Source organism: Hibiscus syriacus, unplaced genomic scaffold (assembly GCF_006381635.1).
Source record: "Hibiscus syriacus cultivar Baekdansim isolate YM2019G1 unplaced genomic scaffold, ASM638163v2 tig00000329_pilon, whole genome shotgun sequence".
NCBI lineage: Eukaryota > Viridiplantae > Streptophyta > Magnoliopsida > Malvales > Malvaceae > Hibiscus > Hibiscus syriacus.
In genome coordinates, this window is record NW_024061782.1 from 515,234 (window position 1) to 659,412 (window position 144,179).

General features: G+C 34.7%; 5 protein-coding genes and 1 pseudogene across 7 annotated transcripts; all 6 read right to left on the reverse strand.

Moving 5' to 3' along the window:
* Nucleotides 1-37,376: 37,376 nt before the first annotated feature.
* On the reverse strand, nt 37,377-38,915 carry LOC120165342 (annotated as a pseudogene).
* Nucleotides 38,916-39,896: 981 nt separating this feature from the next.
* Nucleotides 39,897-44,538, reverse strand: LOC120169137 (protein trichome birefringence-like 43). The gene is made up of 5 exons (XM_039177383.1): nt 44,264-44,538; nt 41,259-41,430; nt 41,008-41,183; nt 40,769-40,927; nt 39,897-40,240 (listed from the first exon to the last, which is right to left on the reverse strand). Exons 1-5 carry the CDS (start codon nt 44,512-44,514, stop codon nt 39,940-39,942), a joined length of 1,059 nt encoding a protein of 352 aa, XP_039033314.1. The 5' UTR covers nt 44,515-44,538; the 3' UTR covers nt 39,897-39,939.
* Nucleotides 44,539-46,066: 1,528 nt separating this feature from the next.
* On the reverse strand, nt 46,067-79,936 carry LOC120169240 (aspartate aminotransferase, mitochondrial-like). The gene is made up of 12 exons (XM_039177464.1): nt 79,932-79,936; nt 75,972-75,974; nt 54,946-55,138; nt 54,135-54,220; nt 48,063-48,269; nt 47,834-47,939; nt 47,589-47,693; nt 47,270-47,442; nt 47,026-47,185; nt 46,630-46,725; nt 46,435-46,529; nt 46,067-46,340 (listed from the first exon to the last, which is right to left on the reverse strand). The coding sequence occupies exons 3-12, from the start codon at nt 55,117-55,119 to the stop codon at nt 46,268-46,270; spliced, it is 1,275 nt and encodes a 424-aa protein (XP_039033395.1). The 5' UTR covers nt 55,120-55,138; nt 75,972-75,974; nt 79,932-79,936; the 3' UTR covers nt 46,067-46,267.
* LOC120169337 (DNA repair RAD52-like protein 2, chloroplastic) lies at nt 62,052-69,949 on the reverse strand. Of its 2 annotated transcripts, XM_039177578.1 has the most exons (5): nt 69,567-69,949; nt 69,433-69,470; nt 69,259-69,350; nt 67,175-67,346; nt 62,052-62,064 (listed from the first exon to the last, which is right to left on the reverse strand). In XM_039177578.1, the coding sequence occupies exons 1-4, from the start codon at nt 69,932-69,934 to the stop codon at nt 67,203-67,205; spliced, it is 642 nt and encodes a 213-aa protein (XP_039033509.1). In that variant the 5' UTR covers nt 69,935-69,949; the 3' UTR covers nt 62,052-62,064; nt 67,175-67,202. The 2 variants fall into 2 exon arrangements, with proteins under 2 accessions (XP_039033509.1, XP_039033452.1); XM_039177521.1 differs by lacking the exon at nt 62,052-62,064 and having other exon boundaries at nt 67,103-67,346.
* Nucleotides 79,937-85,463: 5,527 nt separating the features above from the next.
* Nucleotides 85,464-86,006, reverse strand: LOC120175060. Its single transcript, XM_039181792.1, has one exon. It carries the CDS (start codon nt 86,004-86,006, stop codon nt 85,464-85,466), a length of 543 nt encoding a protein of 180 aa, XP_039037723.1.
* A 7,328-nt stretch (nt 86,007-93,334) lies between these two features.
* Nucleotides 93,335-94,062, reverse strand: LOC120169496. 2 transcript variants are annotated; one of them, XR_005520678.1, is made up of 2 exons: nt 93,630-93,871; nt 93,335-93,550 (listed from the first exon to the last, which is right to left on the reverse strand). XR_005520678.1 is itself a non-coding variant. In XM_039177651.1 (2 exons), the coding sequence occupies exons 1-2, from the start codon at nt 93,968-93,970 to the stop codon at nt 93,538-93,540; spliced, it is 348 nt and encodes a 115-aa protein (XP_039033582.1). In that variant the 5' UTR covers nt 93,971-94,062; the 3' UTR covers nt 93,335-93,537. The 2 variants fall into 2 exon arrangements, 1 of the variants encoding a protein (XP_039033582.1); XM_039177651.1 differs by having other exon boundaries at nt 93,636-94,062.
* Between the last annotated feature and the right edge of the window lie 50,117 nt (nt 94,063-144,179).

Consider the following 144,179-nt stretch of genomic DNA (forward strand, 5'->3'; position numbering starts at 1 on the left):
TGAAGAGTTCTGGTTATCAAGGATTGACACGGCTCCTACATAATGAGGAGATCAGGTCGGGTGATGACAAGGTTCCTGCGTGATGAGGATGGCAGGCCATCTATAGGTGATAACAAGGTTCCTACGTGATGAGGATGACTGGCTATCTGGGGTTGACATCGTTCATACGTGATGAAGAAATCAGGTCGGTGAATGACAAATTGTTGTAACACTAAGTCGGTCTATTGGGCACAATATTCTTCTTCGTTAAGTTAAAATTGTGAGTGACTCTTTTGTCGTGAAGTTGAGCATTGAGTTGGATAACTTTCATTTTGAAGTGTTGAATTGAACAAGCTCTTCTCATTATGAACTTCTTCTCTCTTGTTAGATGAGTTCTTCTCATTATGAACTCTCCACTGGAAATGTTAATGCAAGGTTGAACGAGTTCTTCTCATTATGAACTTCTTTTTCCTCGTTAGATGAGTTCTTCTCATTATGAACTCTTCACTGGAAATGTTGATTCACCTCCTTCTGTGATGAAATCGAACCAAGGTTGAACAAGTTCTTCTCATTATGAACTTCTTCTTCCTCATTGGATGAGTTCTTCTCATTATGAACTTTCCACTGAAAATATTGATCCACCTCTTTATGTGATGGAACTTGAAAGGAACAAGTTCTTCTCATTATGAACTTTCTCCTTTAGGACGAGTTCTTCTCATTATGAACTCTTCTGGAAATATTGGTTCACATCTTTCTGTGGTGAATTTGAAAGGAACAAGTTCTTCTCATTATGAACTTTCTCCTTTAGGACGAGTTCTTCCATTATGAACTCTTCATTGGAAATGTCGATCCCTCAAGCGAGGTGTCTCTGATTCGAAATGTCATGAATCGAGTGATAGGTCGAACAAGCTTTTATCATTATAAACTTCTTCTCCCTCTGTCGGATGAGTTCTTCTCATTATGAACTCTGTACTAAAAATGTTGATCTGTTTATCTTCTCTTTGAAAATTTTCAGACCTGCAAAAGATTATCATGTGTCAGTAATAATTGTGTTTGAAGTACCCGAAGGTATTGACCCAAAGGTTCTCGAATCTTTGTTGAGATCCATTTCTTTCAATGGTGAAAAATATGGATTGATTCTTTGCTGAAATCATGAAACGAAATCTTTGTTGACTCTTTGAATTCCTATCAGATATTTAACACTTATGAAAATTAATGAGAAACTTGTTTTAAGAGAAGCACTCTCAAGTGAGATAAATTTTGTTCCGAAGGAAAATTGTCTCAAGCAAGACGAAGTAGGTTTTAAGAAAAACCATCTCAAGTGAGATAAATTTTGTTTCAAAGGAAAACTGTCTCAAGCCAGACAAAGTAGGTTTTAAGAAAAACCATCTGAAGTGAGATTCATTTTATTTCAAGGGAAAGTTGTCTCAAGTGAGACGAACTTGGTTTTAAGAAAACCCATCTCAAGGGAGACAAAACTTTGTTTCAAGAGAAACTGTATCAAAAACTTGTTTCAAGAGAAACTATCTCAAGGGAGACAAAATTTGTTTCAAGGGAAACTATCTCAAGAGAGATAAAATTTGTTTCAAGGGAAACTATCTTAAGAGAGACAAAATTTGTTTCGAGGGAAACTGTCTCAAGAGAGACAAAATTTGTTTCAAGGGAAACTATCTCAAGCGAGATAAAATCTTCTGTTTCAAGAAAAAATAATCTTGAGCGAGATAAAATCTTCTGTTTCAAGGAAAAACAATATTGAGTGAGATAAAATCTTCTGTTTCAAGGAAAAACAATCTTGAGTGAGATAAAATCTTTTGTTTCAAGGAAAAACAATCTTGAATGAGATAAAATCTTCTGTTTCAAACAATCTTGAGTGAGATAAAATATTCTGTTTCAAGGAAAAACAATCTTGAATGAGATAAAATCTTCTGTTTCAAGGAAAAACAATCTTGAGTGAGATAAAATCTTCTGTATTAAATGAGATTCTCTCAAGCGATACAAAATTTGTTTAAAAATGTTGAATCTGAAAATGATTGCTCCCTCTTGCTGAGGATGTCTTGTTGTCTTTTACTCTCATTTTTTCTTGAAAGATCTGCAAAAATGTAGTTGAATGCAACTATTATGAATGAATGTTTAATGAAAAAATGCAAATTCATGTAGGTGTAATACATGACTTTTTCATATACAAATGATGTTCTTATGAATGCAAAAAATGTTGATGCAATCTTCATTTAACTTCAAAGTGGCTATCTCGGTCTTCTTCTACGTGATCACTTCTTCCCAAAGTCTACTCAAATATTCATGTAGCAACTCATAATTTTCAACTTGCATTTTTGAAGATCCATCTAATCTTCTTCTCTCTTCTTGTCGTCTTCATTTTTTGTCTTCATTTCGGAGAAAACATTTTCTTTCTCAACTTCTTGCTACGATCAGAAATATGACTGTGTTGCCCTATTTTCAGAGACTACGCGTATGACTATGCCAAACTCTGTAAAGATCAAAGGGAGATTTGCGACAATTCTGATTTGACTCTTTAAACTCGACATCAGGAGGACCTATCAAAATTTCATATCACCATATCTAGTCACACATCAAATGAGATTCGTTTTTAACAACAACCCATCTTTCAACCTTAGTTGATACCACTAGTCTCTTGCTGTTAAGATTTTATCACCTCTTTCATGGAAAGAAATCTTCATTATATCTCACTTCTAACCTTGGGGTTGAAGAAGACAAACTTCATAAATAGAAACACCATATGATCGAAACATTCATTAAGCACCATAATCACTGGTTCGTAAAGCATTTGACACACATTCATCATTTCCTGTAGCTTCTGCCCAGATTTCTCACTCAGTGATGCTCTTTGCATATTGTTTAAAGCTTTTGTAGGACATCACTTAAGAACAAAGCTTAGTGAGACCACAAGTAGGATGCTTTAACTGCCAGCATCAAATCACCATAATAATGCAACTGCTTAATGAACAAAGCAATTATGTATAGTAAGCTCCACTTTCACTGATTTATCATCATTCTTCATATCTTTTTATCTCATTGGAAATATTTTCTCAAATCAATGATATTGACACAAGATGATATGGGCCTTCAGCATGCCCCAACATTTGCTGATATAAACGTTCAAAACGTATTCAAAATTGTTTCTTGCTGATATGAGTCTTCAAAATGAACATTTAAAATGCCCCCACATGAATTCATTTTTTGTCTGAGATGGGCCTTCAAAATGCTCCAACATTCTATTTCTGGTTGAAATGGACCTTCAAAATATCCCAACCTTTTCATGCTAGTGTAAGCCTTCAATATGCTCCACATAGATCATTTTTGTCTAAAATGGGCCTTCAAAATGCCCCACATGGATCATTTCTTTCTTTTTCATGCTGATGTGAACCCTCATGGTGTCCCACATGGATAATATAGACCTCCAACCTTCAAGTTAACTTTGATAATACCCCATTTGTGGATCATTGTGGCTTTCTTCGTGCTCAAATGTGTTTATCTTGAATACTCTCATTTTGGTGTTACTAAACAACAGTGTTGTCAAGTAACTTCAAGGGATTATCTTCATATTATCACAAACTTAAGAAGTGATCAATCTTTCTAACAGAAATGATTGAGGGATGTGTTTCTTTTAAGTAAGGTGGTCATCTTCTGCTTGACTGGTTGCATTTTTGCCTTTTTTGCTATGCACTGGATATGTGATCTTTTTTCGAACTAGACAATCATCCTCTTCTTATCAGGTTGCTGATAATGTCATGAGAGAGTGTTACAAGTTCTCTCCTCTAGCCCTCCTGATCTTCCGGACCACTTGCTTTCAAGAATGTGAAGTGCTTCATCGCTCATTATTTTTCTCAAGTAGAGGCATAACATTCCTCAACTTAATTCAAGAACCTTTCTCATTTGAGACTGTCCTGTTTAAAAATATTTTCCTCATTTCTTTATCAAAGAATAAAAGAATTTTGTAAAGTATTATTTCTTATAGGTTCACAATAGAATCAAATCATAAGCATGAGTTTAAAGAATATCAAAAGAATCAATAACTCTTTAATGTTTTAAAGTTATAGTTCTTTGACAAGTATCAAGATTTATGGGTAAATTTTAGGTTGGCTTCCCTATTTTATATGGTTACATCTATTGAAGATGTCACTCCTCTCTCATTCTTTGTGAACATTGCCACGTGCCTCACTTTTATGACTTGGTATTTTAACCGAATGCGGACAAAATGACACAACTAGCATAGCCAATTACTAGACCATCTAGAATACCTCTATTTCACTTCTCCGAAATCTTCCCTTTAACCAAAGAAATGCGAAAATATCGATCTAAAAATGAAATTTCTGTGTGCTCGTATGAAATTGACTATAACAGGTGTTCCTTAACTCCCTTAGTCCATCTTTACCAAAACTCTTTATTTATAAAATTTGCCATGGTCTGGCTAGCTGAGATCAACTTTATTGTAATTTGCCTTTATCGGGCCAGCTGAAAGGTTCATATCATCACAAAGTCTTTGACTTGACAATCATAGTGGACCATACACCGAATTGCCAAGTACCCGATCAAGGTCATGGTTTGAATATAATCTATTCATAAATCCAGGGCTTTCGAGTTTCCTTTATAACCAATTGGTTTAGTGGAATAGTTCAGCTTTATTGTATACATATAATATAATCACCTTTATCAGGCTAGCTGAATTCTATCCATAAAGCCAGGGCTATTAACCAATTGCTTTAGAGGGACATCTCAAGCTTTATTATATATATAATAATATAATATGAATATATAACTCTTAAGAAGAACCTGTTACAGTCTAGGTGGTTTGGTGGAAATCAAAAAATCTCATCGTTAGAGTTCAATTCCCAAGCAACCGACTTTACCTAATTGTGAAAATTTCATCATCGAACGTTATCAATAGAAAGTAATCTAAACAATTTCGCAAAGTCACACAAAAGATGCCCCATGTTGTACGCTCCTATATGTAAATACCAAGCCTTTTATCTAATTCCTTGCACTGGAGAAGGCTATCTCATATTTGTAGAAGGGTACAATGTTTGGGTATATTTCATCTGAAGTCAAGTCAAGGTCCTTGTTTTATCAGTTTCCAATCTTGATAATTTGTCAAAGATGTGTTACTCTAATCATAAAGAGTTTTTAATCCTGTTGATATTCAAAGAACTACAAGATTGTAAAATTGATTCAATGCTCATAACCTTAAAAGCAAAAAAAAATTATTTATTACACAAAAGGCAGAGAAATGTACAAAAAACAAGTTCAAACAAGATGTTGAAAATAGAAAGTACTACAGTGGTAGATAACAACTTCCACTTATTTATCTATCATGTCCCATTGCTCCAATAATGTTGGGTGTATAATCGGCCCAGGGTCTTTGTCCTCATTTGCCCCCCATTTCTTGATCATTTCTCTTGTTAGGACTCCATTATCAACGAGCCTTTCTATCTCTTCCATGAATGGTATACACTTGTCAGTATGATGGCCCAATACCCCTAGATAAAAATCGCAAGCACTATTCAGGTCATAGCCATAAGCAGATGGACTAGTCTTCACTCTTAAAGGCCTTGGAGTGAGATATTGATTCTTGATTAAAGGGGATAGCAAGTTGGAAATGGGCACTTGAAAAACCTTAAGGGTTGTATTTTCCCAAGACATCTTTTGTGGCCAGTCTCGAATTACCTATCCTTTAACTTTTAGCTTGTCATTTCCCACACTTATCTCATTTTTCAGTGTCAGAGAGGTCTCAAAAGTTGGATCATTTATCTCTGCCTCACATATCTTGCTTTCCTTGATTTTGCTCATTCCTCTTTTTACGCCCTCTTCCATTTACACTTCATTTCTTACCTCATCAACACCATTCGGGGAGCTGAAACCCAATTGTTTGACCGAAACAAACTAATTATTAACATCCTTCTCTATAACTCCATGAGTTAAAAGATCTGGGACTTGTCGCTTGAAGTTGCTACAATTCTTGATAAAGTGTCCTCGGGCTCCGACATGATATTCAAAAAAAACTTTCTCCTTGCCATTATTATGACCATATTGAAGACCTTGTGACTGATCATTGAGATGTTCATTTTGAAGGTTCAACGTTTGACCAACGTCTTGGGAGAGACATTGGTTTGCAGATATCCCTTCATCGACAAGTTTTGAGCTTCCGGGGAGCTTAGGTTTTCCATTTTTAAAGAATAACAATCCTTCCGTGATGAGGTTTTGAACTTTTAATCTCAGTGTCGCACAATTTTCCGTGGAGTGGCTAAACTCTCCATAATGATAGCCGCATGAATTTTTGACATCTTGCCAATCTGGACGTAAATAAGTATTAGGCCTTGGAGGAATAGACATTAGGAGCCCAATTTCCAAAAGAAAGGGTAACAAGTCCGAATATGAGATCAGAATCGGAATCAGAGGTATCCTCTTCTTATTCTTTCTATTCTTTTTGGCTATCTTTACTGGCATTTAAACCACCTCTATGCCTCTCTTCTTTGAGTCCAACTCTACTTTCGTATTAGAATTTTCACCCTTAACTTCTGCTTTCCCCAGTATGATCTCTGTAGCATGTTCTGGAATCATACTTGATTTTTGGAGTTGACTTGAATTACCATATCCCTTAACAGGTTCTTGATCATTTTCTGCCATCGTATTGGCTGCACCACTATCATTCAGATTATCATTCGAAGTCTTCATCTTTTCTTGCATAATAGGGTCCTCTGATGATTTCTCCCCATATATTACAGTAACCATCATGCTCATCAACTTAGACATCTTTTCCCTGGATTCAACTTGGAACTTCCTTGCTTCATCAATCATTTCTTGTTGAATCTTGATAAGTTTCTCTTGGAGTTTCTCGATTCTACCAACCCTTGCTACAATCTCATTTATGGTTCTTATCATTCTCTAGGAAGACCAAGTTAACTCCAATTTGATTTCGAAAATTATATCATGGAATCCTCCACGAATTATTCCCATATTTTCATGATTTAATGCATGTAAAATAGTTTGAAACAAAATGCAAATATATGATGTAATATTTAAACTATAAATATAACTATACAAAGATAAAAAACAAAAAAATGAAAATGTAAATACAAACGTAAAAATGCAAAGATGCGAATGCAAATGCAAATTCAAAAGGTATCGATTTCCAAAAGTAATCATTCTTAGAAAGAGTTTCATTCTTCCAAAAGAAATTTCATCTTTACAAGAAAGATCAATCTATGAATGCGGTTTGGCCTTTTTATTTAGCTTCATGATCTTAGTCATGATCCCAATAACTTTCTTTTCTTTCTCTAGAAAGGACTCCAAATAGAGATGATGAGTAGTTGAACGCAGCCTTTGAATTACCTTCCCTCTAATCTATATCAATCATTTAAGGATTGGAAGATCTCTATCAAGACAACCAATGCAAGATTTATATATCTCTCCAATCTGTCGAAGAAATCTGCAACAGCAACCTCCACGTGTGGCAAAGTCTTTGAGAACTAGACCATGTATAGCCAGAGCAAAGGTGTCTAATGTCTTATCTTCACCTATGCGCTCGAATATCACCTTCTTGAGGCAATACCACAGAAAACACTCACTTTCTCCCATTTATTGGGTGTTCTCTACTATCCAATTTTCACCTGTACCAGTAATCTTTACCAGTTTACTCTTGAAGGATTGGATTTTTGGAGGTTTGGAATAAATTCTATCCATCTGGAGGTTTTCGAAATTAAATAGAACTGTATACTCCTCGATTGTTGGTGTCAAATCTTATCTATTGAAAGTGAAACAGTTGTACGCAGGGTTCCAGAATCGGACCAAAGCCTTGAGCAACAGTTCATCTATTTTTACATAAATGAGCTTAACTATGTAATCATATTTCTTGTAAAACTTCTCTTTGGTAAGTACTCTCCAACTTTCCCAAATCTCTATCAGCTCTTGTAGATCATTCTTGCTTAAGATTGACATTTGTGATAATTTGTGATATGAAATCCCCAGAAAAACTACATCTTTTTTTGCCCTTTGTGCTTCTTTAGATCAATCTAGAACTGCTGGATTGGGTTATTCCTTGTTATGAAAACTCTTTTCCATTTCAATGATCACTCTTCTAATATGATGATTACTTGGTTTAAATCAACACCTTTCTTTTATTCATGATGATTATGCAAATGTAGATGCCTAAGTGATGCAATGCAAAGAAGAACGAAAAAAATGACATACACAAAAGAAAAGAAATAAATTAGTATGGGCGAAATAATCAATAAAATTAAAAGATGTTATTTAAAGATAAATATAACACCTACCCAATCATGATATCTACCCGATCATGCTTTTATTAGATAGCGATCCAACCCAATAATGATTTCTACCCAAAATAATTATTTTCAATGAAATGATTCTTACTGCCTGGTATCTAGTTCACATGTTGTTATTCAACAGAAAATAAAAAAGGTTCAAAAACACTCCTCCTTTGTGTACAATTAATTTGGGTACCTACTGACGGTCAAACGTTCGGTATGTCTATACCTAGGGTGACCGTTCTACGGTTCACTATATGTATGGATTTGGCTCTAACGAGAAAAATGTACTCGAATTGTCCTTAATGTTGGTTCCCCCTTGGGCTACCAAACCCTCAATCTTGGCCCATTATAGGCTCGTGCGGATCGAGTTCAATTCGAGAGGATACATTCCCTTATGTCCATACAGGGAAACAATTTATCTCACGTAGACATAAGGTATATGAACCCCAAAGATTACTTACTAAAACCCATACGGAGAAACAAATTATCTCACGTAGGTTAAGCTTTCATCTCAACTTAAAAGGGACAAAGCTCGTAAGTGAGCTTATGGTATGCAAATACCCGTGATGTATGTGAAGAGGAACATTCAGCCCTTTGACTCAAAAGGAAAGCGAAACCACTTGACAAAAACTTGGACAGATCTGAAAGCAAAGATAAAAATGTTAGTAAGACAATAATGAAATGAAGCAATTAAAAACTTCAATAAAAGGATCATAAATTAACTAAAGACTTCAACTCATAATTTTCACCACAACAACAATGAGTAAGCAACTTACAACCTGACTCTCTAAAAAAATGTCCCCAGCAGAGTCGCCAAGCTGTCGTAACCGTTTTTCGACGGGAACAATCATTTAATTTTTTAAAAACAATTATGACTTTTTAATTTTGGAAAATTGGGGTGATTTTGAATTAATTTGTGTAAAATTGAAAAGAGTCGCCATCGACCCTTGGATTAGGTAGGTCAAATACCTAAAAACGTCTTTTAAAAACAATTTTAAGAAAAAATATTTTTTAAGACAAAAGCTGGTCTGCGTTTACCAAAGATTCAATTAAAATAGGTTCGGGAGTCGGTTACGCGTGGGGAAGGATTAGCACCCCCACAGCGCCCAAAACTGGTACTGTGTCGCTTATACATTGTCATAATAGTGGAAATATTGAATCGAATATAATGTTAAAATATGATCCATTTATTAAAATTTAATTAATTTACTTCAAATTAATTGTTAAAAGAGAATCCTTATACTCGATAAGATATCTAGCACAAACATGAATTTAAAGGAATAAAATAGTATAAACAAAAATGTAAGGGATTAATTAACAAAAACATACATTTAAATGATTAAAAAAAACATAGAATAAAAAAAATGGATGTCCCTTTTTCCCATATATATAGGGTAAAGGGGAGGTAAGATAGTAGGCTACCCCCAACACCAAGTTGAGAGCAGCTTCCGTAAGAGACCTCCGAATTATGAAATGCCCTCCGTGGGACTCGATCCCACGACCTCAAGGTTAAAAACCTTGTGCTCTACCAACTGAGCTGGATAGTCATTTCAAAAAAATCATAGAATAGAACCACAAATATAAATAAAAGAGTTTCTACCGTGTAATCTAACCCCAAGGTATAAAATTATGATGTCCAATTAAAAGTTTTATTTTTAGCCAAAACATTATTAAGAGTCAAAGCACCAATTAACACATCAAATCAAACACCCCACTAATTCTTAATAATTGCATCTTATTCTACTTTATAAGGAAAAATTATCCCAATATGAACATAGCTTCAACATTAATTTATGGGGTCTATATGATATTATTTAATAATGTTTAATTAATTAATTAATTATATTATATGACATTAATGTCAAAATTGGAAGACAATGGCATGTGAACTGTCGGCAAGCATAATTTTCAACTCTCAAATATCATCAAATCTAACATTATTTTATTCATATTTTTTCTCTTATTTTTATAATATTATAAACTAATAATAAAAAATAATTATTGAAGCTTAAGGACCGCATAAACTATTGAAATCAATTAATCTATTGCAAATTTCTTAGATCAAAATATTAAATAATACATATACTAAAAGTGAATAAATAACCCCTAAACAATATTAAGAACTAAAATAAATTCGAATAAAACATGGAGACAAAATCAGAAATACAAAAACAACGATTTAAGGACTAAAGTAAATAAACTCAAAATTCAAATGGCCTACGCAATGAATAACCCACATGCGAGATGGCAGCCCTAATTCCCCTAAATGATGCCATATTACTCCTATGATATAACTGATATTTAGGGTAAACTCTTACCCAAATTTCAAGCTTTCTCTCTCACTCTATCAATGGCATCATTCTTCACTTTACTACCCTCAGTCTCTTCTTCTAACGGGCATCGCTCTTATCACCACTCACCTCTGTACATCATCCATGGTCGCCTAAAGAACCTAAAAACCGACCCCAAAGGTAAACCACTCTTTTTTCATTTTTTAGTTTTGTTTTGAAATTTATTTTTACTAATCTAATCTCAACCTATCTTCTTAAACAACACAACCCTAACTGAGATGGAACAGAGTCACCGAGACTCCACCCACGTTTGTGCAACCCAAGTAAATCATCCCTAAACCCCTCTTGTTTGTTTCGAAATCACCCACACACAGACCACACACTAGATATTAAAATAAATTTCAATACCTCAAGAAATTACTATGGTTTTTGTGAATAGTTGGTATCTTTCTTCGAATGGAAGAGTGAAATAAAGAGAATCTTCCTTTTATTGCTTTGAAAATAATGATCCAGAGACCTTTAAAAACTATTTTCCTCTTCGAATGGTTACCCCCTGTTTTTCGTTGAAAACCCCCTTTTGTTACAATTATTTTCCGTTTTTTCCTGATCTCTTCTTCCCTCTTTTTGCTCTCGATTTCTCTTCGATTTTATTGTTGAAATCTTCACCAAATCTCCTTGGATGCATCTGCATTTTCTTTGCGTTTGGTAAGACCGTGACAGGTTTAGGTATGATTTATGTATTTGCTTTTGACTTTGATACAATTTTGATTTGTTTTGTTGTTCAGTTGGCCGACATAATTGATGATGACATTTCAACTTGCTCGGAGGTGACTCGCCTTGGTGACTCGTCGGTGGAGAGGCTTGGTACTGTTGCTGATCTGGGTCTGTTGGGTTGCTAGATTTTGGAACTGGGCCTTTGGATAACTCTTTGTAACTTAGGCCTGAAAAAATATAATTAATTAGTAATAAGATTAATAATAATAATAATAATATAGATAATAAAATACTAATATAATTAATAACATTTTTTCGAGACCCGGACAAAAATGAGTGTTTACAGAGCTCAAATCATCCCCTGTTACAGAAATTTTTTGAGGGTTTTTATAACCCATTTACAAGCCTACATTTGTAAATACAAAAAATGAAAGGCCTTCATTCTTCATTTTTTTGTCATTTGTGATTGATGTACTGATGAGGAGCATTTTAGGGGCCACGATTATTGTATTGGCTAGTAGTTGGTGGGCTTGAGATCACTGATGCATGGTTGGTGTGGAAGCTGACTGGAACTAGGGATCATGGTACTTGTTGTCGTGGCTTCGGGGACCAATGTTGAAGGGAGGGCCAGCTTGGTAGGTTGAAGGTGGCACAAGCTTCACTCTACTATCAGTGTTCTTTTTTTATAGTTGCTTAGGGCTTGAGTCCATTTGGGCCTATAGTTGGGTTTGGGTAAGTTAAATGTAATGAGTTACTATTGGGCTTAATTTGTCCGAGCCTTGTTTGAATAGTTAATTTGGAATATGTTTGAGTGCAATCGGGTTTTGTATTTTTTGTGTTGTAATTTGGTTATCGGGTCTATTAATGTAAAATTGGGCATTTGGGATACTTTTTGGTTTCATAAATTTATTTACTTTTGGGTAATTTGTGTTTATAAAGAAGGTTAATTATATTCAAGCCCTAAATTTCAACACAAACACACAGTCATCTAAATCGAATAAATCCATATAAGAAAAGGCATACCACCAATGCCACCTCGATTAATTCAACATCGTCACATGAGTCACTTGTTAGTATTCGATCGCCTTCTTCCTAATTCGAATTTTTTGAACAGGATTAGAGTATTACATGTCCCCATGAAATAAAGTGTTTCAGTTTGAGCATAAAATGAAGCTAACCCCATGTTTTATAGGACCTTATGAGGTACTTGATAGGGTTGGACCCATAGTCTACTAGTTAGCTTTACCGCTAGAGATGGAGTGCATTTGTAGTGTGTTTCACGTGCCCATCCTTAGGAGGTATCGTTCTGACCCTGAGCACATCATTCTGTTAGAGCAAATTGAAGTGGGTCAAGAAATGTCTTACGAAGAGGAATCAATAAGGATCTTGGCATGATAAATCAAAGATTTGAGGAATAAGAGGATCTCAATAGTAAAATTCTTTTCGAGGAACCATGGTGCCAAAGAGATGAATTGGGAGCTAAAGAAAGCTAAGCAACTTCAATGTTCACATTTGTTTTATCTAGGCAAATTTTGAGGACGAAATTTCTTTTTAGTAGTGGAGAGTTATATTGCCCTAATTTTTTGGGCTAGTAGTTTTGGGTTGACCCGTGTGGATTGTAAATAATCCCGAGTGTTCACCAAGAAGTTTGAGTCACTGTTGGGGTTGTTTAGGCTTGGATTAAGCCCAAATGAGTCTAAAATGGTATTTTTGAAGTGGGTGCAAAAGAAAAATGAATGGGGAAATAATTATCCCCTAAAGTCTTTTAAAGACTGAAAATTAATTAAGAATGGTGATATAAACAGGGTAGAAAAAGAGAAAGTCGGTCATCCTTCATTTTTTTCCTAACTTTCCTTGTCTTTTTTTTATCTTTTCTTCATCTTCTTCTCTCAATTATGAAAAGGGTAAAAGAGAGAACTTGATATGCCATCACCTTTAGAATGAATTTAAGAAGGTAAGAGGAGTAATCTTCACCCATAAAGCTATCTTTCAAGCTCTCCACTTCAAGTTTTGGCCATGGTGGGGGTTGAAAGGGGTTTTTAGTTTTTGAGCTTTTGGATGACTCTAAATCATTTCCTACCCTTATGAATCATGGTTTTACTCCTCCCAAGCGTTTAGATGAGTTGGTAACTCATTCCTTAATTGTTTGTCTAATGAAAAAATTGGGTGAAGGCTCCAAAAGTACAGAGAAAGAAAAACTGGTGCTTGGAGTGAGCTTATGGTTGTCTTTAGCAACTAGTAGTAAGGCAACACACTCATAACACTTCTGTGACACTTGTAGATTAGCATGTGCAATTTGGTTTCTTATATGAGTTCATGAAGCATGTTGGGTGTATTTGTGTTTATGGAAGGGATGAGGTATTTATTATTGTTTGTGCATATAGAAATAACCTTTTATAATCTCTTGAACCTATATAACATTTTAATAATGTTTAAGATCCATGAGAGTGCCTTGGGTCGGAGTAAAACTGTTTTACTCATGAAAAATAGGTATTATGGGTTCGAGGTATCGCTATTAGATGAATAGTACCAATATTGTTTGTTTGATAGGCTAGAATAAAAGGTTTTGGCTAGGTAGTATCGATACCCTGTTCTAGGGGTATCGATACTCGAGGTTTGGTATCGATACTAGAAGGAATTTGTAAATTCCAATACACAAATGTGGTAACGATACCACAAGAAATGGTAGTTATCATACTTTAGGTAAGGGTATCGATACTAGGTATTTTTACAAGCATTGAATGCAAACTAGGTACCACTCAGGGTGGTACTGATACTATTGAATATAAGTACCAATACTCTATGTGAAGGTATCGATAATGAGGACCTCCAAAATATAGAAAATTGACGAGGATAACAGTACCCCATGGAAGGGTATTGATACTACTAAAAGGAATTAAGGGTAGGGTATTAGATCGTAAAAGGGACACGAGAGAGAAAGAGATTGAGGTCGAGGATCCATTAATAAGCTTACAAGCGAGAACATTAAATAAATTATATGATTAAGCATAAGAACTTATAACAAAAGATTCCTATAATACCTTACTTTTACCCTGGTTAACAGCCCCATTATCCAAACCATATGTGGCTTTTTTCATAACACTGGCCAGCTCACCACAGCAGCACCAAATCCTCGACAGTAGCAGCCGTAGCACAAAAATAGAAAAATGGCAATTCCTTCCCCAGATTCGAGTAGAAAAAGAAAACAACAGAAAAATAATGCAAAATTATAGAAAAAAACAAAGATTGAATTTAAGAAATTGGCCTTTCTCTCGATTTGTAAAATTGGGTATAAAGAACTCGAATGAAAAACATTGTGGAGTAGAGGTCTCTCCTTCTCTCTTGGAATCGAACACAGAATAAGAAAGTAGTGTTTTTGGTATTCTCTTTTCCGTCTCCATTTTCATTAAGCATTGTGTGTGTGTGTGTTAAAAAAATGACGAGTAAAGAAAAAAAAAGGTCTCGTTACATTGATAGGTTGAGTCTGTCGCTAGAGTCCCTCACCGTATCGTTGGTTGTCTGAATAGAGAGTCCGGGGGATTTTTTTCTTCTTTCTTTTTTTTCAGCACTCAAAGAGACAAGGAAAAAAGGGATATATGCTCATTGTACCCAAGTCAAAATATCAAAGAAAGAAAACCAGAAGCAATAGAAATATAAGGGTTTTTTTTCAGTTGCTTTGGTTTCCCTTTTTCCCTTAGGATTTTAGAAACCATAACAAAGTAAAGAAATGAGCATTAGGGAGGGGAGAGAGTTTCGGTCTCTTACATTGGTTGAGCAAACCCTCGTCAGGTAGAGATGGTCGTCGGGGGCATGTTCGTTGGTGGCCATTTCAGCCCTTCGATAAAATTGATCTTTTACCCCTTTGCGGAGTCAATCAAACTTGCTTTTAGGAGAGTGGGGTCTTGGGTCTCAATCATGGTTAAGGATAGGGTTGTTGGCCACCCTAAGGTGGCCGGTGAGAGAGACGCTGCCAAACGCGGTGGTGAGGGTTAGGCCTTTTCGACCAATAGTAGGAGTTGAAGAGAGGAGAATGAGTGACCTCTTCGGTTAGTCAAGTATGGCCTGTCGTTCGAGAGGAAAAATGATTCCCGAAGTATGGTGGTTGGTGGCGTTGGCTTCGTGGTTTAGGGAGGCTCATGGTCGACCCTTAAGAGGCGAGAGTTGGGTCATTTGGGGTAGATACGGGCTCTATCGAGTATGATCGATAGGGGTTAAAATGTATTGTGGCCACCATCGTACGGTGACCAGCGAGGGGGCCTTGGGTCTTGAGAGCGATGGCCGCATGGTGAGGAGAAGTTGAGTTTGAGAGAAAATAAGTTTTTTTATATTAGGTTTTTTATTTGAAAAAAATAAATTGTGAGTTTTATATTAAAGTGTAAGGGTTAATTGCATTTAGATCCCTAATACTTTGGCGCGGGTTTACATTTAGGTCACTATATCGTGGGTTAATTACCCATAAGTCCCCGAACTTCAGGTTGTCTTTCGGATCCTAGTCATTAAAATAGAGTCTATTTCCACTTTAGTCCTCTTGTTTTTAGTGTTTTGCATTATAGTAATCTGTTCCTAGGGACAATCACTTTTAGATCCCCTAAACCTCACCTTGCTTTGACATTTAGGTCACCAATTTCATGTTTTATTTGTTTGTTTGGATTTAAGCTACATGTTTTGTTTTGTTTTATGGTCACTTGTCATGTTATTTATTCTTTTATTTTGAATTATTCTGTTGGTTTTTATTATTCTTATTTTGGTCATTATTTTAGTCATAATTTGCTACTTGTTTTTTATTTTATTCCATTTTGGTCCATAATATATGGGCTTATTACACTGTCAGTGCTTGTAATGTTTGATTCTTGTATTATGTGCTTTGTTTTTTATTTGATTTAAAATAGTTACATTGATCTCTTGTTGGTTTTATAGTTTAATCCCTAAAGTCACCATATTTATTATTTTGATCCATCATTAGTATTTATTAATTTCTTCTTAGTTGTACTATTTTCAAATATTATTTTTACATAAGGAATTTATAGAAACGCGCCTTAATTGACAAGGAATGTGTTTATGAGAATTGTTCAAACAAAATAATACCTTTTACATTCGAATGAATTTTTTTTAAAATAGACTTGATATATGTATTTTATCTAAAAACTAAGGCAATATTATTTTGTATGGGGAACCCAGGAAAATGTCCCCTTAACTAACAAGAAGGGTGTTTTCGAGAATTGTTCGTACAAAATAATATCCCTTATATTTTTTCTAAAATGGATCATAATTTAAATATATATTCAAATTTGCAAATTCCAATATTTAGATGACGTATAATTGCTTAGGTATTGATTTCGGGCGCTATGGGGGTGTTAATCCTACCCCACGCGTAATCGACTCACGAACCCTACTTCAAAATGAATTTCAGGTTAAACACATATCAATTTTTACATTTTAAAATTATTTTTCTTAAAATTATTTTAAAAGTTATTTTTAGGTATTCGACCTACCTAACACAAAGATCGATGATGACTCCAAATCTATTTACTTGTTCTTTATTTTAAAACCAACCTTTTCCAAGATTAAGTTGGATCGCTCCCCGAAATAGCCCTAAAAAAGCTTAAAGACCGTTCCGACAGCTTGGCAACTCTGCTAGTGACATTAAAGAGTCAGGTCATAATCGATTATACGTCGTACTTTGATCCTCGTGTTTTGTTTGTATTGCATCGTGCATCTTTTTATTTTTTGTTGTATTAACATGTGAATTAAAAGTTTTAGATTTTTTTACTTTTATTTTAGTTTGTTTATTTTTGGATCGATGCAAATGATTATGAGTTGCCCCATACACACTATAACCATTTGAATTGTTAGAGCCTTATAATTGTGCTATGTCTCGTGAGGTAGGGGGTGGACGCTACGCTTACGTGAGAAAAATTATTTTTCTTCACATGGGCTTTAGCAAGTAACCTCTTCGGTATATATGGCTTGTGTTTCAAGCGAAACATTAAGTTTCCTTACATGGAAATAGGGAAATGCATCCTCTCAAATTGAACTTGATACGTTTAAGCCTATAATAGGTGAGAATTGAGGGTCTGTCAGGCCCAAGGGGCATCAGCAAAGGAATATTCGAGTACCCTTTTAGTAGTACTGAATTTTTTCTTGTTTTGTATCGAAATTATTTATGTGGTTCTTTAAAAGTCACAAAGAGGAAACTCATTTTAACTTTTCATCAAATCTATTTATTTATTTATTTTGCAAAAAACATGAGAACTAAAAGAGTATATGGTTAGGTTTTATATTTCTGTATGAAGCCTATGAACTAGAAAAATGAGGTTAAGATTCATACGTTAAACAAAGCATGGGGTAGAAAACATGTCTGGGTAGAACTGTTATAAAAGCAAGTCAGGGTAGATACCATGTTGAGTAGGATATTTTCTTTTTGTAAATATTTTTTCTACTTTTCTGGTTTAGTGGTACTAACAATTTCTTTTGTTTTATTTTATTTTTCTTCATCTTTTTTTTTTTTTTTTGCATTTTCATATCATAATGAAAATAATGTGAAAATTAATAAGTGATTGATCAAATCAGAAGGCTTTCACATCGATATAAGAGTTCCATAACTAGATAGTTAACTCCGTAAGGGAGATGACTTACAAACAAAGTTGATAGACAAGAGAAGAGCCCAAAGATCGATCGAATATTCCCATTAAACAAAGATCAAGATGGTATCAAATATCCTGACGATAGTTGAGTCAAGAGTGAGAAGATCTTTCGTGAGATATTAAGGCCACTTTCCTCTTGGAGAATCCCACGAAAATGGAAGTCTAGAGATCCAACAATCACGGTAAGTGAAGCAAAATGAAGAAAGACAGATCAACATTTTGAGAAGTCCAACAACTATAAAAAACAAACACCAAATCATGAGAAAGGCCTAGATTGAGTAAAAGAAGAAAATGAAGCTCGTCTGTCTAGTGTAAGGAGCATTTATGCTCTGATGAAGGTTGTTCTATGGTGATCGCATTTAGAATTAACACTTTGTGCATTTGCATTTGCATTCTGGTTTTGCATTATCTTATTAATTTATTTTGATTGCTTTCACAGTAATTCTTATCATTTTATACTAACGTGTTTTTATGTTGTTTTTCCTTTTGCTTGCATCACATGATCATGACATAACCAAGCTATTGATTTGTGAGTGGTCATAAGAGTAAAAGGTTTTCATGATGAACAAAGGGTTTTATAACCAAGTAAACTATAACATCGCTAGGGAATAGTATCCTAAGAAAACTCTGAGAATAGTGGAGGGTTATACATCCAAATATTGTATGTTCGATGAGGAGAAAAAGGAAATAAGTTACATAAGAGAGAAAATGCCCAAGATGACGGATATAATAGTTGCTTTGGCCAAGGGGAAAGAGATTTCTGCAAGAAAATGGAAAGAGCTCGATGAAGACGATCCCGCAATGTCAAGTACGCAAAGGACTACTTTAAAACAAGCTAATCCTATCCAATCTGAGTAATCACACATAATCACTATTTGCATCAACAGGTTGTCTGGAGATTCCAAGGAAATGGTAACGACTGTAGAAGTTCAAAAAGATGAAAAGAAGCATGCAATCAGAACTTGTGGGTATTTGATAGTATACTCCTAGCGTAAGGGGAATCAAATCTGAAGAATACATTTCAATCCAAGATGTGGCTCTCAGTTTAATCATATCCCTTTATCATATAAGGAGTGGTATGATAAGCTTTTAGAAGCCCGAGAGGTAGCCTCGCATTATGTGAAACATTGACAGATTCTATATCCAAATTAGTATAATATCAATGTTTGTTGTGAATACCATGCCGGAGCTCAAGGACATCCTATTGAGAATTGCCCCGCCTTCAAGCATCGAGTCCAATACCTTGTGGATCATGGAGTCTTGGAGTTCGAAATGAAATGTGACATAGTTTGGTAACTAATTGTGATGTTAGGTTGAACCCAAAAGTTTTTAAAGGTAAAGATATCAATGCGGTCATCCAGAAGATAGAAGATTTGCTAAAGTAAGAAGCTCAAGTTTGTCATATAAGGAGTGAAAATGATAAACTGAATAGAGAGATGGAATCCATGCATAATGGTTTTTGAAAGATCAATCAAGCCTTTAAAAATACTGGTATAGGGAATACCCTAGAAAAGTGGACAACATGGGTCACTATACTGAAGAACGATGCTTAAAAATAAAGAAAGAATTGCAAGGTGCATGAAGGTCAAGCCAAGAAGTTCTCCCATGATTTAAAGATTGCAGAAAAAGACGCAATACAGCCATGGATGATTTGCGAAGATGCAAAGTCAAAAATCAGATGTTGAATATGTTCATAGCCAATATGGAAGCTTTATATCAGCGCCACTAACATGAGAATGATGCTGAGCTATAAGCCACTAAATACAAGAAAAAGACATTGAAGAGACTAATAGATGATTATGGAGATATCTCGTTCGAGAACTTCGGGAGCATACATACTTTCTTGCAAGGAAAATGAACAACAATGTCTATAGTTCCGAGAATTGACACATAAGATTGAGGAAAAACACGACATCATGATAGAAGCTATGATCCAAGTAAGCAATGATGCTTACAAGTTAATTAATTTAGTTAGCTTTGCAAGAGAATTGAAGCATATTGACAATTTAACACCTGAGCATGAGTGTAAGTTAACTTGGCTTTTGAGGGAGATAGAGAAGTTAAGAGTTAATTATTCCTTATATGTAAAGTTTGTTTGATGTATCAAAACCTTTTGTTTTAAATTAAAGTTGTTTTAAGATGGTCACTCTAGAATGGCACATTTTGCATACATGCATTTGCATCACATTTATTTATTTAAGTATTTTAACATGCATTATTTATGAAAATCTGTAAATAATTTACGGAGGGTTATGTGACAGTAATACCAAGATCATTCATTCATATTGCTTCCTCATCATCATGAACAAACAAATGGAAACACAAGATCAGTTGTAAGAGCAGTTAACCGGGTTACAACAAGATATGAGGAATCAAACATCAAATTCTCTATAAGAGGAATCAAATCGAATAATCCAAATGTTGGCAACCAAGGCCGCTGATAAAAGGGAAATAGCCGCTAAAGAATTTCAATGTTATCAGACTAATGCGTCGAGAAGTATAACCTACCCTGGGGGCATCCCACTCGAACTTAAATAATAGCCTCATTAATCATGAGCAATCTGAGAATGGATTCAAGAAGTTAAAAAAAGTAATTGGAGCTATGAAATGTGCTAATGCCTTCCAAAAAGAACTAAAAGTGAGAGAACTTAGCATGGTCCCTGATTTGGTTATCCCACATGAATTTAGGGTGTCTAATTTTGAGAAATATAAAGGAACCAGTTGTCACCTAATCCACCTGAGAATGTTTTGCAGAAAAATGGAATGGTACTTAAACGATGATAATCTGTTGATTCACTACTTCCATGATAGTCTTGATGGGCCAACTATAGTATGGTATGGTATAATTGTTTAAACAGAGAGCAGATCAAGAGATGGGTCGATCTAGCTGACACCTTTTTGGGGCAATATCGATATGTTAAAGGCTTAGCTCCAAAGCGTCAGGATCTTCAGGGAATAAGGATGAAATCTACCGTAAGTTTTAAAGAGTATGCCCTAAGATGGAGAGGGGTGGCAGCACAAGTTCAACCTATTATGTTAGAAGAAGAGATATCATTTATGTTTCATAATTCTCTTCCAGATCCCTTCTTCAAGTTAACGTTGGCAAACTTAACAGGGGACATCAGGGATCTTGTGATAGCTGGGGAATTAATTGAAAATGCAATCAGCGAAGGAAACCTAAAAGTCACTTACAAAATCCCAACTGATCAAAAAGTGAAAGCTGATGATGTAAATGAATGTCACGTCCAGAGCCCCCATAGCCACAAAAGAAAATGAGTAACTAGTCATTCGGATCGACCAAGGAAAATCTCACTATCGATAAATACTTTGGAAGAGTTTCAAACTTCTTTCTCAGATCTGTACCCCCATTTTATTAAAGGTCAATACCTCACACCAAGGCCAACGAAAGTGTCGCCAAACCCTTCGGCCGATAGCTATAATCAATATAGTGTTTATGATTTCCATTTGGGGTATCTAGGCATTCTACGGGGAATTGTAGGCCACTGTTAAAGGAGATAGAGATGCTTGTTGAAAATGGGAAGTTGACACAAGAATTGGTGGAACAATGGAGGACAAACTCGAGTTGGGCATCAAAGCACAATATGTAGCATCCGATTGAGTCGAGTGCTGCTGCATTACATAAGTAATGGGGCATCCTAAGGAAGAGATCATTTCATCCATCATGAAACTTTATTCCATTTGCAGCATCTTGTTTGAATTTTTTTTGTCATTTCTCAGCTTTTTGTAAGGATATTTTAAATGTACTTATGCTAATTTAAGGATCGTGAACATTGAATCAAATTTGCAATCTTGTAGTTCTTCGAATATCAACTGAATTAAAAACACTTTAAATGGTTAGAGTTATAAATCTTTGACAAAGTGACAAGACTGAAAATTAATAAAAATAATGACTCTAGACCTTACCCCAAAAGATACACTCGAACACCATACCCTTATCTTGCAGGACCAATATAGTCTTCTCATCTCATAAGGAAATGAACAAGAGGCTTGGTATTCATATATGCTTAGGAGAAGACAACATGGGGCATCTCTTGTGTATAACATTGCAAAACTGACTAGACTACACTTTTGTTGAGGACATTCAATGATGATCTTAATCTTCACAAATGGAATGGTGGAGTGGATGAATTTAGTATATGTCAATTGTTTGGGAACTGAACTCTAAATATGAGATTATCTTACCATCAAAGACACATAGACTATAACAGGTTCTTCTCGATAAGCTTAAGAAGTTGTAAATCTGAATACTTAAAAAGTTAATAAATTATTATTATAAATTATATAATAAAGTTGAGCTATTACACTAAAGCAATTGGTTATAGAGGACATACAAAAGCCCCGGCTTTATGAATAGATTGAATTCAAACCATGATATTGCTCGGGTACTCAGTAGTTCGGTGTTTGCTCTACTATAATTGTCAAGTCGAAGACTGTGTGATGAGATGAACCCTTCAACTAGCCCGATGAAGACAATTATAATATATATATATATATACACACACACAATAAAGCTGAATTCAGCTAGCCAAACAATGGTAAATTAAATCAAATTTAACTAATAATGAGTTTCAATAAAATCGACTAAGGGAGTTAAAGAACCCCTGTTATAGTCAACCTCATACAAGCACTCAGGAATTTTATATTTAGATTGATGTCCCTGCACTACCTCTGCTAAATAAGTTTGCGAAGCTTGAACAAATGGAAGATTTCAGAGAACCGAAATAGAAATGTGCTAGAAAGTCTAGTATTTGAATATTCTAGTTGCATCATTTTGCCTGCATCCAATTAAAATAACAAGCCAAGAAAAAAGGGCAATGTTATAATGTTCACAAGGACTGAGAAAGAAATGACGTCTTCAATGACTAAAACCTTGGAAAAGAGGAAGCCAACATGAAGGTAACCCGAAGCCAACCCATTAATTTTTTACACTTGTCAAAGAGCTATAACTTTGAAAATATTAAAAGAGTTGTTGATTCTTTTGATATCCTGTAAACTCATGTTTATTATATGCTTCAATTGTGAGCCTAAATTAAGGAGTAATACTTTACAAAATTCTTTCTTTTTTTGATCTCCAAAATAAAATAAAAGAGAAAAACATTTTCAAACATGATAGTCTCAAATGAGAAAGTTCCTTGAAGCTATTAAGACCCATTATGCTCCTATTGGAGAAAAAGAATAAATGATGCCAAGAATGATGAAGCATTCCACATTCTTGAAAGAAAATGGTCATAGACATTAGAAGGGATGGAGGATAGAACTTGTAGCACTTTCTTGTGACGTTGTCGGTAACCCGTCGAGAGACAAATGATTGCCTTATTTGAAAGGGGCACATATCCCAGCACATAGCAAAAATACAAGAGTGCGACCAGTCAATGATGAATTTTGGCATTCAAATAGGGTGGAGCCATAAAATACCGACCTTGGGGCATGACCAAAAATCCATATCATATGGATATAACAAGGTTTAGACCGAAACGACATTGAGAGTGAGTATCACAACTTGGAGTGTCAGGGGCAGGCCATGAATTTGAGAACACCTTACCTTTTGGAGCAAATAAGCCAAGCATCAATCAACTATGGAGTCCTGGAAAAACAACTTTGATAGCACAATTGAGTTGAGGGCAGAAAGGGGCATCAAGGTCATGTTCTTGAACGTAACAAGAATATTAAAAATGAAACACCTCTTATGAGACATTAATGCAGATAAAAGGCCAAGCAGACAGAAAGACATAAGATGATCAGATGGCTCTTCAGTGATGCAAGCTTGAACTTTTAAGTCACTACATTGATATCTGAGTAAATCTTGGAGAAGAGTGATCAAGTGGAAGAAGATCGAGTTCTCCACTTTGGAGTCAAAGAAAAATTTAATCAACATTTATGCATTCATGAGAACATAATTTGCATAAAACAAAATGCATTACATTGATACATTTAATTGAATTCTCGTTTCATACATTAACAAATAATTTTTACTTATCTCTCAGTGAAAAGAGAAAATTCATGATGTCAAAATATCAGCTAATGAAAGCTATAATTCAAACCTCAAATATAAAGGATCATGTTTAGAAAGACATAACCAGAAGAACAGGGGGCCCAATCCACTGACGAAGCATTATTTTGAAGTGGGGCATGTTGCCTGATCATAAGTCGTTTTATAAGTTAAAAAATGAGAAAATTTTCTCATTTAAATCTAAAAATTAAAATTTTTGAAAACTAAGAAAAGTTTCTTACCTAGTAAACTATATCTAAAATTGGTAAGTTATTCGGGCCATCAGTAAGTCTTTCGAGCATGATGCTTAAATCATTCAGATCATCTGTAAGTCTTTTGACCAAGATGATAAATCATTCAGGCAATCCATAAGACATTCGGGCAGGATGTTTTCACATGACTCTCGAAAAATGAGAAAAGTTTCTCATTTAAATCGGAAAATTGAATTTTTTTTAAAGTAAGGAAAGTTTCTTACCTAGTAAACTATTTCCAAAATTAATAGTCCCTTAGACCATCAGTAAGTCTTTCGAGCATGATGCTTAAATCATTCGGGTCATCTGTAAGTCTTTCGAGCAAGATGATAAGTCGTTAAGGCAATCCATAAGACATTCGAGCATGATGTTTTTACATGTTTATCAAAAAATGAGAAATGTTTCTCATTTAAATTTGAAAATTGAAATTTTTGAGAAGTAAGGAAAGTTTCTTACCTAGTAAACTATTTCCAAAATTAGTAAGTTCATCAGACCATCAATAAGTCTTTCGAGCTTGATGTTTAAATCCTTCGGTCATCTGTAAGTCTTTCGAGCAAGATGATAAGTCCTTCAGGCAATCCATATGAACTTTAGGCAGGATGTTTTCACATGTCTCTGAAAAATGAGAAACATTTCTTATTTAAATTTGAAAATTGAAATTTTTGAAAAATAGAGAAAAGTTTCTTACTTAGTAAACCATTTCCAAAATTGGTAAGTATTTCGGGCCATCGGTAAGTATTTCGGGCTATCGGTAAGTATTTCAAGCATGATGCTTAAATCATTCAGGTCATCTGTAAGTCTTACGAGCAAGATGATAAGTTCTTCGGGCCATCCATACGACCTTCGGGCAGGATGTTTTCACATATCTCTCGAAAAATGAGAAAAGTTTCCCATTTAAATCTGAAAACTGAAATTTTTGAAAAGTAAGAAAAGTTTCTTACCTAGTAAACTATTTCCAAAATTGGTAAGTCTTTCAGGCCATCAGTAAGTCTTTCAAGCATGATTATTAAATACTGTGGGTCATCTGTAAGTCTTTCGAGCAAGATGATAAGTCCTTCGAGTCATCTATAAGACCTTTGGGCAAGATGTTTTCATATGGTATATGTAAGAGAATGAGAAAGCAATTTTTAAAGTTTCTCATTTAATTTTTGATAAAAACATATAAGAAGAAAAGTGAAGAGAAAAATAGAAAAAAGAAGAAGAGAATAATTAAATAATTAAATAAACCCTCAAACGCGATAATTACTGACATATGTGTCTCTTGCAGGATTATCAAATGTAAGAGGAAAGGAAAGATTATTGAGTACGGAGAAGTGAACTAATTGATTAAAAGGACCTACACACGTGAGATTTGGGCATATCAAATAAAGAAAGTTTCATATTAAAAAAGTAACCATTCCTTTGAAAGATGGTGGAATGGATTGATAGAGGATAGAGGAAGAGTACTGAAGCCATATTAGGTTACAACTGAATCCGACAAAGAGGGGCAATTGTAATACCTTAATATTTCCCGGGTTAATAACCCCATTACCCAAAACATACGTGGTTCCCTTCATAGTACTGGCCAGCTCACCACAGTGCACGAAATCTACGGCAGCAACACCAAATTCACGGTAGCAGCAACAAATTCACGGCAGCAGCAGCCCTAACACGAAAATAACAAACTAGCAATTCCTTCCCTATATTCGAGTAGAAAAAGAAAATAGCAGAAAAATAATGCAAAGATATAGGAAAAAAATAAAGATTGTAATTAAGAAAGTGCCATTTCTCTCGATTTGTAAAATTAGGTATAAAGAACCCTAATCAAAAACATTGTGGAGGAGAGGTCTCTCCTTCTCCCCATGGAATTAAACACAGAAGAAATAAGAAAACAATGTTTTTAGTATTCTCTTTTCCGTCTCCATTTTCATTAAGCATTGTGTGTGTGTTAAAAAATGATAAGTAAAGAAAAAAAGGGTCTCGTTACATTGATAGGTTGAGTCTGTCGCTAGAGTCCCTCACCGCCTCGTTGATCGTCTGAATAGAGAGTCTGGGTGCTTTTTCTTCTTCCTTTTTTCCAGCACTCGAAGTAACAAGGCAAAAAACAGGAAATATGCCTAGTCAAAATATCAAAGAAAGAAAACTAGAAGCAATAAAAAGAAAAGATTGGTTTTTTCGGTTGCTTTGGTTTCCATTTTTTCCTTAGGATTTTAGAACCCAAAACAAAGTAAAGAAAGGAGCATTAGGGAGGGGAGAGAGTTTCGGTCTCTTACCCTGGTTGAGCTAGCCCTTGACGGGCAGAGATGGTCGTCGGAGGTGTGTTTGTTGGCGGCCATTTCAGCCCTTCGATAGGATAGATCTTTTTTCCCTTTTGGGAGTCAATCCAACTTGATTTTATGAGAGTGGGGTCTTAGGTCTCAATCGTGGTTAAGGATAGGGGTTGTTGACCACCATGAGGTGGCCAGTGAGAGAGATGCCGCCAAACGTGGTTGTGAGGGTTAGGCCTTTTTGGCCGATAGAAGGAGTTGAAGAGAGGAGAATGAGCAACCTCTTCGGTTACTCAAGTCTGGGCAGCTATTCAGTAGGAGAAACGATCCCTGAAGCTTAGTGGCCGGTGGCGTTGGCTTGGTGGTTTAGGAAAGCTCATGGTCGAGCCTTAGGAGGTGAGAGTTGGGTTATTTGGGGTAGACACGAGCTTTACCAGGTGTGGTCGAAAGGGGTTAGAATGCATCGTGGTCATCATCGTACGATAGCCGGCGAGGGGACCTTGAGTCTTGAGAACAATGGTCGCATGGTGAGGGGGAGTTGAGTTTGAGAGAAAATAAGTTATTTTAGATTAGGTTTTTTATTTGAAAAAATAAAGAAATGGTGATTCTTATATTAAAGTTTAAGGGTTAATTACATTTAGATCCTTAATACTTTGGCACAGATTTACGTTTAGGTCACTATGTCATGGGTTAATTATCCACAAGTCCTCAAACTTCAGGATATCTTTCGGATCCTAGTCATTAAAATAAGGTCTATTTTCGTTTTATTCCTCTTGTTTTTAGCGTTTTGCATTATAGGCATTTGTTCCTTGGGAAAATCACTTTTAGGTCCCCCAAACCTCACCGTGTTTTCACATTTAGATCACTAATTTCATCTTTTATTTGTTTGTTTTGATTTAAGCTACATGTTTTGTTTTGTTTTATTTTGGTCACTTGTCATATTATTTATTTATTTATTTATTTTGAATTATTTTGCTGGTTTTTATTATTCTTATTTAGGTCATTATTTTAGTCCCAAATATATGGGCTTATTACACTACCAGTGCTTATAATGTTTGATTCTTGTATTATGTGCTTTGTTATTTATTTGATTTGCAATGGTTGCCTTGATCTCTTGTTGGTTTTATAGTTTAATCCTTAAAGTCACCATATTTATTATTTTGATCCATCATTTAGATATTTGTTAATTTCTTACAAGTTGTAATATTTTCAAATATTATTTTTACATGAGGAATTTATAGAAACGTGCCTTAACTGACAAGGAATGTGTTTCCAATAATTGTTTGAACAAAATAATACATTTACATTCGAATGAATTTGTTTTCTAAATATACTTGATATATGTATTTTATCTAAAAACTAAGGCAATATTATTTTGTATGGGGAACCCATGGAAATGCCCCTTAATTAATAAGAAGGGTGTTTCTTGAATTGTTCGTACAAAATAATACCCCTTATATTTTTTCTAAAAAAGATTATAATTTAAATATATATTCAAATTTGCAAATTCCAATATTTAGATGAAGTATAATTGCTTAGGTATTGATTTTGGGCGCTATAGGGGTGCTAATCCTTCCCCACGTGTAATCGACTCCCGAACCCTACTTCAAAATGAATTTATGGTTAAACGCATATCACTTTTTATATTTTAAAATTATTTTTTTGAAAATTGTTTTAAAAGTTATTTTTAGATATTCGACCTACCTAACACAAAGATCGATGGCGACTCCAAATCTATTTATTTGTTCTTTATTTTAAAACCAACCTTTTCCAAGATTAAGTTGGATCTCTCCCCGAAATAGCCTAAAAAGCTTAAGGACCGTTCCGACAATTCCATAAGACTTACTTGTGTGTGACGATCATTTTAGTTATGCAAGGAATATCCGAATATCCGATCAAGTGCAAGGGCATTTAAGATGCTAATTGGACTTTACTTTGATGCTCCATGACCCGAACACATCCTGTGTACTCTATGGTAGTAGATTAGCCGGGAAAGATGTTGATGCTAAGTGACCCAAATCTCGCCCAAGGTACTTGGCAACAAGTGCCATTTTGCTATAAGATGTTGATGCTACATGACTCAGGTCTTACCTAAAATACCTTTGGTATGCAAAGAGGGATGTGAGTTTTGTGATATTGTGTTACCCTGAGCTATACCTTGATGCTTACTCGTATTGTTGTTTGATGCATTTTCTTCCATGATTATACATGTAGCATGCTCATATGGTGAATGCATGTAGTAAAATAGTGTTATTTGTGTGGAACTAAACTATAAGCTCAACGTTCGGGAATTATTCTCATGCACAATTTCTTAAGTGTCGGTTCGAGGAGCTAATTGTCAGGTCATAGATTCCAAACTCAATCGAATATCAGAGTGTGTCTCAAGTATTGTAGTAGACATATATCTTAATAGACCTTATGTGTTCAAGTCGTAAACTCTATTTTGATAACTCATGTTTTTTGAGATGTACTATTTGAGAACTCCCTATTTTGTAAATTACACTAAATTATGTTTTAAACTTATAGTTATGATACGATATCGACTTGATGAATGATTTACAATGTTATTGTTTTTTTTAAAAAAAATTAGTCACGTTGGTTGTTCGTGTAATATTTTAAGCATCTAAATTTCGAGTCGAATAGGATTAGGGTGTTACATTCCATCGTACTGATGACTTAGCTAAGAGGACTACTCCATCTCGGTAAAAGGACGACGAAGGAGAATCACTTCTCTCTAATTCTTCCCTTTGCTCTTGATTTTATATTTATGATTTGTTTTTGTAAACTTAAATAATTTTGCTCTAGTCATGAACTAATTTTATTTGACTTGGGTTATTTGGGGTTTATGATGTTGTGAACGGATTAAATTTTTATGGTATTTCAATTTATCTAGATGTTTATCCAATATTTATGCTTCATCGTAAGTCAAGTAGTTTAGAAATAAATGTTTGGTTCTCATTTATTTATTTAGATTTTAAAGAATTAAGTTTACAATATTACTTATTGGATACATGTTTCCATTATTCACAAGTTAATAAAGTCTAATCCTCTTTAGACGCAATGAAGAACTTCACGTGTCGGAGAAGAACAAGTTTAATCAATGATAAACATTTCAAGGTTCACATAGACATGTATTGATGTTGCATACAATTCATTAGGTCTTCTGTTAGACATAATTAGAAGGCATAGTAAAATCTCTGTCGAGCATCTGGATAAGTAAAATTATTGTGGTAATTCATTCGGTAACAACACCAAACTTCTCAGTAACCCATTCTGCTCAATTATTCTGTTAACAACTCTCAGCTGCCTAACTTATCACTTGTCGTGACATATTTATTACAATTTACCATTTTATTTTACTCTTTTTTATTTTATATTATATTTACCTCATTATTTATATATTATATTTACCTCATTATTTATATCCTCTTATTTCAGTGCAAATACTTGAAGTTAAATCCTACAATTTTTATGAAAACAATCTTACTTATTATTTTATTATTCGTTGATTTGTATGTTTTCACAATTACGCAACACTAAAATCATGCTACAACATCTCATAGGAAAATGCATATCGTTGATAGAAAAATAAAAGAGCTGATTGAGAGTGGAATGCTAACGCGAGAATTTGTTGTGTAGTGAGAGGCAAACCAAATAGCAGAAAAATATATGTTGTATGATTGTTGATGATGATGAACAAAATCTTGATCCATGAGGATTATGTCGTGTTCATGTCTTCTTTATGTTATGGAGTTAGTTTGCCAGGAATTCCTGTAGTTTTGGTGTTCTATAAAGTAAAGAAGCAACCTTATTGCTAAAGCTTGAAGGAGATAGGAATACTTTGTAAAAGGCATTAGTTTTCCTACTTCCAATTTTAATGAAAATATGTATTTCCTTTATTCTCATTTACCAAGCATTCTTTAAGTTTTACATACACAAAATTTCATTCATAATATCATAATGGGTTAGTTTCTCGTATGTATGTCTTTTCGGGTCCTTTGATATCAATTATGTGAGTGACATTGATTCTAAATCGAAGATTTATTTTAAGATTCTCTTATTGTTAGTAGAAATTTAGGATTTTGGTAATGAGTAAAAATGTGATTTGTTTTCCGAAATATTGAGAATGGTGAAAAAAAAGATAAGTAGATTATGCCCCATAAAGAGACAACTTAAACCTTAGGTATTGAGGAAGAAAATAAAGAAATAAAGATTGACACCACTCTTTATGTAAAAACACATTAAAGTTTGATTGATTTGTTCTGATAATATAAAGATGTGTTTACTTGATCGTATCGAGATATGTCAAGATTAAATACTTGCCTATTAAAAAGGTTTTAAAGTTAGAATGTGAGTGTATACATCAAAATCTCAGAAGAACGATGTTTGGAAGGCTTTTGAATATGAAATGAAAAGGCATTTTGATGTAGAATTCTTGTAGATATCCAAGTATCCAGATGGATGACCAATATTGTGCAGATCCCTGAGAAAGTTGAAAAGTGTGCATGTTCATAGACCATGGGGACCTTAATAAAGCCAATCTAAAATATGATACAAGGGTGGATTATACTGTTGGTTACTCTTGACATCCCTTCAAGGATGAATTCTTAGGATACAGTCAGACAAAGGTGCATCAAATCAATTTGTGGTAATGTTGGGACTGTTAGGAAATAACCGAGTACGAGTAATTTCCCTATAACCAGATTAATGAAAATGCGAAATAAAAGCGGAAAAATAATACCCGAAATTGATAACGGAGTTCAGCCAATTATTCCTACGTCTCCGGACTGCTGCGGATCTTTTACTAAGAGAGAAAATTTACAGGTGTTTACAAAACACTCACTACTCACAAGAAAGCTCTCTAGTATTGGGAGAAAGAAATGGTTTGGGATGATTTTGAAGTTAAATGAGCTAGGGTATTTATAGTTGAAGCTTAGGGACTAATCTTTGAAAATACCCTAAAGTGCAATGACTAAAATGTAATTAATCATTTCTTAAATTCAAAAAAATGGGCTGCCTAACTTTGAAAAATTAGCAGCCCCATTGAATTTCCTTTCCAGCCGCCCTACGTGTTTTTTTTTACTTTCAACAATCTCCCACTTGAAGACTAATTTTAATTTGTCTTCACACCTCGATCGATGTAGCAGCATTTCTGGTCTTATTATTCTAGCATGCCAACTGAAGCTGAACACAACTTCAGTTTGTCCATAGTCACCGTCTTTGTCAACATGTCTGCCGGATTTTGAGATCCACTAAACTTTTCAAGTTTCAAAATCCCATCTTCCAGAAGAGACCGGATAAAATGATATCGCAATTGTATGTGCTTCGTTCTGGAATGAAAAGATGGATTCTTTGCTAGATGGAAAGCACTTTGACTGTCGCAATATAAGACATTGTTTTCTTGTTTCTTGCCTAACTCTTCTAAGAAACTTTGGAGCCAGACCATCTCCTTGATGGCTTCCGTAACAGCGACATATTCTGCTTCAGTTGTGGAGAGAGAAACTATCGTCTGTAGTTGAGAAACCCAACTCACTGCAGTTCCTCCTAGAGTATAGACATACCCTGTAGTGCTTCTTCTGATGTCGATATTTCCGGCTAAGTTAGCATCTACATAGCCTGTCAATATCGTATCTCCACCTTTGAAACAAAGTGCTTTGTTTTTAGTACCCCACAGATATTTGAGGATCCATATAACTTCTTCCCAGTGTACCTTGCCTGAATTATTCATGTACCTGCTAACAGCTCCCACTGCATGAGCAATATCTGGTCTAGTACAAACCATGACATACATTAGACTTCCAATTGCTGAGGCATACGGCACCTTTACCATGTGTGCACGTTCTTCCTCCATCTTTGGTGATTGTTCTTTGGAAAGTCTGAAATGAACACCTAAAGGTGTACTTACTGGTTTAGCATCTTGCATGTTGAACCTGGAGAGTACTTTGTTGATGTACTCAGCCTGTGATAGCATCAAAGTCCCCGACTTTGTGTCTCTCTTAATCCTCATCCCAAGAATCTGCTTTGCAGCGCCCAGATCCTTCATAGCAAACTGCTTCGACAATTTTTGCTTCAAGTTTATAATCTCTTACATGTCTGAGCCTGGAACGAGCATGTCATCAACGTACAATAATAAAATAATGAAGTTGTTATCGAACCTCTTGATGTAGCAACAATGATCTTCTTGACATCTGGTAAAACCACTACTACCCATGAAGCTATCGAACTTCTTGTACCACTGTCTAGGAGCTTGTTTTAAACCATACAAGCTCTTCTTCAACCTGCATACCAGGTTTTTCTTGCCTGCCTCTATGAAGCCTTCTGGCTGCCTCATATAGATATCTTCCTCCAAATCAGCATGAAGGAAAGTTGTCTTTACATTTAACTGCTCAAGATGTAAATTCTCTGCAGCTACAATTTTCAACATCAGTCTGATTGTAGACAGTTTTACGACTGGAGAGAAAATTTCATTGTAGTCAATACCTTCTTTTTGCTGAAAACCTTTGACAAACAATCTTGCTTTGTAGTGTTTACTCCTATCATGCTCTTCTTTAATCCTGTAAATCTACTTGTTGTGGAGCACTTTCTTGCCTGGTGGTAATTCAGCTAATTCCCACGTCTGATTTGACATAAGTGAGTCCATCTCATCTTTCATGGAAGACTCCCACTTGACTGAATCCTCCACTTGCATTGCTTCATCATAGCACTCTGGTTCACCATTGTCAGTCAGCAACAAGTAGTGCAAAGAAGGCAAATAACGTTGGGTTGGTTTAGGAATTATGGAAGATCGTCTCAGTTCTGGTGTGTCTGGTTCTTCTTGAACTGCTTCAGGATTGATCTGAACATCATTTCCAGAAATCTCCTCAAACTCAGCAAATTCCTTTGTTTCAGCTTCGGTATTTGAGCTACTTGATTCTATGGTTGACCTATCTTTGTACATCACATTCTCATTGAAAATGACATCTCTGTTTCTGATGATCTTTCGATTTTCGTAGTCCCAAAACTGGTAACCGAACTCATCACCACCATAACCAACAAAAACGCATTTGTTGGACTTGGCATCAAGATTACTTCTTTCAGCAGAGTTTATGTGTACATAAGAAATACAACCAAACACTCTTAAGTGTGAAAGGTTTATTTCTTTCTTATTCAAAAATTCCTCTGGTATTCCACCATCCAAGGGAACTGAGGGCCCACGGTTGATCAGGTAAGCTGCAGTGTTAATAGCTTCAGCCCATAGCATTTTAGGCAAGCCGGCATGTATCCTCATACTTCTGGCATGTTAATTCAGAGTTCTGTTCATGCGCTCTGCTACGTCATTTTGCCAGTGTCATGGGAACTGTTGTCTCCATCTTGATCCCATTGTTTGCGCATAAATCTCTGAATCTTCTATTTTTGTACTCTCCTCCATTATCGGACCTCAACCGCTTGACTTTCAAACCAGTCTCATTTTCCATCATGGCCTTCCATTTTCTGAAAGTATCAAAGACTTATGATTTCTTCTTCAGAAAATAAACCCACACATTTCTTGTAGAATCATCGATGAAGGTGATATAATATAATAAGCCAACAAGAGATGGAACTGGAGATGGTCCCCATAAGTCAATATGAACCAACTCCAATTTTTCTGTCTTGGGTGTCTTGCCAATCTTTGCAAAACTGAGTTTCTTTTGTTTGCCAAAGATGCAATCCTCGCATAGTCCGACATCTACACTCTTTAGATCCGGCAGCTTCCCTTTTGACAATAGTGTCTTCATCCCTTTTGACAAAAGTGTCTTCATCCCTTTCTCGCTCATATGGCCAAGCCTTTGGTGCCATAGGTTTGATTTTCCATCAGCATCTGCTACTGCAATGATATTCTCTAAATTTAAGGTTACATAGAGAGTAACAGTCTTCTTACCACGAGCAATGACGAGTGCTCCTTTGGTAATCTTCCATTCACAGCCTGAAATGGTTGTGCTATATCCTTCTCCATCAAGCTATCCTACAGAAATCAAATTTCTTTTGAGGCCAGGAATATGTCTTACTCCTTTCAGCGTCTAGGTGGTCTGGTTTGGCAACTTTAATCGGATGTCTCCTTTTCTAACGATCTTCAAGGTTTCATCATCAGCTAGATGAACATTCCCAAAATCACCACTGACATAGTTCTCCATGATTTCTCGGCATGGGGTGGAGTGGAAAGATGTCCCTGAATCCAAGATCCATGATTCAATCGGACTGTTGACGCTTAGAATCATGGCATCTCCTGTCTCCTCTGTCACGTTGGCAGATTTCTGTGCGCCGGTATCTTTCTTCGGTGCTCGGCAATCTCTTTTAAAGTAACCCTTCTTGCCACAATTATAACAGGTATAATATTTATTTCCCGTTCTTGATTTTTCCCTTCTGGATTTGGATCTGCCACGATTTGAATCTCTCTCTGAAGTTCTCCCTCTAGACTCCGTGTGCAAGGCTGAGGAGGTTGATGCTTCACCCGATTCTCTTCGTCGAATTTCTTCACTCAATACCATATCCTGAACATCATCAAATTTTAATTTGTTGTTTCCCTACGAGCTGCTGACTGCTGTAACAGTAGCATTCCAACTGTCTGGTAGAGATGATAAGAGAATTAAAGCTCGAACTTCATCATCGAATTCAATTTCCACGGAACTCAATTGGGTTGTGATTGTGTTGAGTTCATTTAGGAATTGAGCCACCGATGCCCCTTTCGCCATCCGTAAATTGAATAATCGCCTCATCAAATGAACTTTGTTTAAGGCTGATGGCTTCTCATACATACTGGAGAGAGCCTTCATAAGACATGCCGTGGTCTTTTCCTTTTCTATGTTGAAAGCAATATTTCGGGACAACGTCAGTCGGATAACTCCGAGGGCTTTTCTGTCGAGAAGAGCCAAGTCTTCATTTTTCATGCCCTCTAGTTGCTTTCCTGAGAGAGGTTGATATAGATTTTTCTGGTACAAAAAATCTTCAATCTGCATCTTCCAAAAGCCAAAGTCCGCACCATCAAACTTTTCAATTTTCACATTCCCTTCGTCTGCAGCCATCGCTTCCACTCGAATCTGGCTTCGTTTGGATCGTTTCTGAGAATTCTTGCGAACCACCATGTATTAGAACACCTCCGTCGACAAATTCGTATCGCATACAAAATTTGTATTATTTACGAAATTTACTATTTACGAAATTTACTATTCATGTTAATAGTAATGAATAGTGACTTCGCAAAAAATTGACAAAATTCACAACCAAAAGCTCTGATTACCAATTGTTAGGAAATAACCGAGTACGAGTAATTTCCCTATAACCAGATTAGTGAAAATGCGAAATAAAAGCGGAAAAATAATACCCGAAATTGATAACGGAGTTCAGCCAATTGTGTCTACGTCTCCGGACTGCTGCAAATCTTTTACTAAGAGATAAAATTTACAGGTGTTTACAAAACACTCACTACTCACAAGAAAGCTCTCTAGTATTAGGAGAAAGAAATGATTTGGGATGATTTTGAAGCTAAATGAGCTAGGGTATTTATAGTTGAAGCTTAGGGACTAATATTTGAAAATACCCTAAAGTGCAATGACTAAAATGTAATTAATCATTTCTTAAATTCAAAAAAATGAGCTGCCTAACTTTGAAAAATTAGCAGTCCCATTGAATTTCCTTGCCAGCCGCCCCACGTGTTTTTTTTACTTTCAACAGGGACATGTTCTGTTATTAAGAGAACATCTAGAATCTAGCGTCCCAAGTATTCAGAATAAAGTTCGTGGATTGAATTGCATTACTTGGTTTATCAATAAAGTTTGTGAATTGAATTACATTACTTGGTTTATCTTACAGTTAATTGAGTAGTATGATCCTATTTTCCGACTTCAAGGAAAGAATAGTCCAAAAGTACAAGATATGAATGTCTAATGGATTTTGATATGGTCAAGCAATACTTTTCCAGTACTCGAATTTTAATGCCACCCACAAGCGGTTGATCCTTTAGTTGACAAAGCTGAGAATCCAATAGATGATTACTAGGGAAACAATACCAGCCTGAGAAATTGTAATTTATTACTTCAGCCAAAAAGTTCACTAAATGTTGAGCCAAGTAGTTGCTAATCGAAAAATGGTGTTGCACACTAGTCAGACTAATCCGAAAGCACAAGTAATACATGTTATATCATACTACATGGTTAGTCTCGAAGTTAAATTCTTTGAAGCTTAGTACGAAATCTCCCACGAAGACTAGCCCGATACCAGATTTTGCTTTCAAAATCTGATATTGAATAAGTAAACCAAAGAAAATTACAATAGCATGTTTCTGGGCTAGCCAAGCTTCAAGAAATTATGAACCCTTGAACTTCAATTTTCATGGTGAAGACTTAACGTGTATATCAGCTGAGGAAAGCACTATTTCAAAGATATGGCCTTAAAAATTAAATTTTGATGGTGCTTCGAACGCTTTCGGGGCAATCTTAGTTTCACTTTCACCCAATGGTAATTATTAATAAATTTTGTTTAAAAATCGAACTAAAGATGTAAAAATAAATAATATTCTGATCTATTTAAAAGTTTCATGATGTTACAAAATATGATAGATTTCTATGTAAATATGTGGAAATTAGAAATTATACCATTTTATTAAACCTATTACCCATTTATCCATAACCAATTGATATTTAGCCTTAAATCCTGAATTCAAAACTCGTTTCCTCTTGTCAACTGAACCGACAGAAGAACTTGGAAAGAACATGTGATATGTTTGATGGCCCAACAATGTAAGATGCCAGGCTCAATATTCTTCTCATATTACTTACCAAAATATGGCATTTTCAACAATCAATACTGCAATATAGCATATAGAAATTATATACGTTGTTATTATCAACTGTTTCACGTAAAGATATACAAGAATTAGATGCAACGTCTAGAAATGTTCAATTGTAATAAAAAACCAGAAGGCACAAACAAAAGAAACCACATAATTATACTTACCGAGTTCAATACATCCATGACAAATCTTGCCGAAATGATATCGATCTAGCAGTACCGTAGATCGCTCTTTCAGAAATTTGAGGACAATCCTCAATAGCCAAGAAATCCAATTTGTATGAACCAACAAGAGTTCTGAATCCATCATTTGTAATCCCCAAACATTTTCTCAGCCGCAAAACACGGAGACCGGGAAACCAACTTGATAGCTGCAACCCCTCATTGCTTATTTCTTGGCATCTCGCAAGCTCCATGGTTTCTAAATGCTGAGCTGAGCATAAAGCTTCCATCCCGATATCAGTCAACAAATAGACATGGTCAAGAGCAAGTTCCCGAACCGGGCAATTTTGGATCACACTAAGAATTCTGTTCAAAGTAAACGATGAAAATGAAGCAAACTCTTCATCAGAGAAAGATATCCTCAACATTTCAAGCATGAAACAGTTCTGAGCAATAACTTTTAGACTCTCGTCAGTTAATGTTAAGGGATTGTTCATCAATAAGGGCTGTGAGAAATCATAAGGAACACACAGCGATATCGACAGAAGATTACTAGACTTTTGTGCTAAGCTTACAATGTCCGAGTCTCTTAATCCGATGCACATGTCCAAGTGAATTTTCTCCAAGTTTCGGCACTTCGTTAATATGCAAGCCAGCCCTCTTCCAGGGCTGATGATGCAATTGACCAACCTAAGCTCCTGCATATTTTCACATGGAATCCAATGTCTTTTCCATCCTTCTACAGCCAATTGCAAGTTAGAATCCACCTCAAATTGAAACCGTTTTAGCTTTTTCCAACTCAGTCCTAGCTTTATCAAATCACCTTCCCCAATCGCTCTACAATTTCTAATAGACAGATCTTCAAGACTTTCAAGCTTGCCAAGATATTCTAACCACTCAACGCTATTAACATTCAGGCAGTGAATAAGATGGAGAATGGTGAGGCCTCTGTAGCCTACAACAAGGGATAGTATGCCACAACCCATAATTCATGGGGTAAAGTTCAGCTTCAGAGATGAAAGCTTTGAGCAAGAAGCCAAGTAACGAAGGCCGATATCAGTGACAACCGTGCAATAGCTTAAAGTGAGATCACTTGGTAAAGGGCAGTAGCCAGCAAGAATTGAGAGCCCTTGGTCATCCATTTGTTGCGCCGAGTTTGGACATCCAACCAGAGTAAGTGATTTCGACTTTTGTTAAGTTGGGAAACCTATTGCAAAGGGAAGCCAAAGCTTCATTGCAGGATCTAATCCACACCCAACTCGAAGCGAAATTCTCTGTTCGTTATCCATTTTGTTATGACGTTTACAAGCTAATGAAACAGAGTTCCTGTCCTCAGTTTTCCTAATCCTGCCTAAAATTTCTGAAACCAAATGCTCTGGTAACTCATCCATTGAGAAACCGATATCGTTGACCTCAACAAAGGCGCATCGGCGGCGGCTTAAGTTTCTGCAGGGACGAAATGATCAACATTTTCCTTCTGATTACAGGAAAATAGTAAATTTTACACAAGTTTTGCAATACATATCTACAAATGGAAATCTTGGAGCCCAACAATTAGTAGACTACAAAGAATAGAAAGCCCTTGACGAAACAAAATCAACAAATGTAACTGAAAGCATATAAAAGGGATCTGATTTCGATTTCTATGTACAATTAAAATTTAAATTAACTTAAAAAAGACAACCGATCTAGAAATACAATGAACCAACTTAAATAAATGTTCTTCACAATGTCAAAGGATTCTTAACAAAAACAAGGGAGGAAAACACATGATCTGTTAAACTAAGCGCAAAAATAAAGAGAACCCATTTAACCAACAATTTTCCAGAAAATAAAGAAAGAAAATCTACTTACATGAAACTACCGAACTGTGGGTCACAAACAAGTCTAAAAAATGCCCTAGACATGGGTTTGGTTTCTACTGACGAGAAGCAATAGATTAAAAAGAATTAGACATATATTATTTGTTAAATGTTACCTGAAATCTAATGGATAAGAGCAAAATGATGATATTGATGAAAGTGAGCAGTTCCTTGAATTTAAAATCTTGGGAACTTTGTTCTTCTCTTGTTTCAGTTTCAGAGTTTGTTCTTTGCTTTGCAAATTGCTAACTTGTTTTACTTTTGCGGCGGCTTTATCGGTTGCCGGGTGGTTCGTGATATTAGAATAGATATCACTTAGCTTTAGACTACACATTTAGTATTTTAACTCTCTTTTATTTCAGTCATTTATTGAATCCTACTTTGTTCCTTAATTCTCCCTGGTCCCTACTGTGTTAAGTCCTAAAATAAAATAAGGAAGAAACTAGAGGTTGGTGCTAAAGTAAAGGGTCTTCAACAGGGGGGTGTAATTTTAATATTGAATATCATTTGATTCGATATTTTGGATATCTGAAAGAAGACGAGAGTTGATGTTTCTAATTAAGGTGTTTAATGGAATCAGACTTAGGATTCTTATTTTGATTATATTATTGTCAATTCCAAATCATTTCCATGAGTAAATATATAAAGACAATTAGATTGGAATATGATCAATTTCAGTTATGAATGAGAGCTGCATATAGGAGCTGGTTCCAAGTATCAGGAACGCCGGCCAAACACCAATGGCTGCAGTCCATATCTCTGTGCCCGCCATGTCCGAACACCGACGGATGCCCATCTTTTCTTAGCTGCGACAGAGTCGTTATATTGAGCAGATAAACCGGCTTCGACATGCTTCTAATCACTTTCTCCACCACTTGCTCCGCTGGATGTCGTCCCCCTGGGTAGCTTCCTCCGTGCATTGGCTTTTCCTGCCCCTCACAGTTCTTGGCACTTGGTTCACCCCAATCACTTGAACTGCTTTCCAGCATACAAACATCAATCAACAATTTAGTGGTTATTAAAAATTTATTGTTCGATTCACTCCTCGTTAAGCAATGACAGAATCAAGATTCTAACTCAAGGGGACAAAATATAATTAATCATAAAAAGTGAGAGGGAAAATATAATTAATCATAGAAAATAAGGGAGCAAAATGAAAATATACTAACTATTAATTAATAATTAGCATTTTTCATTATCTATTAGAAAATTAATAATTATTAATTAGAATTATTTAATGGAATAATTTTTATGGTAATTACTACAAACTATAAAAAAATTAACGAAATGCTCTCGATCATATTGAATCGAATTGGGCTTTAATCGACTCAATTCGTTAAGGTCTCAATTGAGCTCGAATTCGAGTTAGACAAATCTGAATCAAACATTGATCAAGTTTTGACCGAATCGAATTTGTACAACTCATAAACTACTCAACTCATTAAACACTCCTAATTCAATCAGTTTCTCTAAGTAAGAGCGAAATATAAATTTAAGTCTTACTTCATATGATCCGGGGAGACTCCTTGAAAGAAAACCCTAGATTTTGAAGGATCAACATTTGCATCAATCCATTTAGCCCATGTTTTTAACCCTTTCTCATACGCAACCAACCGGTCCATGTCAGGTTGTGTATGATTTCCATCTTGAATGAAGTCCCATCTGCAAAGCCATAACGTAAGAAATCGAAACAAGGAGATTCAGGACAAGAAAATATCGACAACGACGACAAGAGTATTTACGGTTGCTTCCTCCCAGTGTGGAGCCACCAATGCCAAGTATTGAAGATCAAATAATCAATCCCTTTCCATAGCTTGGCACCCTCGATCGAATCAAGCTTCATAACTCGCCCGATCGGCGTGCTTACAAGATCCACTAGGAACGCGTTACGGGAGAAAATCACCTTCGCATCGTACTCCTGCCGATCAAACATCCGTTACATCTACTCGAATCCGATACTAATGGTGATATTAAAACGGTAGATTGATCTTACCGGAAATGTGAAAGTGGAGAGGCCCTGAACAGTCATAGATTTGTACTGCGCCTGTGGGACAGCAGTGTGGAGCATGCAAGTCAAGGACTGCCATTGATTCAGACTCAGGGAATCCCCAACGAACATAATGCTCTTCCCTACAATTCTCCTTAACAAATCTTCACCATCGAACCTTCATTAACAAGCTTCATTAACTTCACTTTCTTAGCTACTTGGCATTACCAATTTCGTTAGGTTGAAAGTCGGTTGATGTGATAACATAACAACATATTCTATTTTGATAAAAACAAAAACTAAATTACAGTAAACTACACATTTAGTATCCAAACTATCACTTTTGTTTTGTCTTAGTCACCTAATTATATTTTTGTTTCAAAATCAAGTCTAATGTTATATTTTGATCATCCACCGTTAAAAAATTAATAGAATTTCCGACGTGATATTTTTTTTCAATGATGAGGTGACATTACTTTATGGCGACACATCAATATTACCGTTATTTTTTTTGACTCCAAGTGACCAAAATAAAATCAAAACATAACATTAGGTGTAGTTTACCCAATAAATTAATGGGAAGATGCTCCATGTGTATTGCCACGTGTGCACGTTTTTCTATTTTCCCCTCAATATCTTGTTGTTTCGTAATGTCATGCAAATGGTGGGAAAACTTGGAAGTTACATACACAATCACAACAATTAAGCAAAACAAGAAACTAAATCGTTTAAGTAATGTATTCTTTTGGAATGGAATGCGTGATTAGAATGTAAGCAAACTAACGAACGTAATTGAGGATTGGATTGGACGTGTGATTTCATTTTCATGAAAATTGATTGGAGGAAGAAAGTTATTAAAATGGGACACTCACATGGATAGCTTTTGTGTTTTCATGAAAGAGAGAGGTCCTAACAAAGATATATCAAAAATAGGTTGAGTAAAGCCCATTATGAAGTTGACATGCATGTGCCTTCAATTCTAGTGAAATTTCAGTCCACCCTTGGATTCAACTACAGAAATTAGAATATATTCATTGAAAAATAAATGTAAACAATATAAAAGTTTTTGTTTTACATATATTTAGGGTCAGTAGAATATAAGAAAATATTCAATGTAATGAATTAATGTCACGTGTCTATAATAATTTGTAAAATTGAACTTATAAATATACATTTTTTACATGAACTATTTTCGTTGATATACATTGTGAATGTGCCAAAATTTAATCTAATCATATATAAAGTGTCTAATTGAATTAACATGACTTCAATTAAAAGAAATTAGCATATTTTTTTATTAATGACAATCAATATTATTAAAAAATGATATTTTTATCTCCCATCATTTTTATAATTTAATAAAAAAAACCTAAAAACCGATACTTGAATATCAAATTGTTGTCCCTTGTTCCCATATGTAATGGGGTAAGGGGGAAGTAAGATAGTAGGCTGCCCCCAACACTAGATTGAGAGCAGCTTTCGTAGGAGACCTCCGAATTATGAAATGCCCTCCATGAGACTCGATCTCACGACCTCAAGGTTAAGAACCTTGTGCTCTACCAACTGAGCTGGATGGTCATTTCACTTGAATATCAAATCCATAACTAATAAAATTATATAAGCTCCTTATCAATCCACTTACAATTACTTTTAAACAAATATTATATATATATATATATATTTCACCCTACAATATAATCTAATTATGAAAATCGTTTAATAAATAAAAGGTCTAGAATATAGACTCTACAATCTTGTCTATTTTAATTTTAAACCTTAAATTATATACTCTAATTTCTAAATTATAAACCCCACGTACTAAAATCTTAAATTCTAAAGTTTAAATATAACAAATAATATTTAAATAGATAAAATTGTGAAATTTAAATTTTATATGTATATTCTCTTAATTTAGCATGCTTTTATCTAGAGTGTGTGCATGAAGGGTACAATTTAATTGTTTTTATCCCTATAGTGTTTCTTACAATAAATGTACCCTGAAAATCCTTTCTAAATTGTCGGCTACAACCATATTTGTGAACTCAAGATAATCATAGCCTTTGCCTATAAAGAACTCATTTGTTAATACAAACGTAAATGCCAAATAAGGGAACTTCTTCTCATTCTTTTTACAACAACCCCAATAAAAAAATAAGATATTACTTTCTTTAATAGTTTAAAATAATTATAATGTGGTGTTTGTTTATAATATTTTTAACTATAGACAACATACGCATATTTTATAGATAAAGTTTCTCGAATCTAAATTCTTTAAAAAAATAATATTCTCTTTAATTATCAAAACTATTTAATATATTTAAAAATAAGATATTATTAAAAATTGTAGAGTTATTACAAGAAGATGTAATTATTAAAGTACTGTGAGTCTTTTCATAACAAAACAAATAGCTATGTCAACCAACATTATTCTCTTGTAACTACTTCTGTCGCCTGGTTGGCAATTGGTATAGGTAATGTCCCTTTCATGCAAACCACACAAATTACAAGCACAAAGCTTTTCATGTACAATAAATTATTCACTAATACATTTTTTTACGTTTCGGAATCATTTGAGTTTTAATTCGATTAACATTATTGATATTATTATAATGTGCAAAAGAATATAGATGTTGGATTAAAATTCATTATTATAGACATATTGCTATCATAAAGTATGACACAAAATTAAATGAAGATATTAAAGTGTCATGGAATTAAATATAACTATCCTAAATTGTATTTATAATTTGATAATAGATATAATTATAAATTTTTAAAAAAAACTGATCTGATATCTGGTCTATATAAAAATAATAATGATTCCCAAAAAAATATGTCAATTTATATTATTCTTATCTTAAAAAGAGAGTTTTTATTAAAAGAAAAAAAAATATATTTTCTTAAAAAATTACAACCGACTAAAGAATTTTAACTCATTAGTTAATTCAGATACGTTTGTTATTTTTTTTTCGTCAGGAGAAATCAAGATTAAAGAATAGGAAGAGACTTACGGAGGCAAGTTGCAGGAAGTGGGCTGCCATCGATATTTGAGATAGTGATGATCAGGTCGACCATTCCTCAGGCAATCAAACTGCTTCTCGATGAAGGGGCAATTGGGCGTTTGATAAAGAGGATAGGATTCATCATAAACCCAACTTCCATTGAAAATATCACACTCCTCGCTTCTCCTCACCCTCTCTTCATCTCCATGTGAAAGAGAGAGCAGTGCCAGTATTGTTGCAGCAATGGCCAAACGATCCATCAAATTCAAATATCCTAACAGAAAGAGAGAGGGAGCAATGGGTCGGTGAAATTGAATGAAGTTGGAAGGCTAATATATACAAATTAGAGGAGGAATTTCATGGATGATTCCAAACTTAAGTAAGTAATAGTAATTAATAGACTGGATTCTTTTATTCCCTTTTAAGTAAATAATTTAAGACGAATGAGTTGTAGTAGTATAAACAGGCTAACTGATTTTGTTTTCTTTTAGTAGCGTTTACTCTATGGAACGTTACAGTTTTACACTATGGAATATAAAATTATAAAATTTATATCGTATTTGATTCGTCTTACTTACAGTTTTAAGGTATAATTTTAAATTATCATGTAGAACTATAATGTTTGATTTTTAAATATTATAAACAGATTTTTTTTTGTTTTATTTACAGTTCCAAGGTATAATCTTAAATTATGATGTAAGATTATAGTATTTGATTTGTAAACATTAGGAATAGGTATTTCACATTTTAAATAGTATAAAAGGGGTGTTATTCATATATATATATATATAACTCTTTAAATTATTTTAAACATGGATAATATAAAAGAATTGTTCTAGGCACGAACCAAGCGACTTAGGTGGTAAAGAAATTGTTGTTGTTCTTTGAGATCTTAAATTTGAACACCATAAATGTCAGAATGAATGATTGAGAGTTATCTTTGAACAAATATTGCCTTATACTTATCTCATATTAATAAAAAATTTGTTTCACAAACAAAACTATATTTATATCATATATATTTAAATTATCTTAAATTCTAACCTCTAAATTATAAATCAAAAAACTTATGATATCCTAACAAATTTAACAAAAATATTGGTGTGAAAGTTAACAAATATAAATATAATTACACATTTGGTATTCAATATTTATATATTTTATCAATTTGATCATGATTTTATTTTAGTTCCATAAATTCAATCCTCTAATCATACAATGACATGTGTCACCTTCTTATAAGAGGTTTTTTTTTTCTTATTTTAATTTGTTTAATTTAAAAAGCTTTTAATCAGATGACGACACGTGTAATCATATGATTAAAGGATTAAATTTATTAAATTAAATTAAAATTAAGATTAAATTAATAAAAATATATTAGTATTGAAAATAAAATGTATATTTATGCCAGTTTTGTTAACTATCACATCAAAGTTTTCGTTGAATGTCGACAGATGACTTAATTTAGATAAAAGAAAAAACAATGACCATAATAAAAAGAGACAATTGTTGAGTTGTCATAGATATACATAGGTTTAATTTTGCTTCTAGTTATTGTACTATTCGGACTTTAAGAATTTAATCCTTCATTCATTGGATTTGAAATTAAAATGCAATCAATAACATTGTTAATAGATTTTCTTTTATAATATAACATTGTTAATAGATTTTTGTTTAATTTGAATAGGTAACGTTTTAATAACTAAAGGTCATATTTTAAAATCAAAATTCAATTCGTACGGCATATTTAAAGTTAAGAGAAATCAATTAACAATGCTATCAATGCGACTTTGATTTTTAGATTAGACAAGTAAAAAAAATCAAATTCCTAAAATTATTTATTGGAATGGCAATCCAATGTGGACCTCTTGTCTCTAGTTATGGTATTTATTCAATGCAGAAACCTTAAGTTCAGCTCTTTATATTGTCCTCACAAAGAGGCCCAAAAATCTTTAAATATCTCTTCCCATTACCAGGCTGAAGGACAATGATTTGACTTGTTCATCAGCAATTCTATCCAGATTTTGATACTTGATGAATCGCATTTGCCAGATACTCGACATTTCCCGTCGTAACACCCGCCATACTGTATTTTGTTTCCAGCAGCAGCAAAAGTTCAGTTTTTTATTCAAGATTAGTCCAGACAGAAAAATAAGATTACTTTTCAAACATATCTCTACCTGATTCGACCATTGCGCGTCATATAGATGTGAAATTCATTTGTCAAGCGATCCACCTGTTCCGGTGTCAATCCACTATAGCAGAACATCCCTATCTGCTTGAAATTACGAGTGTTAACAACCTCGATACCATCTCACTTGACTAAAGAAGTCAGCTTGTACCAAGTGGATAGAAATTTGACGAACTTAACACACCTGATTAGTGATGTGCTGCCATGATAAAGGAGAACCTAGCTTTTCAAGGTTCCCTCGTAAAGCAGTTCGCATTCCAATTATGCGATCAGCCATGATCTGCAAATCATTTGATGTTTAATCTATTTCAGATTATCATAAAAAGAAGATTGCACAGATTCAACTATGCTCCCTTTAGGGTTGGCATTGCAAGGGCATAATCTATAGGAAATTCACTAATCTTTGTCAACAAGTAAAAGCTTAAAAGAGGGTTCAGTTTCTTAAGGGGCACTCCTAAGTAAGTCCCAAAGGGCTTAATTTCAAAATCCATGCCTCCATGGGTTTTCTATCATCAGTCCCAGACCCGAAACATGCAATTAGCTTACATACAAAAGTTACAAAAAGAAACCAAGCAATTACCTTAACTTCCTTCAGCCATAGTTTCTTCAAGTCTGGATCACCAAGAATTATTGAAACTATGAGAGCACCATGAACAGGTGGGTTGCTGTACATGGGTCTTGCAAGCTGCTGCAGTTGACTTTTTACAGCTACTGCTTGTTTTTCATCTTCGCAAAGCACACTGCAGTTGTTATTTCAGAATTGATATCGGGAAGTAATACCTTGAAAGGAAAAATGTTGTGCATTCGTCGACAGAGACAATTACCTGAGGCATCCTACTCTCTGGCCATAGAGTCCCATATTTTTTGCATATGATTGTGCAATTCCTATATGATGGCCATCCTCAAGAAATATTCTGATGGACTTCGCATCTCTCTCTGGGTCACCGCTAGCAAAACCTTGATATGCCATGTCGAAAAAGGGAAAATGACCTTTCACCTAATAACAATGAATATAATGTTTCAACAAGGAAAAGGCCTCGGAAATAATTGGAATGGAGAACACCGAAAAATATGAACATGAGTATACAAATCGTCTCATGGATTGACTTCAGTAAACAAAAAAGGGTGCAAATACGCATTTACCTTGATGTGGTGTGAGATTTCTCTCCACTGCTCCTCTGTAGGATCCACACCAGTGGGATTATGAGCACATGGATGAAGTAGAAAGAATGAACCATTTGGAGCATTCTGTGAAGAAAGAGGAACATAACCTTTAGAAATGATGATACACACATAGAATCAAGGGGAGTCCAACAACTTAAAGGAACCAATAATAAGAATGGAATGTTAATTAATATGTTCAGATACAAAGAATGATCTTTACATACCTTAATGTCATCTATCATTGCTGCAAAATCCAGACCTCTTGATTCTGGGTGATAATAATGGTATGTTTTCTGAGGGACGTGGGCGTCTCTCCAAATGTTGTGGTGGCTGTTGATATCTCATATTACAAGCAACATAAGTAATAAATTAAAAATGAACTTATACGGGTCCTAAAAATGAATCAAGACATAGGGAAATTAGTGTCTATGGCAACATAACAGGAAGACTCACTTTGACCAAGTAGGGACTGGTATATAGATTTGGGAGTTGGGACAAAAACGCTTTTGAAAGTCCGCAAAAAGTCGGCATGCACCAGTCCCGGACAGAGCTTGCACTGCGGCTATCCTTCTGTCTTTTATCAACTCAGAATTCTCACCATAGGCCAACTTCAGTGTTTCTTCCACCATCTTCACACTTCCTCCCATAGGAAGATATTCCCTGATAGAAAGAAAACATGCAGAGAACATTCCTTTTAATTCCATAGAAATAGAAAAAGAATATGAAAGTGATTAAATATATAGGTTCGAGCATTTCATATGATTGTTGAAGAGGATTAAATATCCGTGGGGTCCAATAAAATCCTACTAGAAGATGGTGAAGAATAAGAAAAGGAAGTAGGGCAAGTATTGTCCAACGAATAGATGTGCTATATGCACCATTCTCTCATAGGAATGGGATATGAATGGACTGTGTGCACAAGAAAAGGAATAATACGATAAAATTATGGCCTAGGTTGTTGAGAAAAATAGCACATACATTCTACATATCACCAAACGAGAAGTTGGTCCAATAAGTTGCTCAAGGGTGGAAATAATATACAGAGTCAAAAGCACAGTCAGACTGAAAAATATTCTCCTATACCTATATACCATCTTCAAAATAAAAATAAAAAAGTCCTACATTTCTAGTCATTAAGGCTTGTTCCTAGGACAACGAGAGACAGACAACAAAAGCAACAATTACCCGAATGGGACAAGGGCATTTGATCAATACATGCCTAGTGCACCAGTAGGCATAGAAAAGACCATCATGGTTAAAGTCTTCTTTAACTTATTTATTGATTTTCAAATTACTTGTACCTTTACTAGTAAGAAAGGGGTGTTGGAAAATAACCGAGTAACGAGTAATTTCCTTATAACCATATTAGTGAGAATGCGAAATAAAAACGAAAAAATAATACCCGAAATTGATAACGGAGTTCAGCCAATTTTGCTTACATCTCTGGACTGCTGCAAATCTTTTACTAAGAGAAAATTTATAGGTATTTACAAAACACTCACTACTCACAAGAAAGCTCTCTAGTAATGGGAGAAAGAAATGATTTGAGATTTTTGGATCGTTTTAAAGCTAAATGAGCTAGGGTATTTATAGTTGAAGCTTAAGGACTTAATCTTATAAATATCCTAAAGTCTAGGGATTAATTGTGATTATTCCATTATTATTTTTCAACAAACATCTACCAAACTTTGAAAAACTATTTTTCAAAGAAATATTTACCAAACTTTGAAAACCATTTTCAAAAAAACATTTACCAAACTTTGAAAATCATTTTCTCAAAGTTAGTTGCCAAACTTTGAAAATTAACAATACTTTCAACAATCTCCCACTTGAAGACTGATTTTAATCTGTCTTCACACCTCGATCAATGCAACAACATTTCTGGTCCTGTTATTCTAGCATGCCAACTGAAGTTGAACACAACTTCAGTTTGTCAGTGGTCATAGTCTTTGTCAACATGTCTGCCAGATTTTGAGCTCCACTAATCTTTTCAAACTTCAAAATCCCATCTTCCAGAAGAGATCGGATAAAATGATATCTCAATTGTATGTGCTTTGTCCTAGAATGAAAAGACAGATTCTTTGCTAGATGAATATCACTTTGACTTTCGCAATACAAGACATTGTTTTCTTGTTTCTTGCCTAACCCTTCCAAGAAACTTTGGAGCCAAACCATCTACTTATTGGCTTCCATAATAGCGAATATTCTGCTTCAGTTGTGGAGAGAGCAACTATCTTCTGTAGTTGAGAAACCCAACTCACTGCAGTACCTCCTAGAGTATAGACATACCCTGAAGTGCTCCTTCTGATATCAACATTTCCAGCTAAGTCAGCATCTACATAGCCTATCAGTATTGTATCTCCACCTTTGAAACAAAGTGCTTTGTTTGTAGTACCCCGCAGATATCTGAGGATCCATTTGACAGCTTCCCAGTGTACTTTGCCCGGATTATTCATGTACCTGCTAACAGCTCCCACTGCTTGAGCAATATCTGGTATGGTACAAACCATGGCATACATCAGACTTCCAATTGCTAAGGCATATGGCACCTTCACCATGTGTGCACGTTCTTCCTCCATCTTTGGTGATTGTTCTTTGGAGAGTCTAACACCTAAAGGTGTACTTATTGGTTTAGCATCTTGCATGTTGAACAAGGAGAGTACTTTGTTGATGTACTCAGCCTGTGATAACATCAAAGTCCCCGACTTTGTGTCTCTCTTGATTCTCATCCCAAGAATCTGCTTTGCAGCGCCCAGATCCTTCATAGCAAACTGCTTCGACAATTTTTGCTTCAAGTTTATAATCTCTTGCATGTCTGAGCCTACAAAGAACATGTCATCAACATACAACATACAACAATAAAATAATGAAACTGTTGTCGAACCTCTTGATGTAGCAACAATGATCTGCTTGGCATCTGGTAAAACCATTGCTACTCATGAAGTTATCGAACTTCTTATACCAATGTCTAGGAGCTTGTTTTAAACCATACAAGCTCTTCTTCAACCTGCATACCAGGTTTTTCTTGCCTGCCTCTATGAAGCCTTCTAGCTGCCTCATATAGATTTCTTCCTCCAAATCGCCATGAAGGAAAGCTGTCTTTACATCTAACTGCTCAAGATGTAAATTCTCTGCAGCTACAATTTTTAACACCAGTCTGATTGAAAGCAATTTTACGACTGGAGAGAAAATTTCATTGTAGTCAATACCTTCTTTTTGCTGAAAGCCTCTGACAACCAATCTTGCTTTGTAGCGTTTGCTCCCATCGTGCTCTTCTTTGATCTTGTAAATCCACTTGTTATGGAGCGCTTTCTTGTCTGATGGTAATTCAGCTTCGATATTTGAGCTACTTGATTCTATGGTTGACCTGTCTTTGTACATCACATTCTCATTGAAAATGATATCTCTGCTTCTGATGATCTTCCGATTTTCGTAGTCCAAAATCGGTAACCGAACTCATCACCACCATAACCAACAAAACACATTTGTTGGACTTAGCATCAAGTTTACTTCGTTCAGCAGAATCTATGTGTACATAAGAAATACAACCAAACACTCTTAAGTGTAAAAGGTTTATTTATTTCTTGCTCCAAACTTCCTCTGATATTTCACCATCCAAGGGAACTGAGGGCCCACGGTTGATTAGGTAAGCTGCAGTGTTGATAGCTTCAGCCCATAGAAATTTGGGCAATCCGGCATGTATCCTCATTCTTCTGGCACGTTCATTCAGAGTTCTGTTCATGCGCTCTGCTACGCCATTCTGTTGCAGTGTCATGAGAACTGTTGTCTCCATCTTGATCCCATTGTTTGCGCAGAAATCTCTGAATCTTCTATTTTTGTACTCTCCTCCATTGTCAGACCTCAACCGCTTGACTTTCAAACCAATCTCATTTTCCACCATGGCCTTCCATTTTCTGAAGGTATCAAAGACTTCTGATTTCTTCTTCAGAAAATAAACACACACCTTCCTTGTAGAATCATCGATGAAGGTGACATAATATAATGAGCCTGCAAGAGATGGAACTGAAGATGATCCCCATACGTCAGTATGAACCAACTCTAACTTTTTTGCCTTGGGTGTCTTGCCAATCTTTACAAAACTTTCTTTTGTTTGCCAAAGATGCAATCCTCGCATAGTCCGACATCTACACTCTTTAGATCTGGCAGATTCCCTTTTGACAAAAGTGTCTTCATCCCTTTCTCGCTCATATGGCCAAGCTTTTGGTGCCATAAGTTTGATTTTCCATCAGCATCTGCTACTGCAATGATATTCTCTAAATTTGAGGTTATATAGAGAGTATCAGTCTTCTTACCACGAGCAATGACGGTGGTCCTTTGGTAATCTTCCATTCACAGCCTGAAAAGATTATGTTATATCCTTCTCCATCAAGTTGTCCTACAGAAATCAAATTTCTTTTGAGGCCATGAATATGTCTTACTCCTTTCAGCGTCCAGGTGGTCTGATTTGGCAACTTTAATCGAATGTCTCCTTTTTCGACGATCTTCAAGGTTTCATCATCAACTAGATGAACCTTCCCAAAATCATTACTGACATAGTTCTTCATGATTTCTCGGCATGGGGTGGAGCGGAAAGATGCTCCTGAATCCAAGATCCATGATTCAATCGGACTGTTGACGCTTAGAATCATGGCATCACCTGTATCCTCTGTCACGTTGGCAGATTCCTGTGCGCGATATTTTTCTTCGGTGCTCGGCAATCTTTTTTAAAGTGACACTTCTTGTCGCAGTTATAACAGGTAAAATCTTTCTTTCCCGTTCTTGATTTTCCCGTTCTGGATTTGGATCTGCCACGATTTGAATTTCTTTCTGAAGTTCTCCCTCTGGACTCCGTGTGCAAGGCTGAGGAGGTTGATACTTCACCCGATTCTCTCCATCGAATTTCTTCACTCAATACCAGATCCCGAACATCGTCGAATTTTAATTTTTTGTTTCCCAACGAGCTGCTGACTGCTGTAACAGTAGCATTCCAACTGCCTGGTAAAGATGATAAGAGAATTAAAGCTCGAACTTCATCATCGAATTCAATTTCCACGGAACTCAACTGGGTTGTGATTGTGTTGAGTTCATTTAGGTGTTGAGCCACCGATGCCCCTTCCGCCATCCGCAAATTGAACAATCGCCTCATCAAATAAACTTTGTTTTGGTCGATGGCTTCTGATACATATTGGAGAGAGCCGCTATAAGACCCGCTGTGATATTTTCCTTTGCTATGTTGAAAGCAAAATTGCGGGATAACATCAGTCGGATAACTCCGAGGTCTTGTCAGTCGAGAAGAGCCAGTCTTCATCTTCAGGCCCTCTGGTTGCTTTCCTGAGAGAGGTTGATATAATTTTTCTGGTACAGAAAATTTTCAATCTGCATCTTCCAAAAGTCAAAGTCCGCACCATCGAACTTTTCAATTTTCACCTTCCCTTCGTCTGCAGCCATCGCTCCCACTCGAATCTGACTTCTTTGGATCGTTCTGATAATTTTCGCGAACCGCCATGTATTAGAACACCTCCGTCGACAAATTCGTATCGCCGACAAAATTTCACTATTCACGAAATTTACTATTCACGTGAATAGTAATGATAGTAACCTCGCAAAAATTAACAAAATTCACAACCAAAAGCTCTAATTACTAGTTGTTGGGAAATAACCGAGTAACGAGTAATTTCCCTATAACCATATTAGTGAGAATGTGAAATAAAAACGGAAAAATAATACCCAAAATTGATAACGGAGTTCAGCCAATTTTACTTACGTCTCCGGACTGCTGCAGATCTTTTACTAAGAGAAAATTTATAGGTGTTTACAAAATACTCACTACTCACAAGAAAGCTCTCTAGTAATGAGAGAAAAAAATGATTTGAGATTTTTGGAACGTTTTGAAGCTAAATGAGCTAGGGTATTTATAGTTGAAGCTTAAGGACTTAATCTTGTAAATACCCTAAAGTCTAGGGATTAATTGTGATTATCCCATTATCATTTTTCAACAAACATCTACCAAACTTTGAAAAACTATTTTTCAAAGAAACATTTACCAAACTTTGAAAACCATTTAAAAAAAACATTTACCAAACTTTGAAAATCATTTTTTCAAAGTTGGTTGCCAAACTTTGAACTTTAACAATACTTTCAACAAGGGGTAATATCACTCTCTACTTTTCTATATTTGAGTACTCAACAACAAATATAACATCATAAGAAAATCAAGCATGTTAGCCAAATTTTTTTTTGAATGTTTTGTATGTTAAAATGTACCACACTTTAAAGGTAATTATCATAATTATATATCTTAAGCTTATTACACAGACACACAAAGATGGGATACAAAAACAGTCACATATATACATCACTCAGGTGAGTGCTTTTTTAGTGCTCTGCACTCAAACAACAGTTGCCTACAGATCATAAACGCACCAGTAGCAATGACATAGCAAAGTTAAACTCACAAAATTTTGTAATACTATCAACAAAGCTTTGGCACCTCAATAACAACCTTTAGTATTTAAAATGGCTTACATGTTCAAATTCCCAGCAACCCTTCGTTCGGCTTCTCTAACACATTCCAAAACAACTGGCTTCCCATTATCATCACGGTATGCACCCTGAAAACAAGTCTCGAACAAACAACTCAATTGCTTTTGCATTTTCAACAACAAAAAGAAATTTGGGTCAACAGGTTCTAATGGTCCGTACCTTGTTCAAGCTTTAAATTACTATTGAATTATGTTTAGTCTAGTTCTAATTTAAATTTATACAAAAAGTGAGATTTTTTTACTTTTAATTAGATAACCATGATTTAAGTCTATTACCTTTAAATTTTCAAGTTTCCGCAAAATGTAAAATCAAGAAAATACAGAATAACAAAACGTAAATAGCGAACGATTCTTTTCTGTTCGGTAGCTGAGAAACTTACCAAAAATAAAAACAATAAATCCAAACAAAAGATATTAAGGTAATTAGGACTGAGCAAAGCTCAACTTTAACTTGAAAAACCGATCCTTTTAAATTAGAATTAAATAATATCATAATATTATAAATAATTATAATTAAATTAAATTAAAAACTCATCAGACTCAAATTTTATAATCTCTATTCGATTAAAAAATTCAGATCAAATTTGAGTTATAAATAAAATTCCTAATAACTCAAAATTTTGTATTAAACTCCACTCAATCAAAGGTTAACCTGAATAATTAGCTCGGAATGTAGAACAGATTTTTTAAGAACGCAAAAAGGAAAAAAACAAGCGGTCGTAAGTAATTCAAAAGGAGAACAGTCAAAAACAAAACTGTACGAGCAAATAAAGAAGGAAAGAAAAGAAACGTACGACTCCAACATTGACTTTATCGGGATTGGGATCGGCCATAAAAGCTTCCGTGACACCAAGAATTGGATCCTTGGGAGCGGGCTGCACGCTACGCCACCACGACGACATGTATCGAGCTCCAACGACGGCCGACCGATCAATCATCCGCCCAGACAAGCCTCTTGAGATCGCCATTTCGCTACCAACAAAGAAGCTCGTCTCGGTTTTATCAAATAGATGAGAAATGAAAATGAAATAAGATATTATGGGAAGTTTATTGTTATATATGGTAAAGAGTAGGGGTATATATGTCTATGTGAAAAAGAATAGAATCCAATCCAGTTGAGCAATTTGCCGTAACAACCTTGAAATGCGTGAGAATTCTCCAATCAGAGTTTACCTCTTTGCTTTTTTGACTTTGATTTTACATGTAGTTTTGCACTAAGACAGTTTAATATACAGTAAACAAAAATTGATACCATAAATATTATTTTTTTAATATTTTTAAAAAGTACTATATAAAATATTTTTTTACCAAAAATATTAATTTCGTATCCTAATTCGTGATAAAAAATAATATTTTAAGTATTGTCTAATATTAAAATTTTTAATAAAAAAATAATATTTTAAATAACGATTTATCAAAAATATTAAAATAATATTAATTTCAGTAGTACATTTTATTAAACGTATATTAAATTGTCGTACGATATACATTCTCTTATTTTACTACTTTACCTGGAAGCTAGTTTATTGGGTTAGTTTAGGCTTGTACAAATCATATCATTTTCTTATTTTAGGCATTTACTAATATTTTTCGTTCATTACTTTTTTTCCCTCTCAACCTTAAATTTTTGTAGCGCTTACTCTAACTTCTTTGGTTGTAGGCAAGTGTTAGTTGTCGGCACGAGTATTTTTTTCATTATTTTCTTATATTGTATCTTTATTTTTTTCGTTTATATTTTAATAATTTCGTCTTTATGACATATTTTAGTAAGTTTTTATAGTACATTTTTTTATCTTTTGATATATTTTTAGTCGTTTGATCGTTGTTTTCATTTATCTTTTTTTCTTAATATTGGATTTGACATCATCACGAATTATTAAAATTAATTGAGTTAGCTATCTCATGGAGCCAAGAAGCTCTTGCTCAGATAGTATATTGTTAGTCTATTAGGGTTTGTTACCTGGTGGTTTATCCTAACTGCATGTTGTAATAACGTATATACAGCTGGTTGTATCGAGTGTAAAAATCAATGAAGTTGTTTCCTTGGTTTTGCAAATATTCTCTTTTCCAAGATGGTATCAGTCGCCGGTGTTTCAAGAGTTCTTTTATGAATACCTTTTGTTATCTATTTGTTTGATTCGTGATAGATCACAGCTCGAGTTCAACTGCTGCTTCGTTGGAATTATCATCAAGAAACACCAAAGTCTTCAACAACAAAAAAGTGAACGTCGTTCTTGATGAAATGGACTTCCTCTTATCAAAGCAGCAAGTGTTGCTCACAGTTCAGAGCCATCGTCTTGAGTGAATGTTGATTGGGACGATGTTGCCACCTCCGGAACTGTTATTGGTGATGAAGGTGTTGTGATTCCAAACGAGGAATATTAGGAGTTCTTGGCTCAAGATAACACTTTAACCTCTTGGTTTCTGTCGACGATTAGTACTCACTTCTTCAATTTGTTGGTGTTAAAACGACCGTGGATGTGTGGAGTAAGGTGCTTCAATTTTTTGCTAATCAGTTTTCTATTGTTGTTATGAGATTACATTGTAAGCTCCAATAACTCACACGGATGAAAGAAGTGTGATGCCCTGGCTTCTTTTGAAAGTCACATTCCATCTACCGAGCATGTTGCGAGCATTCTTAAGGGTCTCTCAAAGGAATACCTGCCTTATATTGCAGTCATATATGCCATGCGAGATTTCCTTTTTGTTGGTAGTATCTGTAATATACCCATTAAATTTGAAACTTAGATTCTGGGGTTTGAGTGTCAGTCAAAGTCTCTTCCCATGAGTGCAAATCTTGCACAATGGAAGTGAACTCCGGGTTCTAACAAAAGTAATGAGAAGCAACATTATAGAACCCCTCATTAGAACTACTCGGTCGGTGGTAGATTTCATGGCAGAGGCAAAGGTCGACCTCGTGTTCAGTGCCAACTTTATCATGAAATACTAAAATGCATGCAAGCAGTCAAGGAACTCGAGACAACTTCTAGCTATTGACAAAAATCTAATCAGCAAAACTGGTAAATTCGGTGCCTACCATGAATACAGTCAAGCAAAGTTGCTATACTTACTAACACTTATTTCAGTAAGTTCATAAATAAGGAAAGAATCAAAAGTAAGGGGCACACACACAAGACAAAATAAGATGAGGAGCTTGATGAGAAGCTAAAAAAAACCGACTCAAACCCTGACACCAAAAACTCAAAATTCCAAAATGAATTAAAACCCAAACATGAAAACTAATTTTAAAAAAATATATTTAAAATATCAAATAATTCTTGCATAGAATTTCCAGACCCATTGAATGAACAATGCAAATCCATAATTTCTGAAACTAAACATAGAAGACCAATTCTTTTTCCTTCAACAGATTAGTTCCAAGCAACACAGAGGGGGAAAATACTGAGAACGACATAAATACAAGTTAAACAAGGCTCCAATTAAGCACATTCCATAATCGAAGTTTACCAGTGGGCATAAAATCGGAATACAACCTAAAACATTTTGGAATAAAAAGATAGAACGAGCAATTTAAAAAGCAACAGGAATACACAAAACAATAGATAAAAGTGAAGGAGAAAATGTACAAACCGAGGTCAGTTCCAGCTTTCAGTAAAGTTAGGGTTTGCCTACTACAATCAAAATTCCTTCTATAGAACAATAATTTAAAGAAAGAAAAACAAAATGAGTTTAATAACCTCACAGAATGCTCGATGCGAGTGGGGAGATCTTGAACAAAAAATAGAAAAGAACTCGAGAGAAGTGAAAAGCTTACCCTTTCTTAAGTTCTTCTACAGATAAATGGAGCAATGTTTCGAAAGTGCTTGAGATTTTGTTCCTCGCTATGGTCCCAAAATAATTTTAAAAAGAAAAACAAACAAGCAGAAATTTGTAATTCTGAAAAAGAAATTAGGGATTGGGGTGGAGAAAAAATTGGGGTTTTTTTATAAAACTTTACGGCGTTTTTCAAACCAAACGCCACTAACGGCTCAACATAAGCGTTCCAAACTATTGCGGCATTTATTAGAAAAACGCCAATAAAGAACGATTCTATTACAATGTTTATTTAGAAACGCCATTAAAGTATTAGGTTTTATCGGCGTTTGTCTAAAAACGTCCAATATATGTACTCTATTGCGGTGTTTGTTTATAAACGCCACTAAAGAATGATTCTTTTGCGGCGTTTGTTTAGAAACGCCACTAAAGTAGGATTTTGTTGCGGCGTTTGTTTTAAAATGCCACTAAAGTACTTATATATTGTGGCGTTTGTGAAACAAACGCCGCTAAAGTACGAGTTTTAGCAGCGTTTATGGTAAAACGCCGTCAATGTTACTATTTTGTGGCATTTTGGATATAAATGTCAGGATATGTATAAATTTAGTAGCGTTTGCTTTGAAAACGCTGCGAAAAATGCCGCTATATACTTATTTTGCTGTAGTGATTATATTTCTCCACTACGTTAGCTTTCTAGGTTTTCCCCATTTTCAGAATACCAACAAAAATATAAATGAAAAAGTTCAGTAGTGAGAGAAGGGATCAAACCGTGCAATCGTGATATAATTGTTCGCTAGTGAGAGGGAAAAAACTAGTCGCTAGGACATACAGAAGACAACGTCGGCTGCAATCGTATGAGGGTCGTTGTTGTACCAGAGAAATCCCTTTTAGGGAAGTAGCGCTGAAATGATTTTAGGGATTGGGCAGGAGAAAAGTGTAGAGCCATATTGACCCTTTTGCGGCGTTTTTTAAAAAAACGCCACTGTAGTGCATATTTTTGCGGCATTTTTATAAAAACATCACGATAAACAACATATTGCGGCGTTTATTATTAATCTATTGCGGCTTTTTTGCATAAACGCCACTATAAACAATACTATTTGTGACGTTTATTATTAATCTATTGCGGCATTTTTTGCATAAACGCCACTATAAACAATATTATTTGCGGCGTTTGTTTTATAAACGCCGCTAAATTTCTTCTCTATAGCGGCGTTTGTTAAACAAATGCCACTATAAATAACACTATCACGGCGTTTGTGTAAAAACGCCGCTAAATTACCACTCTATTGCGGCGTTTGTTAAAAAAAAACCACTATAAACGTATCTATTACGGCGTTTTTGCTATAAACGCCGCTAAATTACCACTCTATTACGGCGTTTGTTTAAAAAACACCGTTAAAATATCATTTTGTGGCGTTTGGGAATGTAAACGCCGCTATATGCTTAAACTTTGTGGCGTTTTCCCTTAAAATGCCACTAAAAACGCCGCTACAGAACACTTTTGTTGTAGTGATACTTTATGGAACATGTTAAAAATTGATAGATACATGGATGAATATGATGGGTCTCATATATAGTAAATTATTTTTAAACTCGATCGAATACGATAAAAAATCGATAACCGAATATGACTCAGATAACTCGCGTAAGAAACTGGAAGATCGATCAGAAATAATTATAAGTTCAGTGATTCATTAATAAATGAAATTGACTTTAAGATCCACAAATTTTGATAAATTTTCTTTAAATGTTAAATATCGGGATTAGTTGGATAAGAAATTATCAAAAATATCCCTATGGGGTAAAATTACGAAAATGCCCTTGTACTGTAAAAGACCAAGACTTCGCCTGATGGTGAAGAATAACCTAGAAAGGAAAAACTTGACCAATTATCAGAAAAACTGCATATGATTGAATTGAAAAGAATTACTGAAATGTCCTCAAACTTTGTAATAACTATAATAGCCTCAATAATCAAAGGAACAAATACCTTGAAGTCTAAAGAAACTAGAATATTTAAAGCCTAATTTATTGAAAGTAATGCCACTGGCAGAATTGAGTGGAACGACAATGATACGCGTGTAGAAAGTATAATGTATGACTACGATGATGGAGACGACTTGAGAACTCATATCTTGATCCACTTGAACCTTGGAATCATCGATTTAAATTTCGGATATATATTGGAAAGCCCCTGAAGTGTAAAATGACCCAAAGAACGTTTAATCACTGTAATAACTAAATACCCTCCAGCTCTGAAATGAAAAAATCAACCTCAAATAGCAAATGACCTAGAATTTTTATTTTTGAGATAACACCCGGAGACTAAATTATCGAAGGTACTTTACACGTTTGAATTTCTTGAAATAAATAAACTATATGACCAAGTTAAACTGAATGGAAGAACTATATGTATCCAAAATTTGGAAATGATTGAATTACTCTGGAAACTCCAAGGTGATTGAGATAGACTTAACTACCAAATGACATAAGTACCTTCAAAGACCTATAATTAAGTGAATGATTCAGACAAGTCTAGAAACGTTGATGAGCTTATATGTTGTACCGCCCTCAAGGGTTTTCAACATCGAATCAAGCACGTCGACATTTATTGATATCGTTGCAATACAGAAAATAAATAATTACCACTGGAATACTTATTAGTCTCCTCAAGAACTGATCAAGGATGATTATGATTTTGATCAAATCAACTAGTGCAGTCAGTAATAAGAAGTGAATAATAATATTGAAGTATCACAGTCCGAATGATTAACAAGTATTGCAAAGTTGGGATCGTTGGTTCTATTGGACTCAAAATCTTGATAATTCATTACATAATCCTGAATACCCCTGATTATTTGAGTATGGAATCACTCTCAGTAAATCTAAATCTAGAATTATTCTAAAATAAAGGCTCATGAACACCTTCTTGAATGCACCTGAATAAAAAAGGATCATAAGGTATCAATTTTAATGGTATATAGATCTGTTAGTAACCGATCCCTTTCAATAGGACCTCGTTCTTGGAATCCGATCAAATTGCATAAGTTTCATGTTTTCTATTTTGATAACTATCGAGTGCCTTTGAAAAAAATACTTGGATCCTCTAGTGTGTTTCCCATGTACTACATGACTGTCTAATATGTTTTGAAATACATTTCATCGAAATTATTGATTTACTGGTTTATGAACCATGGCTACATAGTATGTGTTCTTTGATTACAGTTTTCACAGAAAAATATGATTGTTCCTAATTTATGAAATCATGGAAATTATTGGTTTATGAACTATGGTTTTCTGTTTTCACTGGTTACTACTTGAACTATTTTATTGGGACATTATCTAATAAGCTGAAGGTTCAGCTCTGATCAAGATGGTAAATCCTTATAGACCTAAGGTGGCCCTTAGGTAGACTCTGAGGCCGAGAAACTTTATTGGGTAGGTTCTCAGGCCCCAAGACACTCCCTTGGGTTAATCATGGGACTATATATGGTGTACGGGTGGAGGACAATTATATTGTTTAGTTCATTGGCACACTTACGAGATTTTATTGGATCACGATCCAGATATTAATGCTTACTGTTAAAATTGATTTCTACCAGATTTTATATGGGTAGGATTCTGGAGTATGGAGGTTTAGCTCTGATCTAACTGGTAAATCCTTACGGACCTAAGGTAACCCTTGGGTATGCTCTGAGACCCTAAAAAACTTTCTTGGGTAGGCTCTCGGGCCCCAAGGCATTCCCTTAGGGTGGCTCCCTTTGATATGTGCTTAAGGTAAGCCCTTATAGATGCAGTTCTGGGTAACTGCATAACGGTGTTCGGTTGGAGGGTTCTAATATGGTTTTAAAAATATGTTTAAAATTGTTACTGTTTTAAAAAGATTTGTACCATTTTTACTGGTTTTTGGTGGGAACACACTAGACACCCTATTCTGATCTACTAACCCTAATCCTCAGAATATTTACTCTGAATTGGAAGCTTTTTAGCTTTTACTCGATGTATTATCAGTGGAACCTTAACTTATTACGAAAGTTTGTATACGACTGAGTCAATTAGGAAAACTTATGATGTTCCTTTTATCTGTACTTTCTTCAGCATATTCTGGTAGTTATGTATTATTGAGTTTTCCAAAGCTCACTCTGGTACTCACTACTTCATGTTAAAAGAATCAAACCGATGCAACTATCGACATCAATAAAGGAGTTCCATTGGAGTTGCTTGCGAAGTACGGTGTATGTGACTAGGGGCATGTAGGTTGTATTTTGTTTTATATACGATTCTGAAATCTGTTTTATTTCTAAATATCGAAAATTTTACTTTTGTATTTATAAATTGTTTTATGGTTTTAAGTGTTTTAACAGAATTTTTAATTTTTCTGAATTTTTACGATGGTCGCTTTAGTGACCCTAATGTGACACCTCAAATTGGATTGAGTCACCCGCATCGGTCCGTGGGTATTACATCCTCCCTTAAATTCCAGCCAACTACATCGGAACCAAAGTGTTGCTTCGGTTCTTTTGTAGCTGCCAGACCATTTCCAATTGCCTTCTTCATCCGCCATATCCTCAACAGTGACGCATTGCATTCCTGTTGCTCCTGTCGATGTGACATGGTTAATTTGCGGGCCAATATCATCTAGCCACGGGTAAAACCAAAAATCCACCTCACTACCGTTTCGTATGCACCACGTTACTTTCTTTTTCATATCGGACCATATGCACACTAATCCTTTCCAAAGCTTTGAACACCTTGAGGCTCTACTTGTCTCTGGCACGTCCTCTTCCACTTTGTATTTGCCTCAAAAGAACATCACCCAGACCTGGTTTTTGCTTGCCAAAATATTAAAAGCGATTTTCATCGAGAATGCATCATTCTACTGAGACAACTTCCTAAATCCAAGACATCTATTCTTAATAGGTTGGCGTACTCTCTCCCATCTGACGAGGAGTACTCCTTTAACTCCTTCCTTTCCTCCCCATATAAATCGCTTGATAAGAGATTCGATCTTAACACAAATTTTATTCTGTATAACCGCCGACTGCATCATATAGATAGGTAAGGCTGCCAATACAGATTTTGCCAACGTCACTCGCCCGACAAATGATAGAGTCCTCACCTTCCAACAGGATAGACGGTCCTGCACCATTTGAACGAAATACTGACAGGAGGCTGCTGATACACGATCGTGGAGTAGTGGAACGCCCAGTTACTTCCCGAGGTTTGTCACGATTTTGTAACCTAAACTGGTACTAATTCGTCTTCTTGCATCAGGTTTTACTTTCTTGGAAAAGAAACGTGGCTTTGGATACACTTACTTTTTGACCAGAAACAGTGCCAAATTTCGCAAGCACTGAATTTATTAACACACCTTGTTCATTCGTGGCTTCAGCAAATAACACCATATCATCCGTGAACATTAGGTGGGAAACTCTAGGAGCTGATCTCGAGGTTTGAAAAGGTTTCCATTTACCTGTGTCTACTTCGATCTTGATAGCCTGCATACAAGTACAAAAATGTAGGGTGAGAGGGTTCACCTTGTCGGAGTGCCCTAGTCGGTTTGAAGTTTGTAGTCATCTCTCCATTCCATAATATTCGAGTACTTACCGAAGTTACGCATCTTATAATGAGCCTTAACAAAATCTCCAGTATGCCCAAATCAATTAAAGTATCTTTGATGAAATTCCAGTCCAAGAGACCATAGACTTTCTCAAAGTCGATTTTAATAGACATCCACCTCACTCGACCTGTTTTAGTTTTCATAGAGTGAATTACCTCTTGTGTAATGAGAATGTTTTCAACAATGGCGCACCCCGGGACAAAGCTCGTTTGGCTTTCCAACACCCAACTTGGGAGGAATTGTTTCAATCTATTCACTATAATTTTTACTTTTTCCTTGTAAATTATGTTGCACAGGCTAATTGAACGGAATTGATTGATCCGTTCCGGTGCTGGCACCTTAGGAATAAGCACCAATAGTGTTTGATTTAGCTCCTCATGACATTGTTCTGTCTCAAAGATTCCACGGATAAACTTATAAACCGTTTCCCCAACTAAGTGCCAATCTTCTTTTGGTAAAATGCTGCGTGAATGCCATCTATGTCGGGTGATTTTAGAGGTGTCATTTCAAAGAAGACCGACTTTACTTCCTCGGTTGTTAACGACAAGTTTAAATCCTCGACCGTAGACATCCGAGGGAAACGTCCCCGTGGAAAGTCAACTGTCATGCCTGCCTCACTTTGGAAGATCTCGATAAAATTCTACTTCCATATTTTGCAAATCCTCCTTATTTGTGCACCATTTCCCATTATCGGATTTAAGCGTTGTGATTTTATTGTCTCTTCCTCGCCATCACTGACGCATGAAAGTATTTGACGTTCCTATCTATGTGTAGAATCTAATTCGACCCAATTTTTTGATTCTAGAAGCTATCTTCTTTTTCGAGTACGACGTTTAACTCCGCTCACAGTTCCAATTCTAAATCACTTAAATAATCCGGCTGAAAATTCTGTAGTGCTCTGTCGATCCCCCTGAGTCTAGCTAATAGTGTGCGTTTCCTCTTAGCAATATGTCCAAAAACCTCATGGTTCCATGTTTTAGCTTCTCTCATAAAATTAACCAGATTTTCCTTGAGATCTTTCCTTGCGTTCCATGTTTGTTTTTTCCAGGAATTGTTGATATAGTGGGTGATCATTCCATGCTGCAATGTATCGGAATGGTCAGTTTTGCGCCCCACAAAATTCCACCCTATTTTTTTAATAAAATGATCGGAACCTAGTCGGTCTAGATGCAACACAACCGCGTTCAGATATATTGAATTTAATTTTTTATTTGCTAGACACCGATCTAGTCGTTGGTGGAGATTACCCCTGGTCCATGTAAACTATGGTCCTTGGAATCCCATGTCTATGAGTCCAGCTTCAAAAATAAATTCAGCAAAATCCTTATTACCCCTTGTTAATCAAGTGCCTCCTCCTATTCATTCTGCCCCCTTAAGTAAACTATTGAAATCGCCTCTCAACAGTCAAGGATTGTCCTCCTCAGGGTCCAACGACATTAAAGCTGGTCATAGGTTTTTCTAATTGATCTCGTCGGGTTAGCATAAATCGTCGTTATGAACACGCAATCCCGACATTCATTACTGTGAAATCTGTCATGGACAAATTGATTGGATATATTAAAAATTTTCAGTTCCATCATATCTTTCCAAAGTAACCACACACGGCCGCTGAAGCCGTGTGCCTCCACTCTGAACGAATTTGGAAATTTCAAATTTATCTTAACTTTATTTGCTACTGATGCGTGCTTGCAATTGACACTTTTTGCTTGCTAATTCTCTTGTTTTATGAATTTCTCACTACTGATTTGGTTGCATTTGGCTTATTTTCTGTGCAGATAACCTGTTTACTAGAATTAGAAGTAAAAAGGCGCGTTCTGCAACTTTTATTGTTTTTTGTCGCGGTTGGAGGCATAGGAATGACACAGGTCGACATGGCAGTTTTAGAATGTTCAGTCAGCACGAAGATTCTAAAAGTCGCCCAGTCAGCATCATCGAGGAATTTTCTAGGATTTTAGTTTTCAATTTTAAAACTTAAAAACATTTGAATTATTTTGATTTATCTTTTTTTATTATCTTGTTATTTTTATATTTAAGAAGCTTATAAATACCCTTCATGGTAGGGTTTGAACATGTTGCTTTACCTTTGTTTATTTTTCGACATTTTTATTTTAATTAAAGTCTCTATTTTCTTTTCATTTTCCAAGTTATTTTATTTTACAAATCCATGCTAAGTATGATGATCAGTATCATGCTTAGCTAATTTCCTCGTGTCAAGAGCTAGTAATGAATCGATTTTAATCGTGAGAATCAAACGAAGCGTTTAAATTCCTTCGGGATACATTCTCGTTTTTATGGATAAAAGAGGTTAGCAATCGGCCTTGTTCATAATTTTTAAACGTTTTCGAATCCAAAAGTCAACGTTGGTCTGAACGTTGTTTGAAAATACCGTTGGGAGGAAGGATCGGTCTGTGGCACTTCGACTTCATGTGAACACGCTTAGCGATGGTCCGTTAAGGAAAAACGAGATCGGAATCGATTATCGACAAGACAACATCCGAGTCGGGCCTTTCAGTTTTTAATATGAATGTTTTAACGATAATAGATGTGGTTAATCCACTCAAGAATCATCTTTCAAATATAGTCTTGGGAAGATCAGTTACACAAGAGAAGGGTAAGTTACAATGGGTTAGGCCTTGTATAATGTAACCGACATGAACCCCAAAACAAAAATACATCTCTATGATTGAATTAATTGAAACAAAGCTAGCTCAAGGCAGTTTATCTCATCGTAATTTTCCAAAATTATTTACTGCTTACTTCTTATTAATTATTTTGTTCAATTACTTATTCAATTTTACTTAGTTACTTCATCTTAAATTTGCCTACCACACCCTTTTTTTTTATTTTGTTTTGTTACAACTTCTAGAAGAAATCAACATTAATAACGCAAAAATTGTGTATTTTTCCTTGTGGATCGACCCTCTTTCTATACTACATTTTATTTTATTTGAAGAGGATATTATTTTATTTTTGATGAATAAAACGACACTTGTTAAAATTGACGTCGTTCGACGATAAATCTATTTGAAGAGGATATTATTTTATTTTTGATCACCGTTCGACATGAGTCTATTGGTAGTGGTAGCTCGAGTTGGGGTGGTCGGACGGCGGTGGATTGAGACAGTAAAAATGTCGACGGGAAAAGTAAATTTGGGGTTTAGGGATTTTTATTTTTGGGTTGATAATTTGGGGTTAACCGTCGGGAGAAAAAGTTTGTTTTTCAACAGGTAATAAAAATGAGATAATTTGGGTTCAAAGTCTCTAAATTTTCCGCAGGTTTTAAAACCAAGCTATAACTTTTAAAATTGCAATTTGGTCCCCAACGTTTCCCTTATTATTACCTTAATTCGATACTTTAAAATTAATAAATTTTAGCCCATAAATTGAGGTGTGACACTGTTCATGTATTTTATCCTAATTTTTATATAGATTTATGCTAGCAACACATCCAACTGACACCATATACCACTTCTTATAATGCACGCATGCAAATACCTTTCTACAATAAATAATAGTAATAATAATTTCAAAGTAAGCTAATTTTAAAACCTTCATTTAATTAATAGTCGCGCAATCTGGGTAATGAAAACGTACTTCAACAGTAAGAGTAAGAGAATAGCATCTACACTCTACAGCATATGTTTGTGGATGTGTCTATTGTTGTTCATGATAAAGATACAGGCCAAGACCAAATCTAGCACAGGCCCTGCAGAATGCTATTTCTTCTGCTGCACTCACCGGATCTTCTCCTATGCCGATGTCACTGCTTGACACCGTGCCTGTTGACTCTCGATGTGCCTTCATAACAACAACAGTAAAGACCATCACACAAGCATTAACTCAAAGGACTAACAAAATCTGAAATCTAATCAGATTAGTTTTAAATGGAAGTTCAGAAGTAATCTGATATTAATACACTCAATTTTTTCCCTAAATGTCCCGAATATTGGAGGATCAAACCTCCATATCCATGTCTGTTGGTCACACATAATTCAAGGGAAATGAATTTCAGAACAACACAGTTGACTATAATGAAATCCTTAAAGATAAATGACGTTATTATTTTAGTAGTTTTATCTTTCGACCGGGAATAATATGGGATTGTGAGTCTATATTGTGATTTTATAGATTACAGGACTACATATTTGAGGGAATTTATTCTTCAAGGATGATTTTGAAGTATTGAATTTGAGGCCCAACAAATTGAACAGTGATGGTGGATTTCTCTTATGATTCTACGAATATGGTAATTTGGTGTCTCTTACGTCTTGGAAGAACTTATAATGAAATTGTTTTGTATAATCATCTAATATAATTCCAGCTTCTTGGTCTAGTCTGATTCAAGCTCAGACAAAAACTAAAGCTTAAGAAGCTTGCTGTGTCCAATGTGACAACAAAGACATAATCATAACCGATTCAAGCAAAGCAAAGCTAGCTTTTATTGAAGTTTAAGCAAAGCTACATCACCAAATTTTTGGCCCATGTTGTTGCAACCCAACTAAAAACCAGCAACTAGTTTGTATGAAGGCACTATCATGTGCTCCCCGTAAAGGGAAGTGGCACTAGTAGTGTGCTATGCTATAAATGATTTTGATTTTTCCTCATCAATGACAATAGGTTTGAGCACTTATATGAATATTGTGTTAAAAAAATTTGATGAGCATATTTCCAAAGAAGATAAGTTCAATATAAACTATAAAGAAGATAAAATGATAACAAGAGGAACAACAAAAAGACGAAAAAAATTAAAATAGTACTTTCTCAAATGTCCTACTTCGGAAGGTGTGATGCAATTAAAGAATTTGATGTATGATGGTTATGGTTTTTCTTTTCTGGGTTGGTTGTGTAATGCAATCAAGGAACCCAAGGTATGAATCTTAGGGATCGTTTGAATTTTTATTTCCCTTTCACTTCATTTCCCATAAGCTGCCATGGATCAGTCTTGATGTGCTCCAATATACAATCTATGAGAATCCCTCCAGGAACCCCGTCTTTATCTGGCCTTCATATGACCACTAGTTTCGTACAAAACATCCCTGTTTCTAAGTTCCAAAGTGCAGGCCATGAAAGCAACCAACATCATCTAACACTAAATCAGAAAACATGGAACTAGATTGAATAGAAAACCTTAATAACAATTGTAAGAAACTCAGTCAAGATAGCTCCTTACTAAGAAAGGTATTCTTTTTTGCTTATATTTCTCAATGAACTTAATGCTCAATGCTCCATTTGGGAACACAAATTTGAAAATTTGGATTTCATTTGCTATGTAAATTATAAGAATGAAATGCATACATCAAGGATAAATAGTTAACATTCAATATAATATACAGATGAAATGTTTAAAACCATGTATTTACCAAATACAAGAAATATACTAGGAATTTCAAAATCACTACTGAATGGGCAACTAACAAATACATGGATTTCAGAACTAATCATAAATGTTATTCTGAAGGGAGGTCCTAGATTCGAGCAGCTACTTCTATAGGGTGTGTGAGCATTTTCAATAGGGTAAGAAAATTTTTAACATATAATACCTTATAATCACCCTAGACTATTAAGAAAAAATACTCATTTATACTATCATTGAAATCCAAATCCTAAACTCTTAGTTCCCAAATACTATGAGGCCAAAATGTAAAATGTTAGGTGTTCGTAGCGAGGATGATGTTTTTAACACAATTATTGAATGCAGAAGGAAGCATACCTCTCCATCAGATCCTCGAATGGTGAGTCGATATACAACAGTGATAGTTCCATTCTCAGCAAATATAACATCACGCACTTCTCCACACCATCCTGTGAGAAAGATTGAACCCAATAATTGTTAATGATTTGAAATTCAATGAGAAAATCCAAGGGAAAAGGGAAAAGGGCAAACCAGGGGCGTAGAAGCTCAACATGCGATTGGCATGGTACCTGTGGCGATCAAAGCAGATCGAGTCAGATCAGATCAATTGGAACATCAATAAGAAGATTCCGAAATTAAAAAATCGAAGTTAACAGCAACAGTACCAGGGGATGAAGGTGTAAGAAGAAGAATTCGAAGGCGGCTTGACGACGTTATCAGGGATACGCTTGTTGAGGTCGCGTAGGATTTCGACGAGTGGACGAGTGATGTACGAAGAGTTGGAAGGGGAAAATGACTTGTTGAGAGGCACGACGTAGTTCGAATTTGGGAATCCCTTTTTAGCATCGCTGCTTCCATTATTGCTGCTTCTGCTGCTGCAATGGAAAAGGCCGAGGAATCGCGATCTCCGCCGGGTCTCAGCCGCAATTAGCAACCGGCAATTCATATTGCTACGGTGATCGTTGGAATCGGACACTATCTGCGGTGACCATTGCGAGAGGAAGCCGCCGCCGATTCGCAATTGCATAGCCATTTTCCAATTCTAAAGCTTGTTTGGCCAAATGCTTCTGCCCTTTTTATTATTTATTCTCTTGGCTTGGTGTGCCACTTGTATTCCATTAAAATGAAAATATTATAACCATCTAATGACGGACATGATTCTGATTGGGGTTGTTAGTATTTTTTTAAAACCCAGTGAAATAATAAACGAGAAATGAAAATATTATTCAAGTTGCTATTACTTTTTTTTGGGGTAAAGTGCACAAATGGTCCACCAACGATAGGTACTCTTTATTAAGTCTCCTATTATTATAAATTGTAAAATGGTCCTTCAATTATATGACATTATTTAGTTGAATCTCTAGACTATTCAAACTTAAAAAATGATCATCTAACTATTCATATGTTCTAAACTCATCTTTTTCGTTAAAAAATTGATGATAGTCTAAGTTGGACGTTAATAGATTGATTAAGATATGATGACCATTTGATATTTTAAGATTAGATTTTATCATATCACAACTAGTAGGTTAACGATCAACTCAGACTATTGTCAATTTTTTTAACAAAAAAATATGAGTTTGAAATATATGAATAGCCAAATGGTCGTTTTGTAACTTTTAATATCCGAGGGTCTCAACAAAGTAATACCATATAGTCAATGGATCATTTTATAATTTTAATAGTCGGAGGACTCAAAAAAATAATTTCTTATAGTTTAGGGTTTATATACACTTTAAGAAATCATATGATCATTGATTGTTGGCTTTATCGATCAACTGAAATAGCCAAAAAGGGGGTGAATTGGCTTTTAAAAACTTTGTTGTGGAAGCTATAAAAAATTAAACCTTTGCACAGAAAATTTAGAGTGATTCGACTTTCTAAACCAAAGTCTATATCCACTACCTTAACATCCACACTAAGGATTTCTCAAGTCCACTAAATTTGCAAATCTTTAAGGACAAGGTGTAACTTTACAAACACTTCAAGGTTTATACCCCAAAACCTTGAATACACATTCTCCCAAAGAGTAATTACAAATTTAGAAAACAAAAGAAAAACTCACAAAGGCAAATATGTTTGTACAAATTAAGAACTCACCAAAGATCACACTTAAGCAAATTTAACAATGTAGCTCACAAATTTGTTACAAATAATTTAACAATTTTTTCTTTAAAACTCTATTGATGTTGGTTTGATCTTGCAATTGACTTTCTTTTCTTTTTCTCCATTTGAATATTGGTCCCTTTTGTGTTCTAACATCAATCTAGCCGTTTAAAGCCGTTGGGGATTGATTTGAGTCGTTGGAATCATTAATTTTGAGCATTTAATGCTCACCTGCACATTTGGTATCGATATCTGGATGTTGGTAAGACCAAGCATCCTAACGGTCAAATTTATAACCGTTGAACCCTTGGTATCGATGCTGTTTGAATGAGTATCAATACTTAACAACCGATCTTGATACTAGGAGAATGGTCTCGAAACTATAAAGCCTTTTGGGATTTTGGTATTAAGACTGGTATATTGGTCTCGAGATTGGGATGAGTTTTGGCTAAAATACAAGTGTTTTGAGCTTTAGAACAATACTTAACCCTTATGATTATTTTTCACACTTAAAAACACTTTAAAATCGTTTATGACAAATTATTTATAAATTGTTTAATGTAAATTTTAATAACTTAAATCATTTAAAAATTCATGTTATAACAAAATCAAAAGTTGGCTCAACAATCTCCCCTTATTGATATAACAAAACCCTTTGTGAAAATTTTCTTTAGTTTTAAAAGATTTGTCAATTTAGTTTTGTGTAAAATAAAATCTCCCCCTAAGTAAAATAATTTTTGGCTAGCAAATTTTACACTTGCACACATTTCTCCCTCTTTTTTGTTATAACAAAATCAAATTAATTTCAAAAGAGAAAAATGTTAGTGTAATAAGGAACTCAATTACTCAACAATAAACATAAGATCAAATTCTTGCTTAATATAAAATAAACAAGTTCATAAGATAAAATAAGCATAAATTCATCACAAGAGTAGTTCAAACATAAAGTACCAAAATAAAATAGTATCAAAGACAAAACAACATAAATTGCTAAAATAAAATACATAGAGTGCATGAAAACAAGTCATAATGCAATAATCCTAAAAGCATCATAAATATGTCTATTTTTCCAAATACGGTGGAGAAGGAGATGGAGGCATCAAATGATGACGTATCAAACGAACATCATTCTCAAGCGCATCCAAGTGAGCATTTATGTTCCCGAAGCTTTAAACCATAAAACCATACATGGTCTTCATCGATATCTCCTCTTGAGGAGAGGGCATCGATGGCTAATCGATTTCATCTTCTTTTTCCTCAACGATGTCCTCGAGATGTCATCTAAAAGAACTCTACTCACCAGTTCTTACATCGAAATCCCAATAGGCCTTGTGGGCCAATTTGAGATCGATGATACTAACGAGAGAAGTGGAGGGGTCATAGACGGTGGGCACTTTAAGTTTTTCCCTAAATATGTAACTAAGGATACAACTATAGGGAAGAGTTTTGACATAGTTTTTCCCTTTAGACACTACATTGACAAGTTCAAAGAAAATGATCATGACAAAATTAGGACGGATGTCGTTCTTGATATAATAAAACCACTAATAATCGCAAGTGCACATATAGGTAGCTTTACCACCAGAAGGACGGAAAAACCATGTAATGAAAAGTAAAGAGAGATGATTGGGGAACTCGAGAGAGGTAGGGCTATCATTTGGAAATCGCTCCACAGAAATATGTGCATTTCCTTAAAAGGACTATCATCGTTATTAATTTTTAAGAATGAGGCAATTGAAATTAGACTAAGAGTGAAAGCTTTACCCATTATGAGGCAATTTAAGAATGACTCAATCCCTATAACTCTGTTAACATTATCCTCCTCATGTATTATGAAAGCATTTGAAAAGAAAGCACAAACAAGGTTAGGATTAACCAATGGAGGAATGATAAACAAGTTTAACCAACCCCAAGAGACAAAAGTTAAAAAAAAAAGGAAATTGATAATCCTCAAACATAAAAAAGTTTGGATCGATGGTACATTCGATTCCAAGGGGTTTAATTTTAGAAAAGCTATTGAAGAGTTCAAGGGCATTAGGATCCTGAAAGTAAGCATTTTCAAACTAGCGGTATTTGAGGATTGAACTTGCTTGGTAGTGCCACTAGTCCTAAGACGCTTTAGGTTCGTTCTAGGAGGCATATTGGACAAAAACAATAGCTAATGACAAAAGAGAACTCTTTTAGGAATTTTGTTGAACACTTGGTGGACAATCCTAAAACAATAGTTTAAAGACAAAATTGGTGAATGGGTTAACTTCCTACAAGAGAGGCATGCAAAAATATATCTAATAATCAACCCAATTGCAACTAATTGAACAAATTTTTGCATATATAACAAAAATTTTGAAACCCTATATGTTAAAAAACTATGAATGTTTTTTAACAAAACATGTTTCTAATGTAATAGAAATATGTTCAAAGGAAATACAATCCATTTTAGAAGTAAGAAACAACATAAAAACATGATTTTAACCATTGAAAATAAACAAATTCAAAAATTGTGTAAATTAGTTCATTCGAAAATACCTCAAATATGATGAAAATGATGGAATTTGATGAGTCCCTTGATGCAAATCCACTTGATACAAAGTAAGGATGAAGAATTTGAGTGAAAATGAGTTTTCGTAAGGTGGATTGAGAGAATTTTGAGTTTGGCCAGTTAGGGTTTGAATAAAAAGTGATAATTTTTGGGATTTTTTTTATATAAAAAGGTGTTTTCAAGCATATAGGGGCTCGGTTTCGATACCAAAACAGGTGGTCTCGAGACTCTCTAATTGGTATCAATACTTATAAGGAGTATCAATATTGATTTTGGCTACTATAATTTCAGTCTCGATATTGATGGAATGGTCTCGATACCAATAACCTGGAAATGCCAAAATTGACATTTAAACCCTTAAAGCATTTAAAATAAGCACCTAATGATTTTAAGACTATAAGAAGCACAATAAACTTATTTAGGCACTATATATAAAGATTTGATACTAAATTTAATGTTTTGCTAGGTACTTTACTAAAGTGTATGTTATGGATTTTTGAAGAAATTACTAGCTACAACAAACAAGGTCTAAAACATACCACAAAAAAATTTGAGGCAACAAGATATCAAATTAAGTATATAAGGCCACAAGATTCCAATTCATGTGATATTAACTCCCACTAGCTAAATGTAATAAGGCATTATAAGGGGACATACAATCAAGCACATAAATAAATATAATCACATAAAAACACTAAATTGCATGAAATTGAAACATTTTACCACTTGAAGTAAGGTTGATCTGTTAAGTCTCCCTTTCTTCAAGTTTTATTTCTTAGTGTGTTTCTGGAGTTCAAAATAGTTTGACTTTGCTCACCATAGCTCCAACACACCTACAATAGACAATTATGCAATTTTTGGTACCCAAATCATTTTGGGTCCATTCATGTTAGTTTTGAACAATATAGTCCCCTTAGGTATCCACAGAGATAGGTTGTCCAAATTTTCAGTAGAAAAGAGTCCTTTAGGGACCCATATATTCTTAATCATTTTTCCTTTATAAAATTTAGGGGAATAAGCATGTCTATTGTAAAAGTCATTTTTGACAAAATTTGATTTGGAGCAATCTCCTCTTTCAAATTTACTTTTAATAATTTTGTCAAAGTTAGTCTTTTCTTTCTTAAATCATCAATTTTCCTTTGATAATCCTCATGAACTTTGAAAAACAAGTTTTGCAAGTCTAAATTCTTTTTCTCAAAAGCATTTAATTTTTATTGCCAATCACTGACTTTGCTTTCAAGTTCACTATTAGTCTTAGAAAGTAAGTCATTTTTTATTTTTAACTTTGAATAAATATTTTTGTGTTTTGAAATCATGACTTCACATTCTAATACTAATTCATCATAGGCATCTTGCAAATCATCAAATGTATATGGGTTTGAATTAGATGAGTTACATGGCACCTTTAAATCTTCTTGGTTTTCTATAAGGAAAAGATTGTCTACTTCATCCTTTTCATCATCGTTGACGTCTTTATCACTCCATGTAGCCACAAAAGCCTTATTCTTTGGGTTGCTTGATTCTTTCTTCTTTAAGCGGGGACAATCATACTTATAGTGTCCCTATTTTTTTTGCAATGGTAGCATATGATAGGATCTTTATTCTTCTTCGATTCATGCTTCCTTTCTTTTTCTTTAAATGACACGAATCTCTTGAATTTCTTAAAAAGCATGGACATCTCTTTATCTTATTGGTCATATCTTCACTTGAATCTTCTTTGTGTTCATTGGTGGATTTGAGAGCAATGCCAACATCATTTTTCCTCTTCTTATTCTTCTTTCCTTTGAAGCTTAATTTCATAAGTAAGCAATGACCCAATTAACTCATCGAAGGTGTACAACTCCAAATCCTTTCTTCTTCGATAGTGGTTGTTTTGACTTCTCAGAGTTCTTCAAATCATTGATTATTAAAGTAAATCGATCAGACATTGTTTTTATGTCTTCATTGCGCTTCATCTTGAAGTTCTCATAATTGAGAGTAAGAATGCCAATCTTGGACTTCTTGACTTGAGTTGTTCCTTCGTGAGTGACTTTAAGCTTGTCCTAAATTTATTTAGAATTTGAGCATGAGGACACTCTACTATACTCATCGGGATCAAGTGTACAAAATAAAATGTGCATTTATATGGGTTTGAGTCGAGCTAGCTTTCTATATTCGCTGGTCCATTCCAACATATTTCTTGGTGGAGTAGGTGAACTATCAATGATGAAATCCAAAACCGAGTAATCGGTAGCTTGAATGAACAACATCATCCTATTCTTCAAATAATAATAGTTTATACCATTGAAGTATGGTGGTCTTGTAATGGATTGAGAGTATTCAACATTGCAGGAGCCGAAAGTTGAAGTCATATTTATCAGTTGATAGAATAAGTTGATAAAGCTCTTTTAAGATCTTCACAAGGTTGTAAAATGTTGATTGTAACATGCTCTAATACCAATTATTAGCTTTATCAATCAACCGATATAGCCAAGAGGGGTGAATTGGCTTTTAAAAACTTTATCATGGAAGCTATAAAAAATTTAACCTTTGCACAAGAAATTTAAAGTGGTCCGACTTTCTAAACCAAAGCCTACATCTATTACCTTAACATCCACACTAATGATTTCTTAAATCCACTAAATTTACAAACCTTTAAGGACAAGTGTAACCATACAAACACTTCAAGGTTTATACCCCAAAACATTGAATACACACTCTCCTAAAGGGCAATTACAAATTTAGCAAACAAAAGAAAAACCTCACAAAGGCAAATATGTTTGCACAAATTAAGCACTCACCAAAAATCACACTTGAGCAAATTTAACAATGTAGCTCACTAGTGTGTTACAAAGAATTTGACATTTTTTGCTCTAAAACTCTGTTGATGTTGGTTTGATCTTGCAATTAACTTTCTTTTCTTTTTCTCCATTTGAATCTTGTTCCCTTTTATGCCTTCTAACATCAATCTAGCCGTTTGGAGCCGTCAGAATCATTAATTTTGAGTATTTAATGCTCACCTGCACATTTGGTATCGATACTGAGATGTTGGTATCCAGACCGAAGATCTTAACGGTTAAATGTATAGCAATTGAACCCTTTGTATGAATACTATTTGAATGAGTATCTGTAACACCCTTATACCGATGCGGGTGACTCGATCCAATCTGAGGTGTCGCATTAAGGCCACCGGAGCGACCCATAGTAAAAATCCAGGAAAATTTTAATTTTTTTATTAATTCATTTAAAACCGTAAAATAATTTATAGATAAAATACAAATTCATAAAATCATTTATATATTAAAATAAAATCCACTAACATCCAGTACTAACACAAGTTTCAGACTTGAATATAAAAACAAAACACAACTTACATGCCTCCTAATTACATACATTATAATCCGCAAACAACGGGGGTGAAACTCCTTTACTGATGTCAGTATAAGCAAAGAATCAAACTCTTTAACCTGAAATGGTAAGTAACATAATGAACTTTGGAGAGCTCAGTAATACAGAACTACCAGATGAATGCAATGGGTCATCAGGTATATTGGAAATCATAGATTTGCTTAGTGGGATAGACATCAACAGATTCTATCGATGATTTCAGATTTCATTAGCTAAGTTTTCAGTTACAAATAAGGATTCACGGTCTGAATGAAGTATTTAGAGAGATATATTCAGAAGATTAAATTAGAGAGTCTAGTGTATTCCAATAAAATAGATAAATGTATACAAATCCTTTAAAAACATTAGTAGTTTAAAACATATTTTAAAACCATAATAATACCCTCCAACCGAACACTGATACGCAGTTTCCCCAAAACAACATCCGTAAGGACTTACCCTAAGCACATAGCAAAGGTGCCACCCTAAGGGAGTACCTTGGGGCTTATGGACTTACCTAAGGGTCTACTTAGTTCCGTAAGGAATTACCAGCTTGATCAGAGTTGAACCTCCGTACTCTAGACTCCTACCCATACAATATCCAGTAAACATTAGATTGAGTAGTAACTTTAATATCAAAATCATGATCCAATAGAATATTGTAATGATAATGTAGTTATTTAAATCACATAAATTCCCTCTATTCGTACACAAAAATACAGTCCTCATATTAAGGGAATGTCTTGGGCCTTAAAGCCTACCCAAGGAATATCGTAGGTCCGTAAGGAATTACCAGCTTAATCAGAGCTGAACCTCTATACTCCAAAATCCTATCCAGACAGTATCCCAATAATCAGTTCATATAGTAAACAGTAGATTTCATGACCCATAAATCAGGAACGATTATATTTTCCAGTGAAAATATGTAACCATAGAGCACATATCATGTAGCCATAGTTCATAAATAGTAAATCAATAACTTTGGTAAATCACATTTCAGAATATATAAAACAATCATATAGCACATATGTAACACATTAGAGGATTCAATGATTTTTCAGAGGTACTTGGTATTTATCAGGTAGGGAACCATAAAACTTTTGTAAATTGATAGAATTCTAGAAATAAGATCCCTATAAAATGGGGTTTAATAGCTAACAGATTCATTAGTCATTCGAAAAGTGATTTATCAAGATCATATAATATTCAGATATTTTTCGAAGCAACTAAGTAATTAGGAAGGTATTCCAAATCTTTTACATTAAAGTTACTATAGATTTCAGATATTAAAGGAGTGATTCCATTATTCAAGAAATTAGAGGCATTTTAGACATTTTGGTTTCTTGAAGAATTCTTAGTAATTTAAACCAATGAGAGTGAAAAAACAATTTATATTATTTAGGATTTATATCGAATTATTAGGATTTCGAGTCTAATTAAACTATCCAATCTCAACACTGCGATACTTGCCAATCATTCAAACTGATGTACTTCACCATTATTCACTTCTTAATATCGATTGCTCTAGTTGAACTGATCACCTTCGGAATCATCATTGAATGGATCTTTAGAAGATGAATAGGTAGTCCAATTGTATTTATTTCGTTTCTGTTTTGCAATGGTATCAAGAAATATTGACGTTCTTAATTCGGGGTTCTAAACCCTTATAGACAATAGAATGTATAAGTTCATCAACATTTTCATACTTATCCAAGTCATCCACTAAATTATAGGTCATAAAGGGTTCTTAGGTCATTTAGTATTCAAATTTATCCCGATCATTTCAGAGTTTCCAGAGTAATTCGACCGTTTCAACGATTCAGATATGTACAATACTTCCATTCAGTTCAACTTTGTCATATAATATAATCATTTTACACTTCAGGGGTATTTCATTCATTTCCTTCAATCTAGTCTTTCCATTTATTTAATTTTCTAAACAATTCAAACATAAATAATACTCCCGGTGTTTTAGTCTTTAGTTGTTTGCTGATAAATCAATAATTCTAGGTCTTGTACCTTCTTAGATGTTAGGATCTGATTATTAGAGACTTTCAGAACATATCAAGAATTTAACAGGTGAATCAATAGTTTGTCAGATTAATTACGAAATCAAAGGGTACTTTCACTATCAGGGTCAGTCCGGACCATTTTTACCTCATAGGGGTAATCTTGTAATTTCTTAATCAAGTATTCCCAACATTTAACCTTTAAAGAAAATAATCAAAATTTTGGATCATGAGGTCAATTTATTTACTAACTAATCCCTGAACTTAGAATTATTTCTAATCGATCTACCAATTTCTTTTACGAGCCGTCTGAGTCTTATACAATAATCTGCCTTTATTATATATTCAGTTTGAGTCTAATGATAATTAAATACACCTAATTGACCAATCATTTCCATCCATGCACTTATCAATTATCAATAAGTTCCGAAAAACATACAAAAGGTAGTGGAGTATTATCTCAATTTACGAGCCACACAGGTTAACCAATTAAACTAGATTTGATTTCCCTCGAACTTTAATTCCATGTCTCATAATGTCTTGGATATGGCAAAACCAATTACATTAGAAACAAAACTTAAACGTGAAAATTCGTATTGAATCGGGAGATTAAATGCCAAAAAATAGCTTATCGAGATTGATTTTGTAAAACAAACTTCAGATTCGGACTCAGGATGGCGAAAAACATAAAATATGACTTTAAAAAAAATTGAATTTTTGGTCAAAGTCAACGACTAGGTCAACGGTCAGTCAAAGTCAACAATTTCATTCAACCGGGTTGAGTCAAATCAACTAGTTGACTTAGTGAGTTGACTCAACTCGACCTGATTTGGCCTGACTGGATCAGTTCGGTCTGACTGGACCAGTTCCAGAAGGCTCTTGGACCGGCAGTGGAGCCCTACGTGCACTGCCGGTGTGTGGAGGCATGTACGGCGGTGACGGAGTTCATTTAAGATGGACGATTTCTCCCTGATCAATTACACTTGAATCAACCCATATAAATCATCAACAAGCTGGAAAAACAAGCTAAAGTCATTGGAAACATGTTCAATAACTTACCTCAACGGCTATTGATGACGGTGCGTTGATGATGAGCAAAATCGAATAGGTTTTTTTGCAAGATGTTGACAAGGCTGATGGAAACGACAGTGAGGCTAGCGGTGGCTAGATCGGTGGAAATCAAGGAAAAATCGATCGTTGGGGGGTTTTTGTCGCACGATCAATCATCGATTTGTGGCAAAAGACACGTTACACGGAGCGACAATGCTCGAATTTTGGTCGTCGATCGACGATGATCACAGTGGGGTGGCGGTGTCAGCTACGGTGGCCGGATGATGGAGAGTTGGGGAAGCCGGCGGGGTGCAGTTTAGGGAAGTTAGAGATTTGGGGAAATTGAGAATTTTTGGGTTTTGGGTATTATAACCCGGGTTTTAAACCAATAATATATATATATATATATATCATCATCATCATCATAATCAGTACCCTAGCCTAAACAACTAAGGCATGGGTGACCTTATCCTGGGGACAGGGGTTCGAACCTCGCGACCAACAACTCCTTTTCTTTTCTCTACCTAGAGAAAAAGGAGAAATTTAGGGTTAAGTCCTTAAACTTCATATAACTTTTTAAGACGAGTTATAAATTTCAAAAACTTGCAATTTGGTCCCTAAATTAATTAAATTAATTTATAATTTTTATTTCAAAATGGGGTTGTGATAGTATTGATACTCAACAACCGGTCTCGATACTAGGATCATGGTCTCGTGACTATAAAACCTTTTGGGATTTTGGTATCGAGATTGGTATATTGGTCTTGAAACTGAGATGAGTTTTGGGTAAAATACAAGTGTTTTGAGTTTTAGAACAATACTTATAATTTGTGAAATTACTCAAGAACACTTATGAAATCGTTTATGATAAATTATTTATAAAATTGTAAAATTCAAATTTTGACAACTTAAATCATTTAAAAATTCATGTTATATCAAAATCAACAGTTGGTTCAACATTGATCGACGATGGTTTAACATATAATAAAAGGAAAACTATGTGAATAGTCCCTTTTGTTTTAGGTCTAACCAATTTTGGTCACAAATTTAAAAATTAAGGATACATGGTCTCTAACGTTATCAATCTGTTCTATTTTAGTCCATTAACCGTTAACTCTCGTTAACCTTTTAACGAAATGGTTACATGGAAATTAAAAATTTATAAAAAAGTACATTCTTCTTTTTTTTCTTCTTCTTCTTCTTCACCGAACAACTAAAAGGAAACAAATGCTTTTTCTAAATCAACCCAAAAACTCAACTACCATTATAAGTAAACAAATGAAGAACTCAATGACACAAGAGATAACTTTGCTATGTTTTCATGGCAACCATTGGAGGTTTTTTACAACTGGTCGCCGGTTGATCGTCGTTTCCTCGTCATATGGAAGAATACAAAAACGTGATCGGATTTTCGTTGTTTCAACCGAGAGGGTGGGAAGGGAAAACAATTTTGTAGAGAATGAAAAAATTGAGAAGATAATGATGAACCATAACACGGCGAAGGAAAAAATTGAGGTGAAATCTAAGATTTATGTAAATCCGAAAGAATCTCAATTGGTGGTAAGAAGTTGGGGCAGTTGCACAAGACTCAACCTGTAACTGCAAATTCGATTTCTTTAGATCATGGCAATAAAGAATCTTAATTGCAATTGGACTTTGAAGAATTAGTGAAAACCTATTTAAGGGAAAAAGTCCACAAGAGAAACCTTTAATCAATAAGCCAAACAATAAGACTCCAAACAGATCAAACACGAGAGTTGCATCCATGAAGATAGGGAAAGGGTCAAAGTTACAAAAAGAGATTGAGGATGCTTCTGAGTCATGGTTAGGTAATCCCGATATCGGACCATTGTTACTCAAGCAAGCTAGAGATTTGGTTTCTTCAGGAGATAATCCCTCGAAAGATCTTCAATTAACACTTCAAGCGGCGAAATCATATGAACTTTGTGCCATCGAGAAACCCAGCTTAGAACTGGTCATGTGTTTGCTTGTTACTGTAGCAATATATTGCGGCTTAGGCCAGTACAATGAGGCGGTTCCTCTTATCGAACAATCGATGAGATTCTAGCGATTAAGAAGGCCAAGAACATGCTCTTGCTAAATTTGCTTGTCATATGTAGTTGGGTGACACGTATGCAATGTTAGGGCATCTCGACAAAGCCATAACTTGTTATACCACAGGCCTCGAAGTCGTGAAACAAGTCCTTGGAGAAACAGATCCCAGTGTCGGTGAGACTTGCAGGTTTTTGGCTGAAGCTTACGTGCAGGCGTTGCAATTCGATGAAGTTCAAAAGCTATGTCAAATGGCTTTCGACATTCACAGAGAAAATGGTTCTCTGACAAACAACTTCTTTATGCTTCAAATGTCTGATTACATTTAATATTTGTTTTGCTTAATATGTAACAAAAGTGTGAAAAAAACAAATGACTATAAATTAATAACAATGGCAACCTTTAGTTTTGAGTTTAAGGGATAAAAGTAACAAACATGATTCCTGAATGATGAAAATTAATCAAGATCTAAGTCCAATTTTCACTCTCTATCAAATGTGGAGAGGAAAATTTTAATGGGTTTGTTTTGTATGGTTTTGTCGAAATGAAAAAAAAGAAGAATAGCGTGGATTTTTTAAAATTTTAATTTAATACTTTATTAAAGGATTAACGAAAGTTAACATATCGATAGCGTTAGATACTAAAATCGAACGTATCAATAACGTTAGCAGACCATGTACCTATTTTTAAATTAGTGACAAAAGTCGGTCAAATAAAAAACAAAATAGAGTATTCACATAGTTTATCCTATAATAAATTGTATTTTAAGGTTGATTGTAATGTACAAGATAGTTTTAGGGTAAACTATGACCTCTCAATTATTATTTCTTTCACTTTAATCATTGATCTTTGATTTTGTCAATAAAAATATCTAATTATTTAATTATATCCAAACGAGCCACTTACCATTAATATTTCACAAAGTGTTGATGTAGCAATTAGTAAAATAAAAATTTATATATTTAGTCCTCAATATTTATATATTTGATTAATTGGTCCTAATTTAAATTTAATTCAATAAATTAACCCTTCAATCAAGATGTGTCACGTGTTAACACATGATCATGACATATATTTTTAGTGACACATGTTACCACAAAAATTCCCTAACCACTAAATCAAATGCCTCGTTTGGTTAATTCTTTACATCAACATATCTATTTCATAATATTATCAATGATAGAAAAATAAAAAATATTCAAATGATATTTAACTTTAAATATTTTATAATTTAAAACAAAATTTATGAAAGAGGTGAAGTAACCATGTAACATAGAAATTGAGTATTTTATATTTTTAAACAAAATAATTTAATTATTTTACCAATTGTTTTAGTTATTATATTATTTCTATTAAAACTTTCTTTTTGGTATGTTTATTATTTTTTTAATTTTTTAGTGCTTAATTGTTTTAGTTCAATATTAGAATTTTTTTAGTTATTTTTATCTTATTTTTAAAATTTTTTTTATTTTATTTATCTTAATCTCGTATAAAAATATCAAACTTATTTTGTTTAAAAATATTTTTATTTTTATATTAGTTGATTTCTCCAATAAATTTTGTTTAAAATTACAAATATTATTGAGTTTGGTTTAAAATATTAAACTTATTTTATAATGTTTTCAAAATATAAAAGTATTTAAAATTAAATATTTTTTAAATATTTTTATTTCTTTATTTTCAATTATTAACAATATTATAAAATAAATAAACAAATTTTGGTGTACTTATTTAATCAAATGAGGTGGTTGTTTCGGTGGTTAGGGCATTGATTATAATCCATTCAATCATAGATTCAAAACTAAACAAATCCATTTCATACGTACCTTATTTATTTTCTATCCAATCTGAGGTGAAATGTGTTAACATTTGAGTGGATAGAAAATTTATGGGTTAGGAATACTCTCTTACCTCTTATATTTGCTCATTTTTAAAAGTTAAGCACGTTAGTACATGAGTTTAAATTTTATTTTAACTCCTGAATTTTAGATAAAATATTAATATGATTCTTTTAATAAACTTAAAGTAGTTTAGGGACAAATTATCGAATCACCCCTTACTCTTTGTCTTCTTCACCAACAAGTCTATGTTGAAATTGCTGGTTAGTTCCCTCAACTTTGCAACTGCTCATGATTTCCTCCAAATTGTGTTGTTGGTGATCAGTGCTGAAAAGGTCAAACTGATCTTCATAGTTGACATCGTGAATCTACAATTAAATTTATCCTGAAATGTTAATCACTTAGTGTTATAATTGAAATTTAAACTAAAATTAAGTAATGTAGTTATATTAATTTAAAATTCAATGAATAACACATTATAAAGTGAGTGATAGTTTCTTCGTCCAAACGTAAGCATCCCGAAAAATTGATGAATGTCTTTTACAGGGCCGTGGCTAGGTTGTGGATCCTGTGTAAATTCTTATAAAGGGGTCTTAGATCTCGAATTTATTTTTCTGAAATAATAAAAAATTTACAGTTATATTACACTGGGCAAACCCACTTGCATTGTTTTCCCAAAAATAATTTTGCTTGTTAACGAGATTCGAACTTAGGATCAACAAAATCATGGGTCTAATGATCTAACCACTACTCTATACCTATTTTTATGTTTCTTAATGACAACAACTGATATATATACTCGATTTCGGGGCCCCTATTTTTTTGAGCCATGCGCCGTCACGCGCTTTGCACATCCTCAACCACGCCCCTGGTCTTTTAGAAAAGAAAAAGGTTCCTTGTCTATAAGGATCAATCTTGTGAGTATAATGTCAAAATTAACTTCTAATATTTATCAAAATGAGAGAATATTTTGATTTTAATTGTTTTATTTTATGGTAAAAAAATCACTGACATTTGATTGAATAATCATTTTGATTCTTTTTTTTTTTGAGCATTTGAGTCTCAATATTTCATTTTTAGAGTAAGAAAACTTCAGTTTTGGAGTTTTAACCGTTTGTTAAATAATACTTTCCATCCAAATAGGACTTTTTATCTCAAGACAAAACGTTAAAGACTAAAATGCTCCAAAAAGAATCAACACCAAAATAATCATTTCGATAGATATTCGGGGCTTTTTTTGAATAATCTAAGATAAGTACAAGACAATATCTGTTCAAAGATAACTCTCAATCTTTCAACAATGAACGCTCACACCCCTAATATCTATAGTGCTAGAATCCGAGTCCTAAAAAATAACAACAATTATTTTACTAGCTCATTTATTTACTTAAAGAAAATGACATTGCTTTAGAAAAAGTGGGAGGAAAACTAAAGGCAACTTTGGGTTGACGTGTTAATTGTATCATTTTGGTCGTATAGAATCTACTAAAGTGAGTTTTATTTGAATGTGATATTAATTATAAAACGAACACGATACTAAGAAGAAGAAGAAAAAACAAACAAACAAAACATTTTAAAAAGAAAGCTGAATGAGTGAAGCCTCTAAACGCTTCTCTCCATCATCTCTTGATGCTTCTTGAAAGACGATAGCTTTTGCAGGCGCATTTGTTTGTAGAACCTGGTGATGAACAAGTCCGCAATGTGATCGATCTTGTCTTCCAACCGGAAATCCTCTCCTTCCTCTTTCGAGTTCTTCACCATCTCCACGATGGATCCGCCGTGAGCCACCGCCTTCAACTCCAATTCCTCGTCGAACAAGGAGTGCGTCAGGTCGGGGTATTTATCGTCATCGTCGTCACCATAATTGGACGTGAAGTCGTAGGAATATGGAACAATGGCTTTGCTTTGATCGTCTTGTTCATGCTGATCTTGGTTGATCTCCTTGTCGCCAAGGAGTTCATGGATCCTGTTGGAGATTGAACCGAGCAAAACAGTCTTCGTCCTTTTCATCAGTGTTGAAATGATGAGCCTGGCTTTAGCTTCACTCATTTTCCCCTTGGCTGCCATGGATTTGATTTTGGCAACAGAACTGGACAGCACGGAAGATGTTATCTGCTTCAAGAAAACAGATGGCTTGTTCTTCATAGTGGTTGGATGCTAACTGCAAATCAGCAATGTGTTAATTTTCTCAGTCGATGGATTTATATAGACGTGAAAAAAGGCAATTTCAAGTTGAAGGCCTTCGCTTTTCTATTTTTTACATTTTGGGTGCAGCTTTTGCTTTGCTTTTTTGAGAGTGGGGCGGTGAAAGTGAAACCTCTAAAGCAGGTTGAAGCCAAAACTTCTCTCTTGGGAAATCTAATGTAATCCTAAACACCTGTTGCTACTCTTCATCGAGCTGAAATCATCCTACACCTAATAGACTTAGTAATTGAGGACATTGTAAATCAAATATATTATTAATAAAAAATATTTAAATTATATATTTTATTTAGGTGTCTAATTTTTTTTATTAATATGTGTCCAACATTACAAACGTTACCATTTTAAGCGTCTCCATCGTAACAACCCCTTACTGACGTCGATAGTTGCACTGGTTCAATTCTCTTAACTTGAAAAGGTGAGTAACAGACTGAGCTTTGGAAAACTTAGTAATACAGAACTACCAAATGATGTTGAAGAACATGCAAATAACATATAAGCATATGATTCCTTATTGATTCAGACATCTACAGACTTTTAGGCTGAACTGAGGTCCCACTGATATCTCAGATAGTGAAAGAGAATAAGCTTTTAATTCAGAGGAAATGTTTCGGATAACTGGGTTCAGGAGATCAGAATAAGGTGTTTAGTGTGTTCCCACAAAACCAACGAAAATGTACAGATCATTTTTTAAACAATAGTAGTTTAAAATGTATATTTAAAAACCATAGTAAAACCCTCTAACCGAACGCCATATATATTTTCATAGAATTGCATAACATAAGGGAGCACCTTGGGGCCTGATAGCCTACCCAAGAAAGTTCTCGGGGCCACAGGGCCTACCCAAGAAAAATCTCGGGGCCATAGAGCTTACCCAAGGGTCGCCTTAGGTCCATAAGGAATTACCAGTCGGTGTTGAACCTATACAAGAAATTACCAGCAGTGACTGAACCTGCCAGAGATAGGAATTACCAGTCGATGCTGAACATATACAAGGAATTACTAGTAGCGACTGAACCTCCAGAGTTTTCATACCAGATACCAGAGTACCCCAAATAAAAACATTTTTAGTCAGTAACCAGAGATATCATAAATCAAAGCAGAGATCATAACAGAAATCAAAGAAAAATCCATGTGATCAGGAAACACACTAGAGGTTCCAAATATTATTCGGAGGTACATGATAATCTTATTGGGCAAGGGAAACATAGATCTTCAGTATACAGATGGAATGCCTGAAGTTAGAATCACTATCAGAAGAGTTCATTAACTGACAGTGTAACACCCCCAACCCGTACCCGACTTGGATATGAGTCTGAGGTGTCACATTGACCAGTCAAAGTATATACTTTTATAAAAAAACCATAGAAAATTTAAAACTTTTATTCTATAAAGTAATTCTTTTACATAAAAATATTTAAAACCTTAACAGATTCCGTCAGAGCGTACATATATATCATGACTTGGTTACATGCCAACATACTAAATTATATGACAATACATACTTTACAAAATATTTCTGATCTGAACTTTGTGCGGAGATATGCTGCTCTACGGATCCAAAGCTTGATCTTCTGACTGTTCACACCTACGTGTAAAACACTTACACGCTAAGTCATAGACTAAGTGAGACATGTAAATACATAAAGTAAACTAACAAATGCATGAACATTCCATATAACATATATTATACTTATATACCTATTAAACCCATCACTTGCCGGTTTATCCTTACTTATTTCTTTATCATTGATCCAATTCCATCATATGAGCATATATTGAACATAAACATATAACATCACTTCAACCACAACAATAATTACTTATGATCATATCATACATAATCATATCACATCTCATATCACTATTACCCATATACACTTGTTACCATTATTATCATATAATCATAACTTATCACTTATACATATCGCATATCACATGTACCATTTCACGAGAAACACACATATCATTATATCAAATTATGGCTTCTTTTCAAAGCCCATGCACACTATTGAGAACTTAAGGTACGTGAGTACATAGAGATTGTGCACTATGCTGTCACCACAGCTCGTATAAATCCCACTAGGGGCGCGTAGAATTTGTCCCGAAGGACCACATAGATGTCCCGAAAGACCACATAGATGTCCCGAAGGACCACATAGACCCTCGACTCTTGGCATGGCAACTATACCTATAGCTCTCATAACACATGACATGGGCATTATCTTTTACCTCATTACACATTCACATATTCATATCACATAGTTCTTTCACATAGCTCTTTATCACATTTCATATGATCACATAGTCACGTAGTTTACTTTCACATAGCATTTTCCATGAAATTCACATTATCCATCCTTTTTACACATGATCACATCACATACCTTTTTCTCATATGCATATAACATATTATTTCTTATCTTTTAACATATATTACATATGTATATAATCTTATGTCTTATTATCAATATCTAATCTATTTTATTATACTAGCCTACCATATAGCATTCTAATAGAAGCATATATGGGTCATATTATTTTCATATATATGTTTTATCATATATTTCATGATCACATGACTTATTATCATAATACAAGCATTTACATAGTTCACACATAAAAATGCATTCAACAATCAAACATATGCATTTACTCATATATCATACATCTAACACCATATCACTACATGTTTATGCTTTAATACTTATATCATATAATATCAGAATTGGACTCATCGCAAGTCTTAATTCCTTAACATAACGTACACTTACTATCATGTACTCACCTGGTCTCAATGAACCCTCTTAAACTCTTGTTTCCGTTGCGTATCTTACTCTGTCGACCTATTCGGACTTTGCTTTCGATCGATGTCTACATAATCATGCATTGATACTATCAGTATCTAATTAATATACTTTAATCTATCATTTCATAGACTGAATAACGATTTATTTCATTTCCCATTGAAGTGCATCGGTGCATTCTTCAGTGCATCGATGCATTCTTTAACATGTGCATCGATGCACTACCATGCATCGATACACAATTTACATTCGATGTTTCCATTTGAAGGGGATGCATCGATGCACTCCTCATGCATCTATGCACCAACTATACTCGATGTTTATTTATTTGAGAGTGCATCGATGCATATTGAATATGCATTGATGCACACAACCCAGAAATTACATTTTGAGCCCGAAAATTCTTACTTTGACCTCAAATTCTACTTATTACCCCCCCTTATGCCTTAAAACTTATCTATACATGTATCAACCTTCTTATAACACTATAAAACTTTACCATCTCCCATAATCCACCATAATTCTTGAATCAAAGAATTTCATTAAATTTTCCATGTGTTCTAAATTCAATTCTATCACCTTTAACTTCTTAATTAACCATTGACAAGTCAAATCCATCTTTAAAACTTCAAAAACCTCTTTATATCAAGAATTCATTTCTCAACCCTTAATCAAATTCCCTTTCTAATTCTCTCCTTTAGGTGTTTTAAACTTATATAAGGTTTCCTTAAGCTTATATAACACTCATGAAATAAAACCCAACTTAAACATTCAAGAATTAATCATAAAATTAAAACTCACCTTTGAGGTTTGAGCTTGAACCCACGAGAAGAAGAAATGAAGAAGGAAAAGAATAGTTCTAGATCACTCTTCATATCCCACGTGTTTCATTCTTAATAAGGGAAAGAAAATATCTTTTTAAACTAATTACCATAATGCCCTTTACTTATTCTATAATTATGATTTAATCCAATATTGAAATAGTCCTATTTAAATTCTTGAACTTATCAATTTCCTTAAATTGATCCTCAAATTCCAAAAATTCTCAGTTTAGTCACTAACCCGAATTTTAGGATGTTACAAACAGGATCATCAGTTATTCAGAACGTGATTTATCAGGATTATATAGTATTCAAACATTTTTCGGAGGCACCATGTAATCAGAAAGATATTCAGAATCATTTGCATATGAGTTACTTGTGTTTTCAAATATAACATGAGTGATTTCATTATTTAAGAAACCAAAGGCATTTTGGCATTAGGTTCTTAGTGATTTGAGTTGTTAAGGGAGAAACAAAGATTTCAGGGCATTTACGATTTGTGTCGATCTATCATAATGTCGAGTTAACTCGAACTGTACAAGTCTCATCAATGATATCTGTCAACCTGTCAAATCGTTGCACTTCCAGAGTATTCACTTTTAATACAGACAATTATTATCGAATTGATCATCTTCAGAATCATCGCAGAATGGATCTTAGGGAGACAAACAGGTATTCCAATGGTCTTTATTCCAATTCGGCATTGCAACGCTATTAGGAAATGTCGACGTGCTTGATTCGTGATTCAAAACCCTTATGGATGGTACAACAAATAAAATTATTAGTGTTTCCAGACTTATCCAAGTTATTCTCTTAATTCAATATCATCGGGGTACTTAATTCAATTAGTATTCAAGTTTATTCCGGTCGCTTAGGAGTTTCCTAAGTAATTCGGTCGTTTTGAAATTCAAATACTTACAATACTTCCATTTAGTTCAACTTGGTCATAATATATAGTCATTTTATACGAGATTGATTGATTCCTTCCATAGTTGAGGGTATTAGTTATTCCAGGGCTTGGACGTGCTTTGAAACATATTACACTTCAGGGGCTTTCCAAATAAATCAAGAGTTTAATCGGTGATTCCAAGATTCCAAGTGGATAATAATTTAAGTTCTCGAGTCGTATCTATTATCATATTCATCCATAGTCCTTTTACTCTTTAAGGGTATTATCGTCATTTCATTCAATTCTGTCAGTGACATTACTTCGGGTAACTTAAGCTTGAAAGTATTCTAGTTCCATTAAAGTTCAGAGTACTTTGATCATTTGCTCACTGGAGGTTAATTTCACCACTAGGGAAAGTCTTGGTTCTTTTTTAATACACGAACATTTTCGTAATTTTATCCCATGGTGTTATTTTTTTGGTAAAATCTTTCCAAATCTTTCCAACATTTAACCTTGAACGAGATTATTCAGAATTTTCGCGTTCTAGGATTGATTGATTTACTGATTAAATCATTGAACTGAAATTTGTTTTCGATCAGTCTACCAATTCCTTTTTTGAGCAGTTAGAGTCTTATACATTATTTCGTCTTTAATCCAATTTTTGTGTGAGTCCAAAGATAGTTAACTACCCTAATGGACCAATTATTTCCATTCATGCATTTACCATTTATTAGTGAGTCCTGAAAAGCATACAAAAGTAGTAAAGTATTACCTCGATTTTTATGCCATATAGATCGACCATTTAATCTCCATTCGAATGTCCTAGAACTTTAATTCAATTTCCAAAAATTCCTCAGATACATAACAAACGAATTTACGTTAGAAACTGAACTTAAATGAGAAATCAACTTGAATCTGAAGATAAAACATTGAAAAACGGCTTACTAGGTGCGAATTTGGCTAAACGAACTTCAGATTTAGACTCAGGAAGTCGAAAAACATAAAATAGAGATTTTCGGAACATTTGACTTTTTCAGTCAAAGTCAAAGTCAACAGTCAAAGGTATGACCTGTCAAAGTCAACAGTCAGACCAGTCAACAGTTTGACTTGGTCAAAGTCAACGAGTTGACTTGGTGAAATGACTCAATCGAGTTGACTCATTGATTGGACTGGACCAGGTGGGTCGGGTTGACCCGGTTCTGGAAATTTCCCCATACCAAAACAAGCTCCACGCGTACAGCCGGCGCATGGCGGCACGCGGGACGACGACAGAGGCAGTTTCAGGCGACCGATTACACACTGCTCAAGCACTTGACCAAATCAATTCAACAACATCAATAATCAGCCAAAATCATGATTGAAATACCTATAAAAGTGACCGATGACTTACCCACGGCGGTCGAACGGAGCAGCGACGATCCTTATCGGGTTTTGTTCGGAAAAAGACGAGGAGAACAACGGTACAGGCGGTGTGGTCTCCGGGGCTCGAGATTAGTGTGAAAACGCAAGAAACCAATGTGGCCGATGGGTTTTCGTCGCTCCTTTGATCTTCGATTCACGGCTGACGGCGACGTTTCACGGCAGGAGGATGGTCGAGTTTTGATCACCGTTCGACGATGAATCTATTGGTAGTGGCGGCTCGAGCTGAGGTGGCTGGACGACGGTGGATCGAGGCGACAAAGATGGGCCGATGGGGAGGAATTTTGGGGGTTAGGGATTTGGGTTCATTTGGGGAAAATTTTGAGGTTTAACCGACCGAGGTAAATTTATTTTTCATTGGGTATAAAAATGGTAAAATTTGGGTTCAAGACCTTGAACTTTCCAGAGGTTTCAAAACCGAGATACAACTTTTAAAAATTTGCAATTTGGTCCCCAACTTTTCCCTTGTTACTACTTTAATTCGATACTTAAAATTATTAAAATTTAGCCCATAAATTGAGGTGTCACAAGGAGGATTTGGGGGATCAAATTATACAGACGATCAAAAAGAAGACCCTCCAGATGATTAGCTTAGACGCTAGGAAATATGTTGCCGAGTAAGTTGACAAGCATGGCTGGTCTGCCTTCGAACGAATCATCAACATACACATATTTCTGTTCGTATTCGTTCCTTTTTCTTCTCTATTCCTAACGTTTTTGGCCTTTGTAAATTGGGTTTTCAGTCTGAGAAAGAAACAAAGAAACATTAGTCTTTACGATTATCACTGACTGCCATGGAATGCATCAAGTTTCATTGTGGTTATGTATCTCTCAAAAGTGCTAGAAGTGAAAAACTTGTTTGAATTGAAGGAGAAATGTATGTTCAATTCCTGGATATGGAATTTATATCAATCAAGGATTTATGGATCAAGTAAATAATTCATTGAGGTCTCAACTCGTTTTACAAATTTAAAAGTTCTACATACTTTTTACACAGTAAAATATTAAAAAAATGATTGAAATTAAAAATAGAAAATGAAGAAATACTCATAAAAGAAATTTTTCCTTCAATTTGTTTTTTTTTAATTTCAACTATTAAATCTAGCTAATCTAATCATTTAAAAATGGATGGCATTTGCTCCGATTTATAGGCAGATTTAGGGCCACTAGGAGGCCAACTGATAGCCACTATGTCGGTTGTTATCCTTGGCCTTACATTGAGAACGAGATATTGCAAGATGCTTCATCACATACAAATTTCAAGAAGAAAATGGTCGGTGAAGGCATCAATCCACTTTTACAACATTGAGTTACAAATTACAATTACAAATCTTAATTCATGATGTAGTAATTAACTGATGCAAGAGATATTCTTCTGGTTGTTTGCTCTTTATGTCCGTCAATATATATGTATATAAATATACAATCTCACTGGTTGGTGATGGCAGCAAATCATGAAAACTGAGCTTCTTTCTTTAATTGATTCCATGGAACTTGAAAGCAAAGAGCAGAGAAATTCGGCCTCCTATCCTGCTTGGCTAGTATACAGTCCTGTACAATCACATGCATGATTTATAAAACTGGGTGACAAAAAACTAAGGAAAATTATCAGCAGGACGAGAAGACTTACTAAAACCTGTAAATCTTTGTTGATTTCTTCCGAGTCTCCAACGTGTTGCCGCTCTCGGTCAGGGATGCAAAAGGGATGGTTGAATGGATTAACCTTGAGTTGTCCGGATCCACGTTTTGGTTCGGTTGCAGTATGTGCTTCACTCCAGGACTCAATTTAATTGGACTCAATCTTGTCACACCATATGAATCAACATTGGAAGAATCGATCCCAGCTGAAAGTCTGAACCCAGTGCATTGAGACTCATTCGGAATCCATCCTCCAAAGCTTGCTTCAGTCAACCGAGTTGCAGCTCTCGATTCATCTCGAATTCCTAGATTTGTTACCTTCATGGGATTCATTAGATAATCTTCTTTAACTGCAGGCCCCTTCCTTGCCTTATGGAAAATATCAGGTTCCTTACTGCTGTCAATTTTTTGACTTCATTCTGTCTTTGAACTTGGTTCGGTTCCTCTGACTTAGGTCAATAGATGTTGGTTTAACTAAAGATGGTTGCCCAGATGAAATTTCCATTTGTGAGTAAGAGATCATCGGATTGCGATCATAAGAAACTATTGGAAAACGAGGAACCGAGCGGTTCATAAGAGAACTAGTTTGAGCAGTATGCAGACAATGTCTACCACCCACATCAGGAAACAGTTGAGAAGGTGTACTAGGTGCCTGCACTTGCTGTGTTGCTTGTAATAACCATGGGATCAGGCTCTTCGAGGATTCTGGACACCAATATGGTTGGACTTGTTCAACATGATCTGGGTGCAAAAAGGGAAAGTTGAAAGATGACCTTCCAGCATTCGGTAGGTTCTGGTTGTTTTCGAGTTCAACAGAATACCCGTTTATATTCTGATAGTTTCTGTGTGAAGCCGATACTGCAGGTTGTCGCGAGGTAACTCTTAATGCTTCTGTTCTTGATAAGAAAGGCTCATGGGAGTCAGCTCCATTGTCAAATATAACATGGGATGTGTGTGGATGAGCCAAATGGTGTGAGATTGGACAAGGATCTTGAGCAATTGTAATGCTGCTGCTATTTCGAAATTCCGGATTTGCTTGCCAGTTGAGGCTTGGTTTAAAGAAATTAGATTCAAGAGGCTTCATGAGTGCATTGCTGGGAAAGGCCTGCTTGTTCATTATTTCAAATTGTTGAACAGGTACTCCGTTACACATTCCTGATGCTGAATCCAGAAGCCATTCTTGCTGAAAGTGTTTATTAACACAGGAACTCTGAAGAGCAGTACTTTTAGGAGCATCTGCAAATCCTTGCCTCTCATCACTACTTCGATAAACTGTAACATCTTTTCCCATCAACCTCATTGTTGGAGTGGCACTATTCAGTAACATCTTCTCCGCAGTTTTGGTTGCATGGCTCATGTCTTTTTCCTTTTGGTTCCGAAACTGGTCATATCGTCCGCATCCACTGAAAGATATGTTCATCGGATTTACGTCTGAATACACCAAACAGTCAAAGCGGCTGCCTCTCCTATCAGAATTTGTAAAGTAGCCATCTTTTCTAAGGTCTTGTAAATCTGCAGCCCCTAATCTGGCCGATAAATGTACGGTAGCATTTCCTTTCATGTGATTCTGCGCAGGAAATAAATAGTTCGGAAGTGAACATTCAATAAAATGCTTCTCTTTCATGATTGAATGATCATCCATTCCACGTGGCAAGAGGAGATTGTTAATGCTATTGGAAGAACCTGGCAAGAGGATATTGTTGATGCTATTGGAAGAACCTGGTGTTGGATTCGGTTTCTTTAGCTGGTTGAATCCTCCTTTTCCATTTGAATTGTTCTGGACTAGTTCACCTAGTGAATTTAGAGGCAAGCCAAAAAATTCCTCATCCCGGCACTTTTCTCTTAAGGCAACTTCCTTCAATTCACGGTCCGGAAGGGTACACAACCTCCCCCTCAGTTCACTAGGAGTCGGCCAATACACTAGCTGATGAGACAAAGCATGACCAGAAACATTTTGTGAAGTGAATTGTGATGGAAACGGGGAAGTTCCATTTGCATTTTTACTCAAAGCAAAACCAGATGATGAAGGATGCAAAGATGCCCTTGGATTTGCCTTAGAAGAACTTGTAACAACTTCCTGGGTGCAATCTCCTAAATAATCAACAAATTGGGAACTGCATTTCAAAGTTGTTGAAACACCGCCACCTACTTGAGAGTTGGCAAAAGGATTCGGGATCTTTTTCACTGCAGAGAAGTGTCTAGGAGCCACGGCAAATGGAGGGTTATGAAATGCAGTTTGATTACCTTGGTTAGACATATGCAAATTACCAGAATCTAATACAACTTGACCTGGACGCAAAGATCGATTTGAAAAATGATTTGCTTTTTCTTGCACCAAGATACCAGGTCCGAGAAATTTTGATTTATCAGCATTATAATGCATATCAGGCCACAGTTGCTTCTCCTTTGCATCTTGCACCCTGATCTCATTTTCTGTGCTAAAAGAAACATCCTCGTCGTCACTTGTGTTTATCTCTCTAGTCTGAAATTCTTTATCATCATCATTCTTGTGACCTTTCTCCAACAGCTCATCTGAATCCGAATCAACATGGCAGATATTTTCCCCGAATGAAGCAACATGTTTCTTATGTGGACCAAGTATGTCATCCTTACCTGAGAAACTGACATGCCTGACTGAATGTTGGATGCCACTGGGGCTTGCTAGAGTAGTGACCCTCGTATTACACGTTACAGCATTTTGCCCAGAAGTACATTTGGCCTGGTTCTTGAGAATGCCACGAATAGATGAACATGGCTTTTCACACTCTACAATTAGTTGCGATGCTTGAAACACCTTGCTTTTCTTCTTTGCAGACATGCATTTCAGACTTGGTTTCTTTCCAAGGATAGCAATGGCATTCGAGCCCCTATTGCACAGTGTATTTGCTTTCCTCTTGAAATTGACAGGAGTTTGCAGCTTCAGCTTGGCACCATTTTCCTGAGACACGAAAACAGAAGCATCATCATGCCAAGTATCTTATTCCGAATTTGATATTTATTCAAATAATATAAATTTGAAGGTACGTACTGCATTCTCAGTAATTCATTTATTTTCTTACTAGTGATTAGTTAACACCAGCATTCTTTTCCTCTTGCGGCCCTATGAGAGTACAGTTTTCGATGGTAACATCATGCATATAACAAAAGAATGCCCTTTAATTGTATAGACAAAAAATGCCTAAATGCACTCATTAAAACACTACAAAGGAAAAACAATGTAATGCTACATGAATGTTCTCAAACAACCCATTGCAAAACACTTCTGCTAGAAGGAAACATAGTAAGCCAACTACCTAGGAAGGAATCTTCCGCCGATCGGTTTATACTTGGAAGAACATTCTTATTTGTCGTATTAATTGCATTTCAACAGTATGTTTCACAAAGACACAAACCTTACAGATAAGACTGCACAACATCGTACACCAGCACAATGCAAGAGTATCTCAAGACTTCATCATCATTTTGATATTTTTCCCCTTTCCGACAGAAGATCTTTCATACGTGTTTTGGGAAGTGCAACAGCATAAATGAAATATTACTATTTCCTCATGCTCTAACCAAGATGCTTATCAATAACTAGTGTAACTTATAAAACAAGACTGCTCATATTTTCAGCTATCACATCATCTACAATGAACATTCTGTCAATATTTTCATCTCAAAAGTATCTTTATAGCCATGTCCCTATACTTTCCATCAACACTTCCTCATCAAGCCAACGGAAAAGGCTTGTGCTCATATCAATACGCCAAAAGCATTTTCCCGATAGTTAGAAATTCCACCTACTATACAAAACAATGAGCGAAAGTCCATGCACGAGGCAAAAAGGGTGACTTCACCCTTAAATGATCAATAAAACCACAACCCGTACCGATTAATCCAACGTTTCTTCCATTAACACAAAGAAGAGTTACAAAAAACTACAAGAGACTCATAAAATATGAACAGACTCTATCTCATTATGCAGCTGGTAAGCATCCGATGACATACTCCCAGATCCGCATTTGGCATCATCCATATACTGGCTCACAAACACATAGATTGCATAAACAAAGAATTACCATAGCCAGTTCACATTTCCCTCATAAGATCATGACAACAATTTAACAATGCTCCATATCCTAGGCAATTTTCCAGACCACATTATCATCAATCCTAGCTTATAGCTTAGACAGGTCACCTGAAATTATTATTGAAGTCCTTCCCTAGTGTCCATAATCTATAAACATCAATAATGAGCAACTCCAATAATAGGTTGAAACACTAGCCATTAGATCAAAACCAAGAAGAGTTACAAAAAACCACAACCCGTACCGATTAATCCAACGTTTCTTCCATTAACACAAAGAAGAGTTACAAAAAACTACAAGAGACTCATAAAATATGAACAGACTCTATCTCATTATGCAGCTGGTAAGCATCCGATGACATACTCCCAGATCCGCATTTGGCATCATCCATATACTGGCCCACAAACACATAGATTGCATAATCAAAGAATTACCATAGCCAGTTCACATTTCCCTCATAAGATCATGACAACAATTTAACAATGCTCCATATCCTAGGCAATTTTCCAGACCACATTATCATCAATCCTAGCTTATAGCTTAAACAGTTCACCTGAAATTATTATTGAAGTCCTTCCCTAGTGTCCATAATCTATAAACATCAATAATGAGCAACTCCAACAATAGGTTGAAACACTAGCCATTAGATCAAAACCAAGACTGGCCCCAATAGCTAAATGATTATCTTTGATACAAAAAAAGAAGGGAAAAAATATTGCAACAGTAATTAAAAGAAAACAACAGCATGAGTACTCTAGGATAGATATGCTAAATCTAGGACAAGAAACCTTTAGGAAATGGAAGACATTTCTGTCCCAACTCTTATTGTACAGCTGGAGCACCACAACTCACCTAAGCTCCCATAATAACCAGCTCAAAACTTCCCAAACATGAAAACTCCGTCTCTTTCTTTTTACTTTTTTCCCCTCTCTTTATGCTGCTGATGAACATTATTGCACACAACAAGTACAATTGCAAGGTAGCTGCTCAGTGATCTCAGTCCTCGAAATGAAGACAGTCTTTAAACAGTTTTATCAGCAGTAATTTTATTGAAATCGGAAATGAAGAACATATATTTGTACTACACAGTACATGAAGTAGTTCAAATTGCAATTCATCATGATATGAACAACAATGAAAAATAATGCTACAAAATCTTAAAAATATACAGATAATGAAATCAAACGACTCAAGATTGTAATAAAGCACATAATAAGCAATATTTTATGATGTAAATAACATACCTTGTTAACAATCATCAGCCCATTTTGCTTGTTATTCTTCTTCTTCTTCAACTTCCTCCTTTTGTTCATCGACTTTTTCATGATTGCCACTTTCTTCTTCTTTGGATCATGATCAACCTTCTGGATCTGAGGAGCCACAGCAAAAATATCAGTGATGGAACGTTTCTTGGGGGTTCTTGATTTTGTAGGCCTAATTAGCATCCTCATTTGGCGCCTCTCTTGTCTAGATGCTTGAGCAAGGCAGCTATCAACATGAGCATTCAACGCATTCACTGTTGAAGCAGCAAATGCCCCACAAACCGGACATTCCAACATGTCTGACCTTTCATCGGATTTCTCCCCAACGTGAAGATTTACTTGCTTTTCTTGAAGATTATTCTTTTCCATGCCGCTGCTTTGTAATTCAGTTGATTTGAGAAGATCAAGCTCGTCGGACCACCAGCGGAATTTACTGACTGTGATCGGAGGGAGAAGAGATTCCATGCTTTGTTTGCTTAACTTACCGGTACCATCATCATCATCATCATCACCCGAAGAAGAAGCTCCGGTGAAGGGCCAACATTTCACCACGTCGATGCTTCTCATTTGGAAGCATACTCTCTATGGAAAAAACAACAGATCAACAAAGTCAAACAACAAGAAGCAAACAAGGAGAAGAAAAACCTTCTAAAAACCATAAAGTAAACCCAAGGAGACAACTCACCGGATGGAAAATCCTTCAAACACAACTGTCATGCTAATTCTATAAAGTACGTACCCAGATAGAGAAATCAGGGTCTTAACCAGAAGAAGAAGAGGAAGGGGAAGAGGAAGAAAACAAAGAAAAACAAAGTCCGGGTAGCTTAAATTAGACTAAAAAGGAAAGGAAAACAAAGAAAGAGGAAGACCCAGACCCAAACTCAGATGGAGAAAGAGAAAATATGAGAAATTGTAGCTAACTCTCTATCTTTCAATGGTGCTCTCAAGGGTGAGATAGATGGAGTTATAGAAAAAGAAAGGCTCCACATTTTTTTCCCGCTCAATGAGTGAGAGAGTTTTCCATTTAATGGTTTGCTTTGCTTGGCCTTGAAAGCTCTCTCTTTTTCTCTCTTTTTTTCTCAACGCTAAAGTATTTCAGAGAATAATCAAGTTTATGTACAATTAAATTCTGTCTTATTCAAAAAATTTAAAACTAAGTTTAATTTATTTAAAAATTTATAAGTTTAAAATTATTAAGTTTGATCTAAATTTAAAATAAAATATTAAATTTTGATTTGAAATTTTTTAATTTGAAATTTTTTAATTTAAAATTTTTAAGTTTCACTTAAAATCAAAAATTAAAGTTTGATTCGAACTTAAACTCGAATCTTAAATGCATAAAAAAATTTAGTATTTAAAATATATATATAAATGTTAATATTATCAATAATTCAATTTAAAATTTATTATTTAACATATCATTTATTCGAGTTGCTCCTAAGATTTTCAAATCAAATATCAAATAACTTATTTCGATACGTTAAAAATTCAAATCAAATTTAAATTCAAATTAAATTTATTAAATTCTAATATTAAATCTATTTAATTTAAATATTAATTGAATTTTAATTAAATCAATTTGAAATAATTTACCATGTATATCGTCTCATTTATAAGAACCCTATATAGAACACATGGATATTTTTTTCAATAATACAGAAAGAATCAATTGAGTTATTGGCCCTTCTCCATCTCAATTAACATAAAAACCCTTGGAGGAGCACAACAGGTTATAATTCCAATCCGACAGCCTCTAGCCAACCCCGCAAGAGGATCTGTCATTTTATTAGCTTCACGTCCGATCTTGCGAACTTTTGAATCCCAAATTCTATTGAACATCTCATGAATAAAACATACCAACAGTATTATAATCACTTCCTCTATGACGATTGATCACTTTTATTGATTCCGTACAATCCGTCTCAATCACAACTTTTGTGAATCCATTGTTCCAAGCATAACTGGGAATGTCTCAGGAAAGGCGGGTTAATATACGGCTAATATACAACATTACCGGATATATTAAAATGTATTTAATAAATTCGGTTTAGCGGTACCTATTATGTTGACAACTAATAATGTTTTAGGTAGAAAATATGAAAAACTATTAAAAAATTTGGTAACCGGTAAACTTTGGTTATCGGTAAGTATCTATCCTTTTTATAAAAGTGTCCATACTTTTAACATATCAAGTAAATTTTACCGGTTTTGTCATAATGAATCTGGTTTTGTCATATTTTTACCTGTTATATTGTAAATTATCTATCCTTTTTATAAAAGTGTCCATATTTATTTCACTGTGAAAATATATTTATTATTATCTTTAGTTAATATTGTTAAATTTAAAATCTAAATAATATTTTATAAAATATCAAAACAATCAAATAATTTTTTGTGTAAATGAAATTATTAAATTAATATTGTAGGTGGAAAACATGAAACACTATTAAAAAAATTGAAACATAAATTACATAACTTTCAAAAAAGTATATATCATTTTTATAAAAGTGTCTATACTTATTTCACTGTTGAAAACATATTTATTATTATATTTGGTTAATATTGTTAAATTTAAATTCTAAATAATATTTTATAAAATATCAAAACAATCAAATAATATTTTGTGTAAATTAAATTATTAAATTAATATTGTAGGTGGAAAACATGAAACACTATTAAATAAATTGAAACATAAATTACATAACTTTAAAAAAAGTATATATCATTTTTATAAAAGTGTCCATATTTATAAAAGTAGGTCTAAGTCATGAAGAAATATTAAATTGTGCTACCGGTTCGTGTCGATCCAAATTAAAATGTGTCGATCCAAAACGATATAACAGGTAAAACTATGACAAAACCGGTATAGAAATGATAAAACCGGTCAAGCGCTACCGGATACATTTAAAGTGTCGGTACTTTAATAGGATCGACACTTCGTGAATTTAAAAGAGAAGCAGTTTTAAATCCTATAAAGTGTCGATACTTTTAAAAAATGTATCGATCCAAAACGATATACCAGGTAAAAATATGATAAAACCGGTAAAACGGTTACCGGATATATAAAAGTGTCGATACTTATATAAGAATCGACACTTTGTGAATTTAAAAGAGAAGCAGTTATAGCGCCTATAATGTGTCGATACTTTAAAAAAAAATATATCGATCCACAACGATAACAGGTAAAAAATATGATAAAACCGGTATCAAATGAAAACCGGAAAATGATACCGGATATATTGAAAGTGTCGATACTTTCGTAAGTACGTGTAATAAATTATCGACACTTTCAAAGAAATATGTAATTATCCTTTCGAAAGTATCGACACCTGACATAAAGTATCGACACTTTTGTATTTGTATCGATTAAATATAAATAACATATCCGATGAAAATATAAAGGCCATAGCTAAATATCCTCTGAAAAAGATAGAACGGACGAGTTTTTGAAATCGAAGCGTAATTGTTGCTGCATTTCAGAAGGCGTTTCTAAAGCGAAGTTTGTTGTTTGTTGCTGCAGTCGAATCGAAAAGTATGTTGTCGAAATCCTAATTTTTATTATTACAGTAATCGCGATAGGGTTTTTTATGTGTTGTTTGGGGTTTGGAGTAAGGAAGCATTTGGGACCGATTGCATGTAGAAATAGATATTCAAGGAAAAATATAAATGTCGATACTTTTATTAAATATTATAGGTAGAAAATGATATATAGGTTGTATAAATGTGCCGACACATTTGGTGTGGCCATTCAATTCTTTTGAAGAAAACCGTTTTACCACAAGAGTAGTTATCTATATTTGTATATTGAATAAAGTGTATGTAACAAAATAATTTGATTTGCGTAAACTGATATATGAAGGAAAAATGGAGTCAATGGGTTGGAAAATTGTTGGTGGAGCAGATGACTTTGAAATGGAGTCAAGCATGTTACTTGAACAATATGAATTAATTATGCAATTTTCATGTTCAATTTAACACTGCATTTCAAATTCATTCATATGTAATTGGAGTTGAATTTAAATTTCAATTTGAGTTTGAATTTCAATATATATTTCGGCTCCACTATAAATATTAGCTCAAGCCAATGCATGTTATCATTGATATTCCTAATTTCCATTGTTTTTTTTCCAACGTTTAAACGCGAGGGAAATCCCGACCATTGTATTTTTTGGTCAACTTTAAAGCGTCAGAAACGTTTCGGGCGTATGATCTGGGTGGTAAACAAATAGCAACTAAAATCATAAGTCGAAATGCTTCTGAGTACCACCCAAATCATAAGTCTGAAATACTTCCGATGCTCATCAAAATTCAAAGCTCATATGGTGCCAAGCAAAAAGGAAATCAAAATTCAAATCTCATATGATGCCAAGCAAAAGGAAATCAAAATCTACAACTTGAGTTTGAACATTGATATGATATGTTCAGTTGTTATCATGTTGGGATTTTCTCGTTTTTTGATTGCTGGATAGTTGTTCTCTTGCTTCTTCAAGTGTCCTTAGCTTGTAATTTATAGCTTGGAATGTGTTTGATGTTGTATATTATTATTAAATTAAAAACAACAAACATATATATTACATATTATTATTATTTGGTTAATGTTGTTAAATTTAAATTCTAATATTTTATAAAATATCAAAACAATCAAATAATTTTTGTGCAAATGAAATTATTAAATTATATTGTAGGTGGAAAACATGAACACTATTAAAAAAATTGAAACATAAATTACATAACTTTAAATAAGTATCGATCCTTTTTATAAAAAGTATGGACACTTTCAATATAATAGGTAAACATATGATGTAATAGGTAGCGCTTATATAATGTAATAGGTATCGTTTATATAATGTAATAGGTAGTGGTTATATTGTAAAGTGTCTATCCTTTTATAAAGTGTCCATTTTTTTCACTGTGGAAAACATTAATTTAAGGTTATCTTTTGAGTGAGTTTTAAGATATTAATTTAGTAATATAGGGTCTAATGATTTATTTTTACGTTACGATATATATTATTATTAAAAAAATTCTAAATAATATTATAAATATCAAAAAATCAAATAATTTTTTTGTGCAATGAAATTATTAAATTAATATTGTAGGTGGAAAACATGAAACACTATTAAAAAAAATTGAAACATAAATTACATAACTTTAAAAGAAGTATCGATCCTTTTTATAAAAAGTATGGACACTTTCAATATAATATAATGTAATAGGTAAATTTGCAATACTATCGGTATAAATATACCGGATTACTTATAAAATAGGTAAATATAAGCGCTACCTATTACATTATATAAGCGCTACCTAGTATGTTATTGTACTTTATAATATTTCGGTTAAATAATATAACATAACCGGTATAAATTTTAAAATGTTTACCGGTCACGCCGTATATTAGCCGTTTTTAGGCGCCGCACCGCAGAACTACCCAGCATAACTCAATGCATTATGAATAGTCCTTAACTTCGCATTGAGGAGTTGGAAATAAAACACTCACACAAATAACTTTTATTGAAACTCAAACAAATATTACAAGAGCACTCTCACTAAAAAACAAGATACTACAACTCACTGTTTCTAAGACTTTGCTTCTTCACTCACTTAGAAGCTCTTAATTTTTCTTGAGCTTAAACTAAAATGGGGAGGGTATTATACTACTTAAGAACAATCCTACACCACACAAATAAATTAATTTAAACCATTAACAAATGAGACATGCCTACTCTCACCTAACTAATTGATGTAAGCAATGACATATTCACCTAATTGATGTAAGCAATGACATCAACTTAGTTTGGGTTTGGTTTAGGCTCCCATAATGGATCAAGTTATGATCCAACACCCCCCTAAACTTGATCTTATGACCCTAGTAAGTTCCTTAATCTTATGAAGACTTCGCTTGTCAGTGGCTTGGTAAAAATATCAACAAACTTGATCTTCGACTTCACGTATTCAACTTCCACATCGTTCTTGCAACACAGTTCCTTATATAGGTATCGATGTTCTTGCTTCGATCATGGAAATTGGATTCTTTACTAAGGCAATGGCTGACTTGTTGTCGACACAACCTTGGTAGGCTCTTCTTGTATCAAACCTATCTCTTCAATAGATTTCTAAGCCAAATTGCATGACAAAACATGAGGTAGCAGCAACATATTCCGCTTCACAAGTGCACAACGTGACAATCGGTTGTTTCTTTGACATCTATGTGAAAGCAATATCTCCCATGAAAAATACGAACAGTAGTGCTCCTTCGATTATCTATGTCTCTACCCCAATCACTGTCGCTATATCCAACAAGCTTGTAATCATTAGAAACGGATAGAACAGCCAAGTCAATTATACCTTTCAGATAGCGAAGAATTCTCTTGTGGATTTAAAATGGGTGGTTGTTGGAAAATTCCATGTAGCGACTAACCAATCCACTGCGTGAAGAATATCGGCCTCGTGCAAGTTAGATAGAGTAGACTTCACACCAAAACTTTCAAAGAATGTGGATCTATACTTTCGCCTTCTTCATGTTTGGACATCTTGATCCCGTATTCTGTCAGTGTGCTTTTGCTTACAATTCTCCATCTTGAACTTCTTCAAGATCTCATTTTCATAGCTTTCCTATGAAATGAAAATTGTATCATTTTGTTGCTTAACTTCAATGCCAAGGTAGTACGTTATGAGCCCCATGTTTTTCATCTCGAATTCCTTCATCATCACATCCATGAATTCATTAAACATGCTTGGGTTGCTTCCGATGAAGATCAAATCGTCCACGTAGAGGCACACGATCAAATATCTCCATCTTTGATCTTGATATAGAGTGCTCGTAGGGACATTTGTTGAAGCCATTCTCTTGGAAGTACTTTCGATTCGGCTATTTCATGCCCTTGGTGCTTGTTTTAGCCGTAAAGAGCCTTCTTCAACTTCAACGCCTTGTCTTTTTGCCCTTTGACTTCATAGCCTGATGGTTGCTGAATGTAAACTTCCTCTTCAAGAACTCCATTTAGGAAGGCAGACTTTACATCCATTTATTGTATTTCCACTTGTTTTGAGCTGCCAAAGAAATGATTAGTCTGATAGCTCCAATTGAGCAACATGAGCAAATACCTCATCATAGTCAATACCAGCCTTTTGACTATAGCCTTTAGCAACTAGTCACGCCTTGTGCCTTTCAATCTCTCCTTTAGCGCTTTGCTTGTTTTGTACACCCATTTGACACCTATCGCCTTATGTCCCTTGGGAAGTGAGGTAAGTTCCCATGTGTCATTCTTCTCGATGGCCTTGATTTCTTCGTCCATCGCATCTCTCCATTTATTTCTTGTACTGCTTCTTGAAAGCTCAATGGTTCACATTCGACAAAGACAAAATAATGTAAGATTATCTTGTCGTTCAGTTACCTCATAGAGATCTCTAAGGCTTCTTATACGTTGCACAGCTCTTTCACTTTGACTCCCACTTGACGATGATAAAGGTGATGTCTCCTTGAGTGGTTGATGTTGGTGAAGTAGGTGGAGTTTCAAGTTCTTGTTGAGGTTCACCTAGTTGTTCTCTTATTGTCTGCTCAACTTTTTCAAACTGAAGAAAGAAATTGAAGTCATCTTCATGAGAGTTAAAATCCCATTCTCATTCTTCGTTGAAGACCACATCTTGAATAATCACAATTTTCTTATTGTCTGGATTGTACAGCTTGTAGCCCTTCGAATTTGCATCATCCGATAAAGATAAAACCCTCGCTTTATCATCAAGATTCGTTCTTCTCGTCGGTACGTAATGGGCTATACTTCCAAAGATTCTTAAGTGGGAAATGTCAGGCTTTCTTCCACTCCATCCTCTTGCGGTGTCTTTCCCCATACACTTCTTGTTGGAGATCGTTTACAAGTAGATTGCACACGCTACTGCTCGCCCAAATTCCTTGGGTAGTTTCTTTTTTGAGCATGCTTCGTGCCAAGTCGAGGATTGTTTTGTTCTTTCTTTCGCCACACCATTTTGCTGGGGGATCTAGGAACGTCATTGGTCGATGAATTCCATTTGCTTCACAGAATTCTTGAAAATCCTGGAAGTAAATTCTCCACCTCAGTCGGATCTCATGACTTTGATCTTTCTACTTTCTCTCTCCATTGTTGCTTTGAACTTCTTGAAGACTTCGAAAACTTCTGACTTCTGTTTCAAGAAATATACCAAGTTTTTCTTGAAAATCATCAATGAAGAGAGAAAATAATTATTGTTGCCGAGAGAGCTTGGCTTAATCGGTCCATACACATCGGTATGGATGAGCTCAAGTGGCTTTTTGGCTCTTGTCTCTGACTCCTTTGGAAAGCTTTTCCTAATTATTTCCCGACTAGACACCTTCACAAAGCTGGTCAGGATGGTTGATGTGAGGTAGTCCCTTCACCATCTCCTTCTTAGATAGCAGCTCTAGACCTCCAAAATTGAGATGCCCAAATCGAAGATGCCAAAGCCATGATGTATCTTTGTAGCAAGCTTCAAGCACTTTGTAACATCATTTTTATGTGATCAAGAACATTCTATTCTTGACATCGACATTTAGCAATAAAGTTATTCTTGTAATCGTTTATAGAAAGATTATAATTATTCATATAATCATAACCTTTCTCTACCAGTTGCCTTAAACTAAGATGTTACTTTCATATTTGGCACATAGTAGACATTTGAAAATAATTGATGTCTTTTCTTTCAAATGGATAAGAATGTTACCTATCCCTTTCACTGCTATTGTGGAATCATCTCCAAATGAAACATTTCCGCTTATTGACTCGTCTTGCTCCACGAACATGTATTTCCTTCTACACATGTGATTGCTTGCACCCTGTCAAGATACCATAATTTGCTTGGCCACATCAGTTTTCTTTCGTGCTAGAAGAAGAGTTTCTTTGCCATCTGTCTTTTCCTCCACATAGTTGGCTTTCTCCTCAATTTTATTGTTGGGAGCTCTACATTCTAAAGCATAATGCCCAAACTTCTGACAATTATAACATCGAACTTGAGATTTGTCATACTTTGAGTTCGGATTGATTCTTCCACGGCTCATGTTGAGCTTTTCCTTTCTCATAGTTATTGTTGGAATTGTTATTGTTGTAATTCCAGCCTCGTCCACGACCTCGACTTCCACCTCGTCCATGGCCTCTACCTCTTCCTAGGCCACGTTAGTTTCTATCATTGCGTTGGCTTTCATGCATATCCTTGACTTGCAGGTTGAGGAGTTGCTCAGTAAACCCATACTTCTTCTTATGCTTCTCTTTGTATGCTTGCAATGATCCTTAGAGTTTCTCGATCGTCATTTCTTCCAGGTCTTTAGTTTATTCAATTGTCACAACGATGTGCTCAAATTTGGGATCCAACGAACGAATTATCTTCTCTATTATCCTCACATCTTCTAACTTTTCACCATTTCTTTTTAATTGATTAGAAACAACTACTACTCTTGAGAAATAATCTAAAATAGACTCAGATGCTTTCATATGTAAAGATTCGAATCCCCTCTTAATGTTTGGAGACGAACCTTCTTCACTTGCTCGGATCCTTTGTAAGAGGTTTACAGTTTCCCACGCTTCCTTGCTAGGGCTTGCACTTGAAATCTTTTCAAAACAATCATCATCTAATGCTTGATAGAGTAGAGAGCCTTTGTCTCTCTTTCTGAATCCTTTAAAGTTGTCTTTGATCTGGTGTAAGAGTAGCAAAACAACATCTGCAGGCTCGTTATAGCCTTCTCTATGATATCTCACACTCTTGTATCCAAGAAGTGTCTTCATTTTGATACTTCAGTTCGTAGTTGTTGTTGTTGAGTGTCGGAACTTGGAATGGTGCCATACTATTTTCCATATCTCTCAATAAAATTAGAATTTGAAAATCGATTGCACGGATGAATCCGAAATGCCGAAAAACCTTGGGAGGAACTTGGACGGCTCGGTCAATAGGCTTACGACTCGGTCAACTTGGCTTAACTCGGTGAGTCAACTCGTTTTCTGGCAGCAGTCTTCCGGCGTGCGTGGCGACGTGTCAGAACTCAGATTGGGAAAGTTTGGCGGCGGCGGATTCCTCTCGTCGAGACCTTTGATCTTTCCAACTCTCTCTGATGCCACTTTGTTGGAATTAAAACACTCACACGAACAAATTTTATTGAAACTCAAACAATATTACAAAAGCACTCTCACTCAAACAAGATACTACAACTCACTCTTTCTAAGACTTTGCTTCTCAAAACAAGATACTACAACTCACTCTTTCTAAGACTTTGCTTCTTCACTCACTTAGAAGCTCTTAATTTTTCTTGATGCTTAAACTAAAATGGGGAGATATTTATACTACTTAAGAACAATCATACACCACACAAATAAATTAGTTTAAACCATTAAAAATGAGACATGCCTAACTCTCACCTAACTAAATTGATGTAACCAGTGTCATCTTCACCTAATTGATGTAAGCATGACATCAACTTAGTTTGAGTTTGAGTTTAGGCTCCCATAATGGATCAAGTTTATGATCCAAAAACAAATGCCTAGCTCCGAGAAAACCCGAAAATCCAATCTCCATGGGCATCACGCAAAACACCCCCGTGGCAGTCATATTTTCTGAACCCCCAACTGCTCTATCGGTGTCGAATTCCACCCAATGTTCGGTCGGCTTCTGCCATCTCTCATCCTGGTTTCTACTGGTAAATTCTCGGCTGAGCAGCTTGACTGTTAATAATCTCATTCACAAGCACCTACTTTGCACCAATACATCTTCACGATCAACATAGTCGACTGGAAAATAAAGTTGCACCCTCTTCCATATTTCCAGCAGATGATAGGAAAAAGTATTCCCCAATTTTGCTGGTTCGTGGAAGCGTTTCTCCACATTTACATTAGCCAAAAGCCAATCCACGTTAGGCATATTCATGAACGCATGCATATTATCTGCATTAATTACACGACACTAGATGGCTCGAGCACTTTGGACATTTTCGAAGCATGTAGATCATGCTTTATCTTCTCCATTACATAAGTTGCAAGTAGCAGACGGGGTTAAATGACGACGAAATCGTTATTCGTTGGTTAGAAACTTCCCATGCATGGCGAGCCAAAAAACTTTAATCATCTGCAGGACTTGTATGCTCCAAACAGTCCTCCAAATGTGATTATTATCCAGGTTTAGAGGCTCTGAAATATTGCAATATGCAGACTTTACGTTGAACTCATGCGAAGCTGTCCACCGCCAACATGGTTTATCACTCCCCAGGTTCGGTCGAGGGGGACAAACCGCAGCAATTCTACGGTAGACCTATTCCGGAACCATGGTATGCAAACGATTCTAGTCTCATTCTCTGGAATTCGTTACCATTGAATGAACGACTAGAGGTGAAGTTGTGCCAGCCAAATTCCGATCAGCTAAGGGTCCCAACTCATCTAGCAATGGTCGAACCAGAAGTCAGTTTGTTGGCCATCACACACAGTCCAGAAACAATCCGTTTTATATCATTCCAAAAGCAAACCAACCCTTTCCATAATCTAGAGCATCCTCGGCGATTAATGTCTGCGGGTAAAACATTCGTCCACCGATACTTGCTTTTAAGAACCCGAACCCACACTTGGTGTCTTCTACAAGTTGCATCCCAATATTCATAAGGAAAGCCTTATTTTGATTACCGAGATCCTTAATACTGAGCCCCCTTGTTCAACATGGAGCTTAACTTCATCTCATCGTATTGGCCTATTCGAATTCTCATGGTTATTTCAAACAAATCTTCGGATGAGTTTCTCCAAGGCATCACATATTCCTCTTGAAAGCCAAGTCGACTGCATTGCATAGCTCAGAATTGCCTGTAAACTACTTTTGCAAGTGTTATGTGCCCAGCAAGAGACAGAGTCTTCGCTGCCCAATCAGATAGCCTTTGCTTGACCTTTTCAATAAGGTACCCGTAGGTAGCCTTAGAGACCCTCGACTGCAACAAAGGTACACCAAGATATTTCCCTAAATTGGAAACTTCCTCGAAACCAAAGCTTTGGGCTATGATATTCCTTTGGGTGGCATCCAATTCTTCGAAAAAATATTTGAGTCTTTGTGGCACTTACTCTATGGCACGATGAAGCAAAAAAAAAATTCAATAACGTCCTTAATGTCCCTCATTTGTTCCATATCAGCCTCGAAGAAAAGAATTAAATCATCATCGGTTAAAAATAGATGAGAGATACCCGACCTTACGATAAAGTATTTGCCTCGGAACCTGCCAATTGTTTGGTAGAATTTAGCTTGATATCCGACAATTCTGGGGGCCTTTAATGGTTCCATCATGAACAAGTACTCTTCACTTCATCGATCAGAACCCTTAATGATTCAAGTCCACGCGCCTAAAAACCCTAAAATCATCCCGACACGATGCCTCTCTTTGAAGCAAAAAGCTACTAAAAAACTCAATCGCATTGGCTTGCAAACTACCCAGATCTTCACTCCACGACCCTCCTCCAACGTAACATCTGAATATGGTTTCGTTGCTGTCGGTTCAAGGTTTTCACATTGAAAAACCTAGTATGCAATCTCCTTTTGTAATCCATTGACTACGAGACTTTTGGTAACATAAATTCTCCTCTTGTTCCAGAACCAAATCAAGCTCCTTTTTAAGACTAGTATAAAGATCCTCAAGAACAGGCGACATCTTTGATTCTAGAGCGATATCAATTCCCCGAATGCGAGCCAGTAAGAGTTTTTTGCCTACTGATTCAAGTCCCCACGCTGCCAACTAAACTGAGGCCCATTGAAACTCATATCCAGAAGTCCTGATTGAAAGAGAGTCGCAAAACTTAGGGCAAATTCCAGTTCTTCATTGGATCCCACTTTGCTCATAAGATTTGCATATGGCATTTAAGTCACCACCTAGAACCCAAGAAAGATTAGGGTCAGATTCCAAGGCTTCGACATTATCCCACACTTTGTTAGGAAGCGACTATCCGGGGTGATTTTATCGAAAAATCATCTTGATTTTATTATGTATCAGACTTATTTTAATTTTTTTATCGATCTAGCACTATTACTAAAAGGCTCGAATCATCATCCGTGTCTTACGTTGACGTGGCATCAACTCGGATAAAATTTTCTCTATGGTTATTGAACTTAATTTTTCTTTATTGAAAAAAATTATTTGAAGAAAATGATAAGTGTGAGAGGCACGTGATTTTCTTTATGATCATAAGACTTAATTTTTCAGAAGATAGGAAATTGAAATGATTGGCTAATTAAATTTTATTTTTCAACAAAACAAAACAAAGCTATTTCCTTGATCACTCTAACATAAATTAATTATATGTCAGACTATTTCAAAAAATTTTACAGATCTAACATTCATCACAGAAAAGAGGATCATCATCCGCGCTTTATCCGAATTGATATCACGTCACCGTAAGATGAAAATGATGATCCGCGTCTTTTTATAAAAAATATTAAATCGATAAATTTTTTTAAAATGATATCTGACATCTAAATAAAATCCATCAAAATAATTTTTTCGGTAAAATTGCCGCTATCCGGCTAGCATAATAAAAGTAATGAAAACCATCAGTGTTGCATCGAAACCATATCCATGAAGAAACTGATTTGAAGAAATAGTGTTTCTCCACAAACCCAAATACCACCAGAAACCCCATTCACCTCCACTCTGAAAGAAGAATCAACTCCTTTTTTTTTTTAATAAAAATCGTCTGCAAAACCACCACTCATCCGAGGTTCCATCAGTGTAATATCAAGTTTCTGAGTTTTCAAAAAGCATCTTAAAGTAATGATTAAAGCAAGACAAAGAATGCCTTGAGTATTCCAGAATCACTTTAACCATTAAAAAGTCTAAAAAGGAGATTAGAAAGCTTAGACCTGTCGGTCCCTTGCCGCATTCCCTTTAAAAGTCGGGAAACTCGGCTGCAACACCTCAGTGTTTCGACTTCTGTTGGTAAAATAGATAACACTTACTGAAAATATAAATAATAATTAAAAGGAATAGGTTTGTAAATTATGTGGTATAATTACTGTTTAGAAATGAATTCGTCTTGATGTGTAATCGCTGCAGTAGGTGAATTGTCTCTCGAGGTTAACACTGTTGCTCCGAATTTCGTACCCCCAAAATCGGAGTAGATTGTCGGTGGTATTGCTATTCTTATCGGGAAGCACACAAAGATATTTAGAAACACTTGGAGAATGAATTCTGAATGTTGAGAGTGAGTTGAGAAGCTGAATATAGCTCTCTATTTATAGGCTAGAAATAGGGTTAAATTCGTTTATAAAATTTCAGGATTAAATCTCTTCTTATAACATTATTCAGGATTAAATATGATTAAATCTCTATTTATAACAGCTGAACGTCTAGATGAACCTGACTCAGAAATAGTTCAGGTCATTCATCATTATTCTGTTGTTATAACTCCCGAAACTATATCATGTAACCGCTGGAATTAAATCAAATAACTTCTGATATTAACAGCTTGTCCCCTTTGTAGAAAGTTAGAAATCAGTCCTCCATATACGTCTTAACGTTTTGATTTAATTTAGAAAAAAACTGTTTAATTTATGATAACTCTCATAAAACCTATAAAATCAGTTGAAATCTTTTACATTTTCCATTTGTTTCTTTCAAAGAGAAATTTCTCTAAAAAGATAGTATCCGCGCGAACGTGTCGAAGACACTTACCACGACCACGACCCGAGACGAACGGCGGCGGTGGGCGCGCGAGTCCCCTTATTCGTTTCACTTAACAAGGAAGTAGAAAATCCAAACCATAAATATCTATTCCTAATAGTATTTTCAATACTATGAGATTGAACATTACCACAACCTCTCCCTTTTCTGAGCTTATCCTAATATTACTAAGTTCACTACTCATGGCAGCAACCCAATCCAACAAACCGGCTTGGGTGGATCTTGTCCTCATTTTTTCTTGTTTTAATTCCTTTTTTCGTCAACCCCTTGTTATTGCCATTCCTCTCGTGGAACCTTTAGAGTTAACACTCAAGCTAGTGCTCGAGAAGGTCTACAGTTTTTTCTCTTATTGCCGGTGGTATGCTATTCTTATCGGGAAGCACACAAAGAGAATATTTAGAAAACACTTGGAGAATGAATTCTGAATGTTGAGAGTGAGTTGAGAAGCTGAATATAGCTCTCTATTTATAGGCTAGAAATAGGGTTAAATTCGTTTATAAAATTTCAGGATTAAATCTCTTCTTTGTAATATTATTCAGGATTAAATAGGATTAAATCTCTATTTATAACAGCTGAAACGTCTAGATGAACCTGACTCAGAAATAGTTCAGGTTCATTCATCATTATTCTGTTGTTATAACTCCCGAAACTATATCATGTAACCGCTGGAATTAAATCAAATAACTCCTGATATTAACAGCTTGTCCCCTTTGTAGAAAGTTAGAAATCAGTCCTCCAGATACGTCTTAACGTTTTTGATTTAATTTAGAAAAAGCTGTTTAATTTCTGATAACTCTCATAAACCTATAAATATCAGTTGAAATCTTTTACATTTTTCCATTTGTTTATTTCAAAGAGAAATTTCTCTAAAAAGATAGTATCCGCGTGAACGTGTCGAAGACACTTATTACCACGACCACGACCACGACCCGAGACGGACGGCGGCGGTGACGGTGCGCGAGAGTCCCCTTATTCTGTTTCACTTAACAAGGAAGTAGAAAATCCAAACCATAAATATCTATTCCTAATAATATTTCCAATACTATATGAGATTGAGCATTACCAACAACCTTTCCCTTTTCTGAGCTTATCCTAATATTACTAAGTTCACTACTCATGGCAGCAACCCAATCCAACAAAACCGGCTTGGGTGGATCCTTGTCCTCATTTTTTCTTGTTTTAATTCCTTTTTTTCGTCAACCCCTTTGTTATTGCCATTCCTCTCGTGGAACCTTTAGAGTTACTATCAAGCTAGTGGCTCGGAAGGTCTACAGTTTTTCTCTTTAGAGTGTCGTTGCACCCCGTCATCGATGTAAGGTTGTGTGATCACCTTCATTCCCATACCTTTGAACTTGGACCAGCATTCTCCTTCAGGAAACCACTGTTCCTCGTTCTCCTCCTTCATTTGTACCGTGGTGTTATAATCATTTTTCACCACTGTACCAAGTACTCCAGCAATTACCCTGAACATGCACTTCGTATAATATTTATACGTTAGACCCGGGAGGCGCACCCAACTAAAATTGTCTTAGGATACTCTTCCGTCGTAGAGAAACTCCTTGCCCACTGTTGGACAGTGAGATAGCTCCCGTACACCATCCATGGCCCTCCTACAAGAACATTCAAGAATCCTCTTTTCTAGCAAACCGAACCAGGAATATTCATTATCCAAGTCTACTATTTGGATCACCCCAACGGGATGCCACAAGTCTGAACTCGATTAAGGAGCGCCAGATATCCATCTTCTTCCCCAATAGTCTAACTATGAGTGAAGTTGATAGTTTCTCGTCTATGGTTGATAGACCCTATCTGAGAACCGTATCTCTGGTATGTTATTGTCCATATCAACGGATATCATCTTCTGTCAACTCCACATCCAATCACTGATGAATCCTCCTTTGGAGTGGCCCCTAGGTCTACAGCAACCATGTTCCGGAACGAAGTTTGGCTTTCCTGCACTCGTTTCATTCATCACCGCTTCCCCTGCAAGGCCGGCCTAATCTGATTCTTGATTCATACTCTCTCCATCCACCCACATCATTCATAACAGCGTCTGTTCCTTATGGTTCTGACCATCGAATCTCCCCCATCCTTCCGTGGTTTCTTCCCAAAGGGTTGGGTGTCACTGCTATCTCATCTCTGGCTCGATCCAGGGTAAGTGCTACCGAGACCACACCATTCCATCCGGCGGCCGGCCCGTCAGATTGAGAGGAACGCTAACAGTAGGTTTCCCGAGATTTTCGGAGAAAATTATGATTTCACTGAATTTAATATAATACAAAACGATTTATTAATTTCTGTTCGAACACACGGAAATTTATATATATAAGATGAAACGTTGTTCTATTTTTATAAATTTCTTTCCCTATAACACGCCATCGTGTACGCATAAAGAACAAGATTCACTGTAACAAAAGGTCTGGTACGCTTATTACTGTGAGGAAAAAGAGTATAAATTTGTGTGGTTAAGTTGTTGCTAACGTATCAAGAAGTTGACCAACTTAGGCTAACACACATATTTACAAGGAAACTAAACCGACATATATACTGCCGTTTTGACCTTGTTTTGCAGCCTGACCAATTGCTTGCCGTGAATGAATTTGCTTCAATCCACCGCCTTGAATTTCTTCACGTGGTCATTTTGCTTGCCTTGTTGGAATTCTTCACTTGTTTGTCGCCTCAAACTTTCCTTAATTTGTTGCCACTTGGATTCACAAACTGCCTTTTAATTTATTTATATATTGTAATGCTTTGATGACTCATCATTCCACCTAAAACCTTTGTTAAAATATTTTGATATTTTAATATAACAAATTAAGATAACTGAATTTTAAGATTTTCTAAAAGATTTTTTAAATATATTCGATATAATTATTCGAATATCAAGTTATTACTCCAAATCTTTCAAATGTCATTTTTAATCCTTACTCAAGTGTAAAATTAAGTTTTAAACTTAAAATAATTTCAAAACAATTTTACAAAATATTTCGATCCATTTTAAAGCAAAAAATTCCAAATTGCTCAGAGAGAACCGATTCCCCCTGAATGGTTTGGCTCAGAGAAATTCCAGTATGCTCGGAGGGAACCGATTCCCCCTGATCAACGGTCGAAATATTTGAATTTTACACTTAGGGAACCGATTCCCCAGAGGGTACCAATTCCCCCACGCTCCAAGCAGAAATATTCATTGTTTTCACACTTAAACGACTCTATTGACTCCACTAATCATCCCCAACGTTTAGAATCATTTGAAGGTGTATTTAAACAAGCTTAGAAGCCATTGATCAAAAACAAGAAACATCAAGCAACTAGAATCAAGAGAGAATCAAAGAGAAAGCATCAAACCTCAAGTTTGAGCATTTCAAGCCTATTTTTCATTCAATATTCATTTTGCTTTCAAGAACACTACTTGTACTCAATTGTATTCATTCTTGAGTGTTCTTTTCTTTGTTCTAGAATTCTGCAAACAATCTACCTTGTGAGGATTTCCTTGTAAGTTTGCAAATTTGTATTGTTCTCTTTGGGAGAGAGTTTCTCAAGAATTTGGGGTATAATCCTTGAGGGTTTGTAAGGTTACTCTTTGTCCTCAAAAGAAAGACAAATTAGTGAATTTGTGGAAAATCCTTAGTGTGGATAGCTAAGGTAGTGGACGTAGACTTTGGTTGAGAAAGTCGAACCACTCTAAATCGCTGTGTAATTAATTTCAATTTTCTGTAAAAGCTTCCACCAAATTTTTAATTGCCAATTCACCCCTCTTGGCCGATTCTGTCAATCGATTAACTCAACAATTGGTATCAGAGCCTAACTCATTTGAAGGTTTAATCGCCTCTTGAGTCAATTTGGGAAGAGTTACTTCGATAATCAAAGTCATCAATGGCCTCCACTTTAAACTTCGACTCCGGTCTTGATTCGATGCCCGTCAACAAACCTCATTTCTTCAATGGGGCTAACTATACCTATTGGAAAAATAGGATGATGTACTTCATTCAAGAAAGTGACATGAGAGCATGGAATGTTGTAAAAGACGGATATATCAAGCCTCTTACTCCCAAGAATATGGAGTGAAGGAGAGACAAGATTATTCCAGCTCAACTCTAAAGTTATTCATATCATATTTTGTGCTCTTGGACCAGATGAATACGGAAGAGTTTCATCTTGTACAACCGCCAAAGAAATATGGGACAAACTTCAAGTCACTCATGAAGGTACCGGTGAGGTAAAAAAATCTAAAATTAGTATTCTAACGCATAGCTATGAAAATTTCAGGATGAAACCAAATGAAGATATCAAAGCTATGACGGATAGATTCTCACGATTGTCAATGGTCTCAAATCATATGGAGAGATCATTTCAAATGAAAAGCTTGTGAGGAAGTTAGTTTACTCCCTTCCAAAATCATGGCAATCAAAGAAGACGACAATCATCGAGTCTAAGGACCTAAGTCCTTAACTCTTGAAGAATTAATCGGTTCCCTCCTCACTCATGAAATGATGCTTGAAGATGAGGTGGACCTCGATAAGATTGATGAGACACCAAAGGAGAAGGAGAAGAAGAAAACATTGGAGTTGCTCTCAAATCCACAAAGATGAGAGTGATTCGAATGAAGATGACGAGGAAATGGCATTGTTTGCCAAACGGTTCAGAAAAATGATAAGACCTTACCGAGGAAGAAAATTTAAACGAAATGAAGGCCTAAAAAATGAACCAAAAGAGAAAGACCCGATCATTTGCTATGAATGCAAAAAGCCGGGGCATGTCAAATATGATTGCCCACAATGAAGAGAAAGGGTCAATTAAAGAATAAGTACAAGGCTCATGTGGCTACATGGAGCGATGAAGAAGGTTCTGATGAAGAGGAACAAGAAGTAGCAAACTTGTGCTTGATGGCATTCGAGGAAGATTCTAAGGTAACCTCTAACTCATCTGATTTTGATGATTTATCCTATGATGAGCTATTAGAGGAATAATGGGTTGGCTTCGGATTATGAGAAATTGTTTTTAAAGTATAAAAATGATGTTTCAAAATTGAAAAATGAAAACAAACTCATATCCAAAACCAACAACGATCTTAAAGTAAAATCAAAGATTTGCAAATCAAACTAGAAGAGTTTGAAAAGAAAAATTTGGATTTGCAAAATTTACTTTCAAAGGTCAATGATGATCATCAAAAGAAAATTGATGATCTTAAAACTTCTTTTGATAAAGTCGGAACAAAACGTTTTGAAAAAGGAGAAAATTCAAAATCCAACTTTGTTAGAAAAAATTTTAAAAGCTACAATCATAGAGATCCCTTAAGAACCTCTAATGGAAAAATCGTTAGAAGTATGTGGGTTCCTAAAGAACTCATTACTACTAAAGATAAAGATATCCTACATAAATGGATACCTAAGGGGACTAGGATTTTGGAAACTAATGAATATGGACCCAAAAATTTGGGTACCAAAAATCAAAAATTAATCTATGTTTGTAGGGAAAGGAGCATTGCTACAAGGCACGGGAAACAAATTCAAATTCATGGTACCTTGATAGTGGATGCTCGAGACACATGATCGGGGACAAAACCGGTTCATAGAGCTTAACGCCAAAAATGGAGGAGAAGTGACTTTTGGTGATAATTCAAAAGGTCACATTGAAGGTATAAATACAATAGGTAACACATCTTCCATACAAATTAAAAATGTTTTATATGTGAATGGATTAAAGCATAATCTTTGAGTATTAGTCAATTTTGTGATAAATGATTCAATGTCATGTTTGAAACTAATGGTTGTAAAGTTATTGACATTGCATCTAATCGGATTATGCTTGTTGGTCATAGAATAGGAAACATTTACATGGTGCATGTAGATTCTATTAATGTGACTAATTTATGCCTAGTTGCAAAAGATGAGCATGGCAGTTGGTTATGGCATAGGACTAGGACATGCTAGCATGAGTGTTTTGCAACGGTTAGTTCAAGGAGAATTGGTTCGAGGGCTGCCTAAACTAAAATTTGATAATGATAAAATCTGTAATGCTTGTGCTAAAGAAAAACAAAAGCGAGTTTCTTTTAAATCCATTAATGACGTGTCAACTAGTAGAGTATTACAATTGATCCACTTAGATCTTTTTGGGCCATCTAGAACTACTAGCTTGGGTGGAAAACAATATGCATTTGTCTTGGTAGATGACTATTCTAGATATACTTGGGTTCTATTCTTAAGTACTAAAGATGAAGAATTAGAAAAATTCATCACGTTTTCAAAAGTAATCCAAAAGAAAAAAGTTACTCTATAATTAGTGTTAGGAGTGATCATTGAACTGAGTTTGAAAATCTTGGATTTACTGAGTTTTGTAATTCTAATGGTATTAGCCATAATTTTTCAGCACCTAGAACCCCTCAACAAAATGGAGTTGCTGAGAGGAAAAATCGAACTTTAGAAGAAATGGATAGAACCATGCTTTGTGAAAACAATTTGCCAAAGTATTTTTGGGCGGAAGCCACAAATACCGCTTGTTATGTTATTAATCGAGTAATGATTAGGCCTATTTTAAAGAAAACTCCATATGAACTTTTCAAAAATAAAAAGCCTAACATTAGTTATTTTCATCCTTTGGATGTAAGTGTTTTGTTTTAAACAACGGTAAAGACAATCTTGGCAAATTTGATGCTAAAAGTGATGAATGAATTTTTCTGGGTTATTCCTTAAATTCTAAAGCTTATCGAGTATTTAATAAAAGAACTTTGGTTGTAGAAGAGTCTATACATGTTGTTTTCGATGATAATCTCATTCCAAGGAAGGATTCTTGTTTTAATGATGATAGGTATTATAAATACAAATGACGTTAGACATGACGTTGGAGAACCATCATCAAAGGAAGAAATGAAAGATGAGGAACTCATGATCCTCTCGAGAATCCAACCATTGAAGAAGGGAAGTATCTTATCCAAGAGAGTACAACTATGTCAAGGATGGTGAGATTATAGGTGATCCATCCAAATGGGTAACAACTCGATCTCTCTTAGAAATATTTGTAATATGTTGCATTTATCTCATGCATAGAGCCTAAGAATATTAAAGAAGCATTAAACGATGAACATTGGATTATGGCTATGCAAGAAGAGTTAAATCAATTTGAGAGAAGTAAAGTATGGACATTAGTTGAAGGTCTAGTAATAAATCTACTGTAGGTACTAGATGTGTATTTAGGAATAAGCTTGATGAGAGTGGTAATATAGTGAGAAACAAGGCTAGACTTGTTGCTCAAGGGTATACTCAAGAAGAGGGCATAGATTATGATGAAACATACGCTCCCGTAGCTAGGATGAAAGCAATTAGAATGTTATTAGCATTTGCATGTTTTCATGAATTTAAATTATATCAAATGGATGTTAAAAGTGCATTTTAAATGGTTTTATAAAAGAAGAAGTGTATGTGGAAAACCTCAAGGTTTTGAAGATTCAAATTTTTGGATCTGTTCTTAAATTGACAAAAGCACTTTATGGTTTAAACAAGCTCCTAGAGCTTGGTATGAAAGATTGTCAAACTTTTTAATTGAAAAAGGTTTTTCAAAAGGGAAGGTTGACACTACATTGTTTTTAAAGCATAAAGGTAAAGATTTATTAGTAGTTCAAATTTATGTTGATGATATAATATTTGGTTCTACTAATGATGTTCTTTGCCAAGAATTTTCTAAGCTAATGCAAAGCGAATTCGAAATGAGCATGATGGGGGAGCTCTCATTTTCTTGGGACTCCAAATCAAGCACAGAAAAGATGACATCTTCATCAATCAAGCTAAGTACGTCAAAGATCTCAAGAAGTTTGGGCTGGAAAATGGCAAGCCTCATGACACTCCAATGAGCTCTTCAACAAAGCTGACTTAGATGAAAGAGGTAAATGTGTAGATGTTAAATTATATAGGTCAATGATTGGATCTTTACTTTATTTAACGGCAAGTAGACCGAACATTATGTTTAGTGTTTGCTTATATGCTAGATTTCAATCATGCCCTAAGGAATCACATTTTCTAGCTGTTAAAAGAATCTTTAGATACCTTAAGGACACTCCTAGTTTAGGACTTTGGTATCCTAGAGACTCTAGCTTTAGCTTGCATTCCTTTTCTGATGCGGATTATGGAGGATGAAAATTAGATAGGAAAAGCACCTCTGGTACTTTCTAATTCCTTAGAAATATGTTGATTTCTGGTTTTTCAAAGAAACAAAATTGTGTGCATTATCTACCACTGAAGCCGAATACATTTCAGCTGGTAGTTGTTGTGCACAAGTTTTATGGACGAAACAACAACTTTTTGATTATGGAATTGAAGTAGGTACCATTCTTATCAAGTGTGACAATACTAGTGCTATTTGTCTCACTAAAATCCCATCCAACACTCTAGAACTAAGTATAGAAATAAGACATCATTTCATTAGAGACCATTTCACTAAAGAAGATGTAGTTCTAGAATTCGTTGATACTTTGCATCAATTAGCGGATATCTTTACAAAACCTTTAGACAAGGAACATTTTTGGACACTTAGGAGAGAATTAGGTTTAACTGGCCTATCTTCACTTAGTGTTTAAAATAAATTTAGCACTTTTAAGAATAAATGAAAAATGCATATAATAGTAATTTTTGATTGCTTAATTGCTTTTAGTTAGGGGGAGTTTATGATTCTTGGTGAAAATTAACTTTAGTTCAAATAATTTTAATGATAAATTTGATTGATTGAACATAATTAATTTTCAATATATGAGTTGTTAATACCACTAGAGAAAATTAATTTAGCATTTTGAGTGTTTAAAAAAAATCAGATTTAGCATTTTAGTACAAAGGGAATCGATACCCCCCTTGATGGGGAATCGATTCCCCCCTTTGAAGGGAACCGATTCCCCCATGTAGGGGAATCGATACCCCTGGGGTTCTGGTTTTTAACACGAACATAACACCCAAAAACTCAAACCCTCATATTCTCTTCACGCGGTTTCTCCTCTCTACACTCACCCTATCTCCATATTTCATCAAAACATCATTTTTAATTAGAATTCTCTTCAAATATCATCTCCTAAACCTGTTGGAATCATAAAAAATGTGCAAACTTCATCTAATCTCACTCAAATCTGAAATTCTTCAAGGTATTTTTCTAAAACCACTATTTCATCAATTTTGATTTTAAACTAGTTTAAATTAGTTCTAGGTTGAACTTTAGATCGGGCATTGATTGTTTAGTGATTAGACAGACTTTACAACTAATTTCATCAAAAACACAAGAATTTCCAAAATTCTTTGAAATTTTCGAAATAAAAAAAAATCAAATTATTATGTTTTGATTGATTACGTTGTTATATTGATTTTCAAAACCTTTTTTCAATAAGTTTTCAAAAACTTTGCACATTAAGATTGGTTTAGAGAACCTTGAATTATTGAGGACTCAATTGAGTTTTGGGATTGATTATTTTGCATACATATGTTTTTTTTTTAAAAATAGAGGTTATCTTTCCATTTCGATTATCTTAAACCATGTCTCATAAACGTTATAGGGCCTCCTACTCTTCATTAGTGGAAATTTTACAAACTCTTCGAGCTTGAACCAATTGTCTACCATCAACTTGTTCGTATCTTCTACTCTAATGCCGTTTGCATTAAAAACCGAGAGGAACCTTAACTATAGGGATCCGATCCTATCTTCTAGGATGATTCTTTCATCTTGACTCGGAATCCATTGCCAAAGCATTAGGATTAGATAATAAGGGTTAGACAATGAAAAACTTACGGTAGGATCTCAATATAAGCGAAGGGATAGTGCAAGTGTTTTAGACCTTCATGACCGTTTTCTTCACCTAATGATCTCTTGGTGGTTTCGACCATCCGGGGCCGTTACTCTACTATTTGCGCCTTAGATCTATTTTGGCTTCATTGTGTCCAAAATAATCACAAAATTAACCTTCCACAGATTATTTTTGCTGAACTTTTCGAAACCGTAAATCTTGTTCCCAATAAGAAATTGTGTTCTTCTTTAGTTTACGGTTGTATTCTTAGTAATCTGTTTAAGAAGGCTGGGCTTAGAGTTGGTCTTGATGCTTCCTTTCCTCTCAAAAACCAAATCAATCTATTCTCTTTAACTAATTGGGATGGAAGATCAATAAAGAAACTGGTCTTTGGTTCGTACCGGTGAACAACCGCCTGAAGTTAACGACCCCGACGATGAACCAGAACAACACGAGGAACAAGCACGAGCAGAGGAACAAGCACAACCAGAGGATCAAATGCCTCCATACTTTCAATCCTTTATGGAGACATTCGATTTCCGATTGCTTCCATGGATTCTAGCTTCACTTCCATAGAATCTCATTTATCCACAATGGGAGCTCAACAATTAGAAATTCTCCGGAGATGCGCACAAACAACGCTTCTATGAATGAACGCATTGATGCACTCTCACATGAGATGGCCGCTATGCGAGGTCATTTTCCTCCTCCCGATCCTCCTACGGATGCTTGATTCTGTGTTATGCTTTAGTACTTTGAACTTAAAGCTTATTGTTTCAACATTTTGAATGTTTTTGGATTGTTAAATGCTTGATTTTGTTATAGTTTGGATGATTAGATTTGAACTTATATTTCTATATTTGGTTTGGTTAAATTATTATTGCATCATTTACATTAATTAGATAAATGACCAATTTTGCCATGTCACATTGTTTATGAATATTGATTATGAAGCTAATGGCTAACGTTTCTCTTGATTTTGTTCTTCGCATCTTAAACTATATCTATTATAATCAATTGGCTAAGTACTTTTCAAACCTGTTTACAATTCTTTAAAAAAAATCTTTTGATTTAACAAAAATGGGGAGAAATATAAAAGTGAGAAGTGTTAGAGTAAGAAGTGTTAGAGCAAGGGGGAGTAATTTCAAAACTTGATTTCAAAATCTTAAAATTACTAAAATGTTTTGTTATATCAAAAGGGGGAGATTGTTGAAAACATTTTGATTTCAATATAACAAATTTAGATAAATGAATTTTAAGATTTTCCAAAAGATTTTCTAAGTATATTCGATATAATTATTCGAATATCAAGTTATTACTCCAAATCTTTCAAATGTCATTTTTAATCCTTACTCAAGTGTAAAATTAAGTTTTAAACTTAAAAATTTCAAAACAATTTTACAAAATTTTCGAACCATTTCAAAGCCAAAAATTCCAGATTGCTCAGAGGGAACCGATTCCCCCCAAGGGGGTACCGATTCCCCCTGAATGATTTGGCTCCAAGAAATTCCAGTATGCTCGGAGGGAACCGATTCCCCCCAAGGGTACCGATTCCCCTCAACGGTCGAAATATGAATTTTTATGAGGGGTTACCGATTACCCCCACGCTCCAAGCAGAAATATTCATTTTTCACACTTAAACGACTCTATTTACTCCACTAATCATCCCCAACGTTTAGATTCATTTGAAGGTGTATTTAAACAAGCTTAGAAGCCATGATCAAAAACAAGAACATCAAGCAACTAGAATCAAGAGAGAATCAAAGAGAAAGCATCACACCTCAAGTTTGAATATTTCAAACCTATTTTTCATTCAATATTCATTTTGCTTTCAAGAACACTACTTGTACTCAATTGTATTCATTCTTGAGTGTTCTTTTCTTTGTTCTAGAATTCTGCGAACAATCTACCTTGTGAGGATTTCCTTGTAAGTTTGCAAATTTGTATTGTTCTATTTGGGAGAGTGTTCTCAAGAATTTGGGGTATAATTCTTGAGGGTTTGTAAGGTTACTATTGTCCTCAAAAGAAAGAAATTAGTGAATTTGGGAAAATCCTTTGTGTGGATAGCTAAGGTAGTGGACGAGACTTTGGTTGAGAAAGTCGAAGCACTATAAATCGCTGTGCAATTACTTTCAATTTTCTGCAAAAGCTTCCACCAAATTTTAATTGCCAATTCACCCCCCTTTGGCCGATTCTGTCAATCGATTAACTCAACAACCTTGCTTGTGCCTCCATTATGTTTTGCCACGTTAAGCGTTCTACACAATTCTAAGATGTTGAGTTTGACTTCTAACTCTCCCCTCAAACTCGACTTTCCATTCCAAGCTTTTCTTTGAGCGTTTGAATATATTTGCTCTCAATGGTTTTGTGAAAATATCTTCTAGTTGATCTTCAGTTTTGCAGTAAATTAGCTCCATATTTTATTCTTCACCCGCTCTTGTATAAAGTGATTCTTTGTATCGATATGCTGTTTCAGCTATGAGAGACTGGATTCTTGACAAGAGAAATTGTAGACTTGTTGTTGACATAAATTGTAGTTGATTCCTCTTGTGCAAAATTTAGCTCGTTCAAAATATTCTTTAACCATATTGCTTGGCAAGTGCACGCTGCTGCGGCTATGTATTCTTCTTCACATGTGAAAGAGCTACCGTTTGTTGCTTCTTTGATGACCATGAAATGCTGCAGAGTCGATATGAAATAGATAACCATGTGTTTTTTCGATCGTCTAAGTCTCCCTCATAATCATTATCAGAATAACCAACTAGCTTGAATTTTCTAATCACGTGTAGAACAAACCATGATCTGTTGTACCTTTGACATATCTCAGGATTCTTTATGTTGCAATCCATCTAGTTTCGGATTCTCCATGAATATGCTTACCAATCCCACAGCGTATGTTATGTATAGTCGTGTGATAGTCAGATACCTTAGACTTCCAACTATGCTTTTAGACAATGTCGGATTCATTTGCTCTCTTGTTGAATTCACACTTAATTTGATGCCTGGTTCTGCTGGAGTGGCTACCGGCTTGCAATCTTCTATTCTAAATTTTCTTAAAATTTCTTCTACCTACTTCTTTTGTGATATAAATATTCCTTCTTGCATTTGCCTCACTTCAAATCCAAGGAAGTATGACATTTCTCCAATATTTGTCATTTCAAATTCTTTAGTCATAGTTTTTTTAAATTCATTGAACATACCTGGATTATTTCCTGTGAAAAATCATGTCATCCACATATAAGCACGATCATGATATCATCGTCTTTATTTTTCTTTGTGTATAAGGCATACTCGTATGAACTCTTCATGAACCAATTTCTCTGGAAATATCATCAATTCTCGTGTTCCATGCTCTCGGGGCTTGCTTCAGACCATATAGAGCTTCTTCAATCGGTAAACTTTGTCTTCACGTCCCTTTTTAATGTATCCAGGTGGTTGCTCAATATAAACTTCTTCTTCTATGTAGCCATTTAGAAATACTGACTTCACATCCATTTGATAATTTCCATCCTTTTTGTGTTGCAACTACTGTGAGAAGTCTGATGGTCTCGATCCTTGCTACTGGAGCAAATACTTCATCATAGTCTATTCCTTGTCTTTGCTTATAGCCTTTGACAACTAGCCTCGCTTTGTGTTTCTCAACCTTTCCTTATTATTGGTCTTAGTCTTGTAAACCCATTTTACTCCAACTGGGTTTGACGTTCTAGTTGTCTTGTTAGCTCCCATGTATTATTTCTTTCTATTGATGCAATTTCTTCATCCATTGCATTCTTCCATTTGTCATCTTCAACCGCTTCTTCGTATATCATTGGATCAGTATTCACGAGTAAGCAAAAAACTGAAACATTATTTAATTCATAATCGTTGTACCTTTATGGTATTCTTCTCTTTCTTGTGGATCTTGAACTTCTGTGGAAGGTACTTCAGAATTTTCTATTATGTTGATAGCATCGCTGCTACTGCTTGACGACGATGGTACATTTTGTTGAGGACCTTGATCAGCTTGTTCATCTTGATTGATAAGATCATCATCTTTATCTTCATTAAAAATAGTCCTTCAACTTTCTTTTCCTCTTGTTCAATCTCCAGTATTTTGCTTCATCGAACTCGACATCTCTTGAAATTATTACCTTCTTGGTAAGAGGATTATATAATCTGTAAGCTTTTTTATTCTTTCATCATAGCCAATGAAAATACATTTTTCTCCTTTGTCATCAAGCTTCTTCTAATGTTCAGGAACGTGGGCATATACGATGCACCCAAAAATCTTGAGGTGTCCAACTCCTGGTTTCTGACCACTCCATGCTTCGTTTGGCGTCATCTACTTCACACTTTTTGTTGGACATATGTTCAATAGGTAAACTACACATCGAACTGCTTCAGCCCAGAAATTTCTTGGTAGTTGCTTACATTTTATCATGCTTCTTGCCATGTCAAGAATGTGCGGTTCTTTCTTTCTGCAAGTCTATTTTGTTGTGGTGTGTATCTAACTGTCAGCTGAGGGACGATGCCATGCTCTTTGCAGAATTCTTCAAATAACTTTGATGTATATTCGCTCCTCTATCTGATCTGAGTATCTTCAAATATTGACCACTTTGTTTTTCCGCCATTGCTTTAAATTCTTTCAATTTTTTTAGCGCTTCTGACTTTTCTTTCAAAATATAAATCCAACATTCTAGTAAAATCATCAATAAAAGTTAGGTAGTACCTGTTACTGCCAAGCGATGGTATCAAAAGGATTGGCTCTATCTATGTGTACTATCTCTAGCAGTCTTCAGGCACGCCAGGATCTACCAACTTCAAAGCTTTGTCTACGTTACTTCCTTTAATGCAAGCCTCACATAATTGATTTGGAGGGTTGATCTCTGGTAGTCCTTCACCATACTTGTTTTTTATAACAACTTCAACCAGAAAATCCAAGATTTCCATATCTTAGGTGCCACAGCCATGAATCATCTTTGATCGTGGTCTTCATGAACTGACTTCTCCCAACTCGATATCAATTGTAAAGAGACGATTTCAAGTCATATCACTTGGGCTATCAATTCTCCATCTTTATTTTTTATGGAAAGCGAGCGATTCTTCATCTGCACTTCATATCCTCTTCTCAGAGTTGACCAAGACTGATGATATTGCTTTTCAAAGCATGTACGTAATAAACATCTGAAATGTATTTCTTTCTCCATTTCTCTGAGTAATCATAACTTCGCCTTTTCCTTTTAGTTATGCGCGCGAGTCATCTCTGAAAGTTACTCGCCCATGGATTGTTTCATCTAATTTCACAATAGTCATTTTGACCACACATATGGTTGCTGACACAATTATCAAGATACCAAATATTTTCTTGAATTCTTCATTTCCTTTATAAGTGGGGAATACATGGGATTTTTCAATTTTTTCTTCTTCAGCTGCTGTTATGATATTTCTTTTTTCTTGTTTAGGAGCAGATCTACACTCATAACTATAATGACCACACTTATTGCAATTATAACATTGTACCTGGGATTTATTTCCTTGTTGATATCTACCTCTACCTCAGCCTCGACTTCTGAATCCTCATCCACGAACTGATGTTGGATTATTTTCACTTATTTGATCAGTGTCATATGATCGACCACCACGTTCATGAGTTCCTCATCCTCTTCTGTATCTTCCATGATTTCCTCGGCCTCTTGTGTAGTTGATGCTAGCTTCTCCTTCATTGACATTCATATTGCTTTGTAGAGCTTGCTCCAAATTTTCAGAATCTTCATTTTGTTTCATTTTCTGCTCATGGGCTTGAAGTGAACCCACAAGCTCATCGATCGATATTTGAGATAAATCTTTCGATTCTTCGATTGCCACCACCAAGTAATCGAATTTCTTGTCAATGACCGCAAAAAGTTCTCCATCACTCTAACCTCATTAAGTGATTATCATTTCTTTCATTTCATTTACGACCGTTTTACACGGCTAATATAATCATTGATGTTTCCATATTTTTCATTTTTAACATTTCAAAATCAGCTCTGAGAGTTTGTAAACGTAATTCTTTCTTTTTGGCACATTGGAGAGATTTTTTCAAATCTCCCATGCTTGTTTGCGGTGTTTGCATCAAAAAATTTTCAAAGGTAGTTTCGTCTACTCCTTGAAAAATAAAAAAACAACGCTTTTTTATCTTTTTTTTCTGGATTCCTTCAATACCTTCTTTTCTTCATTGGTAAGGACTGCTTCTGCTGCTGCATTTTTAGGCTCGGTGTAACCATCCTCGATGATATCCAACAATCTTGGGAGCCTAATAACTCCTTCATTTGAATGATCCAATTGCCATAATTCGTATTTGTCAATCTCGAGATTTGAGGTTGAATCATGTTGGTCATCTCTCCGCCACATTAAACTCGAACCAAACGCTTTGATACCACTGTTGGAAGCGTAGGTGGGTACTTAGTAATTTATAACTGAAATATTATTAAGAGACATAATACGTTACAACGACACTACCTCAATATTACTAGCTGCGACTAATTTACAAATATAATCACAATATTTAAAACTTTGCTAAGCTTCACAACCTTTCTCTCAAATCTCTCTATTTTTCCACATAACTTAGGTTAAACACATATTTATAAGGAAACTAAACCGACATATATGCTGCCATTATTGACTTGTTTTGCCGCCTGACCAATTGCTTGTCGTGAATGAATTTGCTTCAATCCACTGCCTTGAATTTCTTCACGTGGTCACTTTGCTTGCCTTGTTCAAATTCTTCACTTGTTTTGCCGCCTCAAACTTTCCTTAATTTGTTGCCACATGGATTCACAAACTGCCTTTTAATTTATTTATATATGTAATGCTTGATGACTCACAATTCCACCTAAACCTTGCTTGTTGCCTCCATCGTGTTTGTCACGTTAAGCTTTCTACACAATTCCATAATGTTGAGTTTGACTTTCCACACTTACATGTATGTATGTTATCCAATGAATGATCTTAACTTTAAAACAAATATTGTTCTCTTTAAAGGATCTAAGTTCGAGCAGTTACATTTTACAAATTGTAAATATTATCAATAGATTAAGAAACATTCTGAACAGATACTACATTGTAATCACATAGAGATGAGACTAAAAAGAATTACATTTATTTTGTTGTTGTTGAATTAGCTAGGGTGAAGAAATAACTTTCCATTGCAGCATCTGTAGTTGTTGTCCTTGATCAGAGATCTCTGATCGTCGATCATTTCTAGTTTGGAAACTGAGGATGTTGGGGCTAATTTGCCTTCAATTGCCTTCACGACAATTATACGTCTTGCGATTGTGTAAATTAGTAACAGATCCAAAAATTTAAGAATGAAATTCAAAATTTTAATATTCTTTCTTACAAATAATGGTTATGCAACTTTTTTTAAAAAAAATTTCTAACTCATTAAATTAAATTTAACTATTTTTCAAAATAATGAGATGTACTTGTCCCAGTGGGACTTAGTACATCCGCCCTTGACAATAACACATCCGAACGATCTTTATCATTATATAATGGTTGTTATTCTAATAGTGTGCCACTATTTAAATTCATGCACTTGAGTAGTATTAAATACATATATAATACGTCAAGTTTCTCATACAACATATTATATAAAACTGATTTCTAATTTGGGATACAGAAGAAAGAAAGTGACTTCCAATTCCTAACTGTAGAAGATTAGAAGTCCTATCAGCAAATATGGAATTTAAGATCAACTTTTATTTTAAAAAAAAAGGAGTTTTGAAATGAGTTTAGGTTTAATGATGGTATCTCCGTTCTAGTTGTATTAATTTATATGGGTTATTGTTCCTAATGATGTATATATAATCATGCAATGCAAACTTAGAATTGACTGGAAACATACTTTATATTCAAGTGGACTACGTTACTAGATTCCACTACTATTTTCTGTCCCTTAACGAGTAGGTAGTTTTGTTTCAAATTCAATAAAAATTTAGTTTGAGTAGATCTTTATAAATATATTATAGATAAAATAAAAAGTTAAATTAATTATTCATTAAATGTGTATAACTGTAATTCTCTTATATTATTTTTATTTTTAACATTTTTATTATTAGTTTGTATGTGATTTTATTTGTTAAAAATTTTCACTTAAAATTGATTTATATTTTTTTTTATTGTGTTACAATTGGTTCTACTATTATTATATACATATAATAATAAATGCATTCATGAAAATATAATAAATGCATTTCATGAAAATGGTATATAAATATAGATAAATTTATTTTATGATAATATATTTTATACACGTTTGAATACATAATTTATCAGAGAATTAATACCATATGATTTGTTTTTTAACAATGATTTGTTTTTAACAAAAGAAATAAGTTTTTTTTCCCACACGTCTTAATTATTGTATCACTATCAACATTAATAACCCACTAAGATACCAAAACCAAAGTCATTTTCAACAGCAACTGCAAGCCACAGGGCACAGTATACAGAAAATAAAAGTACGAGCAAAATTCCAAATCCCAAGTTGGAAGGCATCATTTCAACACGTGTTACTCACGCGCTAACTGAATATTCTATTATTATTATTACGAGAAATAAACTGATTTCTAATTTGGGATACAGAAGAAAGAAAGTGACTTCCAATTCCAGAAGATTAGAAGTCCTATCAGCAAATATGGAATTTAAGATCAACTTTATTTAAAAAAAAAAAAGGAGTTTGAAATGAGTTAGGTTTAATGATGATATCTCTCGTTCTAGTTGTATTAATTTATATGGGTTGTTGTTCCTAATGATGTATATATAATCATGCAATGCAAACTTAGATTGACTGGAAACATACTTTATATTCAAGTGGACTACGTTACTAGATTCCATCTACTATTTTCTGTCCCTTTAACGAGTAGGTAGAGTTTTGTGTTTCAAATTCAATAAAAATTAGTTTGAGTATCTTTATAAATATTATAGATTAAAATAAAAAGTTAAATTAATTATTCAATTAAAATGTGTATAACTGTAATTCTTATATTATTTTTATTTTTAACATTTTTTATTATTAGTTTGTATGTGATTTTATTTGTTTAAAAATTTTCACTTAAAATTGATTATATATTTTTTATTTTTATTGTGTTACAATTGGTTCTACTATTATTATATACATATAATATAATAAATGCATTTCATGAAAATATAATAAATGCATTTCATGAAAATGGTATATAAATATAGATAAATTTATTTTATGATAATATTATTTTTATAACACGTTTGAATACATAATTTATCAAGAAATTAATACCATATGATTTGTTTTTTAACTTATGATTTGTTTTTTAACAAAAGAAATAAGTTTTTTTCCCAACACGTCTTAATTTATTGTATCACTATCAACATTAATAACCCACACTAAGATACCAAAACCAAAGTCATTTTCAACAGCAACTGCAAGCCACAGGGCACAGCATACAGAAAATAAAAAGTACGAGCAAAATTCCAAATCCCAAGTTGGGGCATCATTTCAACACGTGTTACTCACGCGCCAACTGAATATTCATATTATTATTATTACGAGAAAACCCGAAAAGATCCACGAGAGTACGTGAAAAACTAAATAATTAGTTTTGATAATAAATAAATAAATAGAATAAAAGAAAAAGGAGGTGTTGAAACTTGAAAGTAGGTGATGAACATTATGTTTGTGAATGTAAATTCGAACCCACTCCATCTTACTTATCATTCATTCCGACTTTTCGACCTAAAGATCACCATATTTTTCTAATATTTCCGATGTAACATCTTTTTTCTAATATTTTTCAAAGTAACGCCTATTCGGTTGATGTAGAACTAAGGTGCGTACTCAGGAGCGCACTTTAACGGGATTTTTGCTGACAAGGTGGAAGGCGGGTTTCAGGGGACGCTCCTTATATGGGTTTTTACTTACTGGGTTGTCACGTGAGATAAGACGCTTTGTAGGGGACGCGTTTTCGCGAGATTCTGTTCTACGTTGGAATGAGCGTTTTCGAGGACGTGCCTTCCATTAATAAGATAATTAATTCCCACTTGTTTTCTCACCTAAACCCCCTCCTCCTCCCTCTATATAAACCCCCTTAACCTCGCTTATTCTTCACACCAAATCATTCTCTCTAATATAACTTAAATCACTCTCTTATTTGAGTTAAAAATTTCTTAATAGTTGGTAAGAAATTTATTTTTAAATTAATATATTTTCTTTAAAATGTTGTTATATTTTTATAACTAATTATTTAAAAATTTATTTAAAATTTCTTAAAATGATGTTACTATGATGGTTGATGCTATGAGAAGTTCACAATCTCTTATTGAAATGTATGTCACTTGATTGAGGTTTATACTTCTGGTCTGTCATATTCCTCTCATTATGGCTTGGCGTATCAAACTGATCAAGTTGACATCCCAACTCAACTGATATGAAATGATTTCACATCATTAATGGCAAATCCAACGCCAGCTGTCATGCCATCAAGTTCAATAAGAAGGCATTTATCAGCAAGCTTATGATCTCACCCACTTGGCTTCACAAATAATCCATATGGCACACTTCTACTTCAAGGGGTAGACATTCATCTGCTACCGTGTTCGACTTGAACATGGAAATTCCATCGACACATCAGTCTGTTCACAATCCTATGGTTCAATGACTTAAAGTTCAAGGAGGACATGCAACTGGCAACTTCTTTGACCTTAACATTGGATTATCCGAGGAACCCTCATCCACCAGAAGAACCTCTTCGTGAGCCAGGTGCATATGGTTGAACGATTATTCGTTGAACCTGACTCACTATAATTTAACATACACTCTGATAATGATGCAGATGAAGTTCCCATAAATACAACCCGATCGAACTTCCTACACTATGTATGGGGCTGACTATGATGCAATGTACGGGCCTAAATTTTCGGATCTCTCTAATGTTTGCAACTATGGATTTCACTCATCAATCAATGATGGTGACTTATATATCGGAATAAAGTTCTCATCGAAAAAGGAAGCAATGAATGCAATTAAGAATTACAATATTCGTAACTCAGTTCACTCCCGAGTTGATCGATTTACCACGGAGAAATATGTTTACTACTACTCCTACGTGATAACGGATGTAAGTGGATGTTCGTGTATCAAAGAGGAATAACAACTTATGAGAACTAACAAGATCAACGTCCTCACGAGTTGTGCAAGAGGTATCAACCAGGACCATCCCAACTTGGACTCAAACATTATTTGCCAAGCTATCATGCCCATTGTGAAGCAAAGCTCTCATATAGTTGTTGTAGTGTTGATATCTACTATACAATCACAATATGGGTACACTGTCTCCTACAAAAAAGCTTGGACGGCAAAACATAATGTCATTGTCAAACTTCATGGCGAATGAGATTCCTCTTACAACGAGCTGCCTAGTTGGTTTCAAGTTATGCAAAGATTTAATCCCGGGACAATTGTTGAGTTCGAAACTCAACATCATTACGTGAATGATCAAGTGGTTCGCGATCGATGTCAATTCTACCATGTTTTTTGGACTTACCCTAAGTGTATTAATATAGTGAAATACTGTAAACCAGTTGTCCAAATTGATGGTACTTTCTTTTATGGGAAATACAAACAAGTTTTATTATTGGTTGTGGTCCAAGATGGTAACCGAAATATTCTTCCTTTTGAGTTTTCCCTCGTTGAAGGAGAAGGCACTGAGTCTTGAGGTTTTTTCGCAAAAAAATTACGTTTACATGTCACAAGGGAACGTGTATGCATCATTTTAGACCGAGGAGTCGGGATCAAAGAAGCAATGGAACCTTTGGGTCCAATGTGGAAACCGCCACATGTTCAACATCGTTATTGTGTCCGTCATGTTGCTGCAAACTATTATGGAAAATACAAGAAGAATGATGAACGTCAATTAGTCGTACGCATGGGTATGTTACTTTTTTCCATTTTTTCAATCATTATCATATTACTTATTTATACTTCATATTAACTATTACATATTCCTTATGGATTATGTTACGAACTCTTACCTCAAAGGTTTGAGTCTATGCTACAAGAATTGTTTGGAAAAAATAAGAAGGGGTGTGAGTACATTATGGACATCAACAAAATGTGGACAAATGCTTATGATGGGGTATCACTATGGTCATATACAACCAACTTGGTTGAATCAATCAATTCACCTTAAAGGGGCGAGTCATTTACCATCACGACATTGGTCAAAACGACTTATTTTTCGTTTGGGTCAACTATTGCAAAGCTCGGGGGACAAACTATTACTTGGATACAGAACGACCATATTCATCACCCAAGACTAATAGCTGATTTACAGAAAAAAGTGGCAACATCAAATGGGATGTTGGTTATGAATTTTTCTCGCACCCATGAATTATTTCGTGTTACCGAAATGCCACGTCCTCTTCAAGGGATTGAAGCTAACTTTTTCAAAGTTAATTTGCAAGAGAGGTGGTGTGATTGTGGTTTCTTTCAAGAACTCAAATATTCATGCTCTCATGTCATAACATCTTTCTCACATTCTCATTTGGACTACACAAGTTATGTTGATCCTGTATACCAACTTTCACAAGTATTCAAGGTATATGAATTTGAGTTTTCCCCCTATAGGTAACGAAAAAGACCCAGATGAGATTCAAACTTGGCTTACAATTGTACCAGATCTGTTGCTATTGAGGGACTCAGGTCGTCCAAAATCCACTCGAATTCATTGTGATATGGATATTCGGGAGAGGTCAACAAAACAAAAAAGATGTGGGCATTGCAGAAACATCAGTCACAATAGGAAAAAATGTCCGGCTCTTTTATCATCACTTAACCTTTAATCCTTACTTGTGTAATTGCATTTTCTATTTCAATGTATGTTTTGTTTCTAATATTTCAATGAAATTGCATTTTCTACAATTTCCCAATGTATATATATTTTCTACATAAATTTCCCATTTACCTCTTACTTCAAATGATTAATATTTTTATTTTAATTGAACCTTACCCTAAACCACTTTAACCTACACAACCCTTGACCACTCTAACCTTAAAAAACCCTAAACAACTTTAACCTACAAAATCATTCACCACTTTCATCTTAAGGAGCCCTATACCACTTTAACATAAAATCACTCCAACCTAAATAAAAATTAAAAAAATACCTTCGACCATTCTTAAATCATAATCGAAACACTTTACCTAGCTAATAAATTATCAAATTCCAATAACCCTAAACCACTATCACCTTTAACCTTAAACCCTAAATCAGAACCCAAATTTAAAATCAGGTGAAAAACACGTTCCCCCAAAAAAGCTTTTGGAAGATGCGCCCCCTGAAACGCTCTTTCCATCGTGGCGCCACACCAGCTGGAATGAGCTTCCTCTGAAACGCGCCTTCCCTCCACATCAGTAAATCCCGCGAAGACGCTCCCCCAGAAACACACATTAGTTCCACATCAATCGAATGTGTTTTACTTTGGGAAATATTGAAAAAAGGGTGTTACATCGAGAATATTAGAAAAATAGGGTGATATTTAGGTCGAAAAGCCATTCATTCTTTGAGGACACCCACCACTTCATCAATCATACATCATACATATATATTATACACCGGATCAGTCGACAGTCACCCTTAAAAATTTTAATTTAATATATATATTTTTTATATTTTTTTAAATTAAAATATATTTTTGTATTTTTTGTATTTTTAATTATAATTTTATTATTTGTCCCTAAAATTTTATGATTTCATTCACCTATTTCTAAAATTTTTAAAATTCAGTTATTAGAATAAGCTCTTACGTTGGTCTCACATTATACATACTTATTATTAAATCCCGTATTGAATTGGTGTTACAAATTATTCTATCAAATATTAATTTAATTTTAAAAAATTACAAATTAATCACTGATTTTAAATGATGAGTAATATTAGGGCGAATTGTGTATTTAGTCACTTAATTATTTATGTAGTTTTAATTTGGTCACCTAATTGATATGACATTACTTTTTCATGATACGTTAGTATTATCATTAATTTTTTAACGATAAGTAATCAAAACGGTAGTGTAACTTTATGTATGATTTTTAAAAAAATAATTGAATGACCAAAATAAAATCGCAAAAATAATTAGATGAATAAATATGTAGTTTACCCTTAATATTATCATAAGAATATTTTGATAAAATTTTATATAAATAATAAAAAAAATTGTTTATAATTCAAACACGAGACTAATAACGCCAATGTAATCAAGCCATTGATACTAAGAATCATCCCTACACAAATCAATTAAAGCTAGCCATTTCAGAGTGTAAATCAAATAAACCTGACTATTTTTATAAGTTTTAGTGTGATGGTGTATGTTATATATATATATATTATATCCCATGCATGCATGCATGAGGTCTGAAGGTGATGGAGACAAAAGCACCAGTGTAAGCTGACATGGACCCCCACGAGCCCACTACACCTTTATCACACACTTTCCGCCTTCGTTGTTATATGTAACCATTATTTTATTTAAATTGTAGTTACCATCCTATTTTTGTTGTTGTATTTATGGTGATTGTGATAATAATGTATATTATTACGATTATTGTAAATATCGCGATTGTAAAATAATAAATTGGAATGACATTTTTATCGTTATATGTTAATTGTTGTTCGTTATTTTAATAATGGACCACTATTTAAATTTTATATGTAACTCAAATGCACATTCTCATGGATTGACAATTTTTTACTTGATTTATGATTTCCATCAAATTCAAAACTTTATTATCTTGATATGATGCAAATATTGAATGATCTTAATATTATCCCTCAATGGAAGAACTTCAGTCGAATAAGCAAACTTCAAGCGTGTACTAGAATCCTAGGCTATCAAAACTGCTTTTAAAGCTTTCATACCGGAAGAAACGATGTCTAGCTTCTTAAGGACTATCTTGGTTGAATACTTGATTGTTGATGGTCGGATTCGGGCACGGGTCAAGGCAGTGGTGGGCGTAAATGTTCTTCAGGGTGGACAATATTTTTGATCGGTCATATCAAGGTCAGTTCACTCCATTAGTACAGAGTGAAGAGTTGTGGTGGTAATAAAGATCGGAGTTGGTCCGATAAGGGTTGGTCGAAACCAATACCGGGTAGAGTTGACTATGGTAGCTCGTTGTATGATGGTTTGCAAGTTATGTTGTCAGGGGACAACAAGGTCCATTTTAGTTGTGTTAGGAAATGACAAAGTTTAAGGTTGCATTGTCAAGCAATAGCTGAGGAGTGTTAAGTTGACATGGATGGATTCTTTAGGTAGGAGACGTAGGTTCCATTTCGGCTTTCCTCGAGTATCTTTCCACTCTTCTGTAACACCCTTAACATGGCTTAGTTGAAAACATGATAGAAGATGTCACCTTAACTTATCGAAATTAAGTCAAAACTGAAACAAAATTAAATCAAACAATCAGATATTTTAATAATCATGAAACCTATATTTAGGGATTAAATTTAATCATATTAATCATGACGGTTTTATGTCATTTCAACTCATCAAAGGAGTTTACAAATATTTTTTTGTGAAGTTGGATCTGTGAGATTTGAAACTAATATAGTAATATCAAAATTTACTCTCTAAGTTTCGAAACTTAGTATGAAGATTTAATATCTGAAAACTTTCTGAAGTAAAAGTAACAAACATTTGTTGTTGAATTCCGAAACTCAATACCAAAAAATATTTTTATCATTCTTAAGCCACAAGAAACCCCTAAAAGTTTACTTAATCAACAAATACTTTATATGACCATATTTTAAAATGAAAATAGACTTAACATGCATTAAGATCCCAACATGCAATTCACATACAATATATTATCAATTCATTTTAGATTCATATGCTTCATTTATCACATAAATCCTAAAATTAAAGATCATTTGTAAAGATTTGCCAAGCTTGCATATTATTTACCTAATAGTATATATTATTAAACTTCCAAACATCAAACAGTTGATCTATTTCATCACCTGCACAAAATAAACATACTTCAAGCATTAGAATCCTCTACACCATGCTTTCTCGCCTAGCATAAGACTACTAAACATGACAATACATTGCAATACATGAACATAAGATACCTATCAAATTTACAAGGGCAACATAACATAAACATAGAAATTATACTATATTAACAAATTAAGGCATGAAAACACATTATTAAATAGTGATAAAGACATTAAAATATTTGGTCACTTTCTTAAGAGTTTCAAAAAGGAAATCTACATCAATAGACGTCATAGATAGACTTCTGACTTTTGAAATGTAGTCCAAAACTAATCTAACAAAACAAACATATATGAAATGTAGAAAAAGTGAAGTAAGCTTCAAGAAGCACATTGAGGTTGTAAAACAAACAATAAAATAGTCATACATTTAATGTTTATATAAAGAGAAAAAAATTACTTGAGGAATTATTGTTATTCCTTGAGGACACGGGTTCGAGCACCATAGATGTTAGACGTGTGAACGTTCAATGTCAAAAGATTGAGAGTTTATCTGTAAATAGATATTGTCTTGTATTTACCCCATATTAATTAAAAAAAGAAACAAATTACATATATAATCATCACTTCAGTAGCAACAAAATTTTCTTGAACTTAGTAGGCTATTATAAGATACTTGTGAAAGGATTCTTCATGATAGTAACCCCTTCTCTTATTGAATTGCTCTGTAAAGATAAAGCCATTTGTTTGGTCTTCTAAATAGCAAGGAAGGTTTGACTAGCTCAAGTTTATCTTGACATTCTTTGTCCTAACTCAACCTGAGTCGAATAAGAATTATATTGCATTCAATGATGTTTTCTAAAGAAACTTGGGTTGCATATTAATGCAAGAAGGCAAAGTGATAGTTTATGCCTCTCTTTAGCGGAAACCGCACGAATTGAATTATCCAACGCATGATTTGAAGCATGTAGCAAATTTTTCCTTTTAAATTTGAATGTGTGGTTTGTACGGTAAAAGATGTTACTTGTTCACAAATCACAAGAGTAGTAAGTATATAATGACTCAAAAAGATTTGAACCTTCGTTAGAGGTATTAGACGGAGCTTCTTATAGATTATAATTTGATGATTGATTATCATCTTGGAAAGGATAATGTTATGACTGATGCACTTAGTCGTGAATGACTGATTACCATCTAAGGTCTTGTACAATCACAAATGTTGTACTCCATTATGTTGGTCTATGTTAGGAGGGAGTAGAATGTTGGGTCCTGAGATGATCTAGGGGACAAAAACAACGTTGTATTGATCCATGAAAAGTTACATTTTATAAATAGAAGTGTCGTAACCGTCTTTTGCCCGGGCACGAAATATTTATTTGGCGGGAAAATTGATGTGAATAAATGGTTTTGAAAATAATTTGGGAGTCGCCATCGGCCTTTTGGGTCAGGTAGGTCGAATACCTAAAAATTATTTTCTAAAAGAGTTTTAAGAAAACAACAATTAAAAAATGAACTGATCTGCGTTTATAACCAAAAATTCGTTCTTTTAATAATAAAAAGGGATTCGTGGTCGTTACGTTTAGGGAAGGATTAGCACCCCTACAACGCCCAAAATTGGTACTTTTTAATTATAATTTGTCTCTATTATTAAAAATTTTAAAAATTCAAAATATATTTAATTTATAATCCTATTATTTCAAAATTATATAAAAAATATTTAAAAATATCGGAAAAGGACTTCTAGGTGCCTTAAGACAGCTCTTTTCTTTGATATTGATAAATCTTAATTTAAATAAAATTAAATAATATTTTTTACAATTTTTAATTTTAAAATACCAGAATAGGACATCCAGTTGTATTAAGACTGTCCTTTTCTTCGATATTGAAAAATAAATAAAAATAATTTATTAAAAAAATAAATTATTATTTATTATATATATATTTATGAATACATAATAATAAAAATATTTAAATATATAAACAATTAAAATTAAAACAATAAAAATACAATTAGAACTATATGAAAATATTTAAAATTGGTGACTAAATTATAGTAAAATTAAAATTAAATATCTAATTCATAAATAATCAAAATTATAGGGATTAAACATGCTATTTTCTTATTTATTAATTTAGTGACTAAAATAAAATTATATAAAATTCAGATATTAGATTAAAATAAATTAAAACATACTATTCAAATTAAAATATTAATTATTAAAATTAAAGGATTAAATCTGTTATTTACCCTATATATATTATTTTAATATAAAGGACTAAAATAAATAAAATCAAAATTAAAGAACCGAATTAAAAGGATTATAAACTCGATTTAGTGACTAAAATGTAAAGTTTACAAATTAGGCTAACTGCGGAAAGGATTTAACTATTATTTAATTACACGAATAGCCCTCCCCGAAACGACGTCGTTCGGGAAGGGCTATTTAAAGCCGAATTCAGCTGGCCCTTTGGGCCATATTTCATTTTTTTTATTTCTCTCTCTAACTGAGAGAGAAATAAACGCTCTCGCCTCTCTCTAGCTTCCCTCATCGGAGGGAAGCCGGTCACCGGACGGCAGCCGTCTGCCGCCGAGACCCTCACCGCCGACCACCGCATCCGGTGGCCGGAAAATTTTATTTTTTCATCACTATGTAGATCGGACCGTCCTCAGAACGGTTCCGATGCTTTTTCCTCCTAAATAGCTCCTGATCGGAGCAAATCTAAAGAAATACCTTCGGTTTCCGAAGGTTTTGGTGACGTTTGAAGAGGTCCGGTGGCTTCCTCGGTAAGCTTCTTTCCTTTCTTCTCGTTTCTGTTTTGGTTTACTGCCGGTTGTGGGTTGTTGTTCTTTGTTTTTGTATCTTTGCTCTCTGTTTCTGTCTCTCTCGGTCTGTCTTCTCTTTCTTGGTTCTTCATCCTCTTTTCTTTTGTTTTGCAGGATCCGGTGGCTTTTATAGCCACCACCGAGCCATGCTCGGACCGGTCTAGAGGGGGAAGTTCGGTGAGTCACCGAGCTATTGGTGACTCACCCCATAGCTGCGACATGTGGGGGGCAGCTGGCCTTTTGGAAGCTTCTGGTGTGGCGGCGGCTTCGTGGCTGTAGCGCTGGCAGCTGGAACGTCTGGAAGCAACGGCGGCGGCCGTGTGGTCCCTAGGGTTATAATACCCTAGGGTTTCAAGCTGGAGAGCTTTGGACCGTTGGATCTTGCCAGATCCAACGGTGGAGATCATTGGCGGTTGGGGCATGAGATGAGAAACCCTAGTTGGGTTTAGGGTTACTGTTTGGGCTTTGTAAATGGGTTTGTAATAATTATTTAATAATAATATAATAATAATAATTTTTAATAATAATAAATTTAATAATAATAATAAAATTTAAATGAAAAAAATGATGTCTACAGCTGCCCCTCTTTGCTCATCCTTGTGTTAACAAGAATAGAGCAAAGACGAAAAAGACTAATTTTTTCATTTGGCTTCTTTTGAGCAGGATGGAAATGTTCGAAAACATCATGCACTGAAGGGCTTACAGATGACCCGAAGGCTTTGAAAACATCAAAAAGCTCCCGAAGGCTTTTTGGAAACATCATGCACTAAAGGACTTACAGATGACCCTAAGGCTTTGAAAACATCAAAAAGCTCCCGAAGGCTTTTTGGAAACATCATGCACTGAAGGACTTACAGATGATCCTAAGGCTTTGAAAACATCAAAAAGCTCCCGAAGACTTTTTGGAAACATCATGCACTGAAGGACTTACAGATGACCCTAAGGCTTTGAAAACATCAAAAAGCTCCCGAAGGCTTTTTGGAAACATCATGCACTGAAGGACTTACAGATGACCCTAAGGCTTTGAAAACATCAAAAAGCTCCCGAAGGCTTTTTGGAAACATCATGCACTGAAGGACTTACAGATGACCCTAAGGCTTTGAAAACATCAAAAAGCTCCCGAAGGCTTTTTGGAAACATCATGCACTGAAGGACTTACATATGACCCTAAGGCTTTGAAAACATCAAAAAGCTCCCGAAGGCTTTTTGGAAACATCATGCACTGAAGGACTTACAGATGACCCTAAGGCTTTGAAAACATCAAAAGCTCCCGAAGGCTTTTTGGAAACATCATGCACTGAAGGACTTACAGATTACCCTAAGGCTTTGAAAACATCAAAAAGCTCCCGAAGGCTTTTTGGAAACATCATGCACTGAAGGATTTACAGATGTGGGAAATAGTTTATTAAGTACAAAAAACTAAGGAAATCGTTTTCTTACTTTTCAACAATTTCATTTTTAAAAAGATAAAATGAGAAACTAAGAAAATCGTTTTCTCATTCTGTTTTTTTTTTGAAATAACATGTTGATTGGGTAACATGACCCAATCTAAAGATAATGTTCATTTTTGTGGATTGCATCCATCTCTTCTTCAGATGTTTGCATGATTCCTGTATTTATGGTTTTGAATACCTTCTTTGTAAGGTATTTCTTACCATAAATCTTTTTGTTCTTCCGAAGATCTGTAAAACTTCATGTTTGAATGCACTCAGATGTATCAATGTAATGCATTGTCTATGATGTTTTTATGAATGCATGAATGTTGATGCAATCTTCATTTGACTTCAAAGTGGTGAACTCAGTCTTCCTTCAGTTCATCATTTATTGCCAGGATTGCATCTGGATGTCAGTGTAGAGCTTGCATTTCTGCAGAATCATCTGATTAACTTGTATCTTTATGTCTTCTTTGCTTCATGAAAGTCTCTGAAGGAATGTTTCATTTGTGGAACTCTTGCCGTAGTCAGAA

What these genes read in the sequence shown, in the direction of transcription:
- LOC120169137 (XM_039177383.1), bottom strand. Translation starts at nt 44,514, where the DNA reads ATGGATCGTTTGGCCATTGCTGCAACAATACTGGCACTGCTCTCTCTT. An exon ending in TCTCCACTTTCACATTTCCG is followed by an intron (nt 41,184 to 41,258) that starts GTAAGATCAATC and finishes TTTGATCGGCAG; the next exon opens with GAGTACGATGCGAAGGTGAT. An exon ending in CACACTGGGAGGAAGCAACC is followed by an intron (nt 40,928 to 41,007) that starts GTAAATACTCTT and finishes ATGGCTTTGCAG; the next exon opens with ATGGGACTTCATTCAAGATG.
- LOC120169240 (XM_039177464.1), bottom strand. Translation starts at nt 55,119, where the DNA reads ATGGCGATCTCAAGAGGCTTGTCTGGGCGGATGATTGATCGGTCGGCC. An exon ending in CAGAGAGTAGGATGCCTCAG is followed by an intron (nt 47,186 to 47,269) that starts GTAATTGTCTCT and finishes TAACAACTGCAG; the next exon opens with TGTGCTTTGCGAAGATGAAA. An exon ending in TATGGCTGAAGGAAGTTAAG is followed by an intron (nt 46,726 to 47,025) that starts GTAATTGCTTGG and finishes AATGATTTGCAG; the next exon opens with ATCATGGCTGATCGCATAAT.
- LOC120169337 (XM_039177578.1), bottom strand. Translation starts at nt 69,934, where the DNA reads ATGGCTATGCAATTGCGAATCGGCGGCGGCTTCCTCTCGCAATGGTCA. An exon ending in TCTTACACCTTCATCCCCTG is followed by an intron (nt 69,471 to 69,566) that starts GTACTGTTGCTG and finishes TGATCGCCACAG; the next exon opens with GTACCATGCCAATCGCATGT. An exon ending in GTTGAGCTTCTACGCCCCTG is followed by an intron (nt 69,351 to 69,432) that starts GTTTGCCCTTTT and finishes TCTTTCTCACAG; the next exon opens with GATGGTGTGGAGAAGTGCGT.
- LOC120175060 (XM_039181792.1), bottom strand. Translation starts at nt 86,006, where the DNA reads ATGAAGAACAAGCCATCTGTTTTCTTGAAGCAGATAACATCTTCCGTG.
- LOC120169496 (XM_039177651.1), bottom strand. Translation starts at nt 93,970, where the DNA reads ATGAATCCCATGAAGGTAACAAATCTAGGAATTCGAGATGAATCGAGA.